Here is a 144,179-nt window from a genome sequence, read left to right as displayed (position 1 = left end):
TCCCTCAAGACATTTTGAGGGTAGGTTTCATTTACAGTTCTGCAGTACTTGTTCCTATGAAATGACCATTAGCACAGGCTTTAAAGCTGCTTTTGCAGGTAAATGCCAGAGCGCGGCAGCCTTTCTATGTCCCCACCATGGTAACTAGGGAAAAGCCCTTGCGGCCTGTGGTGTTTCTCGGTTATAAATTAGAGTGGAGTGTGCCCGGACAAACCCACACAAGCTGATGTCTCCTTACTTTTGTTGGATTTTTAAATTTAATTTTTAGTTTTTATTGGAGTAATTCCCCAGTGTGCACGTGGACCACTTCTACTTTGCGCATTCCTCAGTTGATGGACATTTTCATTGCTTCCAAGTGTTGGCTCTGGTAAATATTGTTGGAGTGCAGGATTGCCAGCCTGTGACTTTTTGATTCTCATTTTCTCAGTTGATAGGCCCAGCAGTGGGTGTGATTGATTGAGTGGTAGCACCGTGTTTCCCTTTTCAAAGCACCTTCTTTGTGTTTTCATTAGTGGCTCTTACCACGTCCCCCTTAGAATCGAGGGTATGCATTTCTCCACAATCGATTTAGCATTTATTGTTTGCTGCCTTTATGCTAATGGCCCTACTGGCTGCTGTATGCTGATAGGCTTTTGTAATTTGGGTTTGCATGTCTTTGAAAATTCGTAAAACTCATCATGTTTCTCCACCGTTTTCTTTTCTGTTAAAAAAAAGGAAACAGTTGGGAGTACAATATATCTCTTGAAAATGTCTTCTTGGAAGGTTGCCCTATTTTGAAATTTTTGGTCGATTTTCCACCTCAGAATTTTTTTAGAGAGCAGGTGTCATTTCCCGAACTGCAAGTTTGGTGAATATTTAGTGACCATTAGCAATGGGTTTAAAGCTGCTGTTGTGGGAAGTGGCCTCAAGTAGGCAGCATTTCTCCACTCCCAAATCTGGGTACTAGGGCAGCAGAGCCTTTCTGGAAGTCGTGTTCCTAGGTTGTAAATTAAATTGGAATGTGCCTGGAGAAACCCCCATAAGTTTATGTCTCATTATTTCTTCTTGGTTTTAAAATTTTTTTTAGTTGGGGTAAAGCTTCGAATATTGTCTGTCCTAGGTGTACACAATCTGGTTCATTTGTACATTATATATGTCTATTCAAGTACAGATCCTCTTCCCATGTAAAATGTTACAGAAGGTTCCACAGACCTCCCTTGCTAGATGGTCGGTCTTTTTGAGATATGTATATACTATGTGTTTGTATACATATAGCAACACTAATCTTAACTTATCCATTCCCCCCACCTTTCCTTTTAGATGAGCATAGTTTGTTTTCTAAGTCTGTGAGTGTCTTTCTCTGTGGAAATATATTCATTTGTGTCAGTTATTAGATAACGCCTATAAGTGATATCATAGAATACAGGTCTTTGGTTTCCGAGTTACCTCATGTTTCGTGATTATCTCCAGACTCATTTGTGGTGCCTCAAAGAGCAATGGTTCATTGTTTTCCATGGCTAATATTCCATTGTGTACATGGACCACTTCTTCTTTATCCATTCACCTCTTGTTGGATATTTTGATTGCTTCACTGTCTTGGCTATTGTGAATAAGGCTGCACTGCAGCTTTTGCGGCCTGTGTCTTCTCGATTCTTGTCTTCTCAGGTGAGAGGTCCAATGGTGCGCCTGCTGGACTGAATGGTACCTCCATTTTTACTTTTAAACACAGCTCCTTTCTGTTCTCATTATTGGCTGTTACCCCTTTACGTCTCACCAGCAGGTAGAGGGGACACAGTTCTTAAAAACCCCGTCAGCATTTATTGTTTGTAGACATTTTGCTGATGGTCAGTCGACTGGTCTAAGTTGAAACTTTTTGTAGATTAGATTGCATGGGTCTAACACTCCCTGAGGTTGAGCTTTTATGCATTTTCCTTTTTTTTTTAAAAGAGCATGAGTAAAACTTAACTCCTCATACTCTCATCTTGAAACATTTGCCTGTTTTGAATTTTTTTGTCCATTCCCTACTTCAGCACAATTTTTTAGGGCAGGTGTCCTTTACAGCCCTGAGTCCTTGTGAATGTTAAGTGACCATTAGCTGTGAGTTTAAAGCTGCTCTTGCAGGAAACGGCTACAAGGTGGCAGCATTTCTCCTTTACCAAATTTGGTAACTGGGGAAACAGAGCCTTAATGGAAGTGGTGTTCTAGGTTGTAAATTCGAATGGAATGTGCCAGGGAAAATGCACTTTATGTTTATGTCTCATTACTTCTTGTTCATAAGTGTAATTTACTTTTTATTTTTTATCCCAGCAAATTTGATTACAATGGTTTGTTTGTTCTAGGTGTGCAAGATGTGGTTCTTTCACACATATACGTGTATCTATTCTTCCTCGCATCCTTTTCCCATGTAGGTTATGACACAATGTTGAGTAGTCTTCTCCTGGTCTTCCGTACGTCTTTGGTGATTATATATTTCACATGGTATGTATATCTCTGTTAACCCCAATATGGTAATGTATCCAATCCTCATCCCTTTCTATTTGGTGAACCATCAGTTTTTTTAATGAATCTGTGATTGCCTTTCTCTGTGGAAATATCTTCATTGGTATCAATTTTTAAGTAACTCCTAAAAGTGATATGATAGGATATGTGTCTTTTGCTTTCTCACTGACTACAGGTGGCGTGATTACGTCTAGACTCATGTATGGTGCTGTAAATGGCATTGTTTCATTTTTTTCACTAGCGAATATTCCATCTGTACATGGAGGAGTTCTTCTTTGTCCACCCATCTGTTGGTGGACTTTTTGGTTACTTCCATATCTTGGCTATTGTAATACTGTGCCATGCAGATTTGCCTGCCTGTGTCTTTCCAATTCTTTCTTCTTAGATTATAGGTCGAGGAGTGGGCCTGCTGGATCATACGGTAGCTCAATGTTTACCTTTTTAAGGCACCTCCATTCTGTTCTCATTCGTGGCCCTTTTCAAGTTACGTCCCACATGAAGTTGAGGGTAAGCATTTCAACACAACAGCTTCAGCATTTATTGTTTGTAGTTTCCTTGCTGATGGTTATTCTGACAAGTGTGAGCTGATACCTCTTTGTGGTTGAATTCGCCTGTGCCTCATAATCCGTTGAAATTGAGCTTTAAGGCATGTCCTTTTTATTTTTCAACCTGTGATTACCCCTTAGTTCTTCAAAGTGTTCTCTTAAAGTATGTGTCACATTTTGAAATGTTTTGGCCATTACCTCCCTCAAGACATTTTGAGGGTAGGTTTCATTTACAGTTCTGCAGTACTTGTTCCTATGAAATGACCATTAGCACAGGCTTTAAAGCTGCTTTTGCAGGTAAATGCCAGAGCGCGGCAGCCTTTCTATGTCCCCACCATGGTAACTAGGGAAAAGCCCTTGCGGCCTGTGGTGTTTCTCGGTTATAAATTAGAGTGGAGTGTGCCCGGACAAACCCACACAAGCTGATGTCTCCTTACTTTTGTTGGATTTTTAAATTTAATTTTTAGTTTTTATTGGAGTAATTCCCCAGTGTGCACGTGGACCACTTCTACTTTGCGCATTCCTCAGTTGATGGACATTTTCATTGCTTCCAAGTGTTGGCTCTGGTAAATATTGTTGGAGTGCAGGATTGCCAGCCTGTGACTTTTTGATTCTCATTTTCTCAGTTGATAGGCCCAGCAGTGGGTGTGATTGATTGAGTGGTAGCACCGTGTTTCCCTTTTCAAAGCACCTTCTTTGTGTTTTCATTAGTGGCTCTTACCACGTCCCCCTTAGAATCGAGGGTATGCATTTCTCCACAATCGATTTAGCATTTATTGTTTGCTGCCTTTATGCTAATGGCCCTACTGGCTGCTGTATGCTGATAGGCTTTTGTAATTTGGGTTTGCATGTCTTTGAAAATTCGTAAAACTCATCATGTTTCTCCACCGTTTTCTTTTCTGTTAAAAAAAAGGAAACAGTTGGGAGTACAATATATCTCTTGAAAATGTCTTCTTGGAAGATTGCCCTATTTTGAAATTTTTGGTCGATTTTCCACCTCAGAATTTTTTTAGAGAGCAGGTGTCATTTCCCGAACTGCAAGTTTGGTGAATATTTAGTGACCATTAGCAATGGGTTTAAAGCTGCTGTTGTGGGAAGTGGCCTCAAGTAGGCAGCATTTCTCCACTCCCAAATCTGTGTACTAGGGCAGCAGAGCCTTTCTGAAAGTCGTGTTCCTAGGTTGTAAATTAAATTGGAATGTGCCTGGAGAAACCCCCATAAGTTTATGTCTCATTATTTCTTCTTGGTTTTAAAATTTTTTTTAATTGGGGTAAAGCTTCGAATATTGTCTGTCCTAGGTGTACACAATCTGGTTCATTTGTACATTATATATGTCTATTCAAGTACAGATCCTCTTCCCATGTAAAATGTTACAGAGGGTTCCACAGACCTCCCTTGCTAGATGGTCGGTCTTTTTGAGATATGTATATACTATGTGTTTGTATACATATAGCAACACTAATCTTAACTTATCCATTCCCCCCACCTTTCCTTTTAGATGAGCATAGTTTGTTTTCTAAGTCTGTGAGTGTCTTTCTCTGTGGAAATATATTCATTTGTGTCAGTTATTAGATAACGCCTATAAGTGATATCATAGAATACAGGTCTTTGGTTTCCGAGTTACCTCATGTTTCGTGATTATCTCCAGACTCATTTGTGGTGCCTCAAAGAGCAATGGTTCATTGTTTTCCATGGCTAATATTCCATTGTGTACATGGACCACTTCTTCTTTATCCATTCACCTCTTGTTGGATATTTTGATTGCTTCACTGTCTTGGCTAATGTGAATAAGGCTGCACTGCAGCTTTTGCGGCCTGTGTCTTCTCGATTCTTGTCTTCTCAGGTGAGAGGTCCAATGGTGCGCCTACTGGACTGAATGGTACCTCCATTTTTACTTTTAAACACAGATCCTTTCTCTTCTCATTATTGGCTGTTACCCCTTTACGTCTCACCAGCAGGTAGAGGGGACACATTTCTTAAAAACCCCGTCAGCATTTATTGTTTGTAGACATTTTGCTGATGGTCAGTCGACTGGTCTAAGTTGAAACTTTTTGTAGATTAGATTGCATGGGTCTAACACTCCCTGAGGTTGAGCTTTTATCCATTTTCCTTTTTTTTTAAAAGAGCGTGAGTAAAACTTAACTCCTCATACTCTCTTCTTGAAACATTTGCCTGTTTTGAATTTTTTTGTCCATTTCCTACTTCAGCACAATTTTTTAGGGCAGGTGTCCTTTACAGCCCTGAGTCCTTGTGAATGTTAAGTGACCATTAGCTGTGAGTTTAAAGCTGCTCTTGCAGGAAACGGCCACAAGGTGGCAGCATTTCTCCTTTACCAAATTTGGTAACTGGGGAAACAGAGCCTTAATGGAAGTGGTGTTCTAGGTTGTAAATTCGAAAGGAATGTGCCAGGAAAAAAGCACTTTATGTTTATGTCTCATTACTTCTTGTTCATAATTGTAATTTACTTTTTATTTTTTATCCCAGCAAATTTGATTACAATGGTTTGTTTGTTCTAGGTGTGCAAGATGTGGTTCTTTCACACATATACGTGTATCTATTCTTCCTCGCATCCTTTTCCCATGTAGGTTATGACACAATGTTGAGTAGTCTTCTCCTGGTCTTCAGTACGTCTTTGGTGATTATATATTTCACATGGTATGTATATCTCTGTTAACCCCAATATGGTAATGTATCCAATCCTCATCCCTTTCTATTTGGTGAACCATCAGTTTTTTTAATGAATCTGTGATTGCCTTTCTCTGTGGAAATATCTTCATTGGTATCAATTTTTAAGTAACTCCTAAAAGTGATATGATAGGATATGTGTCTTTTGCTTTCTCACTGACTACAGGTGGCGTGATTACGTCTAGACTCATGTATGGTGCTGTAAATGGCATTGTTTCATTTTTTTCACTAGCGCATATTCCATCTGTACATGGAGGAGTTCTTCTTTGTCCACCCATCTGTTGGTGGACTTTTTGGTTACTTCCATATCTTGGCTATTGTAATACTGTGCCATGCAGATTTGCCTGCCTGTGTCTTTCCAATTCTTTCTTCTTAGATTATAGGTCGAGGAGTGGGCCTGCTGGATCATACGGTAGCTCAATGTTTACCTTTTTAAGGCACCTCCATTCTGTTCTCATTCGTGGCCCTTTTCAAGTTACGTCCCACATGAAGTTGAGGGTATGCATTTCTCCACAACACCTTCAGCATTTATTGTTTGTAGTTTCCTTGCTGATGGTTATTCTGACAAGTGTGAGCTGATACCTCTTTGTGGTTGAATTCGCCTGTGCCTCATAATCCGTTGAAATTGAGCTTTAAGGCATGTCCTTTTTATTTTTCAACCTGTGATTACCCCTTAGTTCTTCAAAGTGTTCTCTTAAAGTATGTGTCACATTTTGAAATGTTTTGGCCATTACCTCCCTCAAGACATTTTGAGGGTAGGTTTCATTTACAGTTCTGCAGTACTTGTTCCTATGAAATGACCATTAGCACAGGCTTTAAAGCTGCTTTTGCAGGTAAATGCCAGAGCGCGGCAGCCTTTCTATGTCCCCACCATGGTAACTAGGGAAAAGCCCTTGCGGCCTGTGGTGTTTCTCGGTTATAAATTAGAGTGGAGTGTGCCCGGACAAACCCACACAAGCTGATGTCTCCTTACTTTTGTTGGATTTTTAAATTTAATTTTTAGTTTTTATTGGAGTAATTCCCCAGTGTGCACGTGGACCACTTCTACTTTGCGCATTCCTCAGTTGATGGACATTTTCATTGCTTCCAAGTGTTGGCTCTGGTAAATATTGTTGGAGTGCAGGATTGCCAGCCTGTGACTTTTTGATTCTCATTTTCTCAGTTGATAGGCCCAGCAGTGGGTGTGATTGATTGACTGGTAGCACCGTGTTTCCCTTTTCAAAGCACCTTCTTTGTGTTTTCATTAGTGGCTCTTACCACGTCCCCCTTAGAATCGAGGGTATGCATTTCTCCACAATCGATTTAGCATTTATTGTTTGCTGCCTTTATGCTAATGGCCCTACTGGCTGCTGTATGCTGATAGGCTTTTGTAATTTGGGTTTGCATGTCTTTGAAAATTCGTAAAACTCATCATGTTTCTCCACCGTTTTCTTTTCTGTTAAAAAAAAGGAAACAGTTGGGAGTACAATATATCTCTTGAAAATGTCTTCTTGGAAGGTTGCCCTATTTTGAAATTTTTGGTCGATTTTCCACCTCAGAATTTTTTTAGAGAGCAGGTGTCATTTCCCGAACTGCAAGTTTGGTGAATATTTAGTGACCATTAGCAATGGGTTTAAAGCTGCTGTTGTGGGAAGTGGCCTCAAGTAGGCAGCATTTCTCCACTCCCAAATCTGGGTACTAGGGCAGCAGAGCCTTTCTGGAAGTCGTGTTCCTAGGTTGTAAATTAAATTGGAATGTGCCTGGAGAAAACCCCATAAGTTTATGTCTCATTATTTCTTCTTGGTTTTAAAATTTTTTTTAGTTGGGGTAAAGCTTCGAATATTGTCTGTCCTAGGTGTACACAATCTGGTTCATTTGTACATTATATATGTCTATTCAAGTACAGATCCTCTTCCCATGTAAAATGTTACAGAGGGTTCCACAGACCTCCCTTGCTAGATGGTCGGTCTTTTTGAGATATGTATATACTATGTGTTTGTATACATATAGCAACACTAATCTTAACTTATCCATTCCCCCCACCTTTCCTTTTAGATGAGCATAGTTTGTTTTCTAAGTCTGTGAGTGTCTTTCTCTGTGGAAATATATTCATTTGTGTCAGTTATTAGATAACGCCTATAAGTGATATCATAGAATACAGGTCTTTGGTTTCCGAGTTACCTCATGTTTCGTGATTATCTCCAGACTCATTTGTGGTGCCTCAAAGAGCAATGGTTCATTGTTTTCCATGGCTAATATTCCATTGTGTACATGGACCACTTCTTCTTTATCCATTCACCTCTTGTTGGATATTTTGATTGCTTCACTGTCTTGGCTAATGTGAATAAGGCTGCACTGCAGCTTTTGCGGCCTGTGTCTTCTCGATTCTTGTCTTCTCAGGTGAGAGGTCCAATGGTGCGCCTACTGGACTGAATGGTACCTCCATTTTTACTTTTAAACACAGATCCTTTCTCTTCTCATTATTGGCTGTTACCCCTTTACGTCTCACCAGCAGGTAGAGGGGACACATTTCTTAAAAACCCCGTCAGCATTTATTGTTTGTAGACATTTTGCTGATGGTCAGTCGACTGGTCTAAGTTGAAACTTTTTGTAGATTAGATTGCATGGGTCTAACACTCCCTGAGGTTGAGCTTTTATCCATTTTCCTTTTTTTTTAAAAGAGCGTGAGTAAAACTTAACTCCTCATACTCTCTTCTTGAAACATTTGCCTGTTTTGAATTTTTTTGTCCATTTCCTACTTCAGCACAATTTTTTAGGGCAGGTGTCCTTTACAGCCCTGAGTCCTTGTGAATGTTAAGTGACCATTAGCTGTGAGTTTAAAGCTGCTCTTGCAGGAAACGGCCACAAGGTGGCAGCATTTCTCCTTTACCAAATTTGGTAACTGGGGAAACAGAGCCTTAATGGAAGTGGTGTTCTAGGTTGTAAATTCGAAAGGAATGTGCCAGGAAAAAAGCACTTTATGTTTATGTCTCATTACTTCTTGTTCATAATTGTAATTTACTTTTTATTTTTTATCCCAGCAAATTTGATTACAATGGTTTGTTTGTTCTAGGTGTGCAAGATGTGGTTCTTTCACACATATACGTGTATCTATTCTTCCTCGCATCCTTTTCCCATGTAGGTTATGACACAATGTTGAGTAGTCTTCTCCTGGTCTTCCGTACGTCTTTGGTGATTATATATTTCACATGGTATGTATATCTCTGTTAACCCCAATATGGTAATGTATCCAATCCTCATCCCTTTCTATTTGGTGAACCATCAGTTTTTTTAATGAATCTGTGATTGCCTTTCTCTGTGGAAATATCTTCATTGGTATCAATTTTTAAGTAACTCCTAAAAGTGATATGATAGGATATGTGTCTTTTGCTTTCTCACTGACTACAGGTGGCGTGATTACGTCTAGACTCATGTATGGTGCTGTAAATGGCATTGTTTCATTTTTTTCACTAGCGAATATTCCATCTGTACATGGAGGAGTTCTTCTTTGTCCACCCATCTGTTGGTGGACTTTTTGGTTACTTCCATATCTTGGCTATTGTAATACTGTGCCATGCAGATTTGCCTGCCTGTGTCTTTCCAATTCTTTCTTCTTAGATTATAGGTCGAGGAGTGGGCCTGCTGGATCATACGGTAGCTCAATGTTTACCTTTTTAAGGCACCTCCATTCTGTTCTCATTCGTGGCCCTTTTCAAGTTACGTCCCACATGAAGTTGAGGGTATGCATTTCTCCACAACACCTTCAGCATTTATTGTTTGTAGTTTCCTTGCTGATGGTTATTCTGACAAGTGTGAGCTGATACCTCTTTGTGGTTGAATTCGCCTGTGCCTCATAATCCGTTGAAATTGAGCTTTAAGGCATGTCCTTTTTATTTTTCAACCTGTGATTACCCCTTAGTTCTTCAAAGTGTTCTCTTAAAGTATGTGTCACATTTTGAAATGTTTTGGCCATTACCTCCCTCAAGACATTTTGAGGGTAGGTTTCATTTACAGTTCTGCAGTACTTTTTCCTATGAAATGACCATTAGCACAGGCTTTAAAGCTGCTTTTGCAGGTAAATGCCAGAGCGCGGCAGCCTTTCTATGTCCCCACCATGGTAACTAGGGAAAAGCCCTTGCGGCCTGTGGTGTTTCTCGGTTATAAATTAGAGTGGAGTGTGCCCGGACAAACCCACACAAGCTGATGTCTCCTTACTTTTGTTGGATTTTTAAATTTAATTTTTAGTTTTTATTGGAGTAATTCCCCAGTGTGCACGTGGACCACTTCTACTTTGCGCATTCCTCAGTTGATGGACATTTTCATTGCTTCCAAGTGTTGGCTCTGGTAAATATTGTTGGAGTGCAGGATTGCCAGCCTGTGACTTTTTGATTCTCATTTTCTCAGTTGATAGGCCCAGCAGTGGGTGTGATTGATTGAGTGGTAGCACCGTGTTTCCCTTTTCAAAGCACCTTCTTTGTGTTTTCATTAGTGGCTCTTACCACGTCCCCCTTAGAATCGAGGGTATGCATTTCTCCACAATCGATTTAGCATTTATTGTTTGCTGCCTTTATGCTAATGGCCCTACTGGCTGCTGTATGCTGATAGGCTTTTGTAATTTGGGTTTGCATGTCTTTGAAAATTCGTAAAACTCATCATGTTTCTCCACCGTTTTCTTTTCTGTTAAAAAAAAGGAAACAGTTGGGAGTACAATATATCTCTTGAAAATGTCTTCTTGGAAGGTTGCCCTATTTTGAAATTTTTGGTCGATTTTCCACCTCAGAATTTTTTTAGAGAGCAGGTGTCATTTCCCGAACTGCAAGTTTGGTGAATATTTAGTGACCATTAGCAATGGGTTTAAAGCTGCTGTTGTGGGAAGTGGCCTCAAGTAGGCAGCATTTCTCCACTCCCAAATCTGGGTACTAGGGCAGCAGAGCCTTTCTGGAAGTCGTGTTCCTAGGTTGTAAATTAAATTGGAATGTGCCTGGAGAAACCCCCATAAGTTTATGTCTCATTATTTCTTCTTGGTTTTAAAATTTTTTTTAGTTGGGGTAAAGCTTCGAATATTGTCTGTCCTAGGTGTACACAATCTGGTTCATTTGTACATTATATATGTCTATTCAAGTACAGATCCTCTTCCCATGTAAAATGTTACAGAAGGTTCCACAGACCTCCCTTGCTAGATGGTCGGTCTTTTTGAGATATGTATATACTATGTGTTTGTATACATATAGCAACACTAATCTTAACTTATCCATTCCCCCCACCTTTCCTTTTAGATGAGCATAGTTTGTTTTCTAAGTCTGTGAGTGTCTTTCTCTGTGGAAATATATTCATTTGTGTCAGTTATTAGATAACGCCTATAAGTGATATCATAGAATACAGGTCTTTGGTTTCCGAGTTACCTCATGTTTCGTGATTATCTCCAGACTCATTTGTGGTGCCTCAAAGAGCAATGGTTCATTGTTTTCCATGGCTAATATTCCATTGTGTACATGGACCACTTCTTCTTTATCCATTCACCTCTTGTTGGATATTTTGATTGCTTCACTGTCTTGGCTATTGTGAATAAGGCTGCACTGCAGCTTTTGCGGCCTGTGTCTTCTCGATTCTTGTCTTCTCAGGTGAGAGGTCCAATGGTGCGCCTGCTGGACTGAATGGTACCTCCATTTTTACTTTTAAACACAGCTCCTTTCTGTTCTCATTATTGGCTGTTACCCCTTTACGTCTCACCAGCAGGTAGAGGGGACACAGTTCTTAAAAACCCCGTCAGCATTTATTGTTTGTAGACATTTTGCTGATGGTCAGTCGACTGGTCTAAGTTGAAACTTTTTGTAGATTAGATTGCATGGGTCTAACACTCCCTGAGGTTGAGCTTTTATGCATTTTCCTTTTTTTTTTAAAAGAGCATGAGTAAAACTTAACTCCTCATACTCTCATCTTGAAACATTTGCCTGTTTTGAATTTTTTTGTCCATTCCCTACTTCAGCACAATTTTTTAGGGCAGGTGTCCTTTACAGCCCTGAGTCCTTGTGAATGTTAAGTGACCATTAGCTGTGAGTTTAAAGCTGCTCTTGCAGGAAACGGCTACAAGGTGGCAGCATTTCTCCTTTACCAAATTTGGTAACTGGGGAAACAGAGCCTTAATGGAAGTGGTGTTCTAGGTTGTAAATTCGAATGGAATGTGCCAGGGAAAATGCACTTTATGTTTATGTCTCATTACTTCTTGTTCATAAGTGTAATTTACTTTTTATTTTTTATCCCAGCAAATTTGATTACAATGGTTTGTTTGTTCTAGGTGTGCAAGATGTGGTTCTTTCACACATATACGTGTATCTATTCTTCCTCGCATCCTTTTCCCATGTAGGTTATGACACAATGTTGAGTAGTCTTCTCCTGGTCTTCCGTACGTCTTTGGTGATTATATATTTCACATGGTATGTATATCTCTGTTAACCCCAATATGGTAATGTATCCAATCCTCATCCCTTTCTATTTGGTGAACCATCAGTTTTTTTAATGAATCTGTGATTGCCTTTCTCTGTGGAAATATCTTCATTGGTATCAATTTTTAAGTAACTCCTAAAAGTGATATGATAGGATATGTGTCTTTTGCTTTCTCACTGACTACAGGTGGCGTGATTACGTCTAGACTCATGTATGGTGCTGTAAATGGCATTGTTTCATTTTTTTCACTAGCGAATATTCCATCTGTACATGGAGGAGTTCTTCTTTGTCCACCCATCTGTTGGTGGACTTTTTGGTTACTTCCATATCTTGGCTATTGTAATACTGTGCCATGCAGATTTGCCTGCCTGTGTCTTTCCAATTCTTTCTTCTTAGATTATAGGTCGAGGAGTGGGCCTGCTGGATCATACGGTAGCTCAATGTTTACCTTTTTAAGGCACCTCCATTCTGTTCTCATTCGTGGCCCTTTTCAAGTTACGTCCCACATGAAGTTGAGGGTAAGCATTTCAACACAACAGCTTCAGCATTTATTGTTTGTAGTTTCCTTGCTGATGGTTATTCTGACAAGTGTGAGCTGATACCTCTTTGTGGTTGAATTCGCCTGTGCCTCATAATCCGTTGAAATTGAGCTTTAAGGCATGTCCTTTTTATTTTTCAACCTGTGATTACCCCTTAGTTCTTCAAAGTGTTCTCTTAAAGTATGTGTCACATTTTGAAATGTTTTGGCCATTACCTCCCTCAAGACATTTTGAGGGTAGGTTTCATTTACAGTTCTGCAGTACTTGTTCCTATGAAATGACCATTAGCACAGGCTTTAAAGCTGCTTTTGCAGGTAAATGCCAGAGCGCGGCAGCCTTTCTATGTCCCCACCATGGTAACTAGGGAAAAGCCCTTGCGGCCTGTGGTGTTTCTCGGTTATAAATTAGAGTGGAGTGTGCCCGGACAAACCCACACAAGCTGATGTCTCCTTACTTTTGTTGGATTTTTAAATTTAATTTTTAGTTTTTATTGGAGTAATTCCCCAGTGTGCACGTGGACCACTTCTACTTTGCGCATTCCTCAGTTGATGGACATTTTCATTGCTTCCAAGTGTTGGCTCTGGTAAATATTGTTGGAGTGCAGGATTGCCAGCCTGTGACTTTTTGATTCTCATTTTCTCAGTTGATAGGCCCAGCAGTGGGTGTGATTGATTGAGTGGTAGCACCGTGTTTCCCTTTTCAAAGCACCTTCTTTGTGTTTTCATTAGTGGCTCTTACCACGTCCCCCTTAGAATCGAGGGTATGCATTTCTCCACAATCGATTTAGCATTTATTGTTTGCTGCCTTTATGCTAATGGCCCTACTGGCTGCTGTATGCTGATAGGCTTTTGTAATTTGGGTTTGCATGTCTTTGAAAATTCGTAAAACTCATCATGTTTCTCCACCGTTTTCTTTTCTGTTAAAAAAAAGGAAACAGTTGGGAGTACAATATATCTCTTGAAAATGTCTTCTTGGAAGATTGCCCTATTTTGAAATTTTTGGTCGATTTTCCACCTCAGAATTTTTTTAGAGAGCAGGTGTCATTTCCCGAACTGCAAGTTTGGTGAATATTTACTGACCATTAGCAATGGGTTTAAAGCTGCTGTTGTGGGAAGTGGCCTCAAGTAGGCAGCATTTCTCCACTCCCAAATCTGTGTACTAGGGCAGCAGAGCCTTTCTGAAAGTCGTGTTCCTAGGTTGTAAATTAAATTGGAATGTGCCTGGAGAAACCCCCATAAGTTTATGTCTCATTATTTCTTCTTGGTTTTAAAATTTTTTTTAATTGGGGTAAAGCTTCGAATATTGTCTGTCCTAGGTGTACACAATCTGGTTCATTTGTACATTATATATGTCTATTCAAGTACAGATCCTCTTCCCATGTAAAATGTTACAGAGGGTTCCACAGACCTCCCTTGCTAGATGGTCGGTCTTTTTGAGATATGTATATACTATGTGTTTGTATACATATAGCAACACTAATCTTAACTTATCCATTCCCCCCACCTTTCCTTTTAGATGAGCATAGTTTGTTTTCTAAGTCTGTGAGTGTCTTTCTCTGTGGAAATATATTCATTTGTGTCAGTTATTAGATAACGCCTATAAGTGATATCATAGAATACAGGTCTTTGGTTTCCGAGTTACCTCATGTTTCGTGATTATCTCCAGACTCATTTGTGGTGCCTCAAAGAGCAATGGTTCATTGTTTTCCATGGCTAATATTCCATTGTGTACATGGACCACTTCTTCTTTATCCATTCACCTCTTGTTGGATATTTTGATTGCTTCACTGTCTTGGCTAATGTGAATAAGGCTGCACTGCAGCTTTTGCGGCCTGTGTCTTCTCGATTCTTGTCTTCTCAGGTGAGAGGTCCAATGGTGCGCCTACTGGACTGAATGGTACCTCCATTTTTACTTTTAAACACAGATCCTTTCTCTTCTCATTATTGGCTGTTACCCCTTTACGTCTCACCAGCAGGTAGAGGGGACACATTTCTTAAAAACCCCGTCAGCATTTATTGTTTGTAGACATTTTGCTGATGGTCAGTCGACTGGTGTAAGTTGAAACTTTTTGTAGATTAGATTGCATGGGTCTAACACTCCCTGAGGTTGAGCTTTTATCCATTTTCCTTTTTTTTTAAAAGAGCGTGAGTAAAACTTAACTCCTCATACTCTCTTCTTGAAACATTTGCCTGTTTTGAATTTTTTTGTCCATTTCCTACTTCAGCACAATTTTTTAGGGCAGGTGTCCTTTACAGCCCTGAGTCCTTGTGAATGTTAAGTGACCATTAGCTGTGAGTTTAAAGCTGCTCTTGCAGGAAACGGCCACAAGGTGGCAGCATTTCTCCTTTACCAAATTTGGTAACTGGGGAAACAGAGCCTTAATGGAAGTGGTGTTCTAGGTTGTAAATTCGAAAGGAATGTGCCAGGAAAAAAGCACTTTATGTTTATGTCTCATTACTTCTTGTTCATAATTGTAATTTACTTTTTATTTTTTATCCCAGCAAATTTGATTACAATGGTTTGTTTGTTCTAGGTGTGCAAGATGTGGTTCTTTCACACATATACGTGTATCTATTCTTCCTCGCATCCTTTTCCCATGTAGGTTATGACACAATGTTGAGTAGTCTTCTCCTGGTCTTCAGTACGTCTTTGGTGATTATATATTTCACATGGTATGTATATCTCTGTTAACCCCAATATGGTAATGTATCCAATCCTCATCCCTTTCTATTTGGTGAACCATCAGTTTTTTTAATGAATCTGTGATTGCCTTTCTCTGTGGAAATATCTTCATTGGTATCAATTTTTAAGTAACTCCTAAAAGTGATATGATAGGATATGTGTCTTTTGCTTTCTCACTGACTACAGGTGGCGTGATTACGTCTAGACTCATGTATGGTGCTGTAAATGGCATTGTTTCATTTTTTTCACTAGCGCATATTCCATCTGTACATGGAGGAGTTCTTCTTTGTCCACCCATCTGTTGGTGGACTTTTTGGTTACTTCCATATCTTGGCTATTGTAATACTGTGCCATGCAGATTTGCCTGCCTGTGTCTTTCCAATTCTTTCTTCTTAGATTATAGGTCGAGGAGTGGGCCTGCTGGATCATACGGTAGCTCAATGTTTACCTTTTTAAGGCACCTCCATTCTGTTCTCATTCGTGGCCCTTTTCAAGTTACGTCCCACATGAAGTTGAGGGTATGCATTTCTCCACAACACCTTCAGCATTTATTGTTTGTAGTTTCCTTGCTGATGGTTATTCTGACAAGTGTGAGCTGATACCTCTTTGTGGTTGAATTCGCCTGTGCCTCATAATCCGTTGAAATTGAGCTTTAAGGCATGTCCTTTTTATTTTTCAACCTGTGATTACCCCTTAGTTCTTCAAAGTGTTCTCTTAAAGTATGTGTCACATTTTGAAATGTTTTGGCCATTACCTCCCTCAAGACATTTTGAGGGTAGGTTTCATTTACAGTTCTGCAGTACTTGTTCCTATGAAATGACCATTAGCACAGGCTTTAAAGCTGCTTTTGCAGGTAAATGCCAGAGCGCGGCAGCCTTTCTATGTCCCCACCATGGTAACTAGGGAAAAGCCCTTGCGGCCTGTGGTGTTTCTCGGTTATAAATTAGAGTGGAGTGTGCCCGGACAAACCCACACAAGCTGATGTCTCCTTACTTTTGTTGGATTTTTAAATTTAATTTTTAGTTTTTATTGGAGTAATTCCCCAGTGTGCACGTGGACCACTTCTACTTTGCGCATTCCTCAGTTGATGGACATTTTCATTGCTTCCAAGTGTTGGCTCTGGTAAATATTGTTGGAGTGCAGGATTGCCAGCCTGTGACTTTTTGATTCTCATTTTCTCAGTTGATAGGCCCAGCAGTGGGTGTGATTGATTGACTGGTAGCACCGTGTTTCCCTTTTCAAAGCACCTTCTTTGTGTTTTCATTAGTGGCTCTTACCACGTCCCCCTTAGAATCGAGGGTATGCATTTCTCCACAATCGATTTAGCATTTATTGTTTGCTGCCTTTATGCTAATGGCCCTACTGGCTGCTGTATGCTGATAGGCTTTTGTAATTTGGGTTTGCATGTCTTTGAAAATTCGTAAAACTCATCATGTTTCTCCACCGTTTTCTTTTCTGTTAAAAAAAAGGAAACAGTTGGGAGTACAATATATCTCTTGAAAATGTCTTCTTGGAAGGTTGCCCTATTTTGAAATTTTTGGTCGATTTTCCACCTCAGAATTTTTTTAGAGAGCAGGTGTCATTTCCCGAACTGCAAGTTTGGTGAATATTTAGTGACCATTAGCAATGGGTTTAAAGCTGCTGTTGTGGGAAGTGGCCTCAAGTAGGCAGCATTTCTCCACTCCCAAATCTGGGTACTAGGGCAGCAGAGCCTTTCTGGAAGTCGTGTTCCTAGGTTGTAAATTAAATTGGAATGTGCCTGGAGAAAACCCCATAAGTTTATGTCTCATTATTTCTTCTTGGTTTTAAAATTTTTTTTAGTTGGGGTAAAGCTTCGAATATTGTCTGTCCTAGGTGTACACAATCTGGTTCATTTGTACATTATATATGTCTATTCAAGTACAGATCCTCTTCCCATGTAAAATGTTACAGAGGGTTCCACAGACCTCCCTTGCTAGATGGTCGGTCTTTTTGAGATATGTATATACTATGTGTTTGTATACATATAGCAACACTAATCTTAACTTATCCATTCCCCCCACCTTTCCTTTTAGATGAGCATAGTTTGTTTTCTAAGTCTGTGAGTGTCTTTCTCTGTGGAAATATATTCATTTGTGTCAGTTATTAGATAACGCCTATAAGTGATATCATAGAATACAGGTCTTTGGTTTCCGAGTTACCTCATGTTTCGTGATTATCTCCAGACTCATTTGTGGTGCCTCAAAGAGCAATGGTTCATTGTTTTCCATGGCTAATATTCCATTGTGTACATGGACCACTTCTTCTTTATCCATTCACCTCTTGTTGGATATTTTGATTGCTTCACTGTCTTGGCTAATGTGAATAAGGCTGCACTGCAGCTTTTGCGGCCTGTGTCTTCTCGATTCTTGTCTTCTCAGGTGAGAGGTCCAATGGTGCGCCTACTGGACTGAATGGTACCTCCATTTTTACTTTTAAACACAGATCCTTTCTCTTCTCATTATTGGCTGTTACCCCTTTACGTCTCACCAGCAGGTAGAGGGGACACATTTCTTAAAAACCCCGTCAGCATTTATTGTTTGTAGACATTTTGCTGATGGTCAGTCGACTGGTGTAAGTTGAAACTTTTTGTAGATTAGATTGCATGGGTCTAACACTCCCTGAGGTTGAGCTTTTATCCATTTTCCTTTTTTTTTAAAAGAGCGTGAGTAAAACTTAACTCCTCATACTCTCTTCTTGAAACATTTGCCTGTTTTGAATTTTTTTGTCCATTTCCTACTTCAGCACAATTTTTTAGGGCAGGTGTCCTTTACAGCCCTGAGTCCTTGTGAATGTTAAGTGACCATTAGCTGTGAGTTTAAAGCTGCTCTTGCAGGAAACGGCCACAAGGTGGCAGCATTTCTCCTTTACCAAATTTGGTAACTGGGGAAACAGAGCCTTAATGGAAGTGGTGTTCTAGGTTGTAAATTCGAAAGGAATGTGCCAGGAAAAAAGCACTTTATGTTTATGTCTCATTACTTCTTGTTCATAATTGTAATTTACTTTTTATTTTTTATCCCAGCAAATTTGATTACAATGGTTTGTTTGTTCTAGGTGTGCAAGATGTGGTTCTTTCACACATATACGTGTATCTATTCTTCCTCGCATCCTTTTCCCATGTAGGTTATGACACAATGTTGAGTAGTCTTCTCCTGGTCTTCCGTACGTCTTTGGTGATTATATATTTCACATGGTATGTATATCTCTGTTAACCCCAATATGGTAATGTATCCAATCCTCATCCCTTTCTATTTGGTGAACCATCAGTTTTTTTAATGAATCTGTGATTGCCTTTCTCTGTGGAAATATCTTCATTGGTATCAATTTTTAAGTAACTCCTAAAAGTGATATGATAGGATATGTGTCTTTTGCTTTCTCACTGACTACAGGTGGCGTGATTACGTCTAGACTCATGTATGGTGCTGTAAATGGCATTGTTTCATTTTTTTCACTAGCGAATATTCCATCTGTACATGGAGGAGTTCTTCTTTGTCCACCCATCTGTTGGTGGACTTTTTGGTTACTTCCATATCTTGGCTATTGTAATACTGTGCCATGCAGATTTGCCTGCCTGTGTCTTTCCAATTCTTTCTTCTTAGATTATAGGTCGAGGAGTGGGCCTGCTGGATCATACGGTAGCTCAATGTTTACCTTTTTAAGGCACCTCCATTCTGTTCTCATTCGTGGCCCTTTTCAAGTTACGTCCCACATGAAGTTGAGGGTATGCATTTCTCCACAACACCTTCAGCATTTATTGTTTGTAGTTTCCTTGCTGATGGTTATTCTGACAAGTGTGAGCTGATACCTCTTTGTGGTTGAATTCGCCTGTGCCTCATAATCCGTTGAAATTGAGCTTTAAGGCATGTCCTTTTTATTTTTCAACCTGTGATTACCCCTTAGTTCTTCAAAGTGTTCTCTTAAAGTATGTGTCACATTTTGAAATGTTTTGGCCATTACCTCCCTCAAGACATTTTGAGGGTAGGTTTCATTTACAGTTCTGCAGTACTTGTTCCTATGAAATGACCATTAGCACAGGCTTTAAAGCTGCTTTTGCAGGTAAATGCCAGAGCGCGGCAGCCTTTCTATGTCCCCACCATGGTAACTAGGGAAAAGCCCTTGCGGCCTGTGGTGTTTCTCGGTTATAAATTAGAGTGGAGTGTGCCCGGACAAACCCACACAAGCTGATGTCTCCTTACTTTTGTTGGATTTTTAAATTTAATTTTTAGTTTTTATTGGAGTAATTCCCCAGTGTGCACGTGGACCACTTCTACTTTGCGCATTCCTCAGTTGATGGACATTTTCATTGCTTCCAAGTGTTGGCTCTGGTAAATATTGTTGGAGTGCAGGATTGCCAGCCTGTGACTTTTTGATTCTCATTTTCTCAGTTGATAGGCCCAGCAGTGGGTGTGATTGATTGACTGGTAGCACCGTGTTTCCCTTTTCAAAGCACCTTCTTTGTGTTTTCATTAGTGGCTCTTACCACGTCCCCCTTAGAATCGAGGGTATGCATTTCTCCACAATCGATTTAGCATTTATTGTTTGCTGCCTTTATGCTAATGGCCCTACTGGCTGCTGTATGCTGATAGGGTTTTGTAATTTGGGTTTGCATGTCTTTGAAAATTCGTAAAACTCATCATGTTTCTCCACCGTTTTCTTTTCTGTTAAAAAAAAGGAAACAGTTGGGAGTACAATATATCTCTTGAAAATGTCTTCTTGGAAGGTTGCCCTATTTTGAAATTTTTGGTCGATTTTCCACCTCAGAATTTTTTTAGAGAGCAGGTGTCATTTCCCGAACTGCAAGTTTGGTGAATATTTAGTGACCATTAGCAATGGGTTTAAAGCTGCTGTTGTGGGAAGTGGCCTCAAGTAGGCAGCATTTCTCCACTCCCAAATCTGGGTACTAGGGCAGCAGAGCCTTTCTGGAAGTCGTGTTCCTAGGTTGTAAATTAAATTGGAATGTGCCTGGAGAAACCCCCATAAGTTTATGTCTCATTATTTCTTCTTGGTTTTAAAATTTTTTTTAATTGGGGTAAAGCTTCGAATATTGTCTGTCCTAGGTGTACACAATCTGGTTCATTTGTACATTATATATGTCTATTCAAGTACAGATCCTCTGCCCATGTAAAATGTTACAGAGGGTTCCACAGACCTCCCTTGCTAGATGGTCGGTCTTTTTGAGATATGTATATACTATGTGTTTGTATACATATAGCAACACTAATCTTAACTTATCCATTCCCCCCACCTTTCCTTTTAGATGAGCATAGTTTGTTTTCTAAGTCTGTGAGTGTCTTTCTCTGTGGAAATATATTCATTTGTGTCAGTTATTAGATAACGCCTATAAGTGATATCATAGAATACAGGTCTTTGGTTTCCGAGTTACCTCATGTTTCGTGATTATCTCCAGACTCATTTGTGGTGCCTCAAAGAGCAATGGTTCATTGTTTTCCATGGCTAATATTCCATTGTGTACATGGACCACTTCTTCTTTATCCATTCACCTCTTGTTGGATATTTTGATTGCTTCACTGTCTTGGCTAATGTGAATAAGGCTGCACTGCAGCTTTTGCGGCCTGTGTCTTCTCGATTCTTGTCTTCTCAGGTGAGAGGTCCAATGGTGCGCCTACTGGACTGAATGGTACCTCCATTTTTACTTTTAAACACAGATCCTTTCTGTTCTCATTATTGGCTGTTACCCCTTTACGTCTCACCAGCAGGTAGAGGGGACACAGTTCTTAAAAACCCCGTCAGCATTTATTGTTTGTAGACATTTTGCTGATGGTCAGTCGACTGGTCTAAGTTGAAACTTTTTGTAGATTAGATTGCATGGGTCTAACACTCCCTGAGGTTGAGCTTTTATCCATTTTCCTTTTTTTTTAAAAGAGCGTGAGTAAAACTTAACTCCTCATACTCTCTTCTTGAAACATTTGCCTGTTTTGAATTTTTTTGTCCATTTCCTACTTCAGCACAATTTTTTAGGGCAGGTGTCCTTTACAGCCCTGAGTCCTTGTGAATGTTAAGTGACCATTAGCTGTGAGTTTAAAGCTGCTCTTGCAGGAAACGGCCACAAGGTGGCAGCATTTCTCCTTTACCAAATTTGGTAACTGGGGAAACAGAGCCTTAATGGAAGTGGTGTTCTAGGTTGTAAATTCGAATGGAATGTGCCAGGAAAAAAGCACTTTATGTTTATGTCTCATTACTTCTTGTTCATAAGTGTAATTTACTTTTTATTTTTTATCCCAGCAAATTTGATTAAAATGGTTTGTTTGTTCTAGGTGTGCAAGATGTGGTTCTTTCACACATATACGTGTATCTATTCTTCCTCGCATCCTTTTCCCATGTAGGTTATGACACAATGTTGAGTAGTCTTCTCCTGGTCTTCCGTACGTCTTTGGTGATTATATATTTCACATGGTATGTATATCTCTGTTAACCCCAATATGGTAATGTATCCAATCCTCATCCCTTTCTATTTGGTGAACCATCAGTTTTTTTAATGAATGTGATTGCCTTTCTCTGTGGAAATATCTTCATTGGTATCAATTTTTAAGTAACTCCTAAAAGTGATATGATAGGATATGTGTCTTTTGCTTTCTCACTGACTACAGGTGGCGTGATTACGTCTAGACTCATGTATGGTGCTGTAAATGGCATTGTTTCATTTTTTTCACTAGCGAATATTCCATCTGTACATGGAGGAGTTCTTCTTTGTCCACCCATCTGTTGGTGGACTTTTTGGTTACTTCCATATCTTGGCTATTGTAATACTGTGCCATGCAGATTTGCCTGCCTGTGTCTTTCCAATTCTTTCTTCTTAGATTATAGGTCGAGGAGTGGGCCTGCTGGATCATACGGTAGCTCAATGTTTACCTTTTTAAGGCACCTCCATTCTGTTCTCATTCGTGTCCCTTTTCAAGTTACGTCCCACTTGAAGTTGAGGGTATGCATTTCTCCACAACACCTTCAGCATTTATTGTTTGTAGTTTCCTTGCTGATGGTTATTCTGACAAGTGTGAGCTGATACCTCTTTGTGGTTGAATTCGCCTGTGCCTCATAATCCGTTGAAATTGAGCTTTAAGGCATGTCCTTTTTATTTTTCAACCTGTGATTACCCCTTAGTTCTTCAAAGTGTTCTCTTAAAGTATGTGTCACATTTTGAAATGTTTTGGCCATTACCTCCCTCAAGACATTTTGAGGGTAGGTTTCATTTACAGTTCTGCAGTACTTGTTCCTATGAAATGACCATTAGCACAGGCTTTAAAGCTGCTTTTGCAGGTAAATGCCAGAGGGCGGCAGCCTTTCTATGTCCCCACCATTGTAACTAGGGAAAAGCCCTTGAGGCCTGTGGTGTTTCTCGGTTATAAATTAGAGTGGAGTGTGCCCGGACAAACCCACACAAGCTGATGTCTCCTTACTTTTGTTGGATTTTTAAATTTAATTTTTAGTTTTTTTTGGAGTAATTCCCCAGTGTGCACGTGGACCACTTCTACTTTGCGCATTCCTCAGTTGATGGACATTTTCATTGCTTCCAAGTGTTGGCTCTGGTAAATATTGTTGGAGTGCAGGATTGCCAGCCTGTGACTTTTTGATTCTCATTTTCTCAGTTGATAGGCCCAGCAGTGGGTGTGATTGATTGACTGGTAGCACCGTGTTTCCCTTTTCAAAGCACCTTCTTTGTGTTTTCATTAGTGGCTCTTACCACGTCCCCCTTAGAATCGAGGGTATGCATTTCTCCACAATCGATTTAGCATTTATTGTTTGCTGCCTTTATGCTAATGGCCCTACTGGCTGCTGTATGCTGATAGGGTTTTGTAATTTGGGTTTGCATGTCTTTGAAAATTCGTAAAACTCATCATGTTTCTCCACCGTTTTCTTTTCTGTTAAAAAAAAGGAAACAGTTGGGAGTACAATATATCTCTTGAAAATGTCTTCTTGGAAGGTTGCCCTATTTTGAAATTTTTGGTCGATTTTCCACCTCAGAATTTTTTTAGAGAGCAGGTGTCATTTCCCGAACTGCAAGTTTGGTGAATATTTAGTGACCATTAGCAATGGGTTTAAAGCTGCTGTTGTGGGAAGTGGCCTCAAGTAGGCAGCATTTCTCCACTCCCAAATCTGGGTACTAGGGCAGCAGAGCCTTTCTGGAAGTCGTGTTCCTAGGTTGTAAATTAAATTGGACTGTGCCTGGAGAAACCCCCATAAGTTTATGTCTCATTATTTCTTCTTGGTTTTAAAATTTTTTTTAATTGGGGTAAAGCTTCGAATATTGTCTGTCCTAGGTGTACACAATCTGGTTCATTTGTACATTATATATGTCTATTCAAGTACAGATCCTCTTCCCATGTAAAATGTTACAGAGGGTTCCACAGACCTCCCTTGCTAGATGGTCGGTCTTTTTGAGATATGTATATACTATGTGTTTGTATACATATAGCAACACTAATCTTAACTTATCCATTCCCCCCACCTTTCCTTTTAGATGAGCATAGTTTGTTTTCTAAGTCTGTGAGTGTCTTTCTCTGTGGAAATATATTCATTTGTGTCAGTTATTAGATAACGCCTATAAGTGATATCATAGAATACAGGTCTTTGGTTTCCGAGTTACCTCATGTTTCGTGATTATCTCCAGACTCATTTGTGGTGCCTCAAAGAGCAATGGTTCATTGTTTTCCATGGCTAATATTCCATTGTGTACATGGACCACTTCTTCTTTATCCATTCACCTCTTGTTGGATATTTTGATTGCTTCACTCTCTTGGCTATTGTGAATAAGGCTGCACTGCAGCTTTTGCGGCCTGTGTCTTCTCGATTCTTGTCTTCTCAGGTGAGAGGTCCAATGGTGTGCCTGCTGGACTGAATGGTACCTCCATTTTTACTTTTAAACACAGCTCCTTTCTCTTCTCATTATTGGCTGTTACCCCTTTACGTCTCACCAGCAGGTAGAGGGGACACAGTTCTTAAAAACCCCGTCAGCATTTATTGTTTGTAGACATTTTGCTGATGGTCAGTCGACTGGTCTAAGTTGAAACTTTTTGTAGATTAGATTGCATGGGTCTAACACTCCCTGAGGTTGAGCTTTTATCCATTTTCCTTTTTTTTTTTAAAAGAGCGTGAGTAAAACTTAACTCCTCATACTCTCTTCTTGAAACATTTGCCTGTTTTGAATTTTTTTGTCCATTCCCTACTTCAGCACAATTTTTTAGGGCAGGTGTCCTTTACAGCCCTGAGTCCTTGTGAATGTTAAGTGACCATTAGCTGTGAGTTTAAAGCTGCTCTTGCAGGAAACGGCCACAAGGTGGCAGCATTTCTCCTTTACCAAATTTGGTAACTGGGGAAACAGAGCCTTAATGGAAGTGGTGTTCTAGGTTGTAAATTCGAATGGAATGTGCCAGGAAAAAAGCACTTTATGTTTATGTCTCATTACTTCTTGTTCATAATTGTAATTTACTTTTTATTTTTTATCCCAGCAAATTTGATTACAATGGTTTGTTTGTTCTAGGTGTGCAAGATGTGGTTCTTTCACACATATACGTGTATCTATTCTTCCTCGCATCCTTTTCCCATGTAGGTTATGACACAATGTTGAGTAGTCTTCTCCTGGTCTTCCGTACGTCTTTGGTGATTATATATTTCACATGGTATGTATATCTCTGTTAACCCCAATATGGTAATGTATCCAATCCTCATCCCTTTCTATTTGGTGAACCATCAGTTTTTTTAATGAATCTGTGATTGCCTTTCTCTGTGGAAATATCTTCATTGGTATCAATTTTTAAGTAACTCCTAAAAGTGATATGATAGGATATGTGTCTTTTGCTTTCTCACTGACTACAGGTGGCGTGATTACGTCTAGACTCATGTATGGTGCTGTAAATGGCATTGTTTCATTTTTTTCACTAGCGAATATTCCATCTGTACATGGAGGAGTTCTTCTTTGTCCACCCATCTGTTGGTGGACTTTTTGGTTACTTCCATATCTTGGCTATTGTAATACTGTGCCATGCAGATTTGCCTGCCTGTGTCTTTCCAATTCTTTCTTCTTAGATTATAGGTCGAGGAGTGGGCCTGCTGGATCATACGGTAGCTCAATGTTTACCTTTTTAAGGCACCTCCATTCTGTTCTCATTCGTGGCCCTTTTCAAGTTACGTCCCACATGAAGTTGAGGGTATGCATTTCTCCACAACACCTTCAGCATTTATTGTTTGTAGTTTCCTTGCTGATGGTTATTCTGACAAGTGTGAGCTGATACCTCTTTGTGGTTGAATTCGCCTGTGCCTCATAATCCGTTGAAATTGAGCTTTAAGGCATGTCCTTTTTATTTTTCAACCTGTGATTACCCCTTAGTTCTTCAAAGTGTTCTCTTAAAGTATGTGTCACATTTTGAAATGTTTTGGCCATTACCTCCCTCAAGACATTTTGAGGGTAGGTTTCATTTACAGTTCTGCAGTACTTGTTCCTATGAAATGACCATTAGCACAGGCTTTAAAGCTGCTTTTGCAGGTAAATGCCAGAGGGCGGCAGCCTTTCTATGTCCCCACCATGGTAACTAGGGAAAAGCCCTTGAGGCCTGTGGTGTTTCTCGGTTATAAATTAGAGTGGAGTGTGCCCGGACAAACCCACACAAGCTGATGTCTCCTTACTTTTGTTGGATTTTTAAATTTAATTTTTAGTTTTTATTGGAGTAATTCCCCAGTGTGCACGTGGACCACTTCTACTTTGCGCATTCCTCAGTTGATGGACATTTTCATTGCTTCCAAGTGTTGGCTCTGGTAAATATTGTTGGAGTGCAGGATTGCCAGCCTGTGACTTTTTGATTCTCATTTTCTCAGTTGATAGGCCCAGCAGTGGGTGTGATTGATTGACTGGTAGCACCGTGTTTCCCTTTTCAAAGCACCTTCTTTGTGTTTTCATTAGTGGCTCTTACCACGTCCCCCTTAGAATCGAGGGTATGCATTTCTCCACAATCGATTTAGCATTTATTGTTTGCTGCCTTTATGCTAATGGCCCTACTGGCTGCTGTATGCTGATAGGGTTTTGTAATTTGGGTTTGCATGTCTTTGAAAATTCGTAAAACTCATCATGTTTCTCCACCGTTTACTTTTCTGTTAAAAAAAAGGAAACAGTTGGGAGTACAATATATCTCTTGAAAATGTCTTCTTGGAAGGTTGCCCTATTTTGAAATTTTTGGTCGATTTTCCACCTCAGAATTTTTTTAGAGAGCAGGTGTCATTTCCCGAACTGCAAGTTTGGTGAATATTTAGTGACCATTAGCAATGGGTTTAAAGCTGCTGTTGTGGGAAGTGGCCTCAAGTAGGCAGCATTTCTCCACTCCCAAATCTGGGTACTAGGGCAGCAGAGCCTTTCTGGAAGTCGTGTTCCTAGGTTGTAAATTAAATTGGAATGTGCCTGGAGAAACCCCCATAAGTTTATGTCTCATTATTTCTTCTTGGTTTTAAAATTTTTTTTAATTGGGGTAAAGCTTCGAATATTGTCTGTCCTAGGTGTACACAATCTGGTTCATTTGTACATTATATATGTCTATTCAAGTACAGATCCTCTTCCCATGTAAAATGTTACAGTGGGTTCCACAGACCTCCCTTGCTAGATGGTCGGTCTTTTTGAGATATGTATATACTATGTGTTTGTATACATATAGCAACACTAATCTTAACTTATCCATTCCCCCCACCTTTCCTTTTAGATGAGCATAGTTTGTTTTCTAAGTCTGTGAGTGTCTTTCTCTGTGGAAATATATTCATTTGTGTCAGTTATTAGATAACGCCTATAAGTGATATCATAGAATACAGGTCTTTGGTTTCCGAGTTACCTCATGTTTCGTGATTATCTCCAGACTCATTTGTGGTGCCTCAAAGAGCAATGGTTCATTGTTTTCCATGGCTAATATTCCATTGTGTACATGGACCACTTCTTCTTTATCCATTCACCTCTTGTTGGATATTTTGATTGCTTCACTCTCTTGGCTATTGTGAATAAGGCTGCACTGCAGCTTTTGCGGCCTGTGTCTTCTCGATTCTTGTCTTCTCAGGTGAGAGGTCCAATGGTGTGCCTGCTGGACTGAATGGTACCTCCATTTTTACTTTTAAACACAGCTCCTTTCTCTTCTCATTATTGGCTGTTACCCCTTTACGTCTCACCAGCAGGTAGAGGGGACACAGTTCTTAAAAACCCCGTCAGCATTTATTGTTTGTAGACATTTTGCTGATGGTCAGTCGACTGGTCTAAGTTGAAACTTTTTGTAGATTAGATTGCATGGGTCTAACACTCCCTGAGGTTGAGCTTTTATCCATTTTCCTTTTTTTTTTTAAAAGAGCGTGAGTAAAACTTAACTCCTCATACTCTCTTCTTGAAACATTTGCCTGTTTTGAATTTTTTTGTCCATTCCCTACTTCAGCACAATTTTTTAGGGCAGGTGTCCTTTACAGCCCTGAGTCCTTGTGAATGTTAAGTGACCATTAGCTGTGAGTTTAAAGCTGCTCTTGCAGGAAACGGCCACAAGGTGGCAGCATTTCTCCTTTACCAAATTTGGTAACTGGGGAAACAGAGCCTTAATGGAAGTGGTGTTCTAGGTTGTAAATTCGAATGGAATGTGCCAGGAAAAAAGCACTTTATGTTTATGTCTCATTACTTCTTGTTCATAATTGTAATTTACTTTTTATTTTTTATCCCAGCAAATTTGATTACAATGGTTTGTTTGTTCTAGGTGTGCAAGATGTGGTTCTTTCACACATATACGTGTATCTATTCTTCCTCGCATCCTTTTCCCATGTAGGTTATGACACAATGTTGAGTAGTCTTCTCCTGGTCTTCCGTACGTCTTTGGTGATTATATATTTCACATGGTATGTATATCTCTGTTAACCCCAATATGGTAATGTATCCAATCCTCATCCCTTTCTATTTGGTGAACCATCAGTTTTTTTAATGAATCTGTGATTGCCTTTCTCTGTGGAAATATCTTCATTGGTATCAATTTTTAAGTAACTCCTAAAAGTGATATGATAGGATATGTGTCTTTTGCTTTCTCACTGACTACAGGTGGCGTGATTACGTCTAGACTCATGTATGGTGCTGTAAATGGCATTGTTTCATTTTTTTCACTAGCGAATATTCCATCTGTACATGGAGGAGTTCTTCTTTGTCCACCCATCTGTTGGTGGACTTTTTGGTTACTTCCATATCTTGGCTATTGTAATACTGTGCCATGCAGATTTGCCTGCCTGTGTCTTTCCAATTCTTTCTTCTTAGATTATAGGTCGAGGAGTGGGCCTGCTGGATCATACGGTAGCTCAATGTTTACCTTTTTAAGGCACCTCCATTCTGTTCTCATTCGTGGCCCTTTTCAAGTTACGTCCCACATGAAGTTGAGGGTATGCATTTCTCCACAACACCTTCAGCATTTATTGTTTGTAGTTTCCTTGCTGATGGTTATTCTGACAAGTGTGAGCTGATACCTCTTTGTGGTTGAATTCGCCTGTGCCTCATAATCCGTTGAAATTGAGCTTTAAGGCATGTCCTTTTTATTTTTCAACCTGTGATTACCCCTTAGTTCTTCAAAGTGTTCTCTTAAAGTATGTGTCACATTTTGAAATGTTTTGGCCATTACCTCCCTCAAGACATTTTGAGGGTAGGTTTCATTTACAGTTCTGCAGTACTTGTTCCTATGAAATGACCATTAGCACAGGCTTTAAAGCTGCTTTTGCAGGTAAATGCCAGAGGGCGGCAGCCTTTCTATGTCCCCACCATGGTAACTAGGGAAAAGCCCTTGAGGCCTGTGGTGTTTCTCGGTTATAAATTAGAGTGGAGTGTGCCCGGACAAACCCACACAAGCTGATGTCTCCTTACTTTTGTTGGATTTTTAAATTTAATTTTTAGTTTTTATTGGAGTAATTCCCCAGTGTGCACGTGGACCACTTCTACTTTGCGCATTCCTCAGTTGATGGACATTTTCATTGCTTCCAAGTGTTGGCTCTGGTAAATATTGTTGGAGTGCAGGATTGCCAGCCTGTGACTTTTTGATTCTCATTTTCTCAGTTGATAGGCCCAGCAGTGGGTGTGATTGATTGACTGGTAGCACCGTGTTTCCCTTTTCAAAGCACCTTCTTTGTGTTTTCATTAGTGGCTCTTACCACGTCCCCCTTAGAATCGAGGGTATGCATTTCTCCACAATCGATTTAGCATTTATTGTTTGCTGCCTTTATGCTAATGGCCCTACTGGCTGCTGTATGCTGATAGGGTTTTGTAATTTGGGTTTGCATGTCTTTGAAAATTCGTAAAACTCATCATGTTTCTCCACCGTTTACTTTTCTGTTAAAAAAAAGGAAACAGTTGGGAGTACAATATATCTCTTGAAAATGTCTTCTTGGAAGGTTGCCCTATTTTGAAATTTTTGGTCGATTTTCCACCTCAGAATTTTTTTAGAGAGCAGGTGTCATTTCCCGAACTGCAAGTTTGGTGAATATTTAGTGACCATTAGCAATGGGTTTAAAGCTGCTGTTGTGGGAAGTGGCCTCAAGTAGGCAGCATTTCTCCACTCCCAAATCTGGGTAATAGGGCAGCAGAGCCTTTCTGGAAGTCGTGTTCCTAGGTTGTAAATTAAATTGGAATGTGCCTGGAGAAACCCCCATAAGTTTATGTCTCATTATTTCTTCTTGGTTTTAAAATTTTTTTTAATTGGGGTAAAGCTTCGAATATTGTCTGTCCTAGGTGTACACAATCTGGTTCATTTGTACATTATATATGTCTATTCAAGTACAGATCCTCTTCCCATGTAAAATGTTACAGTGGGTTCCACAGACCTCCCTTGCTAGATGGTCGGTCTTTTTGAGATATGTATATACTATGTGTTTGTATACATATAGCAACACTAATCTTAACTTATCCATTCCCCCCACCTTTCCTTTTAGATGAGCATAGTTTGTTTTCTAAGTCTGTGAGTGTCTTTCTCTGTGGAAATATATTCATTTGTGTCAGTTATTAGATAACGCCTATAAGTGATATCATAGAATACAGGTCTTTGGTTTCCGAGTTACCTCATGTTTCGTGATTATCTCCAGACTCATTTGTGGTGCCTCAAAGAGCAATGGTTCATTGTTTTCCATGGCTAATATTCCATTGTGTACATGGACCACTTCTTCTTTATCCATTCACCTCTTGTTGGATATTTTGATTGCTTCACTGTCTTGGCTATTGTGAATAAGGCTGCACTGCAGCTTTTGCGGCCTGTGTCTTCTCGATTCTTGTCTTCTCAGGTGAGAGGTCCAATGGTGTGCCTGCTGGACTGAATGGTACCTCCATTTTTACTTTTAAACACAGCTCCTTTCTCTTCTCATTATTGGCTGTTACCCCTTTACGTCTCACCAGCAGGTAGAGGGGACACAGTTCTTAAAAACCCCGTCAGCATTTATTGTTTGTAGACATTTTGCTGATGGTCAGTCGACTGGTCTAAGTTGAAACTTTTTGTAGATTAGATTGCATGGGTCTAACACTCCCTGAGGTTGAGCTTTTATCCATTTTCCTTTTTTTTTTTAAAAGAGCGTGAGTAAAACTTAACTCCTCATACTCTCTTCTTGAAACATTTGCCTGTTTTGAATTTTTTTGTCCATTCCCTACTTCAGCACAATTTTTTAGGGCAGGTGTCCTTTACAGCCCTGAGTCCTTGTGAATGTTAAGTGACCATTAGCTGTGAGTTTAAAGCTGCTCTTGCAGGAAACGGCCACAAGGTGGCAGCATTTCTCCTTTACCAAATTTGGTAACTGGGGAAACAGAGCCTTAATGGAAGTGGTGTTCTAGGTTGTAAATTCGAATGGAATGTGCCAGGAAAAAAGCACTTTATGTTTATGTCTCATTACTTCTTGTTCATAATTGTAATTTACTTTTTATTTTTTATCCCAGCAAATTTGATTACAATGGTTTGTTTGTTCTAGGTGTGCAAGATGTGGTTCTTTCACACATATACGTGTATCTATTCTTCCTCGCATCCTTTTCCCATGTAGGTTATGACACAATGTTGAGTAGTCTTCTCCTGGTCTTCCGTACGTCTTTGGTGATTATATATTTCACATGGTATGTATATCTCTGTTAACCCCAATATGGTAATGTATCCAATCCTCATCCCTTTCTATTTGGTGAACCATCAGTTTTTTTAATGAATCTGTGATTGCCTTTCTCTGTGGAAATATCTTCATTGGTATCAATTTTTAAGTAACTCCTAAAAGTGATATGATAGGATATGTGTCTTTTGCTTTCTCACTGACTACAGGTGGCGTGATTACGTCTAGACTCATGTATGGTGCTGTAAATGGCATTGTTTCATTTTTTTCACTAGCGAATATTCCATCTGTACATGGAGGAGTTCTTCTTTGTCCACCCATCTGTTGGTGGACTTTTTGGTTACTTCCATATCTTGGCTATTGTAATACTGTGCCATGCAGATTTGCCTGCCTGTGTCTTTCCAATTCTTTCTTCTTAGATTATAGGTCGAGGAGTGGGCCTGCTGGATCATACGGTAGCTCAATGTTTACCTTTTTAAGGCACCTCCATTCTGTTCTCATTCGTGGCCCTTTTCAAGTTACGTCCCACATGAAGTTGAGGGTATGCATTTCTCCACAACACCTTCAGCATTTATTGTTTGTAGTTTCCTTGCTGATGGTTATTCTGACAAGTGTGAGCTGATACCTCTTTGTGGTTGAATTCGCCTGTGCCTCATAATCCGTTGAAATTGAGCTTTAAGGCATGTCCTTTTTATTTTTCAACCTGTGATTACCCCTTAGTTCTTCAAAGTGTTCTCTTAAAGTATGTGTCACATTTTGAAATGTTTTGGCCATTACCTCCCTCAAGACATTTTGAGGGTAGGTTTCATTTACAGTTCTGCAGTACTTGTTCCTATGAAATGACCATTAGCCCAGGCTTTAAAGCTGCTTTTGCAGGTAAATGCCAGAGGGCGGCAGCCTTTCTATGTCCCCACCATGGTAACTAGGGAAAAGCCCTTGAGGCCTGTGGTGTTTCTCGGTTATAAATTAGAGTGGAGTGTGCCCGGACAAACCCACACAAGCTGATGTCTCCTTACTTTTGTTGGATTTTTAAATTTAATTTTTAGTTTTTATTGGAGTAATTCCCCAGTGTGCACGTGGACCACTTCTACTTTGCGCATTCCTCAGTTGATGGACATTTTCATTGCTTCCAAGTGTTGGCTCTGGTAAATATTGTTGGAGTGCAGGATTGCCAGCCTGTGACTTTTTGATTCTCATTTTCTCAGTTGATAGGCCCAGCAGTGGGTGTGATTGATTGACTGGTAGCACCGTGTTTCCCTTTTCAAAGCACCTTCTTTGTGTTTTCATTAGTGGCTCTTACCACGTCCCCCTTAGAATCGAGGGTATGCATTTCTCCACAATCGATTTAGCATTTATTGTTTGCTGCCTTTATGCTAATGGCCCTACTGGCTGCTGTATGCTGATAGGGTTTTGTAATTTGGGTTTGCATGTCTTTGAAAATTCGTAAAACACATCATGTTTCTCCACCGTTTTCTTTTCTGTTAAAAAAAAGGAAACAGTTGGGAGTACAATATATCTCTTGAAAATGTCTTCTTGGAAGGTTGCCCTATTTTGAAATTTTTGGTCGATTTTCCACCTCAGAATTTTTTTAGAGAGCAGGTGTCATTTCCCGAACTGCAAGTTTGGTGAATATTTAGTGACCATTAGCAATGGGTTTAAAGCTGCTGTTGTGGGAAGTGGCCTCAAGTAGGCAGCATTTCTCCACTCCCAAATCTGGGTACTAGGGCAGCAGAGCCTTTCTGGAAGTCGTGTTCCTAGGTTGTAAATTAAATTGGAATGTGCCTGGAGAAACCCCCATAAGTTTATGTCTCATTATTTCTTCTTGGTTTTAAAATTTTTTTTAATTGGGGTAAAGCTTCGAATATTGTCTGTCCTAGGTGTACACAATCTGGTTCATTTGTACATTATATATGTCTATTCAAGTACAGATCCTCTTCCCATGTAAAATGTTACAGAGGGTTCCACAGACCTCCCTTGCTAGATGGTCGGTCTTTTTGAGATATGTATATACTATGTGTTTGTATACATATAGCAACACTAATCTTAACTTATCCATTCCCCCCACCTTTCCTTTTAGATGAGCATAGTTTGTTTTCTAAGTCTGTGAGTGTCTTTCTCTGTGGAAATATATTCATTTGTGTCAGTTATTAGATAACGCCTATAAGTGATATCATAGAATACAGGTCTTTGGTTTCCGAGTTACCTCATGTTTCGTGATTATCTCCAGACTCATTTGTGGTGCCTCAAAGAGCAATGGTTCATTGTTTTCCATGGCTAATATTCCATTGTGTACATGGACCACTTCTTCTTTATCCATTCACCTCTTGTTGGATATTTTGATTGCTTCACTGTCTTGGCTATTGTGAATAAGGCTGCACTGCAGCTTTTGCGGCCTGTGTCTTCTCGATTCTTGTCTTCTCAGGTGAGAGGTCCAATGGTGTGCCTGCTGGACTGAATGGTACCTCCATTTTTACTTTTAAACACAGCTCCTTTCTCTTCTCATTATTGGCTGTTACCCCTTTACGTCTCACCAGCAGGTAGAGGGGACACAGTTCTTAAAAACCCCGTCAGCATTTATTGTTTGTAGACATTTTGCTGATGGTCAGTCGACTGGTCTAAGTTGAAACTTTTTGTAGATTAGATTGCATGGGTCTAACACTCCCTGAGGTTGAGCTTTTATCCATTTTCCTTTTTTTTTTTAAAAGAGCGTGAGTAAAACTTAACTCCTCATACTCTCTTCTTGAAACATTTGCCTGTTTTGAATTTTTTTGTCCATTCCCTACTTCAGCACAATTTTTTAGGGCAGGTGTCCTTTACAGCCCTGAGTCCTTGTGAATGTTAAGTGACCATTAGCTGTGAGTTTAAAGCTGCTCTTGCAGGAAACGGCCACAAGGTGGCAGCATTTCTCCTTTACCAAATTTGGTAACTGGGGAAACAGAGCCTTAATGGAAGTGGTGTTCTAGGTTGTAAATTCGAATGGAATGTGCCAGGAAAAAAGCACTTTATGTTTATGTCTCATTACTTCTTGTTCATAATTGTAATTTACTTTTTATTTTTTATCCCAGCAAATTTGATTACAATGGTTTGTTTGTTCTAGGTGTGCAAGATGTGGTTCTTTCACACATATACGTGTATCTATTCTTCCTCGCATCCTTTTCCCATGTAGGTTATGACACAATGTTGAGTAGTCTTCTCCTGGTCTTCCGTACGTCTTTGGTGATTATATATTTCACATGGTATGTATATCTCTGTTAACCCCAATATGGTAATGTATCCAATCCTCATCCCTTTCTATTTGGTGAACCATCAGTTTTTTTAATGAATCTGTGATTGCCTTTCTCTGTGGAAATATCTTCATTGGTATCAATTTTTAAGTAACTCCTAAAAGTGATATGATAGGATATGTGTCTTTTGCTTTCTCACTGACTACAGGTGGCGTGATTACGTCTAGACTCATGTATGGTGCTGTAAATGGCATTGTTTCATTTTTTTCACTAGCGAATATTCCATCTGTACATGGAGGAGTTCTTCTTTGTCCACCCATCTGTTGGTGGACTTTTTGGTTACTTCCATATCTTGGCTATTGTAATACTGTGCCATGCAGATTTGCCTGCCTGTGTCTTTCCAATTCTTTCTTCTTAGATTATAGGTCGAGGAGTGGGCCTGCTGGATCATACGGTAGCTCAATGTTTACCTTCTTAAGGCACCTCCATTCTGTTCTCATTCGTGGCCCTTTTCAAGTTACGTCCCACTTGAAGTTGAGGGTATGCATTTCTCCACAACACCTTCAGCATTTATTGTTTGTAGTTTCCTTGCTGATGGTTATTCTGACAAGTGTGAGCTGATACCTCTTTGTGGTTGAATTCGCCTGTGCCTCATAATCCGTTGAAATTGAGCTTTAAGGCATGTCCTTTTTATTTTTCAACCTGTGATTACCCCTTAGTTCTTCAAAGTGTTCTCTTAAAGTATGTGTCACATTTTGAAATGTTTTGGCCATTACCTCCCTCAAGACATTTTGAGGGTAGGTTTCATTTACAGTTCTGCAGTACTTGTTCCTATGAAATGACCATTAGCACAGGCTTTAAAGCTGCTTTTGCAGGTAAATGCCAGAGGGCGGCAGCCTTTCTATGTCCCCACCATGGTAACTAGGGAAAAGCCCTTGAGGCCTGTGGTGTTTCTCGGTTATAAATTAGAGTGGAGTGTGCCCGGACAAACCCACACAAGCTGATGTCTCCTTACTTTTGTTGGATTTTTAAATTTAATTTTTAGTTTTTATTGGAGTAATTCCCCAGTGTGCACGTGGACCACTTCTACTTTGCGCATTCCTCAGTTGATGGACATTTTCATTGCTTCCAAGTGTTGGCTCTGGTAAATATTGTTGGAGTGCAGGATTGCCAGCCTGTGACTTTTTGATTCTCATTTTCTCAGTTGATAGGCCCAGCAGTGGGTGTGATTGATTGACTGGTAGCACCGTGTTTCCCTTTTCAAAGCACCTTCTTTGTGTTTTCATTAGTGGCTCTTACCACGTCCCCCTTAGAATCGAGGGTATGCATTTCTCCACAATCGATTTAGCATTTATTGTTTGCTGCCTTTATGCTAATGGCCCTACTGGCTGCTGTATGCTGATAGGGTTTTGTAATTTGGGTTTGCATGTCTTTGAAAATTCGTAAAACTCATCATGTTTCTCCACCGTTTTCTTTTCTGTTAAAAAAAAGGAAACAGTTGGGAGTACAATATATCTCTTGAAAATGTCTTCTTGGAAGGTTGCCCTATTTTGAAATTTTTGGTCGATTTTCCACCTCAGAATTTTTTTAGAGAGCAGGTGTCATTTCCCGAACTGCAAGTTTGGTGAATATTTAGTGACCATTAGCAATGGGTTTAAAGCTGCTGTTGTGGGAAGTGGCCTCAAGTAGGCAGCATTTCTCCACTCCCAAATCTGGGTACTAGGGCAGCAGAGCCTTTCTGGAAGTGGTGTTCCTAGGTTGTAAATTAAATTGGAATGTGCCTGGAGAAACCCCCATAAGTTTATGTCTCATTATTTCTTCTTGGTTTTAAAATTTTTTTTAATTGGGGTAAAGCTTCGAATATTGTCTGTCCTAGGTGTACACAATCTGGTTCATTTGTACATTATATATGTCTATTCAAGTACAGATCCTCTTCCCATGTAAAATGTTACAGAGGGTTCCACAGACCTCCCTTGCTAGATGGTCGGTCTTTTTGAGATATGTATATACTATGTGTTTGTATACATAGAGCAACACTAATCTTAACTTATCCATTCCCCCCACCTTTCCTTTTAGATGAGCATAGTTTGTTTTCTAAGTCTGTGAGTGTCTTTCTCTGTGGAAATATATTCATTTGTGTCAGTTATTAGATAACGCCTATAAGTGATATCATAGAATACAGGTCTTTGGTTTCCGAGTTACCTCATGTTTCGTGATTATCTCCAGACTCATTTGTGGTGCCTCAAAGAGCAATGGTTCATTGTTTTCCATGGCTAATATTCCATTGTGTACATGGACCACTTCTTCTTTATCCATTCACCTCTTGTTGGATATTTTGATTGCTTCACTGTCTTGGCTATTGTGAATAAGGCTGCACTGCAGCTTTTGCGGCCTGTGTCTTCTCGATTCTTGTCTTCTCAGGTGAGAGGTCCAATGGTGTGCCTGCTGGACTGAATGGTACCTCCATTTTTACTTTTAAACACAGCTCCTTTCTCTTCTCATTATTGGCTGTTACCCCTTTACGTCTCACCAGCAGGTAGAGGGGACACAGTTCTTAAAAACCCCGTCAGCATTTATTGTTTGTAGACATTTTGCTGATGGTCAGTCGACTGGTCTAAGTTGAAACTTTTTGTAGATTAGATTGCATGGGTCTAACACTCCCTGAGGTTGAGCTTTTATCCATTTTCCTTTTTTTTTTTAAAAGAGCGTGAGTAAAACTTAACTCCTCATACTCTCTTCTTGAAACATTTGCCTGTTTTGAATTTTTTTGTCCATTCCCTACTTCAGCACAATTTTTTAGGGCAGGTGTCCTTTACAGCCCTGAGTCCTTGTGAATGTTAAGTGACCATTAGCTGTGAGTTTAAAGCTGCTCTTGCAGGAAACGGCCACAAGGTGGCAGCATTTCTCCTTTACCAAATTTGGTAACTGGGGAAACAGAGCCTTAATGGAAGTGGTGTTCTAGGTTGTAAATTCGAATGGAATGTGCCAGGAAAAAAGCACTTTATGTTTATGTCTCATTACTTCTTGTTCATAATTGTAATTTACTTTTTATTTTTTATCCCAGCAAATTTGATTACAATGGTTTGTTTGTTCTAGGTGTGCAAGATGTGGTTCTTTCACACATATACGTGTATCTATTCTTCCTCGCATCCTTTTCCCATGTAGGTTATGACACAATGTTGAGTAGTCTTCTCCTGGTCTTCCGTACGTCTTTGGTGATTATATATTTCACATGGTATGTATATCTCTGTTAACCCCAATATGGTAATGTATCCAATCCTCATCCCTTTCTATTTGGTGAACCATCAGTTTTTTTAATGAATCTGTGATTGCCTTTCTCTGTGGAAATATCTTCATTGGTATCAATTTTTAAGTAACTCCTAAAAGTGATATGATAGGATATGTGTCTTTTGCTTTCTCACTGACTACAGGTGGCGTGATTACGTCTAGACTCATGTATGGTGCTGTAAATGGCATTGTTTCATTTTTTTCACTAGCGAATATTCCATCTGTACATGGAGGAGTTCTTCTTTGTCCACCCATCTGTTGGTGGACTTTTTGGTTACTTCCATATCTTGGCTATTGTAATACTGTGCCATGCAGATTTGCCTGCCTGTGTCTTTCCAATTCTTTCTTCTTAGATTATAGGTCGAGGAGTGGGCCTGCTGGATCATACGGTAGCTCAATGTTTACCTTTTTAAGGCACCTCCATTCTGTTCTCATTCGTGGCCCTTTTCAAGTTACGTCCCACATGAAGTTGAGGGTATGCATTTCTCCACAACACCTTCAGCATTTATTGTTTGTAGTTTCCTTGCTGATGGTTATTCTGACAAGTGTGAGCTGATACCTCTTTGTGGTTGAATTCGCCTGTGCCTCATAATCCGTTGAAATTGAGCTTTAAGGCATGTCCTTTTTATTTTTCAACCTGTGATTACCCCTTAGTTCTTCAAAGTGTTCTCTTAAAGTATGTGTCACATTTTGAAATGTTTTGGCCATTACCTCCCTCAAGACATTTTGAGGGTAGGTTTCATTTACAGTTCTGCAGTACTTGTTCCTATGAAATGACCATTAGCACAGGCTTTAAAGCTGCTTTTGCAGGTAAATGCCAGAGCGCGGCAGCCTTTCTATGTCCCCACCATGGTAACTAGGGAAAAGCCCTTGCGGCCTGTGGTGTTTCTCGGTTATAAATTAGAGTGGAGTGTGCCCGGACAAACCCACACAAGCTGATGTCTCCTTACTTTTGTTGGATTTTTAATTTAATTTTTAGTTTTTATTGGAGTAATTCCCCAGTGTGCACGTGGACCACTTCTACTTTGCGCATTCCTCAGTTGATGGACATTTTCATTGCTTCCAAGTGTTGGCTCTGGTAAATATTGTTGGAGTGCAGGATTGCCAGCCTGTGACTTTTTGATTCTCATTTTCTCAGTTGATAGGCCCAGCAGTGGGTGTGATTGATTGACTGGTAGCACCGTGTTTCCCTTTTCAAAGCACCTTCTTTGTGTTTTCATTAGTGGCTCTTACCACGTCCCCCTTAGAATCGAGGGTATGCATTTCTCCACAATCGATTTAGCATTTATTGTTTGCTGCCTTTATGCTAATGGCCCTACTGGCTGCTGTATGCTGATAGGGTTTTGTAATTTGGGTTTGCATGTCTTTGAAAATTCGTAAAACTCATCATGTTTCTCCACCGTTTTCTTTTCTGTTAAAAAAAAGGAAACAGTTGGGAGTACAATATATCTCTTGAAAATGTCTTCTTGGAAGGTTGCCCTATTTTGAAATTTTTGGTCGATTTTCCACCTCAGAATTTTTTTAGAGAGCAGGTGTCATTTCCCGAACTGCAAGTTTGGTGAATATTTAGTGACCATTAGCAATGGGTTTAAAGCTGCTGTTGTGGGAAGTGGCCTCAAGTAGGCAGCATTTCTCCACTCCCAAATCTGGGTACTAGGGCAGCAGAGCCTTTCTGGAAGTCGTGTTCCTAGGTTGTAAATTAAATTGGAATGTGCCTGGAGAAACCCCCATAAGTTTATGTCTCATTATTTCTTCTTGGTTTTAAAATTTTTTTTAATTGGGGTAAAGCTTCGAATATTGTCTGTCCTAGGTGTACACAATCTGGTTCATTTGTACATTATATATGTCTATTCAAGTACAGATCCTCTTCCCATGTAAAATGTTACAGAGGGTTCCACAGACCTCCCTTGCTAGATGGTCGGTCTTTTTGAGATATGTATATACTATGTGTTTGTATACATAGAGCAACACTAATCTTAACTTATCCATTCCCCCCACCTTTCCTTTTAGATGAGCATAGTTTGTTTTCTAAGTCTGTGAGTGTCTTTCTCTGTGGAAATATATTCATTTGTGTCAGTTATTAGATAACGCCTATAAGTGATATCATAGAATACAGGTCTTTGGTTTCCGAGTTACCTCATGTTTCGTGATTATCTCCAGACTCATTTGTGGTGCCTCAAAGAGCAATGGTTCATTGTTTTCCATGGCTAATATTCCATTGTGTACACGGACCACTTCTTCTTTATCCATTCACCTCTTGTTGGATATTTTGATTGCTTCACTGTCTTGGCTATTGTGAATAAGGCTGCACTGCAGCTTTTGCGGCCTGTGTCTTCTCGATTCTTGTCTTCTCAGGTGAGAGGTCCAATGGTGTGCCTGCTGGACTGAATGGTACCTCCATTTTTACTTTTAAACACAGCTCCTTTCTCTTCTCATTATTGGCTGTTACCCCTTTACGTCTCACCAGCAGGTAGAGGGGACACAGTTCTTAAAAACCCCGTCAGCATTTATTGTTTGTAGACATTTTGCTGATGGTCAGTCGACTGGTCTAAGTTGAAACTTTTTGTAGATTAGATTGCATGGGTCTAACACTCCCTGAGGTTGAGCTTTTATCCATTTTCCTTTTTTTTTTTAAAAGAGCGTGAGTAAAACTTAACTCCTCATACTCTCTTCTTGAAACATTTGCCTGTTTTGAATTTTTTTGTCCATTCCCTACTTCAGCACAATTTTTTAGGGCAGGTGTCCTTTACAGCCCTGAGTCCTTGTGAATGTTAAGTGACCATTAGCTGTGAGTTTAAAGCTGCTCTTGCAGGAAACGGCCACAAGGTGGCAGCATTTCTCCTTTACCAAATTTGGTAACTGGGGAAACAGAGCCTTAATGGAAGTGGTGTTCTAGGTTGTAAATTCGAATGGAATGTGCCAGGAAAAAAGCACTTTATGTTTATGTCTCATTACTTCTTGTTCATAATTGTAATTTACTTTTTATTTTTTATCCCAGCAAATTTGATTACAATGGTTTGTTTGTTCTAGGTGTGCAAGATGTGGTTCTTTCACAAATATACGTGTATCTATTCTTCCTCGCATCCTTTTCCCATGTAGGTTATGACACAATGTTGAGTAGTCTTCTCCTGGTCTTCCGTACGTCTTTGGTGATTATATATTTCACATGGTATGTATATCTCTGTTAACCCCAATATGGTAATGTATCCAATCCTCATCCCTTTCTATTTTGTGAACCATCAGTTTTTTTAATGAATCTGTGATTGCCTTTCTCTGTGGAAATATCTTCATTGGTATCAATTTTTAAGTAACTCCTAAAAGTGATATGATAGGATATGTGTCTTTTGCTTTCTCACTGACTACAGGTGGCGTGATTACGTCTAGACTCATGTATGGTGCTGTAAATGGCATTGTTTCATTTTTTTCACTAGCGAATATTCCATCTGTACATGGAGGAGTTCTTCTTTGTCCACCCATCTGTTGGTGGACTTTTTGGTTACTTCCATATCTTGGCTATTGTAATACTGTGCCATGCAGATTTGCCTGCCTGTGTCTTTCCAATTCTTTCTTCTTAGATTATAGGTCGGGGAGTGGGCCTGCTGGATCATACGGTAGCTCAATGTTTACCTTTTTAAGGCACCTCCATTCTGTTCTCATTCGTGGCCCTTTTCAAGTTACGTCCCACATGAAATTGAGGGTAAGCATTTCTCCACAACAGCTTCAGCATTTATTGTTTGTAGTTTCCTTGCTGATGGTTATTCTGACAAGTGTGAGCTGATACCTCTTTGTGGTTGAATTCGCCTGTGCCTCATAATCCGTTGAAATTGAGCTTTAAGGCATGTCCTTTTTATTTTTCAACCTGTGATTACCCCTTAGTTCTTCAAAGTGTTCTCTTAAAGTATGTGTCACATTTTGAAATGTTTTGGCCATTACCTCCCTCAAGACATTTTGAGGGTAGGTTTCATTTACAGTTCTGCAGTACTTGTTCCTATGAAATGACCATTAGCACAGGCTTTAAAGCTGCTTTTGCAGGTATATGCCAGAGGGCGGCAGCCTTTCTATGTCCCCACCATGGTAACTAGGGAAAAGCCCTTGCGGCCTGTGGTGTTTCTCGGTTATAAATTAGAGTGGAGTGTGCCCGGACAAACCCACACAAGCTGATGTCTCCTTACTTTTGTTGGATTTTTAAATTTAATTTTTAGTTTTTATTGGAGTAATTCCCCAGTGTGCACGTGGACCACTTCTACTTTGCGCATTCCTCAGTTGATGGACATTTTCATTGCTTCCAAGTGTTGGCTCTGGTAAATATTGTTGGAGTGCAGGATTGCCAGCCTGTGACTTTTTGATTCTCATTTTCTCAGTTGATAGGCCCAGCAGTGGGTGTGATTGATTGACTGGTAGCACCGTGTTTCCCTTTTCAAAGCACCTTCTTTGTGTTTTCATTAGTGGCTCTTACCACGTCCCCCTTAGAATCGAGGGTATGCATTTCTCCACAATCGATTTAGCATTTATTGTTTGCTGCCTTTATGCTAATGGCCCTACTGGCTGCTGTATGCTGATAGGGTTTTGTAATTTGGGTTTGCATGTCTTTGAAAATTCGTAAAACTCATCATGTTTCTCCACCGTTTTCTTTTCTGTTAAAAAAAAGGAAACAGTTGGGAGTACAATATATCTCTTGAAAATGTCTTCTTGGAAGGTTGCCCTATTTTGAAATTTTTGGTCGATTTTCCACCTCATAATTTTTTTAGAGAGCAGGTGTCATTTCCCGAACTGCAAGTTTGGTGAATATTTAGTGACCATTAGCAATGGGTTTAAAGCTGCTGTTGTGGGAAGTGGCCTCAAGTAGGCAGCATTTCTCCACTCCCAAATCTGGGTACTAGGGCAGCAGAGCCTTTCTGGAAGTCGTGTTCCTAGGTTGTAAATTAAATTGGAATGTGCCTGGAGAAACCCCCATAAGTTTATGTCTCATTATTTCTTCTTGGTTTTAAAATTTTTTGTAATTGGGGTAAAGCTTCGAATATTGTCTGTCCTAGGTGTACACAATCTGGTTCATTTGTACATTATATATGTCTATTCAAGTACAGATCCTCTTCCCATGTAAAATGTTACAGAGGGTTCCACAGACCTCCCTTGCTAGATGGTCGGTCTTTTTCAGATATGTATATACTATGTGTTTGTATACATATAGCAACACTAATCTTAACTTATCCATTCCCCCCACCTTTCCTTTTAGATGAGCATAGTTTGTTTTCTAAGTCTGTGAGTGTCTTTCTCTGTGGAAATATATTCATTTGTGTCAGTTATTAGATAACGCCTATAAGTGATATCATAGAATACAGGTCTTTGGTTTCCGAGTTACCTCATGTTTCGTGATTATCTCCAGACTCATTTGTGGTGCCTCAAAGAGCAATGGTTCATTGTTTTCCATGGCTAATATTCCATTGTGTACATGGACCACTTCTTCTTTATCCATTCACCTCTTGTTGGATATTTTGATTGCTTCACTGTCTTGGCTATTGTGAATAAGGCTGCACTGCAGCTTTTGCGGCCTGTGTCTTCTCGATTCTTGTCTTCTCAGGTGAGAGGTCCAATGGTGTGCCTGCTGGACTGAATGGTACCTCCATTTTTACTTTTAAACACAGCTCCTTTCTCTTCTCATTATTGGCTGTTACCCCTTTACGTCTCACCAGCAGGTAGAGGGGACACAGTTCTTAAAAACCCCGTCAGCATTTATTGTTTGTAGACATTTTGCTGATGGTCAGTCGACTGGTCTAAGTTGAAACTTTTTGTAGATTAGATTGCATGGGTCTAACACTCCCTGAGGTTGAGCTTTTATCCATTTTCCTTTTTTTTTTAAAAGAGCGTGAGTAAAACTTAACTCCTCATACTCTCTTCTTGAAACATTTGCCTGTTTTGAATTTTTTTGTCCATTCCCTACTTCAGCACAATTTTTTAGGGCAGGTGTCCTTTACAGCCCTGAGTCCTTGTGAATGTTAAGTGACCATTAGCTGTGAGTTTAAAGCTGCTCTTGCAGAAAACGGCCACAAGGTGGCAGCATTTCTCCTTTACCAAATTTGGTAACTGGGGAAACAGAGCCTTAATGGAAGTGGTGTTCTAGGTTGTAAATTCGAATGGAATGTGCCAGGAAAAAAGCACTTTATGTTTATGTCTCATTACTTCTTGTTCATAATTGTAATTTACTTTTTATTTTTTATCCCAGCAAATTTGATTAAAATGGTTTGTTTGTTCTAGGTGTGCAAGATGTGGTTCTTTCACACATATACGTGTATCTATTCTTCCTCGCATCCTTTTCCCATGTAGGTTATGACACAATGTTGAGTAGTCTTCTCCTGGTCTTCCATACGTCTTTGGTGATTATATATTTCACATGGTATGTATATCTCTGTTAACCCCAATATGGTAATGTATCCAATCCTCATCCCTTTCTATTTGGTGAACCATCAGTTTTTTTAATGAATGTGATTGCCTTTCTCTGTGGAAATATCTTCATTGGTATCAATTTTTAAGTAACTCCTAAAAGTGATATGATAGGATATGTGTCTTTTGCTTTCTCACTGACTACAGGTGGCGTGATTACGTCTAGACTCATGTATGGTGCTGTAAATGGCATTGTTTCATTTTTTTCACTAGCGAATATTCCATCTGTACATGGAGGAGTTCTTCTTTGTCCACCCATCTGTTGGTGGACTTTTTGGTTACTTCCATATCTTGGCTATTGTAATACTGTGCCATGCAGATTTGCCTGCCTGTGTCTTTCCAATTCTTTCTTCTTAGATTATAGGTCGAGGAGTGGGCCTGCTGGATCATACGGTAGCTCAATGTTTACCTTTTTAAGGCACCTCCATTCTGTTCTCATTCGTGGCCCTTTTCAAGTTACGTCCCACATGAAGTTGAGGGTATGCATTTCTCCACAACACCTTCAGCATTTATTGTTTGTAGTTTCCTTGCTGATGGTTATTCTGACAAGTGTGAGCTGATACCTCTTTGTGGTTGAATTCGCCTGTGCCTCATAATCCGTTGAAATTGAGCTTTAAGGCATGTCCTTTTTATTTTTCAACCTGTGATTACCCCTTAGTTCTTCAAAGTGTTCTCTTAAAGTATGTGTCACATTTTGAAATGTTTTGGCCATTACCTCCCTCAAGACATTTTGAGGGTAGGTTTCATTTACAGTTCTGCAGTACTTGTTCCTATGAAATGACCATTAGCCCAGGCTTTAAAGCTGCTTTTGCAGGTAAATGCCAGAGGGCGGCAGCCTTTCTATGTCCCCACCATGGTAACTAGGGAAAAGCCCTTGAGGCCTGTGGTGTTTCTCGGTTATAAATTAGAGTGGAGTGTGCCCGGACAAACCCACACAAGCTGATGTCTCCTTACTTTTGTTGGATTTTTAAATTTAATTTTTAGTTTTTATTGGAGTAATTCCCCAGTGTGCACGTGGACCACTTCTACTTTGCGCATTCCTCAGTTGATGGACATTTTCATTGCTTCCAAGTGTTGGCTCTGGTAAATATTGTTGGAGTGCAGGATTGCCAGCCTGTGACTTTTTGATTCTCATTTTCTCAGTTGATAGGCCCAGCAGTGGGTGTGATTGATTGACTGGTAGCACCGTGTTTCCCTTTTCAAAGCACCTTCTTTGTGTTTTCATTAGTGGCTCTTACCACGTCCCCCTTAGAATCGAGGGTATGCATTTCTCCACAATCGATTTAGCATTTATTGTTTGCTGCCTTTATGCTAATGGCCCTACTGGCTGCTGTATGCTGATAGGGTTTTGTAATTTGGGTTTGCATGTCTTTGAAAATTCGTAAAACACATCATGTTTCTCCACCGTTTTCTTTTCTGTTAAAAAAAAGGAAACAGTTGGGAGTACAATATATCTCTTGAAAATGTCTTCTTGGAAGGTTGCCCTATTTTGAAATTTTTGGTCGATTTTCCACCTCAGAATTTTTTTAGAGAGCAGGTGTCATTTCCCGAACTGCAAGTTTGGTGAATATTTAGTGACCATTAGCAATGGGTTTAAAGCTGCTGTTGTGGGAAGTGGCCTCAAGTAGGCAGCATTTCTCCACTCCCAAATCTGGGTACTAGGGCAGCAGAGCCTTTCTGGAAGTCGTGTTCCTAGGTTGTAAATTAAATTGGAATGTGCCTGGAGAAACCCCCATAAGTTTATGTCTCATTATTTCTTCTTGGTTTTAAAATTTTTTTTAATTGGGGTAAAGCTTCGAATATTGTCTGTCCTAGGTGTACACAATCTGGTTCATTTGTACATTATATATGTCTATTCAAGTACAGATCCTCTTCCCATGTAAAATGTTACAGAGGGTTCCACAGACCTCCCTTGCTAGATGGTCGGTCTTTTTGAGATATGTATATACTATGTGTTTGTATACATATAGCAACACTAATCTTAACTTATCCATTCCCCCCACCTTTCCTTTTAGATGAGCATAGTTTGTTTTCTAAGTCTGTGAGTGTCTTTCTCTGTGGAAATATATTCATTTGTGTCAGTTATTAGATAACGCCTATAAGTGATATCATAGAATACAGGTCTTTGGTTTCCGAGTTACCTCATGTTTCGTGATTATCTCCAGACTCATTTGTGGTGCCTCAAAGAGCAATGGTTCATTGTTTTCCATGGCTAATATTCCATTGTGTACATGGACCACTTCTTCTTTATCCATTCACCTCTTGTTGGATATTTTGATTGCTTCACTGTCTTGGCTATTGTGAATAAGGCTGCACTGCAGCTTTTGCGGCCTGTGTCTTCTCGATTCTTGTCTTCTCAGGTGAGAGGTCCAATGGTGTGCCTGCTGGACTGAATGGTACCTCCATTTTTACTTTTAAACACAGCTCCTTTCTCTTCTCATTATTGGCTGTTACCCCTTTACGTCTCACCAGCAGGTAGAGGGGACACAGTTCTTAAAAACCCCGTCAGCATTTATTGTTTGTAGACATTTTGCTGATGGTCAGTCGACTGGTCTAAGTTGAAACTTTTTGTAGATTAGATTGCATGGGTCTAACACTCCCTGAGGTTGAGCTTTTATCCATTTTCCTTTTTTTTTTTAAAAGAGCGTGAGTAAAACTTAACTCCTCATACTCTCTTCTTGAAACATTTGCCTGTTTTGAATTTTTTTGTCCATTCCCTACTTCAGCACAATTTTTTAGGGCAGGTGTCCTTTACAGCCCTGAGTCCTTGTGAATGTTAAGTGACCATTAGCTGTGAGTTTAAAGCTGCTCTTGCAGGAAACGGCCACAAGGTGGCAGCATTTCTCCTTTACCAAATTTGGTAACTGGGGAAACAGAGCCTTAATGGAAGTGGTGTTCTAGGTTGTAAATTCGAATGGAATGTGCCAGGAAAAAAGCACTTTATGTTTATGTCTCATTACTTCTTGTTCATAATTGTAATTTACTTTTTATTTTTTATCCCAGCAAATTTGATTACAATGGTTTGTTTGTTCTAGGTGTGCAAGATGTGGTTCTTTCACACATATACGTGTATCTATTCTTCCTCGCATCCTTTTCCCATGTAGGTTATGACACAATGTTGAGTAGTCTTCTCCTGGTCTTCCGTACGTCTTTGGTGATTATATATTTCACATGGTATGTATATCTCTGTTAACCCCAATATGGTAATGTATCCAATCCTCATCCCTTTCTATTTGGTGAACCATCAGTTTTTTTAATGAATCTGTGATTGCCTTTCTCTGTGGAAATATCTTCATTGGTATCAATTTTTAAGTAACTCCTAAAAGTGATATGATAGGATATGTGTCTTTTGCTTTCTCACTGACTACAGGTGGCGTGATTACGTCTAGACTCATGTATGGTGCTGTAAATGGCATTGTTTCATTTTTTTCACTAGCGAATATTCCATCTGTACATGGAGGAGTTCTTCTTTGTCCACCCATCTGTTGGTGGACTTTTTGGTTACTTCCATATCTTGGCTATTGTAATACTGTGCCATGCAGATTTGCCTGCCTGTGTCTTTCCAATTCTTTCTTCTTAGATTATAGGTCGAGGAGTGGGCCTGCTGGATCATACGGTAGCTCAATGTTTACCTTTTTAAGGCACCTCCATTCTGTTCTCATTCGTGGCCCTTTTCAAGTTACGTCCCACTTGAAGTTGAGGGTATGCATTTCTCCACAACACCTTCAGCATTTATTGTTTGTAGTTTCCTTGCTGATGGTTATTCTGACAAGTGTGAGCTGATACCTCTTTGTGGTTGAATTCGCCTGTGCCTCATAATCCGTTGAAATTGAGCTTTAAGGCATGTCCTTTTTATTTTTCAACCTGTGATTACCCCTTAGTTCTTCAAAGTGTTCTCTTAAAGTATGTGTCACATTTTGAAATGTTTTGGCCATTACCTCCCTCAAGACATTTTGAGGGTAGGTTTCATTTACAGTTCTGCAGTACTTGTTCCTATGAAATGACCATTAGCACAGGCTTTAAAGCTGCTTTTGCAGGTAAATGCCAGAGGGCGGCAGCCTTTCTATGTCCCCACCATGGTAACTAGGGAAAAGCCCTTGAGGCCTGTGGTGTTTCTCGGTTATAAATTAGAGTGGAGTGTGCCCGGACAAACCCACACAAGCTGATGTCTCCTTACTTTTGTTGGATTTTTAAATTTAATTTTTAGTTTTTATTGGAGTAATTCCCCAGTGTGCACGTGGACCACTTCTACTTTGCGCATTCCTCAGTTGATGGACATTTTCATTGCTTCCAAGTGTTGGCTCTGGTAAATATTGTTGGAGTGCAGGATTGCCAGCCTGTGACTTTTTGATTCTCATTTTCTCAGTTGATAGGCCCAGCAGTGGGTGTGATTGATTGACTGGTAGCACCGTGTTTCCCTTTTCAAAGCACCTTCTTTGTGTTTTCATTAGTGGCTCTTACCACGTCCCCCTTAGAATCGAGGGTATGCATTTCTCCACAATCGATTTAGCATTTATTGTTTGCTGCCTTTATGCTAATGGCCCTACTGGCTGCTGTATGCTGATAGGGTTTTGTAATTTGGGTTTGCATGTCTTTGAAAATTCGTAAAACTCATCATGTTTCTCCACCGTTTTCTTTTCTGTTAAAAAAAAGGAAACAGTTGGGAGTACAATATATCTCTTGAAAATGTCTTCTTGGAAGGTTGCCCTATTTTGAAATTTTTGGTCGATTTTCCACCTCAGAATTTTTTTAGAGAGCAGGTGTCATTTCCCGAACTGCAAGTTTGGTGAATATTTAGTGACCATTAGCAATGGGTTTAAAGCTGCTGTTGTGGGAAGTGGCCTCAAGTAGGCAGCATTTCTCCACTCCCAAATCTGGGTACTAGGGCAGCAGAGCCTTTCTGGAAGTCGTGTTCCTAGGTTGTAAATTAAATTGGAATGTGCCTGGAGAAACCCCCATAAGTTTATGTCTCATTATTTCTTCTTGGTTTTAAAATTTTTTTTAATTGGGGTAAAGCTTCGAATATTGTCTGTCCTAGGTGTACACAATCTGGTTCATTTGTACATTATATATGTCTATTCAAGTACAGATCCTCTTCCCATGTAAAATGTTACAGAGGGTTCCACAGACCTCCCTTGCTAGATGGTCGGTCTTTTTGAGATATGTATATACTATGTGTTTGTATACATAGAGCAACACTAATCTTAACTTATCCATTCCCCCCACCTTTCCTTTTAGATGAGCATAGTTTGTTTTCTAAGTCTGTGAGTGTCTTTCTCTGTGGAAATATATTCATTTGTGTCAGTTATTAGATAACGCCTATAAGTGATATCATAGAATACAGGTCTTTGGTTTCCGAGTTACCTCATGTTTCGTGATTATCTCCAGACTCATTTGTGGTGCCTCAAAGAGCAATGGTTCATTGTTTTCCATGGCTAATATTCCATTGTGTACATGGACCACTTCTTCTTTATCCATTCACCTCTTGTTGGATATTTTGATTGCTTCACTCTCTTGGCTATTGTGAATAAGGCTGCACTGCAGCTTTTGCGGCCTGTGTCTTCTCGATTCTTGTCTTCTCAGGTGAGAGGTCCAATGGTGTGCCTGCTGGACTGAATGGTACCTCCATTTTTACTTTTAAACACAGCTCCTTTCTCTTCTCATTATTGGCTGTTACCCCTTTACGTCTCACCAGCAGGTAGAGGGGACACAGTTCTTAAAAACCCCGTCAGCATTTATTGTTTGTAGACATTTTGCTGATGGTCAGTCGACTGGTCTAAGTTGAAACTTTTTGTAGATTAGATTGCATGGGTCTAACACTCCCTGAGGTTGAGCTTTTATCCATTTTCCTTTTTTTTTTTAAAAGAGCGTGAGTAAAACTTAACTCCTCATACTCTCTTCTTGAAACATTTGCCTGTTTTGAATTTTTTTGTCCATTCCCTACTTCAGCACAATTTTTTAGGGCAGGTGTCCTTTACAGCCCTGAGTCCTTGTGAATGTTAAGTGACCATTAGCTGTGAGTTTAAAGCTGCTCTTGCAGGAAACGGCCACAAGGTGGCAGCATTTCTCCTTTACCAAATTTGGTAACTGGGGAAACAGAGCCTTAATGGAAGTGGTGTTCTAGGTTGTAAATTCGAATGGAATGTGCCAGGAAAAAAGCACTTTATGTTTATGTCTCATTACTTCTTGTTCATAATTGTAATTTACTTTTTATTTTTTATCCCAGCAAATTTGATTACAATGGTTTGTTTGTTCTAGGTGTGCAAGATGTGGTTCTTTCACACATATACGTGTATCTATTCTTCCTCGCATCCTTTTCCCATGTAGGTTATGACACAATGTTGAGTAGTCTTCTCCTGGTCTTCCGTACGTCTTTGGTGATTATATATTTCACATGGTATGTATATCTCTGTTAACCCCAATATGGTAATGTATCCAATCCTCATCCCTTTCTATTTGGTGAACCATCAGTTTTTTTAATGAATCTGTGATTGCCTTTCTCTGTGGAAATATCTTCATTGGTATCAATTTTTAAGTAACTCCTAAAAGTGATATGATAGGATATGTGTCTTTTGCTTTCTCACTGACTACAGGTGGCGTGATTACGTCTAGACTCATGTATGGTGCTGTAAATGGCATTGTTTCATTTTTTTCACTAGCGAATATTCCATCTGTACATGGAGGAGTTCTTCTTTGTCCACCCATCTGTTGGTGGACTTTTTGGTTACTTCCATATCTTGGCTATTGTAATACTGTGCCATGCAGATTTGCCTGCCTGTGTCTTTCCAATTCTTTCTTCTTAGATTATAGGTCGAGGAGTGGGCCTGCTGGATCATACGGTAGCTCAATGTTTACCTTTTTAAGGCACCTCCATTCTGTTCTCATTCGTGGCCCTTTTCAAGTTACGTCCCACATGAAGTTGAGGGTATGCATTTCTCCACAACACCTTCAGCATTTATTGTTTGTAGTTTCCTTGCTGATGGTTATTCTGACAAGTGTGAGCTGATACCTCTTTGTGGTTGAATTCGCCTGTGCCTCATAATCCGTTGAAATTGAGCTTTAAGGCATGTCCTTTTTATTTTTCAACCTGTGATTACCCCTTAGTTCTTCAAAGTGTTCTCTTAAAGTATGTGTCACATTTTGAAATGTTTTGGCCATTACCTCCCTCAAGACATTTTGAGGGTAGGTTTCATTTACAGTTCTGCAGTACTTGTTCCTATGAAATGACCATTAGCACAGGCTTTAAAGCTGCTTTTGCAGGTAAATGCCAGAGCGCGGCAGCCTTTCTATGTCCCCACCATGGTAACTAGGGAAAAGCCCTTGCGGCCTGTGGTGTTTCTCGGTTATAAATTAGAGTGGAGTGTGCCCGGACAAACCCACACAAGCTGATGTCTCCTTACTTTTGTTGGATTTTTAATTTAATTTTTAGTTTTTATTGGAGTAATTCCCCAGTGTGCACGTGGACCACTTCTACTTTGCGCATTCCTCAGTTGATGGACATTTTCATTGCTTCCAAGTGTTGGCTCTGGTAAATATTGTTGGAGTGCAGGATTGCCAGCCTGTGACTTTTTGATTCTCATTTTCTCAGTTGATAGGCCCAGCAGTGGGTGTGATTGATTGACTGGTAGCACCGTGTTTCCCTTTTCAAAGCACCTTCTTTGTGTTTTCATTAGTGGCTCTTACCACGTCCCCCTTAGAATCGAGGGTATGCATTTCTCCACAATCGATTTAGCATTTATTGTTTGCTGCCTTTATGCTAATGGCCCTACTGGCTGCTGTATGCTGATAGGGTTTTGTAATTTGGGTTTGCATGTCTTTGAAAATTCGTAAAACTCATCATGTTTCTCCACCGTTTTCTTTTCTGTTAAAAAAAAGGAAACAGTTGGGAGTACAATATATCTCTTGAAAATGTCTTCTTGGAAGGTTGCCCTATTTTGAAATTTTTGGTCGATTTTCCACCTCAGAATTTTTTTAGAGAGCAGGTGTCATTTCCCGAACTGCAAGTTTGGTGAATATTTAGTGACCATTAGCAATGGGTTTAAAGCTGCTGTTGTGGGAAGTGGCCTCAAGTAGGCAGCATTTCTCCACTCCCAAATCTGGGTACTAGGGCAGCAGAGCCTTTCTGGAAGTCGTGTTCCTAGGTTGTAAATTAAATTGGAATGTGCCTGGAGAAACCCCCATAAGTTTATGTCTCATTATTTCTTCTTGGTTTTAAAATTTTTTTTAATTGGGGTAAAGCTTCGAATATTGTCTGTCCTAGGTGTACACAATCTGGTTCATTTGTACATTATATATGTCTATTCAAGTACAGATCCTCTTCCCATGTAAAATGTTACAGAGGGTTCCACAGACCTCCCTTGCTAGATGGTCGGTCTTTTTGAGATATGTATATACTATGTGTTTGTATACATAGAGCAACACTAATCTTAACTTATCCATTCCCCCCACCTTTCCTTTTAGATGAGCATAGTTTGTTTTCTAAGTCTGTGAGTGTCTTTCTCTGTGGAAATATATTCATTTGTGTCAGTTATTAGATAACGCCTATAAGTGATATCATAGAATACAGGTCTTTGGTTTCCGAGTTACCTCATGTTTCGTGATTATCTCCAGACTCATTTGTGGTGCCTCAAAGAGCAATGGTTCATTGTTTTCCATGGCTAATATTCCATTGTGTACATGGACCACTTCTTCTTTATCCATTCACCTCTTGTTGGATATTTTGATTGCTTCACTGTCTTGGCTATTGTGAATAAGGCTGCACTGCAGCTTTTGCGGCCTGTGTCTTCTCGATTCTTGTCTTCTCAGGTGAGAGGTCCAATGGTGTGCCTGCTGGACTGAATGGTACCTCCATTTTTACTTTTAAACACAGCTCCTTTCTCTTCTCATTATTGGCTGTTACCCCTTTACGTCTCACCAGCAGGTAGAGGGGACACAGTTCTTAAAAACCCCGTCAGCATTTATTGTTTGTAGACATTTTGCTGATGGTCAGTCGACTGGTCTAAGTTGAAACTTTTTGTAGATTAGATTGCATGGGTCTAACACTCCCTGAGGTTGAGCTTTTATCCATTTTCCTTTTTTTTTTTAAAAGAGCGTGAGTAAAACTTAACTCCTCATACTCTCTTCTTGAAACATTTGCCTGTTTTGAATTTTTTTGTCCATTCCCTACTTCAGCACAATTTTTTAGGGCAGGTGTCCTTTACAGCCCTGAGTCCTTGTGAATGTTAAGTGACCATTAGCTGTGAGTTTAAAGCTGCTCTTGCAGGAAACGGCCACAAGGTGGCAGCATTTCTCCTTTACCAAATTTGGTAACTGGGGAAACAGAGCCTTAATGGAAGTGGTGTTCTAGGTTGTAAATTCGAATGGAATGTGCCAGGAAAAAAGCACTTTATGTTTATGTCTCATTACTTCTTGTTCATAATTGTAATTTACTTTTTATTTTTTATCCCAGCAAATTTGATTACAATGGTTTGTTTGTTCTAGGTGTGCAAGATGTGGTTCTTTCACACATATACGTGTATCTATTCTTCCTCGCATCCTTTTCCCATGTAGGTTATGACACAATGTTGAGTAGTCTTCTCCTGGTCTTCCGTACGTCTTTGGTGATTATATATTTCACATGGTATGTATATCTCTGTTAACCCCAATATGGTAATGTATCCAATCCTCATCCCTTTCTATTTTGTGAACCATCAGTTTTTTTAATGAATCTGTGATTGCCTTTCTCTGTGGAAATATCTTCATTGGTATCAATTTTTAAGTAACTCCTAAAAGTGATATGATAGGATATGTGTCTTTTGCTTTCTCACTGACTACAGGTGGCGTGATTACGTCTAGACTCATGTATGGTGCTGTAAATGGCATTGTTTCATTTTTTTCACTAGCGAATATTCCATCTGTACATGGAGGAGTTCTTCTTTGTCCACCCATCTGTTGGTGGACTTTTTGGTTACTTCCATATCTTGGCTATTGTAATACTGTGCCATGCAGATTTGCCTGCCTGTGTCTTTCCAATTCTTTCTTCTTAGATTATAGGTCGGGGAGTGGGCCTGCTGGATCATACGGTAGCTCAATGTTTACCTTTTTAAGGCACCTCCATTCTGTTCTCATTCGTGGCCCTTTTCAAGTTACGTCCCACATGAAATTGAGGGTAAGCATTTCTCCACAACAGCTTCAGCATTTATTGTTTGTAGTTTCCTTGCTGATGGTTATTCTGACAAGTGTGAGCTGATACCTCTTTGTGGTTGAATTCGCCTGTGCCTCATAATCCGTTGAAATTGAGCTTTAAGGCATGTCCTTTTTATTTTTCAACCTGTGATTACCCCTTAGTTCTTCAAAGTGTTCTCTTAAAGTATGTGTCACATTTTGAAATGTTTTGGCCATTACCTCCCTCAAGACATTTTGAGGGTAGGTTTCATTTACAGTTCTGCAGTACTTGTTCCTATGAAATGACCATTAGCACAGGCTTTAAAGCTGCTTTTGCAGGTATATGCCAGAGGGCGGCAGCCTTTCTATGTCCCCACCATGGTAACTAGGGAAAAGCCCTTGCGGCCTGTGGTGTTTCTCGGTTATAAATTAGAGTGGAGTGTGCCCGGACAAACCCACACAAGCTGATGTCTCCTTACTTTTGTTGGATTTTTAAATTTAATTTTTAGTTTTTATTGGAGTAATTCCCCAGTGTGCACGTGGACCACTTCTACTTTGCGCATTCCTCAGTTGATGGACATTTTCATTGCTTCCAAGTGTTGGCTCTGGTAAATATTGTTGGAGTGCAGGATTGCCAGCCTGTGACTTTTTGATTCTCATTTTCTCAGTTGATAGGCCCAGCAGTGGGTGTGATTGATTGACTGGTAGCACCGTGTTTCCCTTTTCAAAGCACCTTCTTTGTGTTTTCATTAGTGGCTCTTACCACGTCCCCCTTAGAATCGAGGGTATGCATTTCTCCACAATCGATTTAGCATTTATTGTTTGCTGCCTTTATGCTAATGGCCCTACTGGCTGCTGTATGCTGATAGGGTTTTGTAATTTGGGTTTGCATGTCTTTGAAAATTCGTAAAACTCATCATGTTTCTCCACCGTTTTCTTTTCTGTTAAAAAAAAGGAAACAGTTGGGAGTACAATATATCTCTTGAAAATGTCTTCTTGGAAGGTTGCCCTATTTTGAAATTTTTGGTCGATTTTCCACCTCATAATTTTTTTAGAGAGCAGGTGTCATTTCCCGAACTGCAAGTTTGGTGAATATTTAGTGACCATTAGCAATGGGTTTAAAGCTGCTGTTGTGGGAAGTGGCCTCAAGTAGGCAGCATTTCTCCACTCCCAAATCTGGGTACTAGGGCAGCAGAGCCTTTCTGGAAGTCGTGTTCCTAGGTTGTAAATTAAATTGGAATGTGCCTGGAGAAACCCCCATAAGTTTATGTCTCATTATTTCTTCTTGGTTTTAAAATTTTTTGTAATTGGGGTAAAGCTTCGAATATTGTCTGTCCTAGGTGTACACAATCTGGTTCATTTGTACATTATATATGTCTATTCAAGTACAGATCCTCTTCCCATGTAAAATGTTACAGAGGGTTCCACAGACCTCCCTTGCTAGATGGTCGGTCTTTTTCAGATATGTATATACTATGTGTTTGTATACATATAGCAACACTAATCTTAACTTATCCATTCCCCCCACCTTTCCTTTTAGATGAGCATAGTTTGTTTTCTAAGTCTGTGAGTGTCTTTCTCTGTGGAAATATATTCATTTGTGTCAGTTATTAGATAACGCCTATAAGTGATATCATAGAATACAGGTCTTTGGTTTCCGAGTTACCTCATGTTTCGTGATTATCTCCAGACTCATTTGTGGTGCCTCAAAGAGCAATGGTTCATTGTTTTCCATGGCTAATATTCCATTGTGTACATGGACCACTTCTTCTTTATCCATTCACCTCTTGTTGGATATTTTGATTGCTTCACTGTCTTGGCTATTGTGAATAAGGCTGCACTGCAGCTTTTGCGGCCTGTGTCTTCTCGATTCTTGTCTTCTCAGGTGAGAGGTCCAATGGTGTGCCTGCTGGACTGAATGGTACCTCCATTTTTACTTTTAAACACAGCTCCTTTCTCTTCTCATTATTGGCTGTTACCCCTTTACGTCTCACCAGCAGGTAGAGGGGACACAGTTCTTAAAAACCCCGTCAGCATTTATTGTTTGTAGACATTTTGCTGATGGTCAGTCGACTGGTCTAAGTTGAAACTTTTTGTAGATTAGATTGCATGGGTCTAACACTCCCTGAGGTTGAGCTTTTATCCATTTTCCTTTTTTTTTTTAAAAGAGCGTGAGTAAAACTTAACTCCTCATACTCTCTTCTTGAAACATTTGCCTGTTTTGAATTTTTTTGTCCATTCCCTACTTCAGCACAATTTTTTAGGGCAGGTGTCCTTTACAGCCCTGAGTCCTTGTGAATGTTAAGTGACCATTAGCTGTGAGTTTAAAGCTGCTCTTGCAGAAAACGGCCACAAGGTGGCAGCATTTCTCCTTTACCAAATTTGGTAACTGGGGAAACAGAGCCTTAATGGAAGTGGTGTTCTAGGTTGTAAATTCGAATGGAATGTGCCAGGAAAAAAGCACTTTATGTTTATGTCTCATTACTTCTTGTTCATAATTGTAATTTACTTTTTATTTTTTATCCCAGCAAATTTGATTAAAATGGTTTGTTTGTTCTAGGTGTGCAAGATGTGGTTCTTTCACACATATACGTGTATCTATTCTTCCTCGCATCCTTTTCCCATGTAGGTTATGACACAATGTTGAGTAGTCTTCTCCTGGTCTTCCATACGTCTTTGGTGATTATATATTTCACATGGTATGTATATCTCTGTTAACCCCAATATGGTAATGTATCCAATCCTCATCCCTTTCTATTTGGTGAACCATCAGTTTTTTTAATGAATGTGATTGCCTTTCTCTGTGGAAATATCTTCATTGGTATCAATTTTTAAGTAACTCCTAAAAGTGATATGATAGGATATGTGTCTTTTGCTTTCTCACTGACTACAGGTGGCGTGATTACGTCTAGACTCATGTATGGTGCTGTAAATGGCATTGTTTCATTTTTTTCACTAGCGAATATTCCATCTGTACATGGAGGAGTTCTTCTTTGTCCACCCATCTGTTGGTGGACTTTTTGGTTACTTCCATATCTTGGCTATTGTAATACTGTGCCATGCAGATTTGCCTGCCTGTGTCTTTCCAATTCTTTCTTCTTAGATTATAGGTCGAGGAGTGGGCCTGCTGGATCATACGGTAGCTCAATGTTTACCTTTTTAAGGCACCTCCATTCTGTTCTCATTCGTGGCCCTTTTCAAGTTACGTCCCACATGAAGTTGAGGGTATGCATTTCTCCACAACACCTTCAGCATTTATTGTTTGTAGTTTCCTTGCTGATGGTTATTCTGACAAGTGTGAGCTGATACCTCTTTGTGGTTGAATTCGCCTGTGCCTCATAATCCGTTGAAATTGAGCTTTAAGGCATGTCCTTTTTATTTTTCAACCTGTGATTACCCCTTAGTTCTTCAAAGTGTTCTCTTAAATTATGTGTCACATTTTGAAATGTTTTGGCCATTACCTCCCTCAAGACATTTTGAGGGTAGGTTTCATTTACAGTTCTGCAGTACTTGTTCCTATGAAATGACCATTAGCACAGGCTTTAAAGCTGCTTTTGCAGGTAAATGCCAGAGGGTGGCAGCCTTTCTATGTCCCCACCATGGTAACTAGGGAAAAGCCCTTGAGGCCTGTGGTGTTTCTCGGTTATAAATTAGAGTGGAGTGTGCCCGGACAAACCCACACAAGCTGATGTCTCCTTACTTTTGTTGGATTTTTAAATTTAATTTTTAGTTTTTATTGGAGTAATTCCCCAGTGTGCACGTGGACCACTTCTACTTTGCGCATTCCTCAGTTGATGGACATTTTCATTGCTTCCAAGTGTTGGCTCTGGTAAATATTGTTGGAGTGCAGGATTGCCAGCCTGTGACTTTTTGATTCTCATTTTCTCAGTTGATAGGCCCAGCAGTGGGTGTGATTGATTGACTGGTAGCACCGTGTTTCCCTTTTCAAAGCACCTTCTTTGTGTTTTCATTAGTGGCTCTTACCACGTCCCCCTTAGAATCGAGGGTATGCATTTCTCCACAATCGATTTAGCATTTATTGTTTGCTGCCTTTATGCTAATGGCCCTACTGGCTGCTGTATGCTGATAGGGTTTTGTAATTTGGGTTTGCATGTCTTTGAAAATTCGTAAAACTCATCATGTTTCTCCAACGTTTTCTTTTCTGTTAAAAAAAAGGAAACAGTTGGGAGTACAATATATCTCTTGAAAATGTCTTCTTGGAAGGTTGCCCTATTTTGAAATTTTTGGTCGATTTTCCACCTCAGAATTTTTTTAGAGAGCAGGTGTCATTTCCCGAACTGCAAGTTTGGTGAATATTTAGTGACCATTAGCAATGGGTTTAAAGCTGCTGTTGTGGGAAGTGGCCTCAAGTAGGCAGCATTTCTCCACTCCCAAATCTGGGTACTAGGGCAGCAGAGCCTTTCTGGAAGTCGTGTTCCTAGGTTGTAAATTAAATTGGAATGTGCCTGGAGAAACCCCCATAAGTTTATGTCTCATTATTTCTTCTTGGTTTTAAAATTTTTTTTAATTGGGGTAAAGCTTCGAATATTGTCTGTCCTAGGTGTACACAATCTGGTTCATTTGTACATTATATATGTCTATTCAAGTACAGATCCTCTTCCCATGTAAAATGTTACAGAGGGTTCCACAGACCTCCCTTGCTAGATGGTCGGTCTTTTTGAGATATGTATATACTATGTGTTTGTATACATATAGCAACACTAATCTTAACTTATCCATTCCCCCCACCTTTCCTTTTAGATGAGCATAGTTTGTTTTCTAAGTCTGTGAGTGTCTTTCTCTGTGGAAATATATTCATTTGTGTCAGTTATTAGATAACGCCTATAAGTGATATCATAGAATACAGGTCTTTGGTTTCCGAGTTACCTCATGTTTCGTGATTATCTCCAGACTCATTTGTGGTGCCTCAAAGAGCAATGGTTCATTGTTTTCCATGGCTAATATTCCATTGTGTACATGGACCACTTCTTCTTTATCCATTCACCTCTTGTTGGATATTTTGATTGCTTCACTGTCTTGGCTATTGTGAATAAGGCTGCACTGCAGCTTTTGCGGCCTGTGTCTTCTCGATTCTTGTCTTCTCAGGTGAGAGGTCCAATGGTGCGCCTGCTGGACTGAATGGTACCTCCATTTTTACTTTTAAACACAGATCCTTTCTCTTCTCATTATTGGCTGTTACCCCTTTACGTCTCACCAGCAGGTAGAGGGGACACAGTTCTTAAAAACCCCGTCAGCATTTATTGTTTGTAGACATTTTGCTGATGGTCAGTCGACTGGTCTAAGTTGAAACTTTTTGTAGATTAGATTGCATGGGTCTAACACTCCCTGAGGTTGAGCTTTTATCCATTTTCCTTTTTTTTTAAAAGAGCGTGAGTAAAACTTAACTCCTCATACTCTCTTCTTGAAACATTTGCCTGTTTTGAATTTTTTTGTCCATTTCCTACTTCAGCACAATTTTTTAGGGCAGGTGTCCTTTACAGCCCTGAGTCCTTGTGAATGTTAAGTGACCATTAGCTGTGAGTTTAAAGCTGCTCTTGCAGGAAACGGCCACAAGGTGGCAGCATTTCTCCTTTACCAAATTTGGTAACTGGGGAAACAGAGCCTTAATGGAAGTGGTGTTCTAGGTTGTAAATTCGAATGGAATGTGCCAGGAAAAAAGCACTTTATGTTTATGTCTCATTACTTCTTGTTCATAATTGTAATTTACTTTTTATTTTTTATCCCAGCAAATTTGATTACAATGGTTTGTTTGTTCTAGGTGTGCAAGATGTGGTTCTTTCACACATATACGTGTATCTATTCTTCCTCGCATCCTTTTCCCATGTAGGTTATGACACAATGTTGAGTAGTCTTCTCCTGGTCTTCCGTACGTCTTTGGTGATTATATATTTCACATGGTATGTATATCTCTGTTAACCCCAATATGGTAATGTATCCAATCCTCATCCCTTTCTATTTGGTGAACCATCAGTTTTTTTAATGAATCTGTGATTGCCTTTCTCTGTGGAAATATCTTCATTGGTATCAATTTTTAAGTAACTCCTAAAAGTGATATGATAGGATATGTGTCTTTTGCTTTCTCACTGACTACAGGTGGCGTGATTACGTCTAGACTCATGTATGGTGCTGTAAATGGCATTGTTTCATTTTTTTCACTAGCGAATATTCCATCTGTACATGGAGGAGTTCTTCTTTGTCCACCCATCTGTTGGTGGACTTTTTGGTTACTTCCATATCTTGGCTATTGTAATACTGTGCCATGCAGATTTGCCTGCCTGTGTCTTTCCAATTCTTTCTTCTTAGATTATAGGTCGAGGAGTGGGCCTGCTGGATCATACGGTAGCTCAATGTTTACCTTTTTAAGGCACCTCCATTCTGTTCTCATTCGTGGCCCTTTTCAAGTTACGTCCCACATGAAGTTGAGGGTATGCATTTCTCCACAACACCTTCAGCATTTATTGTTTGTAGTTTCCTTGCTGATGGTTATTCTGACAAGTGTGAGCTGATACCTCTTTGTGGTTGAATTCGCCTGTGCCTCATAATCCGTTGAAATTGAGCTTTAAGGCATGTCCTTTTTATTTTTCAACCTGTGATTACCCCTTAGTTCTTCAAAGTGTTCTCTTAAAGTATGTGTCACATTTTGAAATGTTTTGGCCATTACCTCCCTCAAGACATTTTGAGGGTAGGTTTCATTTACAGTTTTGCAGTACTTGTTCCTATGAAATGACCATTAGCACAGGCTTTAAAGCTGCTTTTGCAGGTAAATGCCAGAGGGCGGCAGCCTTTCTATGTCCCCACCATGGTAACTAGGGAAAAGCCCTTGCGGCCTGTGGTGTTTCTCGGTTATAAATTAGAGTGGAGTGTGCCCGGACAAACCCACACAAGCTGATGTCTCCTTACTTTTGTTGGATTTTTAATTTAATTTTTAGTTTTTATTGGAGTAATTCCCCAGTGTGCACGTGGACCACTTCTACTTTGCGCATTCCTCAGTTGATGGACATTTTCATTGCTTCCAAGTGTTGGCTATGGTAAATATTGTTGGAGTGCAGGATTGCCAGCCTGTGACTTTTTGATTCTCATTTTCTCAGTTGATAGGCCCAGCAGTGGGTGTGATTGATTGACTGGTAGCACCGTGTTTCCCTTTTCAAAGCACCTTCTTTGTGTTTTCATTAGTGGCTCTTACCACGTCCCCCTTAGAATCGAGGGTATGCATTTCTCCACAATCGATTTAGCATTTATTGTTTGCTGCCTTTATGCTAATGGCCCTACTGGCTGCTGTATGCTGATAGGGTTTTGTAATTTGGGTTTGCATGTCTTTGAAAATTCGTAAAACTCATCATGTTTCTCCACCGTTTTCTTTTCTGTTAAAAAAAAGGAAACAGTTGGGAGTACAATATATCTCTTGAAAATGTCTTCTTGGAAGATTGCCCTATTTTGAAATTTTTGGTCGATTTTCCACCTGAGAATTTTTTTAGAGAGCAGGTGTCATTTCCCGAACTGCAAGTTTGGTGAATATTTAGTGACCATTAGCAATGGGTTTAAAGCTGCTGTTGTGGGAAGTGGCCTCAAGTAGGCAGCATTTCTCCACTCCCAAATCTGGGTACTAGGGCAGCAGAGCCTTTCTGGAAGTCGTGTTCCTAGGTTGTAAATTAAATTGGAATGTGCCTGGAGAAACCCCCATAAGTTTATGTCTCATTATTTCCTCTTGGTTTTAAATTTTTTTTTAATTGGGGTAAAGCTTCGAATATTGTCTGTCCTAGGTGTACACAATCTGGTTCATTTGTACATTATATATGTCTATTCAAGTACAGATCCTCTTCCCATGTAAAATGTTACAGAGGGTTCCACAGACCTCCCTTGCTAGATGGTCGGTCTTTTTGAGATATGTATATACTATGTGTTTGTATACATATAGCAACACTAATCTTAACTTATCCATTCCCCCCACCTTTCCTTTTAGATGAGCATAGTTTGTTTTCTAAGTCTGTGAGTGTCTTTCTCTGTGGAAATATATTCATTTGTGTCAGTTATTAGATAACGCCTATAAGTGATATCATAGAATACAGGTCTTTGGTTTCCGAGTTACCTCATGTTTCGTGATTATCTCCAGACTCATTTGTGGTGCCTCAAAGAGCAATGGTTCATTGTTTTCCATGGCTAATATTCCATTGTGTACATGGACCACTTCTTCTTTATCCATTCACCTCTTGTTGGATATTTTGATTGCTTCACTGTCTTGGCTAATGTGAATAAGGCTGCACTGCAGCTTTTGCGGCCTGTGTCTTCTCGATTCTTGTCTTCTCAGGTGAGAGGTCCAATGGTGCGCCTACTGGACTGAATGGTACCTCCATTTTTACTTTTAAACACAGATCCTTTCTCTTCTCATTATTGGCTGTTACCCCTTTACGTCTCACCAGCAGGTAGAGGGGACACAGTTCTTAAAAACCCCGTCAGCATTTATTGTTTGTAGACATTTTGCTGATGGTCAGTCGACTGGTCTAAGTTGAAACTTTTTGTAGATTAGATTGCATGGGTCTAACACTCCCTGAGGTTGAGCTTTTATCCATTTTCCTTTTTTTTTAAAAGAGCGTGAGTAAAACTTAACTCCTCATACTCTCTTCTTGAAACATTTGCCTGTTTTGAATTTTTTGTCCATTTCCTACTTCAGCACAATTTTTTAGGGCAGGTGTCCTTTACAGCCCTGAGTCCTTGTGAATGTTAAGTGACCATTAGCTGTGAGTTTAAAGCTGCTCTTGCAGGAAACGGCCACAAGGTGGCAGCATTTCTCCTTTACCAAATTTGGTAACTGGGGAAACAGAGCCTTAATGGAAGTGGTGTTCTAGGTTGTAAATTCGAATGGAATGTGCCAGGAAAAAAGCACTTTATGTTTATGTCTCATTACTTCTTGTTCATAATTGTAATTTACTTTTTATTTTTTATCCCAGCAAATTTGATTACAATGGTTTGTTTGTTCTAGGTGTGCAAGATGTGGTTCTTTCACACATATACGTGTATCTATTCTTCCTCGCATCCTTTTCCCATGTAGGTTATGACACAATGTTGAGTAGTCTTCTCCAGGTCTTCCGTACGTCTTTGGTGATTATATATTTCACATGGTATGTATATCTCTGTTAACCCCAATATGGTAATGTATCCAATCCTCATCCCTTTCTATTTGGTGAACCATCAGTTTTTTTAATGAATCTGTGATTGCCTTTCTCTGTGGAAATATCTTCATTGGTATCAATTTTTAAGTAACTCCTAAAAGTGATATGATAAGATATGTGTCTTTTGCTTTCTCACTTACTACAGGTGGCGTGATTACGTCTAGACTCATGTATGGTGCTGTAAATGGCATTGTTTCATTTTTTTCACTAGCGAATATTCCATCTGTACATGGAGGAGTTCTTCTTTGTCCACCCATCTGTTGGTGGACTTTTTGGTTACTTCCATATCTTGGCTATTGTAATACTGTGCCATGCAGATTTGCCTGCCTGTGTCTTTCCAATTCTTTCTTCTTAGATTATAGGTCGAGGAGTGGGCCTGCTGGATCATACGGTAGCTCAATGTTTACCTTTTTAAGGCACCTCCATTCTGTTCTCATTCGTGGCCCTTTTCAAGTTACGTCCCACTTGAAGTTGAGGGTATGCATTTCTCCACAACACCTTCAGCATTTATTGTTTGTAGTTTCCTTGCTGATGGTCATTCTGACAAGTGTGAGCTGATACCTCTTTGTGGTTGAATTCGCCTGTGCCTCATAATCCGTTGAAATTGAGCTTTAAGGCATGTCCTTTTTATTTTTCAACCTGTGATTACCCCTTAGTTCTTCAAAGTGTTCTCTTAAAATATGTGTCACATTTTGAAATGTTTTGGCCATTACCTCCCTCAAGACATTTTGAGGGTAGGTTTCATTTACAGTTCTGCAGTACTTGTTCCTATGAAATGACCATTAGCACAGGCTTTAAAGCTGCTTTTGCAGGTAAATGCCAGAGGGCGGCAGCCTTTCTATGTCCCCACCATGGTAACTAAGGAAAAGCCCTTGAGGCCTGTGGTGTTTCTCGGTTATAAATTAGAGTGGAGTGTGCCCGGACAAACCCACACAAGCTGATGTCTCCTTACTTTTGTTGGATTTTTAAATTTAATTTTTAGTTTTTATTGGAGTAATTCCCCAGTGTGCACGTGGACCACTTCTACTTTGCACATTCCTCAGTTGATGGACATTTTCATTGCTTCCAAGTGTTGCCTATGGTAAATATTGTTGGAGTGCAGGATTGTCAGCCTGTGACTTTTTGATTCTCATTTTCTCAGGTGATAGGCCCAGCAGTGGGTGTGATTGATTGACTGGTAGCACCGTGTTTCCCTTTTCAAAGCACCTTCTTTGTGTTTTCATTAGTGGCTCTTACCACGTCCCCCTTAGAATCGAGGGTATGCATTTCTCCACAATCGATTTAGCATTTATTGTTTGCTGCCTTTATGCTAATGGCCCTACTGGCTGCTGTATGCTGATAGGGTTTTGTAATTTGGGTTTGCATGTCTTTGAAAATTCGTAAAACTCATCATGTTTCTCCACCGTTTTCTTTTCTGTTAAAAAAAACGAAACAGTTGGGAGTACATTATATCTCTTGAAAATGTCTTCTTGGAAGGTTGCCCTATTTTGAAATTTTTGGTCGATTTTCTACCTCAGAATTTTTTTAGAGAGCAGGTGTCATTTCCCGAACTGCAAGTTTGGTGAATATTTAGTGACCATTAGCGATGGGTTTAAAGCTGCTGTTGTGGGAAGTGGCCTCAAGTAGGCAGCATTTCTCCACTCCCAAATCTGGGTACTAGGGCAGCAGAGCCTTTCTGGAAGTCGTGTTCCTAGGTTGTAAATTAAATTGGAATGTGCCTGGAGAAACCCCCATAAGTTTATGTCTCATTATTTCTTCTTGGTTTTAAAATTTTTTTTAATTGGGGTAAAGCTTCGAATATTGTCTGTCCTAGGTGTACACAATCTGGTTCATTTGTACATTATATATGTCTATTCAAGTACAGATCCTCTTCCCATGTAAAATGTTACAGAGGGTTCCACAGACCTCCCTTGCTAGATGGTCGGTCTTTTTGAGATATGTATATACTATGTGTTTGTATACATATAGCAACACTAATCTTAACTTATCCATTCCCCCCACCTTTCCTTTTAGATGAGCATAGTTTGTTTTCTAAGTCTGTGAGTGTCTTTCTCTGTGGAAATATATTCATTTGTGTCAGTTATTAGATAACGCCTATAAGTGATATCATAGAATACAGGTCTTTGGTTTCCGAGTTACCTCATGTTTCGTGATTATCTCCAGACTCATTTGTGGTGCCTCAAAGAGCAATGGTTCATTGTTTTCCATGGCTAATATTCCATTGTGTACATGGACCACTTCTTCTTTATCCATTCACCTCTTGTTGGATATTTTGATTGCTTCACTGTCTTGGCTATTGTGAATAAGTCTGCACTGCAGCTTTTGCGGCCTGTGTCTTCTCGATTCTTGTCTTCTCAGGTGAGAGGTCCAATGGTGCGCCTACTGGACTGAATGGTACCTCCATTTTTACTTTTAAACACAGATCCTTTCTCTTCTCATTATTGGCTGTTACCCATTTACGTCTCACCAGCAGGTAGAGGGGACACAGTTCTTAAAAACCCCGTCAGCATTTATTGTTTGTAGACATTTTGCTGATGGTCAGTCGACTGGTCTAAGTTGAAACTTTTTGTAGATTAGATTGCATGGGTCTAACACTCCCTGAGGTTGAGCTTTTATCCATTTTCCTTTTTTTTTAAAAGAGCGTGAGTAAAACTTAACTCCTCATACTCTCTTCTTGAAACATTTGCCTGTTTTGAATTTTTTTGTCCATTTCTACTTCAGCACAATTTTTTAGGGCAGGTGTCCTTTACAGCCCTGAGTCCTTGTGAATGTTAAGTGACCATTAGCTGTGAGTTTAAAGCTGCTCTTGCAGGAAACGGCCACAAGGTGGCAGCATTTCTCCTTTACCAAATTTGGTAACTGGGGAAACAGAGCCTTAATGGAAGTGGTGTTCTAGGTTGTAAATTCGAATGGAATGTGCCAGGAAAAAAGCAATTTATGTTTATGTCTCATTACTTCTTGTTCATAATTGTAATTTACTTTTTATTTTTTATCCCAGCAAATTTGATTACAATGGTTTGTTTGTTCTAGGTGTGCAAGATGTGGTTCTTTCACACATATACGTGTATCTATTCTTCCTCGCATCCTTTTCCCATGTAGGTTATGACACAATGTTGAGTAGTCTTCTCCTGGTCTTCCGTACGTCTTTGGTGATTATATATTTCACATGGTATGTATATCTCTGTTAACCCCAATATGGTAATGTATCCAATCCTCATCCCTTTCTATTTGGTGAACCATCAGTTTTTTTAATGAATCTGTGATTGCCTTTCTCTGTGGAAATATCTTCATTGGTATCAATTTTTAAGTAACTCCTAAAAGTGATATGATAGGATATGTGTCTTTTGCTTTCTCAATTACTACAGGTGGCGTGATTACGTCTAGACTCATGTATGGTGCTGTAAATGGCATTGTTTCATTTTTTTCACTAGCGAATATTCCATCTGTACATGGAGGTGTTCTTCTTTGTCCACCCATCTGTTGGTGGACTTTTTGGTTACTTCCATATCTTGGCTATTGTAATACTGTGCCATGCAGATTTGCCTGCCTGTGTCTTTCCAATTCTTTCTTCTTAGATTATAGGTCGAGGAGTGGGCCTGCTGGATCATACGGTAGCTCAATGTTTACCTTTTTAAGGCACCTCCATTCTGTTCTCATTCGTGTCCCTTTTCAAGTTACGTCCCACTTGAAGTTGAGGGTATGCATTTCTCCACAACACCTTCAGCATTTATTGTTTGTAGTTTCCTTGCTGATGGTTATTCTGACAAGTGTGAGCTCATACCTCTTTGTGGTTGAATTCGCCTGTGCCTCATAATCCGTTGAAATTGAGCTTTAAGGCATGTCCTTTTTATTTTTCAACCTGTGATTACCCCTTAGTTCTTCAAAGTGTTCTCTTAAAGTATGTGTCACATTTTGAAATGTTTTGGCCATTACCTCCCTCAAGACATTTTGAGGGTAGGTTTCATTTACAGTTCTGCAGTACTTGTTCCTATGAAATGACCACTAGCACAGGCTTTAAAGCTGCTTTTGCAGGTAAATGCCAGAGGGCGGCAGCCTTTCTATGTCCCCACCATGGTAACTAGGGAAAAGCCCTTGAGGCCTGTGGTGTTTCTCGGTTATAAATTAGAGTGGAGTGTGCCCGGACAAACCCACACAAGCTGATGTCTCCTTACTTTTGTTGGATTTTTAAATTTAATTTTTAGTTTTTATTGGAGTAATTCCCCAGTGTGCACGTGGACCACTTCTACTTTGCGCATTCCTCAGTTGATGGACATTTTCATTGCTTCCAAGTGTTGGCTCTGGTAAATATTGTTGGAGTGCAGGATTGCCAGCCTGTGACTTTTTGATTCTCATTTTCTCAGTTGATAGGCCCAGCAGTGGGTGTGATTGATTGACTGGTAGCACCGTGTTTCCCTTTTCAAAGCACCTTCTTTGTGTTTTCATTAGTGGCTCTTACCACGTCCCCCTTAGAATCGAGGGTATGCATTTCTCCACAATCGATTTAGCATTTATTGTTTGCTGCCTTTATGCTAATGGCCCTACTGGCTGCTGTATGCTGATAGGGTTTTGTAATTTGGGTTTGCATGTCTTTGAAAATTCGTAAAACTCATCATGTTTCTCCACCGTTTTCTTTTCTGTTAAAAAAAAGGAAACAGTTGGGAGTACAATATATCTCTTGAAAATGTCTTCCTGGAAGGTTGCCCTATTTTGAAATTTTTGGTCGATTTTCCACCTCAGAATTTTTTTAGAGAGCAGGTGTCATTTCCCGAACTGCAAGTTTGGTGAATATTTAGTGACCATTAGCAATGGGTTTAAAGCTGCTGTTGTGGGAAGTGGCCTCAAGTAGGCAGCATTTCTCCACTCCCAAATCTGGGTACTAGGGCAGCAGAGCCTTTCTGGAAGTCGTGTTCCTAGGTTGTAAATTAAATTGGAATGTGCCTGGAGAAACCCCCATAAGTTTATGTCTCATTATTTCCTCTTGGTTTTAATTTTTTTTTTAATTGGGGTAAAGCTTCGAATATTGTCTGTCCTAGGTGTACACAATCTGGTTCATTTGTACATTATATATGTCTATTCAAGTACAGATCCTCTTCCCATGTAAAATGTTACAGAGGGTTCCACAGACCTCCCTTGCTAGATGGTCGGTCTTTTTGAGATATGTATATACTATGTGTTTGTATACATATAGCAACACTAATCTTAACTTATCCATTCCCCCCACCTTTCCTTTTAGATGAGCATAGTTTGTTTTCTAAGTCTGTGAGTGTCTTTCTCTGTGGAAATATATTCATTTGTGTCAGTTATTAGATAACGCCTATAAGTGATATCATAGAATACAGGTCTTTGGTTTCCGAGTTACCTCATGTTTCGTGATTATCTCCAGACTCATTTGTGGTGCCTCAAAGAGCAATGGTTCATTGTTTTCCATGGCTAATATTCCATTGTGTACATGGACCACTTCTTCTTTATCCATTCACCTCTTGTTGGATATTTTGATTGCTTCACTGTCTTGGCTATTGTGAATAAGTCTGCACTGCAGCTTTTGCGGCCTGTGTCTTCTCGATTCTTGTCTTCTCAGGTGAGAGGTCCAATGGTGCGCCTACTGGACTGAATGGTACCTCCATTTTTACTTTTAAACACAGATCCTTTCTCTTCTCATTATTGGCTGTTACCCATTTACGTCTCACCAGCAGGTAGAGGGGACACAGTTCTTAAAAACCCCGTCAGCATTTATTGTTTGTAGACATTTTGCTGATGGTCAGTCGACTGGTCTAAGTTGAAACTTTTTGTAGATTAGATTGCATGGGTCTAACACTCCCTGAGGTTGAGCTTTTATCCATTTTCCTTTTTTTTTAAAAGAGCGTGAGTAAAACTTAACTCCTCATACTCTCTTCTTGAAACATTTGCCTGTTTTGAATTTTTTTGTCCATTTCTACTTCAGCACAATTTTTTAGGGCAGGTGTCCTTTACAGCCCTGAGTCCTTGTGAATGTTAAGTGACCATTAGCTGTGAGTTTAAAGCTGCTCTTGCAGGAAACGGCCACAAGGTGGCAGCATTTCTCCTTTACCAAATTTGGTAACTGGGGAAACAGAGCCTTAATGGAAGTGGTGTTCTAGGTTGTAAATTCGAATGGAATGTGCCAGGAAAAAAGCAATTTATGTTTATGTCTCATTACTTCTTGTTCATAATTGTAATTTACTTTTTATTTTTTATCCCAGCAAATTTGATTACAATGGTTTGTTTGTTCTAGGTGTGCAAGATGTGGTTCTTTCACACATATACGTGTATCTATTCTTCCTCGCATCCTTTTCCCATGTAGGTTATGACACAATGTTGAGTAGTCTTCTCCTGGTCTTCCGTACGTCTTTGGTGATTATATATTTCACATGGTATGTATATCTCTGTTAACCCCAATATGGTAATGTATCCAATCCTCATCCCTTTCTATTTGGTGAACCATCAGTTTTTTTAATGAATCTGTGATTGCCTTTCTCTGTGGAAATATCTTCATTGGTATCAATTTTTAAGTAACTCCTAAAAGTGATATGATAGGATATGTGTCTTTTGCTTTCTCAATTACTACAGGTGGCGTGATTACGTCTAGACTCATGTATGGTGCTGTAAATGGCATTGTTTCATTTTTTTCACTAGCGAATATTCCATCTGTACATGGAGGTGTTCTTCTTTGTCCACCCATCTGTTGGTGGACTTTTTGGTTACTTCCATATCTTGGCTATTGTAATACTGTGCCATGCAGATTTGCCTGCCTGTGTCTTTCCAATTCTTTCTTCTTAGATTATAGGTCGAGGAGTGGGCCTGCTGGATCATACGGTAGCTCAATGTTTACCTTTTTAAGGCACCTCCATTCTGTTCTCATTCGTGTCCCTTTTCAAGTTACGTCCCACTTGAAGTTGAGGGTATGCATTTCTCCACAACACCTTCAGCATTTATTGTTTGTAGTTTCCTTGCTGATGGTTATTCTGACAAGTGTGAGCTCATACCTCTTTGTGGTTGAATTCGCCTGTGCCTCATAATCCGTTGAAATTGAGCTTTAAGGCATGTCCTTTTTATTTTTCAACCTGTGATTACCCCTTAGTTCTTCAAAGTGTTCTCTTAAAGTATGTGTCACATTTTGAAATGTTTTGGCCATTACCTCCCTCAAGACATTTTGAGGGTAGGTTTCATTTACAGTTCTGCAGTACTTGTTCCTATGAAATGACCACTAGCACAGGCTTTAAAGCTGCTTTTGCAGGTAAATGCCAGAGGGCGGCAGCCTTTCTATGTCCCCACCATGGTAACTAGGGAAAAGCCCTTGAGGCCTGTGGTGTTTCTCGGTTATAAATTAGAGTGGAGTGTGCCCGGACAAACCCACACAAGCTGATGTCTCCTTACTTTTGTTGGATTTTTAAATTTAATTTTTAGTTTTTATTGGAGTAATTCCCCAGTGTGCACGTGGACCACTTCTACTTTGCGCATTCCTCAGTTGATGGACATTTTCATTGCTTCCAAGTGTTGGCTCTGGTAAATATTGTTGGAGTGCAGGATTGCCAGCCTGTGACTTTTTGATTCTCATTTTCTCAGTTGATAGGCCCAGCAGTGGGTGTGATTGATTGACTGGTAGCACCGTGTTTCCCTTTTCAAAGCACCTTCTTTGTGTTTTCATTAGTGGCTCTTACCACGTCCCCCTTAGAATCGAGGGTATGCATTTCTCCACAATCGATTTAGCATTTATTGTTTGCTGCCTTTATGCTAATGGCCCTACTGGCTGCTGTATGCTGATAGGGTTTTGTAATTTGGGTTTGCATGTCTTTGAAAATTCGTAAAACTCATCATGTTTCTCCACCGTTTTCTTTTCTGTTAAAAAAAAGGAAACAGTTGGGAGTACAATATATCTCTTGAAAATGTCTTCCTGGAAGGTTGCCCTATTTTGAAATTTTTGGTCGATTTTCCACCTCAGAATTTTTTTAGAGAGCAGGTGTCATTTCCCGAACTGCAAGTTTGGTGAATATTTAGTGACCATTAGCAATGGGTTTAAAGCTGCTGTTGTGGGAAGTGGCCTCAAGTAGGCAGCATTTCTCCACTCCCAAATCTGGGTACTAGGGCAGCAGAGCCTTTCTGGAAGTCGTGTTCCTAGGTTGTAAATTAAATTGGAATGTGCCTGGAGAAACCCCCATAAGTTTATGTCTCATTATTTCCTCTTGGTTTTAATTTTTTTTTTAATTGGGGTAAAGCTTCGAATATTGTCTGTCCTAGGTGTACACAATCTGGTTCATTTGTACATTATATATGTCTATTCAAGTACAGATCCTCTTCCCATGTAAAATGTTACAGAGGGTTCCACAGACCTCCCTTGCTAGATGGTCGGTCTTTTTGAGATATGTATATACTATGTGTTTGTATACATATAGCAACACTAATCTTAACTTATCCATTCCCCCCACCTTTCCTTTTAGATGAGCATAGTTTGTTTTCTAAGTCTGTGAGTGTCTTTCTCTGTGGAAATATATTCATTTGTGTCAGTTATTAGATAACGCCTATAAGTGATATCATAGAATACAGGTCTTTGGTTTCCGAGTTACCTCATGTTTCGTGATTATCTCCAGACTCATTTGTGGTGCCTCAAAGAGCAATGGTTCATTGTTTTCCATGGCTAATATTCCATTGTGTACATGGACCACTTCTTCTTTATCCATTCACCTCTTGTTGGATATTTTGATTGCTTCACTGTCTTGGCTAATGTGAATAAGGCTGCACTGCAGCTTTTGCGGCCTGTGTCTTCTCGATTCTTGTCTTCTCAGGTGAGAGGTCCAATGGTGCGCCTACTGGACTGAATGGTACCTCCATTTTTACTTTTAAACACAGATCCTTTCTCTTCTCATTATTGGCTGTTACCCCTTTACGTCTCACCAGCAGGTAGAGGGGACACAGTTCTTAAAAACCCCGTCAGCATTTATTGTTTGTAGACATTTTGCTGATGGTCAGTCGACTGGTCTAAGTTGAAACTTTTTGTAGATTAGATTGCATGGGTCTAACACTCCCTGAGGTTGAGCTTTTATCCATTTTCCTTTTTTTTTAAAAGAGCGTGAGTAAAACTTAACTCCTCATACTCTCTTCTTGAAACATTTGCCTGTTTTGAATTTTTTGTCCATTTCCTACTTCAGCACAATTTTTTAGGGCAGGTGTCCTTTACAGCCCTGAGTCCTTGTGAATGTTAAGTGACCATTAGCTGTGAGTTTAAAGCTGCTCTTGCAGGAAACGGCCACAAGGTGGCAGCATTTCTCCTTTACCAAATTTGGTAACTGGGGAAACAGAGCCTTAATGGAAGTGGTGTTCTAGGTTGTAAATTCGAATGGAATGTGCCAGGAAAAAAGCACTTTATGTTTATGTCTCATTACTTCTTGTTCATAATTGTAATTTACTTTTTATTTTTTATCCCAGCAAATTTGATTACAATGGTTTGTTTGTTCTAGGTGTGCAAGATGTGGTTCTTTCACACATATACGTGTATCTATTCTTCCTCGCATCCTTTTCCCATGTAGGTTATGACACAATGTTGAGTAGTCTTCTCCAGGTCTTCCGTACGTCTTTGGTGATTATATATTTCACATGGTATGTATATCTCTGTTAACCCCAATATGGTAATGTATCCAATCCTCATCCCTTTCTATTTGGTGAACCATCAGTTTTTTTAATGAATCTGTGATTGCCTTTCTCTGTGGAAATATCTTCATTGGTATCAATTTTTAAGTAACTCCTAAAAGTGATATGATAAGATATGTGTCTTTTGCTTTCTCACTTACTACAGGTGGCGTGATTACGTCTAGACTCATGTATGGTGCTGTAAATGGCATTGTTTCATTTTTTTCACTAGCGAATATTCCATCTGTACATGGAGGAGTTCTTCGTTGTCCACCCATCTGTTGGTGGACTTTTTGGTTACTTCCATATCTTGGCTATTGTAATACTGTGCCATGCAGATTTGCCTGCCTGTGTCTTTCCAATTCTTTCTTCTTAGATTATAGGTCGAGGAGTGGGCCTGCTGGATCATACGGTAGCTCAATGTTTACCTTTTTAAGGCACCTCCATTCTGTTCTCATTCGTGGCCCTTTTCAAGTTACGTCCCACTTGAAGTTGAGGGTATGCATTTCTCCACAACACCTTCAGCATTTATTGTTTGTAGTTTCCTTGCTGATGGTCATTCTGACAAGTGTGAGCTGATACCTCTTTGTGGTTGAATTCGCCTGTGCCTCATAATCCGTTGAAATTGAGCTTTAAGGCATGTCCTTTTTATTTTTCAACCTGTGATTACCCCTTAGTTCTTCAAAGTGTTCTCTTAAAATATGTGTCACATTTTGAAATGTTTTGGCCATTACCTCCCTCAAGACATTTTGAGGGTAGGTTTCATTTACAGTTCTGCAGTACTTGTTCCTATGAAATGACCATTAGCACAGGCTTTAAAGCTGCTTTTGCAGGTAAATGCCAGAGGGCGGCAGCCTTTCTATGTCCCCACCATGGTAACTAAGGAAAAGCCCTTGAGGCCTGTGGTGTTTCTCGGTTATAAATTAGAGTGGAGTGTGCCCGGACAAACCCACACAAGCTGATGTCTCCTTACTTTTGTTGGATTTTTAAATTTAATTTTTAGTTTTTATTGGAGTAATTCCCCAGTGTGCACGTGGACCACTTCTACTTTGCACATTCCTCAGTTGATGGACATTTTCATTGCTTCCAAGTGTTGCCTATGGTAAATATTGTTGGAGTGCAGGATTGTCAGCCTGTGACTTTTTGATTCTCATTTTCTCAGGTGATAGGCCCAGCAGTGGGTGTGATTGATTGACTGGTAGCACCGTGTTTCCCTTTTCAAAGCACCTTCTTTGTGTTTTCATTAGTGGCTCTTACCACGTCCCCCTTAGAATCGAGGGTATGCATTTCTCCACAATCGATTTAGCATTTATTGTTTGCTGCCTTTATGCTAATGGCCCTACTGGCTGCTGTATGCTGATAGGGTTCTGTAATTTGGGTTTGCATGTCTTTGAAAATTCGTAAAACTCATCATGTTTCTCCACCGTTTTCTTTTCTGTTAAAAAAAACGAAACAGTTGGGAGTACATTATATCTCTTGAAAATGTCTTCTTGGAAGGTTGCCCTATTTTGAAATTTTTGGTCGATTTTCTACCTCAGAATTTTTTTAGAGAGCAGGTGTCATTTCCCGAACTGCAAGTTTGGTGAATATTTAGTGACCATTAGCGATGGGTTTAAAGCTGCTGTTGTGGGAAGTGGCCTCAAGTAGGCAGCATTTCTCCACTCCCAAATCTGGGTACTAGGGCAGCAGAGCCTTTCTGGAAGTCGTGTTCCTAGGTTGTAAATTAAATTGGAATGTGCCTGGAGAAACCCCCATAAGTTTATGTCTCATTATTTCTTCTTGGTTTTAAAATTTTTTTTAATTGGGGTAAAGCTTCGAATATTGTCTGTCCTAGGTGTACACAATCTGGTTCATTTGTACATTATATATGTCTATTCAAGTACAGATCCTCTTCCCATGTAAAATGTTACAGAGGGTTCCACAGACCTCCCTTGCTAGATGGTCGGTCTTTTTGAAATATGTATATACTATGTGTTTGTATACATATAGCAACACTAATCTTAACTTATCCATTCCCCCCACCTTTCCTTTTAGATGAGCATAGTTTGTTTTCTAAGTCTGTGAGTGTCTTTCTCTGTGGAAATATATTCATTTGTGTCAGTTATTAGATAACGCCTATAAGTGATATCATAGAATACAGGTCTTTGGTTTCCGAGTTACCTCATGTTTCGTGATTATCTCCAGACTCATTTGTGGTGCCTCAAAGAGCAATGGTTCATTGTTTTCCATGGCTAATATTCCATTGTGTACATGGACCACTTCTTCTTTATCCATTCACCTCTTGTTGGATATTTTGATTGCTTCACTGTCTTGGCTATTGTGAATAAGGCTGCACTGCAGCTTTTGCGGCCTGTGTCTTCTCGATTCTTGTCTTCTCAGGTGAGAGGTCCAATGGTGCGCCTACTGGACTGAATGGTACCTCCATTTTTACTTTTAAACACAGATCCTTTCTCTTCTCATTATTGGCTGTTACCCATTTACGTCTCACCAGCAGGTAGAGGGGACACAGTTCTTAAAAACCCCGTCAGCATTTATTGTTTGTAGACATTTTGCTGATGGTCAGTCGACTGGTCTAAGTTGAAACTTTTTGTAGATTAGATTGCATGGGTCTAACACTCCCTGAGGTTGAGCTTTTATCCATTTTCCTTTTTTTTTTTAAAAGAGCGTGAGTAAAACTTAACTCCTCATACTCTCTTCTTGAAACATTTGCCTGTTTTGAATTTTTTTGTCCATTCCCTACTTCAGCACAATTTTTTAGGGCAGGTGTCCTTTACAGCCCTGAGTCCTTGTGAATGTTAAGTGACCATTAGCTGTGAGTTTAAAGCTGCTCTTGCAGGAAACGGCCACAAGGTGGCAGCATTTCTCCTTTACCAAATTTGGTAACTGGGGAAACAGAGCCTTAATGGAAGTGGTGTTCTAGGTTGTAAATTCGAATGGAATGTGCCAGGAAAAAAGCACTTTATGTTTATGTCTCATTACTTCTTGTTCATAATTGTAATTTACTTTTTATTTTTTATCCCAGCAAATTTGATTACAATGGTTTGTTTGTTCTAGGTGTGCAAGATGTGGTTCTTTCACACATATACGTGTATCTATTCTTCCTCGCATCCTTTTCCCATGTAGGTTATGACACAATGTTGAGTAGTCTTCTCCTGGTCTTCCGTACGTCTTTGGTGATTATATATTTCACATGGTATGTATATCTCTGTTAACCCCAATATGGTAATGTATCCAATCCTCATCCCTTTCTATTTGGTGAACCATCAGTTTTTTTAATGAATCTGTGATTGCCTTTCTCTGTGGAAATATCTTCATTGGTATCAATTTTTAAGTAACTCCTAAAAGTGATATGATAGGATATGTGTCTTTTGCTTTCTCACTGACTACAGGTGGCGTGATTACGTCTAGACTCATGTATGGTGCTGTAAATGGCATTGTTTCATTTTTTTCACTAGCGAATATTCCATCTGTACATGGAGGAGTTCTTCTTTGTCCACCCATCTGTTGGTGGACTTTTTGGTTACTTCCATATCTTGGCTATTGTAATACTGTGCCATGCAGATTTGCCTGCCTGTGTCTTTCCAATTCTTTCTTCTTAGATTATAGGTCGAGGAGTGGGCCTGCTGGATCATACGGTAGCTCAATGTTTACCTTTTTAAGGCACCTCCATTCTGTTCTCATTCGTGGCCCTTTTCAAGTTACGTCCCACTTGAAGTTGAGGGTATGCATTTCTCCACAACACCTTCAGCATTTATTGTTTGTAGTTTCCTTGCTGATGGTTATTCTGACAAGTGTGAGCTGATACCTCTTTGTGGTTGAATTCGCCTGTGCCTCATAATCCGTTGAAATTGAGCTTTAAGGCATGTCCTTTTTATTTTTCAACCTGTGATTACCCCTTAGTTCTTCAAAGTGTTCTCTTAAAGTATGTGTCACATTTTGAAATGTTTTGGCCATTACCTCCCTCAAGACATTTTGAGGGTAGGTTTCATTTACAGTTCTGCAGTACTTGTTCCTATGAAATGACCATTAGCACAGGCTTTAAAGCTGCTTTTGCAGGTAAATGCCAGAGGGCGGCAGCCTTTCTATGTCCCCACCATGGTAACTAGGGAAAAGCCCTTGAGGCCTGTGGTGTTTCTCGGTTATAAATTAGAGTGGAGTGTGCCCGGACAAACCCACACAAGCTGATGTCTCCTTACTTTTGTTGGATTTTTAAATTTAATTTTTAGTTTTTATTGGAGTAATTCCCCAGTGTGCACGTGGACCACTTCTACTTTGCGCATTCCTCAGTTGATGGACATTTTCATTGCTTCCAAGTGTTGGCTCTGGTAAATATTGTTGGAGTGCAGGATTGCCAGCCTGTGACTTTTTGATTCTCATTTTCTCAGTTGATAGGCCCAGCAGTGGGTGTGATTGATTGACTGGTAGCACCGTGTTTCCCTTTTCAAAGCACCTTCTTTGTGTTTTCATTAGTGGCTCTTACCACGTCCCCCTTAGAATCGAGGGTATGCATTTCTCCACAATCGATTTAGCATTTATTGTTTGCTGCCTTTATGCTAATGGCCCTACTGGCTGCTGTATGCTGATAGGGTTTTGTAATTTGGGTTTGCATGTCTTTGAAAATTCGTAAAACTCATCATGTTTCTCCACCGTTTTCTTTTCTGTTAAAAAAAAGGAAACAGTTGGGAGTACAATATATCTCTTGAAAATGTCTTCTTGGAAGGTTGCCCTATTTTGAAATTTTTGGTCGATTTTCCACCTCAGAATTTTTTTAGAGAGCAGGTGTCATTTCCCGAACTGCAAGTTTGGTGAATATTTAGTGACCATTAGCAATGGGTTTAAAGCTGCTGTTGTGGGAAGTGGCCTCAAGTAGGCAGCATTTCTCCACTCCCAAATCTGGGTACTAGGGCAGCAGAGCCTTTCTGGAAGTCGTGTTCCTAGGTTGTAAATTAAATTGGAATGTGCCTGGAGAAACCCCCATAAGTTTATGTCTCATTATTTCTTCTTGGTTTTAAAATTTTTTTTAATTGGGGTAAAGCTTCGAATATTGTCTGTCCTAGGTGTACACAATCTGGTTCATTTGTACATTATATATGTCTATTCAAGTACAGATCCTCTTCCCATGTAAAATGTTACAGAGGGTTCCACAGACCTCCCTTGCTAGATGGTCGGTCTTTTTGAGATATGTATATACTATGTGTTTGTATACATAGAGCAACACTAATCTTAACTTATCCATTCCCCCCACCTTTCCTTTTAGATGAGCATAGTTTGTTTTCTAAGTCTGTGAGTGTCTTTCTCTGTGGAAATATATTCATTTGTGTCAGTTATTAGATAACGCCTATAAGTGATATCATAGAATACAGGTCTTTGGTTTCCGAGTTACCTCATGTTTCGTGATTATCTCCAGACTCATTTGTGGTGCCTCAAAGAGCAATGGTTCATTGTTTTCCATGGCTAATATTCCATTGTGTACATGGACCACTTCTTCTTTATCCATTCACCTCTTGTTGGATATTTTGATTGCTTCACTCTCTTGGCTATTGTGAATAAGGCTGCACTGCAGCTTTTGCGGCCTGTGTCTTCTCGATTCTTGTCTTCTCAGGTGAGAGGTCCAATGGTGTGCCTGCTGGACTGAATGGTACCTCCATTTTTACTTTTAAACACAGCTCCTTTCTCTTCTCATTATTGGCTGTTACCCCTTTACGTCTCACCAGCAGGTAGAGGGGACACAGTTCTTAAAAACCCCGTCAGCATTTATTGTTTGTAGACATTTTGCTGATGGTCAGTCGACTGGTCTAAGTTGAAACTTTTTGTAGATTAGATTGCATGGGTCTAACACTCCCTGAGGTTGAGCTTTTATCCATTTTCCTTTTTTTTTTTAAAAGAGCGTGAGTAAAACTTAACTCCTCATACTCTCTTCTTGAAACATTTGCCTGTTTTGAATTTTTTTGTCCATTCCCTACTTCAGCACAATTTTTTAGGGCAGGTGTCCTTTACAGCCCTGAGTCCTTGTGAATGTTAAGTGACCATTAGCTGTGAGTTTAAAGCTGCTCTTGCAGGAAACGGCCACAAGGTGGCAGCATTTCTCCTTTACCAAATTTGGTAACTGGGGAAACAGAGCCTTAATGGAAGTGGTGTTCTAGGTTGTAAATTCGAATGGAATGTGCCAGGAAAAAAGCACTTTATGTTTATGTCTCATTACTTCTTGTTCATAATTGTAATTTACTTTTTATTTTTTATCCCAGCAAATTTGATTACAATGGTTTGTTTGTTCTAGGTGTGCAAGATGTGGTTCTTTCACACATATACGTGTATCTATTCTTCCTCGCATCCTTTTCCCATGTAGGTTATGACACAATGTTGAGTAGTCTTCTCCTGGTCTTCCGTACGTCTTTGGTGATTATATATTTCACATGGTATGTATATCTCTGTTAACCCCAATATGGTAATGTATCCAATCCTCATCCCTTTCTATTTGGTGAACCATCAGTTTTTTTAATGAATCTGTGATTGCCTTTCTCTGTGGAAATATCTTCATTGGTATCAATTTTTAAGTAACTCCTAAAAGTGATATGATAGGATATGTGTCTTTTGCTTTCTCACTGACTACAGGTGGCGTGATTACGTCTAGACTCATGTATGGTGCTGTAAATGGCATTGTTTCATTTTTTTCACTAGCGAATATTCCATCTGTACATGGAGGAGTTCTTCTTTGTCCACCCATCTGTTGGTGGACTTTTTGGTTACTTCCATATCTTGGCTATTGTAATACTGTGCCATGCAGATTTGCCTGCCTGTGTCTTTCCAATTCTTTCTTCTTAGATTATAGGTCGAGGAGTGGGCCTGCTGGATCATACGGTAGCTCAATGTTTACCTTTTTAAGGCACCTCCATTCTGTTCTCATTCGTGGCCCTTTTCAAGTTACGTCCCACATGAAGTTGAGGGTATGCATTTCTCCACAACACCTTCAGCATTTATTGTTTGTAGTTTCCTTGCTGATGGTTATTCTGACAAGTGTGAGCTGATACCTCTTTGTGGTTGAATTCGCCTGTGCCTCATAATCCGTTGAAATTGAGCTTTAAGGCATGTCCTTTTTATTTTTCAACCTGTGATTACCCCTTAGTTCTTCAAAGTGTTCTCTTAAAGTATGTGTCACATTTTGAAATGTTTTGGCCATTACCTCCCTCAAGACATTTTGAGGGTAGGTTTCATTTACAGTTCTGCAGTACTTGTTCCTATGAAATGACCATTAGCACAGGCTTTAAAGCTGCTTTTGCAGGTAAATGCCAGAGCGCGGCAGCCTTTCTATGTCCCCACCATGGTAACTAGGGAAAAGCCCTTGCGGCCTGTGGTGTTTCTCGGTTATAAATTAGAGTGGAGTGTGCCCGGACAAACCCACACAAGCTGATGTCTCCTTACTTTTGTTGGATTTTTAATTTAATTTTTAGTTTTTATTGGAGTAATTCCCCAGTGTGCACGTGGACCACTTCTACTTTGCGCATTCCTCAGTTGATGGACATTTTCATTGCTTCCAAGTGTTGGCTCTGGTAAATATTGTTGGAGTGCAGGATTGCCAGCCTGTGACTTTTTGATTCTCATTTTCTCAGTTGATAGGCCCAGCAGTGGGTGTGATTGATTGACTGGTAGCACCGTGTTTCCCTTTTCAAAGCACCTTCTTTGTGTTTTCATTAGTGGCTCTTACCACGTCCCCCTTAGAATCGAGGGTATGCATTTCTCCACAATCGATTTAGCATTTATTGTTTGCTGCCTTTATGCTAATGGCCCTACTGGCTGCTGTATGCTGATAGGGTTTTGTAATTTGGGTTTGCATGTCTTTGAAAATTCGTAAAACTCATCATGTTTCTCCACCGTTTTCTTTTCTGTTAAAAAAAAGGAAACAGTTGGGAGTACAATATATCTCTTGAAAATGTCTTCTTGGAAGGTTGCCCTATTTTGAAATTTTTGGTCGATTTTCCACCTCAGAATTTTTTTAGAGAGCAGGTGTCATTTCCCGAACTGCAAGTTTGGTGAATATTTAGTGACCATTAGCAATGGGTTTAAAGCTGCTGTTGTGGGAAGTGGCCTCAAGTAGGCAGCATTTCTCCACTCCCAAATCTGGGTACTAGGGCAGCAGAGCCTTTCTGGAAGTCGTGTTCCTAGGTTGTAAATTAAATTGGAATGTGCCTGGAGAAACCCCCATAAGTTTATGTCTCATTATTTCTTCTTGGTTTTAAAATTTTTTTTAATTGGGGTAAAGCTTCGAATATTGTCTGTCCTAGGTGTACACAATCTGGTTCATTTGTACATTATATATGTCTATTCAAGTACAGATCCTCTTCCCATGTAAAATGTTACAGAGGGTTCCACAGACCTCCCTTGCTAGATGGTCGGTCTTTTTGAGATATGTATATACTATGTGTTTGTATACATAGAGCAACACTAATCTTAACTTATCCATTCCCCCCACCTTTCCTTTTAGATGAGCATAGTTTGTTTTCTAAGTCTGTGAGTGTCTTTCTCTGTGGAAATATATTCATTTGTGTCAGTTATTAGATAACGCCTATAAGTGATATCATAGAATACAGGTCTTTGGTTTCCGAGTTACCTCATGTTTCGTGATTATCTCCAGACTCATTTGTGGTGCCTCAAAGAGCAATGGTTCATTGTTTTCCATGGCTAATATTCCATTGTGTACATGGACCACTTCTTCTTTATCCATTCACCTCTTGTTGGATATTTTGATTGCTTCACTGTCTTGGCTATTGTGAATAAGGCTGCACTGCAGCTTTTGCGGCCTGTGTCTTCTCGATTCTTGTCTTCTCAGGTGAGAGGTCCAATGGTGTGCCTGCTGGACTGAATGGTACCTCCATTTTTACTTTTAAACACAGCTCCTTTCTCTTCTCATTATTGGCTGTTACCCCTTTACGTCTCACCAGCAGGTAGAGGGGACACAGTTCTTAAAAACCCCGTCAGCATTTATTGTTTGTAGACATTTTGCTGATGGTCAGTCGACTGGTCTAAGTTGAAACTTTTTGTAGATTAGATTGCATGGGTCTAACACTCCCTGAGGTTGAGCTTTTATCCATTTTCCTTTTTTTTTTTAAAAGAGCGTGAGTAAAACTTAACTCCTCATACTCTCTTCTTGAAACATTTGCCTGTTTTGAATTTTTTTGTCCATTCCCTACTTCAGCACAATTTTTTAGGGCAGGTGTCCTTTACAGCCCTGAGTCCTTGTGAATGTTAAGTGACCATTAGCTGTGAGTTTAAAGCTGCTCTTGCAGGAAACGGCCACAAGGTGGCAGCATTTCTCCTTTACCAAATTTGGTAACTGGGGAAACAGAGCCTTAATGGAAGTGGTGTTCTAGGTTGTAAATTCGAATGGAATGTGCCAGGAAAAAAGCACTTTATGTTTATGTCTCATTACTTCTTGTTCATAATTGTAATTTACTTTTTATTTTTTATCCCAGCAAATTTGATTACAATGGTTTGTTTGTTCTAGGTGTGCAAGATGTGGTTCTTTCACACATATACGTGTATCTATTCTTCCTCGCATCCTTTTCCCATGTAGGTTATGACACAATGTTGAGTAGTCTTCTCCTGGTCTTCCGTACGTCTTTGGTGATTATATATTTCACATGGTATGTATATCTCTGTTAACCCCAATATGGTAATGTATCCAATCCTCATCCCTTTCTATTTTGTGAACCATCAGTTTTTTTAATGAATCTGTGATTGCCTTTCTCTGTGGAAATATCTTCATTGGTATCAATTTTTAAGTAACTCCTAAAAGTGATATGATAGGATATGTGTCTTTTGCTTTCTCACTGACTACAGGTGGCGTGATTACGTCTAGACTCATGTATGGTGCTGTAAATGGCATTGTTTCATTTTTTTCACTAGCGAATATTCCATCTGTACATGGAGGAGTTCTTCTTTGTCCACCCATCTGTTGGTGGACTTTTTGGTTACTTCCATATCTTGGCTATTGTAATACTGTGCCATGCAGATTTGCCTGCCTGTGTCTTTCCAATTCTTTCTTCTTAGATTATAGGTCGGGGAGTGGGCCTGCTGGATCATACGGTAGCTCAATGTTTACCTTTTTAAGGCACCTCCATTCTGTTCTCATTCGTGGCCCTTTTCAAGTTACGTCCCACATGAAATTGAGGGTAAGCATTTCTCCACAACAGCTTCAGCATTTATTGTTTGTAGTTTCCTTGCTGATGGTTATTCTGACAAGTGTGAGCTGATACTTCTTTGTGGTTGAATTCGCCTGTGCCTCATAATCCGTTGAAATTGAGCTTTAAGGCATGTCCTTTTTATTTTTCAACCTGTGATTACCCCTTAGTTCTTCAAAGTGTTCTCTTAAAGTATGTGTCACATTTTGAAATGTTTTGGCCATTACCTCCCTCAAGACATTTTGAGGGTAGGTTTCATTTACAGTTCTGCAGTACTTGTTCCTATGAAATGACCATTAGCACAGGCTTTAAAGCTGCTTTTGCAGGTATATGCCAGAGGGCGGCAGCCTTTCTATGTCCCCACCATGGTAACTAGGGAAAAGCCCTTGCGGCCTGTGGTGTTTCTCGGTTATAAATTAGAGTGGAGTGTGCCCGGACAAACCCACACAAGCTGATGTCTCCTTACTTTTGTTGGATTTTTAAATTTAATTTTTAGTTTTTATTGGAGTAATTCCCCAGTGTGCACGTGGACCACTTCTACTTTGCGCATTCCTCAGTTGATGGACATTTTCATTGCTTCCAAGTGTTGGCTCTGGTAAATATTGTTGGAGTGCAGGATTGCCAGCCTGTGACTTTTTGATTCTCATTTTCTCAGTTGATAGGCCCAGCAGTGGGTGTGATTGATTGACTGGTAGCACCGTGTTTCCCTTTTCAAAGCACCTTCTTTGTGTTTTCATTAGTGGCTCTTACCACGTCCCCCTTAGAATCGAGGGTATGCATTTCTCCACAATCGATTTAGCATTTATTGTTTGCTGCCTTTATGCTAATGGCCCTACTGGCTGCTGTATGCTGATAGGGTTTTGTAATTTGGGTTTGCATGTCTTTGAAAATTCGTAAAACTCATCATGTTTCTCCACCGTTTTCTTTTCTGTTAAAAAAAAGGAAACAGTTGGGAGTACAATATATCTCTTGAAAATGTCTTCTTGGAAGGTTGCCCTATTTTGAAATTTTTGGTCGATTTTCCACCTCATAATTTTTTTAGAGAGCAGGTGTCATTTCCCGAACTGCAAGTTTGGTGAATATTTAGTGACCATTAGCAATGGGTTTAAAGCTGCTGTTGTGGGAAGTGGCCTCAAGTAGGCAGCATTTCTCCACTCCCAAATCTGGGTACTAGGGCAGCAGAGCCTTTCTGGAAGTCGTGTTCCTAGGTTGTAAATTAAATTGGAATGTGCCTGGAGAAACCCCCATAAGTTTATGTCTCATTATTTCTTCTTGGTTTTAAAATTTTTTGTAATTGGGGTAAAGCTTCGAATATTGTCTGTCCTAGGTGTACACAATCTGGTTCATTTGTACATTATATATGTCTATTCAAGTACAGATCCTCTTCCCATGTAAAATGTTACAGAGGGTTCCACAGACCTCCCTTGCTAGATGGTCGGTCTTTTTCAGATATGTATATACTATGTGTTTGTATACATATAGCAACACTAATCTTAACTTATCCATTCCCCCCACCTTTCCTTTTAGATGAGCATAGTTTGTTTTCTAAGTCTGTGAGTGTCTTTCTCTGTGGAAATATATTCATTTGTGTCAGTTATTAGATAACGCCTATAAGTGATATCATAGAATACAGGTCTTTGGTTTCCGAGTTACCTCATGTTTCGTGATTATCTCCAGACTCATTTGTGGTGCCTCAAAGAGCAATGGTTCATTGTTTTCCATGGCTAATATTCCATTGTGTACATGGACCACTTCTTCTTTATCCATTCACCTCTTGTTGGATATTTTGATTGCTTCACTGTCTTGGCTATTGTGAATAAGGCTGCACTGCAGCTTTTGCGGCCTGTGTCTTCTCGATTCTTGTCTTCTCAGGTGAGAGGTCCAATGGTGTGCCTGCTGGACTGAATGGTACCTCCATTTTTACTTTTAAACACAGCTCCTTTCTCTTCTCATTATTGGCTGTTACCCCTTTACGTCTCACCAGCAGGTAGAGGGGACACAGTTCTTAAAAACCCCGTCAGCATTTATTGTTTGTAGACATTTTGCTGATGGTCAGTCGACTGGTCTAAGTTGAAACTTTTTGTAGATTAGATTGCATGGGTCTAACACTCCCTGAGGTTGAGCTTTTATCCATTTTCCTTTTTTTTTTTAAAAGAGCGTGAGTAAAACTTAACTCCTCATACTCTCTTCTTGAAACATTTGCCTGTTTTGAATTTTTTTGTCCATTCCCTACTTCAGCACAATTTTTTAGGGCAGGTGTCCTTTACAGCCCTGAGTCCTTGTGAATGTTAAGTGACCATTAGCTGTGAGTTTAAAGCTGATCTTGCAGAAAACGGCCACAAGGTGGCAGCATTTCTCCTTTACCAAATTTGGTAACTGGGGAAACAGAGCCTTAATGGAAGTGGTGTTCTAGGTTGTAAATTCGAATGGAATGTGCCAGGAAAAAAGCACTTTATGTTTATGTCTCATTACTTCTTGTTCATAATTGTAATTTACTTTTTATTTTTTATCCCAGCAAATTTGATTACAATGGTTTGTTTGTTCTAGGTGTGCAAGATGTGGTTCTTTCACACATATACGTGTATCTATTCTTCCTCGCATCCTTTTCCCATGTAGGTTATGACACAATGTTGAGTAGTCTTCTCCTGGTCTTCCATACGTCTTTGGTGATTATATATTTCACATGGTATGTATATCTCTGTTAACCCCAATATGGTAATGTATCCAATCCTCATCCCTTTCTATTTGGTGAACCATCAGTTTTTTTAATGAATGTGATTGCCTTTCTCTGTGGAAATATCTTCATTGGTATCAATTTTTAAGTAACTCCTAAAAGTGATATGATAGGATATGTGTCTTTTGCTTTCTCACTGACTACAGGTGGCGTGATTACGTCTAGACTCATGTATGGTGCTGTAAATGGCATTGTTTCATTTTTTTCACTAGCGAATATTCCATCTGTACATGGAGGAGTTCTTCTTTGTCCACCCATCTGTTGGTGGACTTTTTGGTTACTTCCATATCTTGGCTATTGTAATACTGTGCCATGCAGATTTGCCTGCCTGTGTCTTTCCAATTCTTTCTTCTTAGATTATAGGTCGAGGAGTGGGCCTGCTGGATCATACGGTAGCTCAATGTTTACCTTTTTAAGGCACCTCCATTCTGTTCTCATTCGTGGCCCTTTTCAAGTTACGTCCCACATGAAGTTGAGGGTATGCATTTCTCCACAACACCTTCAGCATTTATTGTTTGTAGTTTCCTTGCTGATGGTTATTCTGACAAGTGTGAGCTGATACCTCTTTGTGGTTGAATTCGCCTGTGCCTCATAATCCGTTGAAATTGAGCTTTAAGGCATGTCCTTTTTATTTTTCAACCTGTGATTACCCCTTAGTTCTTCAAAGTGTTCTCTTAAATTATGTGTCACATTTTGAAATGTTTTGGCCATTACCTCCCTCAAGACATTTTGAGGGTAGGTTTCATTTACAGTTCTGCAGTACTTGTTCCTATGAAATGACCATTAGCACAGGCTTTAAAGCTGCTTTTGCAGGTAAATGCCAGAGGGTGGCAGCCTTTCTATGTCCCCACCATGGTAACTAGGGAAAAGCCCTTGAGGCCTGTGGTGTTTCTCGGTTATAAATTAGAGTGGAGTGTGCCCGGACAAACCCACACAAGCTGATGTCTCCTTACTTTTGTTGGATTTTTAAATTTAATTTTTAGTTTTTATTGGAGTAATTCCCCAGTGTGCACGTGGACCACTTCTACTTTGCGCATTCCTCAGTTGATGGACATTTTCATTGCTTCCAAGTGTTGGCTCTGGTAAATATTGTTGGAGTGCAGGATTGCCAGCCTGTGACTTTTTGATTCTCATTTTCTCAGTTGATAGGCCCAGCAGTGGGTGTGATTGATTGACTGGTAGCACCGTGTTTCCCTTTTCAAAGCACCTTCTTTGTGTTTTCATTAGTGGCTCTTACCACGTCCCCCTTAGAATCGAGGGTATGCATTTCTCCACAATCGATTTAGCATTTATTGTTTGCTGCCTTTATGCTAATGGCCCTACTGGCTGCTGTATGCTGATAGGGTTTTGTAATTTGGGTTTGCATGTCTTTGAAAATTCGTAAAACTCATCATGTTTCTCCAACGTTTTCTTTTCTGTTAAAAAAAAGGAAACAGTTGGGAGTACAATATATCTCTTGAAAATGTCTTCTTGGAAGGTTGCCCTATTTTGAAATTTTTGGTCGATTTTCCACCTCAGAATTTTTTTAGAGAGCAGGTGTCATTTCCCGAACTGCAAGTTTGGTGAATATTTAGTGACCATTAGCAATGGGTTTAAAGCTGCTGTTGTGGGAAGTGGCCTCAAGTAGGCAGCATTTCTCCACTCCCAAATCTGGGTACTAGGGCAGCAGAGCCTTTCTGGAAGTCGTGTTCCTAGGTTGTAAATTAAATTGGAATGTGCCTGGAGAAACCCCCATAAGTTTATGTCTCATTATTTCTTCTTGGTTTTAAAATTTTTTTTAATTGGGGTAAAGCTTCGAATATTGTCTGTCCTAGGTGTACACAATCTGGTTCATTTGTACATTATATATGTCTATTCAAGTAAAGATCCTCTTCCCATGTAAAATGTTACAGAGGGTTCCACAGACCTCCCTTGCTAGATGGTCGGTCTTTTTGAGATATGTATATACTATGTGTTTGTATACATATAGCAACACTAATCTTAACTTATCCATTCCCCCCACCTTTCCTTTTAGATGAGCATAGTTTGTTTTCTAAGTCTGTGAGTGTCTTTCTCTGTGGAAATATATTCATTTGTGTCAGTTATTAGATAACGCCTATAAGTGATATCATAGAATACAGGTCTTTGGTTTCCGAGTTACCTCATGTTTCGTGATTATCTCCAGACTCATTTGTGGTGCCTCAAAGAGCAATGGTTCATTGTTTTCCATGGCTAATATTCCATTGTGTACATGGACCACTTCTTCTTTATCCATTCACCTCTTGTTGGATATTTTGATTGCTTCACTGTCTTGGCTATTGTGAATAAGGCTGCACTGCAGCTTTTGCGGCCTGTGTCTTCTCGATTCTTGTCTTCTCAGGTGAGAGGTCCAATGGTGCGCCTGCTGGACTGAATGGTACCTCCATTTTTACTTTTAAACACAGATCCTTTCTCTTCTCATTATTGGCTGTTACCCCTTTACGTCTCACCAGCAGGTAGAGGGGACACAGTTCTTAAAAACCCCGTCAGCATTTATTGTTTGTAGACATTTTGCTGATGGTCAGTCGACTGGTCTAAGTTGAAACTTTTTGTAGATTAGATTGCATGGGTCTAACACTCCCTGAGGTTGAGCTTTTATCCATTTTCCTTTTTTTTTAAAAGAGCGTGAGTAAAACTTAACTCCTCATACTCTCTTCTTGAAACATTTGCCTGTTTTGAATTTTTTTGTCCATTTCCTACTTCAGCACAATTTTTTAGGGCAGGTGTCCTTTACAGCCCTGAGTCCTTGTGAATGTTAAGTGACCATTAGCTGTGAGTTTAAAGCTGCTCTTGCAGGAAACGGCCACAAGGTGGCAGCATTTCTCCTTTACCAAATTTGGTAACTGGGGAAACAGAGCCTTAATGGAAGTGGTGTTCTAGGTTGTAAATTCGAATGGAATGTGCCAGGAAAAAAGCACTTTATGTTTATGTCTCATTACTTCTTGTTCATAATTGTAATTTACTTTTTATTTTTTATCCCAGCAAATTTGATTACAATGGTTTGTTTGTTCTAGGTGTGCAAGATGTGGTTCTTTCACACATATACGTGTATCTATTCTTCCTCGCATCCTTTTCCCATGTAGGTTATGACACAATGTTGAGTAGTCTTCTCCTGGTCTTCCGTACGTCTTTGGTGATTATATATTTCACATGGTATGTATATCTCTGTTAACCCCAATATGGTAATGTATCCAATCCTCATCCCTTTCTATTTGGTGAACCATCAGTTTTTTTAATGAATCTGTGATTGCCTTTCTCTGTGGAAATATCTTCATTGGTATCAATTTTTAAGTAACTCCTAAAAGTGATATGATAGGATATGTGTCTTTTGCTTTCTCACTGACTACAGGTGGCGTGATTACGTCTAGACTCATGTATGGTGCTGTAAATGGCATTGTTTCATTTTTTTCACTAGCGAATATTCCATCTGTACATGGAGGAGTTCTTCTTTGTCCACCCATCTGTTGGTGGACTTTTTGGTTACTTCCATATCTTGGCTATTGTAATACTGTGCCATGCAGATTTGCCTGCCTGTGTCTTTCCAATTCTTTCTTCTTAGATTATAGGTCGAGGAGTGGGCCTGCTGGATCATACGGTAGCTCAATGTTTACCTTTTTAAGGCACCTCCATTCTGTTCTCATTCGTGGCCCTTTTCAAGTTACGTCCCACATGAAGTTGAGGGTATGCATTTCTCCACAACACCTTCAGCATTTATTGTTTGTAGTTTCCTTGCTGATGGTTATTCTGACAAGTGTGAGCTGATACCTCTTTGTGGTTGAATTCGCCTGTGCCTCATAATCCGTTGAAATTGAGCTTTAAGGCATGTCCTTTTTATTTTTCAACCTGTGATTACCCCTTAGTTCTTCAAAGTGTTCTCTTAAAGTATGTGTCACATTTTGAAATGTTTTGGCCATTACCTCCCTCAAGACATTTTGAGGGTAGGTTTCATTTACAGTTTTGCAGTACTTGTTCCTATGAAATGACCATTAGCACAGGCTTTAAAGCTGCTTTTGCAGGTAAATGCCAGAGGGCGGCAGCCTTTCTATGTCCCCACCATGGTAACTAGGGAAAAGCCCTTGCGGCCTGTGGTGTTTCTCGGTTATAAATTAGAGTGGAGTGTGCCCGGACAAACCCACACAAGCTGATGTCTCCTTACTTTTGTTGGATTTTTAATTTAATTTTTAGTTTTTATTGGAGTAATTCCCCAGTGTGCACGTGGACCACTTCTACTTTGCGCATTCCTCAGTTGATGGACATTTTCATTGCTTCCAAGTGTTGGCTATGGTAAATATTGTTGGAGTGCAGGATTGCCAGCCTGTGACTTTTTGATTCTCATTTTCTCAGTTGATAGGCCCAGCAGTGGGTGTGATTGATTGACTGGTAGCACCGTGTTTCCCTTTTCAAAGCACCTTCTTTGTGTTTTCATTAGTGGCTCTTACCACGTCCCCCTTAGAATCGAGGGTATGCATTTCTCCACAATCGATTTAGCATTTATTGTTTGCTGCCTTTATGCTAATGGCCCTACTGGCTGCTGTATGCTGATAGGGTTTTGTAATTTGGGTTTGCATGTCTTTGAAAATTCGTAAAACTCATCATGTTTCTCCACCGTTTTCTTTTCTGTTAAAAAAAAGGAAACAGTTGGGAGTACAATATATCTCTTGAAAATGTCTTCTTGGAAGATTGCCCTATTTTGAAATTTTTGGTCGATTTTCCACCTGAGAATTTTTTTAGAGAGCAGGTGTCATTTCCCGAACTGCAAGTTTGGTGAATATTTAGTGACCATTAGCAATGGGTTTAAAGCTGCTGTTGTGGGAAGTGGCCTCAAGTAGGCAGCATTTCTCCACTCCCAAATCTGGGTACTAGGGCAGCAGAGCCTTTCTGGAAGTCGTGTTCCTAGGTTGTAAATTAAATTGGAATGTGCCTGGAGAAACCCCCATAAGTTTATGTCTCATTATTTCCTCTTGGTTTTAAATTTTTTTTTAATTGGGGTAAAGCTTCGAATATTGTCTGTCCTAGGTGTACACAATCTGGTTCATTTGTACATTATATATGTCTATTCAAGTACAGATCCTCTTCCCATGTAAAATGTTACAGAGGGTTCCACAGACCTCCCTTGCTAGATGGTCGGTCTTTTTGAGATATGTATATACTATGTGTTTGTATACATATAGCAACACTAATCTTAACTTATCCATTCCCCCCACCTTTCCTTTTAGATGAGCATAGTTTGTTTTCTAAGTCTGTGAGTGTCTTTCTCTGTGGAAATATATTCATTTGTGTCAGTTATTAGATAACGCCTATAAGTGATATCATAGAATACAGGTCTTTGGTTTCCGAGTTACCTCATGTTTCGTGATTATCTCCAGACTCATTTGTGGTGCCTCAAAGAGCAATGGTTCATTGTTTTCCATGGCTAATATTCCATTGTGTACATGGACCACTTCTTCTTTATCCATTCACCTCTTGTTGGATATTTTGATTGCTTCACTGTCTTGGCTAATGTGAATAAGGCTGCACTGCAGCTTTTGCGGCCTGTGTCTTCTCGATTCTTGTCTTCTCAGGTGAGAGGTCCAATGGTGCGCCTACTGGACTGAATGGTACCTCCATTTTTACTTTTAAACACAGATCCTTTCTCTTCTCATTATTGGCTGTTACCCCTTTACGTCTCACCAGCAGGTAGAGGGGACACAGTTCTTAAAAACCCCGTCAGCATTTATTGTTTGTAGACATTTTGCTGATGGTCAGTCGACTGGTCTAAGTTGAAACTTTTTGTAGATTAGATTGCATGGGTCTAACACTCCCTGAGGTTGAGCTTTTATCCATTTTCCTTTTTTTTTAAAAGAGCGTGAGTAAAACTTAACTCCTCATACTCTCTTCTTGAAACATTTGCCTGTTTTGAATTTTTTGTCCATTTCCTACTTCAGCACAATTTTTTAGGGCAGGTGTCCTTTACAGCCCTGAGTCCTTGTGAATGTTAAGTGACCATTAGCTGTGAGTTTAAAGCTGCTCTTGCAGGAAACGGCCACAAGGTGGCAGCATTTCTCCTTTACCAAATTTGGTAACTGGGGAAACAGAGCCTTAATGGAAGTGGTGTTCTAGGTTGTAAATTCGAATGGAATGTGCCAGGAAAAAAGCACTTTATGTTTATGTCTCATTACTTCTTGTTCATAATTGTAATTTACTTTTTATTTTTTATCCCAGCAAATTTGATTACAATGGTTTGTTTGTTCTAGGTGTGCAAGATGTGGTTCTTTCACACATATACGTGTATCTATTCTTCCTCGCATCCTTTTCCCATGTAGGTTATGACACAATGTTGAGTAGTCTTCTCCAGGTCTTCCGTACGTCTTTGGTGATTATATATTTCACATGGTATGTATATCTCTGTTAACCCCAATATGGTAATGTATCCAATCCTCATCCCTTTCTATTTGGTGAACCATCAGTTTTTTTAATGAATCTGTGATTGCCTTTCTCTGTGGAAATATCTTCATTGGTATCAATTTTTAAGTAACTCCTAAAAGTGATATGATAAGATATGTGTCTTTTGCTTTCTCACTTACTACAGGTGGCGTGATTACGTCTAGACTCATGTATGGTGCTGTAAATGGCATTGTTTCATTTTTTTCACTAGCGAATATTCCATCTGTACATGGAGGAGTTCTTCTTTGTCCACCCATCTGTTGGTGGACTTTTTGGTTACTTCCATATCTTGGCTATTGTAATACTGTGCCATGCAGATTTGCCTGCCTGTGTCTTTCCAATTCTTTCTTCTTAGATTATAGGTCGAGGAGTGGGCCTGCTGGATCATACGGTAGCTCAATGTTTACCTTTTTAAGGCACCTCCATTCTGTTCTCATTCGTGGCCCTTTTCAAGTTACGTCCCACTTGAAGTTGAGGGTATGCATTTCTCCACAACACCTTCAGCATTTATTGTTTGTAGTTTCCTTGCTGATGGTCATTCTGACAAGTGTGAGCTGATACCTCTTTGTGGTTGAATTCGCCTGTGCCTCATAATCCGTTGAAATTGAGCTTTAAGGCATGTCCTTTTTATTTTTCAACCTGTGATTACCCCTTAGTTCTTCAAAGTGTTCTCTTAAAATATGTGTCACATTTTGAAATGTTTTGGCCATTACCTCCCTCAAGACATTTTGAGGGTAGGTTTCATTTACAGTTCTGCAGTACTTGTTCCTATGAAATGACCATTAGCACAGGCTTTAAAGCTGCTTTTGCAGGTAAATGCCAGAGGGCGGCAGCCTTTCTATGTCCCCACCATGGTAACTAAGGAAAAGCCCTTGAGGCCTGTGGTGTTTCTCGGTTATAAATTAGAGTGGAGTGTGCCCGGACAAACCCACACAAGCTGATGTCTCCTTACTTTTGTTGGATTTTTAAATTTAATTTTTAGTTTTTATTGGAGTAATTCCCCAGTGTGCACGTGGACCACTTCTACTTTGCACATTCCTCAGTTGATGGACATTTTCATTGCTTCCAAGTGTTGCCTATGGTAAATATTGTTGGAGTGCAGGATTGTCAGCCTGTGACTTTTTGATTCTCATTTTCTCAGGTGATAGGCCCAGCAGTGGGTGTGATTGATTGACTGGTAGCACCGTGTTTCCCTTTTCAAAGCACCTTCTTTGTGTTTTCATTAGTGGCTCTTACCACGTCCCCCTTAGAATCGAGGGTATGCATTTCTCCACAATCGATTTAGCATTTATTGTTTGCTGCCTTTATGCTAATGGCCCTACTGGCTGCTGTATGCTGATAGGGTTTTGTAATTTGGGTTTGCATGTCTTTGAAAATTCGTAAAACTCATCATGTTTCTCCACCGTTTTCTTTTCTGTTAAAAAAAACGAAACAGTTGGGAGTACATTATATCTCTTGAAAATGTCTTCTTGGAAGGTTGCCCTATTTTGAAATTTTTGGTCGATTTTCTACCTCAGAATTTTTTTAGAGAGCAGGTGTCATTTCCCGAACTGCAAGTTTGGTGAATATTTAGTGACCATTAGCGATGGGTTTAAAGCTGCTGTTGTGGGAAGTGGCCTCAAGTAGGCAGCATTTCTCCACTCCCAAATCTGGGTACTAGGGCAGCAGAGCCTTTCTGGAAGTCGTGTTCCTAGGTTGTAAATTAAATTGGAATGTGCCTGGAGAAACCCCCATAAGTTTATGTCTCATTATTTCTTCTTGGTTTTAAAATTTTTTTTAATTGGGGTAAAGCTTCGAATATTGTCTGTCCTAGGTGTACACAATCTGGTTCATTTGTACATTATATATGTCTATTCAAGTACAGATCCTCTTCCCATGTAAAATGTTACAGAGGGTTCCACAGACCTCCCTTGCTAGATGGTCGGTCTTTTTGAGATATGTATATACTATGTGTTTGTATACATATAGCAACACTAATCTTAACTTATCCATTCCCCCCACCTTTCCTTTTAGATGAGCATAGTTTGTTTTCTAAGTCTGTGAGTGTCTTTCTCTGTGGAAATATATTCATTTGTGTCAGTTATTAGATAACGCCTATAAGTGATATCATAGAATACAGGTCTTTGGTTTCCGAGTTACCTCATGTTTCGTGATTATCTCCAGACTCATTTGTGGTGCCTCAAAGAGCAATGGTTCATTGTTTTCCATGGCTAATATTCCATTGTGTACATGGACCACTTCTTCTTTATCCATTCACCTCTTGTTGGATATTTTGATTGCTTCACTGTCTTGGCTATTGTGAATAAGTCTGCACTGCAGCTTTTGCGGCCTGTGTCTTCTCGATTCTTGTCTTCTCAGGTGAGAGGTCCAATGGTGCGCCTACTGGACTGAATGGTACCTCCATTTTTACTTTTAAACACAGATCCTTTCTCTTCTCATTATTGGCTGTTACCCATTTACGTCTCACCAGCAGGTAGAGGGGACACAGTTCTTAAAAACCCCGTCAGCATTTATTGTTTGTAGACATTTTGCTGATGGTCAGTCGACTGGTCTAAGTTGAAACTTTTTGTAGATTAGATTGCATGGGTCTAACACTCCCTGAGGTTGAGCTTTTATCCATTTTCCTTTTTTTTTAAAAGAGCGTGAGTAAAACTTAACTCCTCATACTCTCTTCTTGAAACATTTGCCTGTTTTGAATTTTTTTGTCCATTTCTACTTCAGCACAATTTTTTAGGGCAGGTGTCCTTTACAGCCCTGAGTCCTTGTGAATGTTAAGTGACCATTAGCTGTGAGTTTAAAGCTGCTCTTGCAGGAAACGGCCACAAGGTGGCAGCATTTCTCCTTTACCAAATTTGGTAACTGGGGAAACAGAGCCTTAATGGAAGTGGTGTTCTAGGTTGTAAATTCGAATGGAATGTGCCAGGAAAAAAGCAATTTATGTTTATGTCTCATTACTTCTTGTTCATAATTGTAATTTACTTTTTATTTTTTATCCCAGCAAATTTGATTACAATGGTTTGTTTGTTCTAGGTGTGCAAGATGTGGTTCTTTCACACATATACGTGTATCTATTCTTCCTCGCATCCTTTTCCCATGTAGGTTATGACACAATGTTGAGTAGTCTTCTCCTGGTCTTCCGTACGTCTTTGGTGATTATATATTTCACATGGTATGTATATCTCTGTTAACCCCAATATGGTAATGTATCCAATCCTCATCCCTTTCTATTTGGTGAACCATCAGTTTTTTTAATGAATCTGTGATTGCCTTTCTCTGTGGAAATATCTTCATTGGTATCAATTTTTAAGTAACTCCTAAAAGTGATATGATAGGATATGTGTCTTTTGCTTTCTCAATTACTACAGGTGGCGTGATTACGTCTAGACTCATGTATGGTGCTGTAAATGGCATTGTTTCATTTTTTTCACTAGCGAATATTCCATCTGTACATGGAGGTGTTCTTCTTTGTCCACCCATCTGTTGGTGGACTTTTTGGTTACTTCCATATCTTGGCTATTGTAATACTGTGCCATGCAGATTTGCCTGCCTGTGTCTTTCCAATTCTTTCTTCTTAGATTATAGGTCGAGGAGTGGGCCTGCTGGATCATACGGTAGCTCAATGTTTACCTTTTTAAGGCACCTCCATTCTGTTCTCATTCGTGTCCCTTTTCAAGTTACGTCCCACTTGAAGTTGAGGGTATGCATTTCTCCACAACACCTTCAGCATTTATTGTTTGTAGTTTCCTTGCTGATGGTTATTCTGACAAGTGTGAGCTCATACCTCTTTGTGGTTGAATTCGCCTGTGCCTCATAATCCGTTGAAATTGAGCTTTAAGGCATGTCCTTTTTATTTTTCAACCTGTGATTACCCCTTAGTTCTTCAAAGTGTTCTCTTAAAGTATGTGTCACATTTTGAAATGTTTTGGCCATTACCTCCCTCAAGACATTTTGAGGGTAGGTTTCATTTACAGTTCTGCAGTACTTGTTCCTATGAAATGACCACTAGCACAGGCTTTAAAGCTGCTTTTGCAGGTAAATGCCAGAGGGCGGCAGCCTTTCTATGTCCCCACCATGGTAACTAGGGAAAAGCCCTTGAGGCCTGTGGTGTTTCTCGGTTATAAATTAGAGTGGAGTGTGCCCGGACAAACCCACACAAGCTGATGTCTCCTTACTTTTGTTGGATTTTTAAATTTAATTTTTAGTTTTTATTGGAGTAATTCCCCAGTGTGCACGTGGACCACTTCTACTTTGCGCATTCCTCAGTTGATGGACATTTTCATTGCTTCCAAGTGTTGGCTCTGGTAAATATTGTTGGAGTGCAGGATTGCCAGCCTGTGACTTTTTGATTCTCATTTTCTCAGTTGATAGGCCCAGCAGTGGGTGTGATTGATTGACTGGTAGCACCGTGTTTCCCTTTTCAAAGCACCTTCTTTGTGTTTTCATTAGTGGCTCTTACCACGTCCCCCTTAGAATCGAGGGTATGCATTTCTCCACAATCGATTTAGCATTTATTGTTTGCTGCCTTTATGCTAATGGCCCTACTGGCTGCTGTATGCTGATAGGGTTTTGTAATTTGGGTTTGCATGTCTTTGAAAATTCGTAAAACTCATCATGTTTCTCCACCGTTTTCTTTTCTGTTAAAAAAAAGGAAACAGTTGGGAGTACAATATATCTCTTGAAAATGTCTTCCTGGAAGGTTGCCCTATTTTGAAATTTTTGGTCGATTTTCCACCTCAGAATTTTTTTAGAGAGCAGGTGTCATTTCCCGAACTGCAAGTTTGGTGAATATTTAGTGACCATTAGCAATGGGTTTAAAGCTGCTGTTGTGGGAAGTGGCCTCAAGTAGGCAGCATTTCTCCACTCCCAAATCTGGGTACTAGGGCAGCAGAGCCTTTCTGGAAGTCGTGTTCCTAGGTTGTAAATTAAATTGGAATGTGCCTGGAGAAACCCCCATAAGTTTATGTCTCATTATTTCCTCTTGGTTTTAATTTTTTTTTTAATTGGGGTAAAGCTTCGAATATTGTCTGTCCTAGGTGTACACAATCTGGTTCATTTGTACATTATATATGTCTATTCAAGTACAGATCCTCTTCCCATGTAAAATGTTACAGAGGGTTCCACAGACCTCCCTTGCTAGATGGTCGGTCTTTTTGAGATATGTATATACTATGTGTTTGTATACATATAGCAACACTAATCTTAACTTATCCATTCCCCCCACCTTTCCTTTTAGATGAGCATAGTTTGTTTTCTAAGTCTGTGAGTGTCTTTCTCTGTGGAAATATATTCATTTGTGTCAGTTATTAGATAACGCCTATAAGTGATATCATAGAATACAGGTCTTTGGTTTCCGAGTTACCTCATGTTTCGTGATTATCTCCAGACTCATTTGTGGTGCCTCAAAGAGCAATGGTTCATTGTTTTCCATGGCTAATATTCCATTGTGTACATGGACCACTTCTTCTTTATCCATTCACCTCTTGTTGGATATTTTGATTGCTTCACTGTCTTGGCTAATGTGAATAAGGCTGCACTGCAGCTTTTGCGGCCTGTGTCTTCTCGATTCTTGTCTTCTCAGGTGAGAGGTCCAATGGTGCGCCTACTGGACTGAATGGTACCTCCATTTTTACTTTTAAACACAGATCCTTTCTCTTCTCATTATTGGCTGTTACCCCTTTACGTCTCACCAGCAGGTAGAGGGGACACAGTTCTTAAAAACCCCGTCAGCATTTATTGTTTGTAGACATTTTGCTGATGGTCAGTCGACTGGTCTAAGTTGAAACTTTTTGTAGATTAGATTGCATGGGTCTAACACTCCCTGAGGTTGAGCTTTTATCCATTTTCCTTTTTTTTTAAAAGAGCGTGAGTAAAACTTAACTCCTCATACTCTCTTCTTGAAACATTTGCCTGTTTTGAATTTTTTGTCCATTTCCTACTTCAGCACAATTTTTTAGGGCAGGTGTCCTTTACAGCCCTGAGTCCTTGTGAATGTTAAGTGACCATTAGCTGTGAGTTTAAAGCTGCTCTTGCAGGAAACGGCCACAAGGTGGCAGCATTTCTCCTTTACCAAATTTGGTAACTGGGGAAACAGAGCCTTAATGGAAGTGGTGTTCTAGGTTGTAAATTCGAATGGAATGTGCCAGGAAAAAAGCACTTTATGTTTATGTCTCATTACTTCTTGTTCATAATTGTAATTTACTTTTTATTTTTTATCCCAGCAAATTTGATTACAATGGTTTGTTTGTTCTAGGTGTGCAAGATGTGGTTCTTTCACACATATACGTGTATCTATTCTTCCTCGCATCCTTTTCCCATGTAGGTTATGACACAATGTTGAGTAGTCTTCTCCAGGTCTTCCGTACGTCTTTGGTGATTATATATTTCACATGGTATGTATATCTCTGTTAACCCCAATATGGTAATGTATCCAATCCTCATCCCTTTCTATTTGGTGAACCATCAGTTTTTTTAATGAATCTGTGATTGCCTTTCTCTGTGGAAATATCTTCATTGGTATCAATTTTTAAGTAACTCCTAAAAGTGATATGATAAGATATGTGTCTTTTGCTTTCTCACTTACTACAGGTGGCGTGATTACGTCTAGACTCATGTATGGTGCTGTAAATGGCATTGTTTCATTTTTTTCACTAGCGAATATTCCATCTGTACATGGAGGAGTTCTTCGTTGTCCACCCATCTGTTGGTGGACTTTTTGGTTACTTCCATATCTTGGCTATTGTAATACTGTGCCATGCAGATTTGCCTGCCTGTGTCTTTCCAATTCTTTCTTCTTAGATTATAGGTCGAGGAGTGGGCCTGCTGGATCATACGGTAGCTCAATGTTTACCTTTTTAAGGCACCTCCATTCTGTTCTCATTCGTGGCCCTTTTCAAGTTACGTCCCACTTGAAGTTGAGGGTATGCATTTCTCCACAACACCTTCAGCATTTATTGTTTGTAGTTTCCTTGCTGATGGTCATTCTGACAAGTGTGAGCTGATACCTCTTTGTGGTTGAATTCGCCTGTGCCTCATAATCCGTTGAAATTGAGCTTTAAGGCATGTCCTTTTTATTTTTCAACCTGTGATTACCCCTTAGTTCTTCAAAGTGTTCTCTTAAAATATGTGTCACATTTTGAAATGTTTTGGCCATTACCTCCCTCAAGACATTTTGAGGGTAGGTTTCATTTACAGTTCTGCAGTACTTGTTCCTATGAAATGACCATTAGCACAGGCTTTAAAGCTGCTTTTGCAGGTAAATGCCAGAGGGCGGCAGCCTTTCTATGTCCCCACCATGGTAACTAAGGAAAAGCCCTTGAGGCCTGTGGTGTTTCTCGGTTATAAATTAGAGTGGAGTGTGCCCGGACAAACCCACACAAGCTGATGTCTCCTTACTTTTGTTGGATTTTTAAATTTAATTTTTAGTTTTTATTGGAGTAATTCCCCAGTGTGCACGTGGACCACTTCTACTTTGCACATTCCTCAGTTGATGGACATTTTCATTGCTTCCAAGTGTTGCCTATGGTAAATATTGTTGGAGTGCAGGATTGTCAGCCTGTGACTTTTTGATTCTCATTTTCTCAGGTGATAGGCCCAGCAGTGGGTGTGATTGATTGACTGGTAGCACCGTGTTTCCCTTTTCAAAGCACCTTCTTTGTGTTTTCATTAGTGGCTCTTACCACGTCCCCCTTAGAATCGAGGGTATGCATTTCTCCACAATCGATTTAGCATTTATTGTTTGCTGCCTTTATGCTAATGGCCCTACTGGCTGCTGTATGCTGATAGGGTTCTGTAATTTGGGTTTGCATGTCTTTGAAAATTCGTAAAACTCATCATGTTTCTCCACCGTTTTCTTTTCTGTTAAAAAAAACGAAACAGTTGGGAGTACATTATATCTCTTGAAAATGTCTTCTTGGAAGGTTGCCCTATTTTGAAATTTTTGGTCGATTTTCTACCTCAGAATTTTTTTAGAGAGCAGGTGTCATTTCCCGAACTGCAAGTTTGGTGAATATTTAGTGACCATTAGCGATGGGTTTAAAGCTGCTGTTGTGGGAAGTGGCCTCAAGTAGGCAGCATTTCTCCACTCCCAAATCTGGGTACTAGGGCAGCAGAGCCTTTCTGGAAGTCGTGTTCCTAGGTTGTAAATTAAATTGGAATGTGCCTGGAGAAACCCCCATAAGTTTATGTCTCATTATTTCTTCTTGGTTTTAAAATTTTTTTTAATTGGGGTAAAGCTTCGAATATTGTCTGTCCTAGGTGTACACAATCTGGTTCATTTGTACATTATATATGTCTATTCAAGTACAGATCCTCTTCCCATGTAAAATGTTACAGAGGGTTCCACAGACCTCCCTTGCTAGATGGTCGGTCTTTTTGAAATATGTATATACTATGTGTTTGTATACATATAGCAACACTAATCTTAACTTATCCATTCCCCCCACCTTTCCTTTTAGATGAGCATAGTTTGTTTTCTAAGTCTGTGAGTGTCTTTCTCTGTGGAAATATATTCATTTGTGTCAGTTATTAGATAACGCCTATAAGTGATATCATAGAATACAGGTCTTTGGTTTCCGAGTTACCTCATGTTTCGTGATTATCTCCAGACTCATTTGTGGTGCCTCAAAGAGCAATGGTTCATTGTTTTCCATGGCTAATATTCCATTGTGTACATGGACCACTTCTTCTTTATCCATTCACCTCTTGTTGGATATTTTGATTGCTTCACTGTCTTGGCTATTGTGAATAAGGCTGCACTGCAGCTTTTGCGGCCTGTGTCTTCTCGATTCTTGTCTTCTCAGGTGAGAGGTCCAATGGTGCGCCTACTGGACTGAATGGTACCTCCATTTTTACTTTTAAACACAGATCCTTTCTCTTCTCATTATTGGCTGTTACCCATTTACGTCTCACCAGCAGGTAGAGGGGACACAGTTCTTAAAAACCCCGTCAGCATTTATTGTTTGTAGACATTTTGCTGATGGTCAGTCGACTGGTCTAAGTTGAAACTTTTTGTAGATTAGATTGCATGGGTCTAACACTCCCTGAGGTTGAGCTTTTATCCATTTTCCTTTTTTTTTAAAAGAGCGTGAGTAAAACTTAACTCCTCATACTCTCTTCTTGAAACATTTGCCTGTTTTGAATTTTTTTGTCCATTTCTACTTCAGCACAATTTTTTAGGGCAGGTGTCCTTTACAGCCCTGAGTCCTTGTGAATGTTAAGTGACCATTAGCTGTGAGTTTAAAGCTGCTCTTGCAGGAAACGGCCACAAGGTGGCAGCATTTCTCCTTTACCAAATTTGGTAACTGGGGAAACAGAGCCTTAATGGAAGTGGTGTTCTAGGTTGTAAATTCGAATGGAATGTGCCAGGAAAAAAGCAATTTATGTTTATGTCTCATTACTTCTTGTTCATAATTGTAATTTACTTTTTATTTTTTATCCCAGCAAATTTGATTACAATGGTTTGTTTGTTCTAGGTGTGCAAGATGTGGTTCTTTCACACATATACGTGTATCTATTCTTCCTCGCATCCTTTTCCCATGTAGGTTATGACACAATGTTGAGTAGTCTTCTCCTGGTCTTCCGTACGTCTTTGGTGATTATATATTTCACATGGTATGTATATCTCTGTTAACCCCAATATGGTAATGTATCCAATCCTCATCCCTTTCTATTTGGTGAACCATCAGTTTTTTTAATGAATCTGTGATTGCCTTTCTCTGTGGAAATATCTTCATTGGTATCAATTTTTAAGTAACTCCTAAAAGTGATATGATAGGATATGTGTCTTTTGCTTTCTCAATTACTACAGGTGGCGTGATTACGTCTAGACTCATGTATGGTGCTGTAAATGGCATTGTTTCATTTTTTTCACTAGCGAATATTCCATCTGTACATGGAGGTGTTCTTCTTTGTCCACCCATCTGTTGGTGGACTTTTTGGTTACTTCCATATCTTGGCTATTGTAATACTGTGCCATGCAGATTTGCCTGCCTGTGTCTTTCCAATTCTTTCTTCTTAGATTATAGGTCGAGGAGTGGGCCTGCTGGATCATACGGTAGCTCAATGTTTACCTTTTTAAGGCACCTCCATTCTGTTCTCATTCGTGTCCCTTTTCAAGTTACGTCCCACTTGAAGTTGAGGGTATGCATTTCTCCACAACACCTTCAGCATTTATTGTTTGTAGTTTCCTTGCTGATGGTTATTCTGACAAGTGTGAGCTCATACCTCTTTGTGGTTGAATTCGCCTGTGCCTCATAATCCGTTGAAATTGAGCTTTAAGGCATGTCCTTTTTATTTTTCAACCTGTGATTACCCCTTAGTTCTTCAAAGTGTTCTCTTAAAGTATGTGTCACATTTTGAAATGTTTTGGCCATTACCTCCCTCAAGACATTTTGAGGGTAGGTTTCATTTACAGTTCTGCAGTACTTGTTCCTATGAAATGACCACTAGCACAGGCTTTAAAGCTGCTTTTGCAGGTAAATGCCAGAGGGCGGCAGCCTTTCTATGTCCCCACCATGGTAACTAGGGAAAAGCCCTTGAGGCCTGTGGTGTTTCTCGGTTATAAATTAGAGTGGAGTGTGCCCGGACAAACCCACACAAGCTGATGTCTCCTTACTTTTGTTGGATTTTTAAATTTAATTTTTAGTTTTTATTGGAGTAATTCCCCAGTGTGCACGTGGACCACTTCTACTTTGCGCATTCCTCAGTTGATGGACATTTTCATTGCTTCCAAGTGTTGGCTCTGGTAAATATTGTTGGAGTGCAGGATTGCCAGCCTGTGACTTTTTGATTCTCATTTTCTCAGTTGATAGGCCCAGCAGTGGGTGTGATTGATTGACTGGTAGCACCGTGTTTCCCTTTTCAAAGCACCTTCTTTGTGTTTTCATTAGTGGCTCTTACCACGTCCCCCTTAGAATCGAGGGTATGCATTTCTCCACAATCGATTTAGCATTTATTGTTTGCTGCCTTTATGCTAATGGCCCTACTGGCTGCTGTATGCTGATAGGGTTTTGTAATTTGGGTTTGCATGTCTTTGAAAATTCGTAAAACTCATCATGTTTCTCCACCGTTTTCTTTTCTGTTAAAAAAAAGGAAACAGTTGGGAGTACAATATATCTCTTGAAAATGTCTTCCTGGAAGGTTGCCCTATTTTGAAATTTTTGGTCGATTTTCCACCTCAGAATTTTTTTAGAGAGCAGGTGTCATTTCCCGAACTGCAAGTTTGGTGAATATTTAGTGACCATTAGCAATGGGTTTAAAGCTGCTGTTGTGGGAAGTGGCCTCAAGTAGGCAGCATTTCTCCACTCCCAAATCTGGGTACTAGGGCAGCAGAGCCTTTCTGGAAGTCGTGTTCCTAGGTTGTAAATTAAATTGGAATGTGCCTGGAGAAACCCCCATAAGTTTATGTCTCATTATTTCCTCTTGGTTTTAAATTTTTTTTTTAATTGGGGTAAAGCTTCGAATATTGTCTGTCCTAGGTGTACACAATCTGGTTCATTTGTACATTATATATGTCTATTCAAGTACAGATCCTCTTCCCATGTAAAATGTTACAGAGGGTTCCACAGACCTCCCTTGCTAGATGGTCGGTCTTTTTGAGATATGTATATACTATGTGTTTGTATACATATAGCAACACTAATCTTAACTTATCCATTCCCCCCACCTTTCCTTTTAGATGAGCATAGTTTGTTTTCTAAGTCTGTGAGTGTCTTTCTCTGTGGAAATATATTCATTTGTGTCAGTTATTAGATAACGCCTATAAGTGATATCATAGAATACAGGTCTTTGGTTTCCGAGTTACCTCATGTTTCGTGATTATCTCCAGACTCATTTGTGGTGCCTCAAAGAGCAATGGTTCATTGTTTTCCATGGCTAATATTCCATTGTGTACATGGACCACTTCTTCTTTATCCATTCACCTCTTGTTGGATATTTTGATTGCTTCACTCTCTTGGCTATTGTGAATAAGGCTGCACTGCAGCTTTTGCGGCCTGTGTCTTCTCGATTCTTGTCTTCTCAGGTGAGAGGTCCAATGGTGCGCCTACTGGACTGAATGGTACCTCCATTTTTACTTTTAAACACAGATCCTTTCTCTTCTCATTATTGGCTGTTACCCATTTACGTCTCACCAGCAGGTAGAGGGGACACAGTTCTTAAAAACCCCGTCAGCATTTATTGTTTGTAGACATTTTGCTGATGGTCAGTCGACTGGTGTAAGTTGAAACTTTTTGTAGATTAGATTGCATGGGTATAACACTCCCTGAGGTTGAGCTTTTATCCATTTTCCTTTTTTTTTAAAAGAGCGTGAGTAAAACTTAACTCCTCATACTCTCTTCTTGAAACATTTGCCTGTTTTGAATTTTTTTGTCCATTTCTACTTCAGCACAATTTTTTAGGGCAGGTGTCCTTTACAGCCCTGAGTCCTTGTGAATGTTAAGTGACCATTAGCTGTGAGTTTAAAGCTGCTCTTGCAGGAAACGGCCACAAGGTGGCAGCATTTCTCCTTTACCAAATTTGGTAACTGGGGAAACAGAGCCTTAATGGAAGTGGTGTTCTAGGTTGTAAATTCGAATGGAATGTGCCAGGAAAAAAGCAATTTATGTTTATGTCTCATTACTTCTTGTTCATAATTGTAATTTACTTTTTATTTTTTATCCCAGCAAATTTGATTACAATGGTTTGTTTGTTCTAGGTGTGCAAGATGTGGTTCTTTCACACATATACGTGTATCTATTCTTCCTCGCATCCTTTTCCCATGTAGGTTATGACACAATGTTGAGTAGTCTTCTCCTGGTCTTCCGTACGTCTTTGGTGATTATATATTTCACATGGTATGTATATCTCTGTTAACCCCAATATGGTAATGTATCCAATCCTCATCCCTTTCTATTTGGTGAACCATCAGTTTTTTTAATGAATCTGTGATTGCCTTTCTCTGTGGAAATATCTTCATTGGTATCAATTTTTAAGTAACTCCTAAAAGTGATATGATAGGATATGTGTCTTTTGCTTTCTCAATTACTACAGGTGGCGTGATTACGTCTAGACTCATGTATGGTGCTGTAAATGGCATTGTTTCATTTTTTTCACTAGCGAATATTCCATCTGTACATGGAGGTGTTCTTCTTTGTCCACCCATCTGTTGGTGGACTTTTTGGTTACTTCCATATCTTGGCTATTGTAATACTGTGCCATGCAGATTTGCCTGCCTGTGTCTTTCCAATTCTTTCTTCTTAGATTATAGGTCGAGGAGTGGGCCTGCTGGATCATACGGTAGCTCAATGTTTACCTTTTTAAGGCACCTCCATTCTGTTCTCATTCGTGTCCCTTTTCAAGTTACGTCCCACTTGAAGTTGAGGGTATGCATTTCTCCACAACACCTTCAGCATTTATTGTTTGTAGTTTCCTTGCTGATGGTTATTCTGACAAGTGTGAGCTCATACCTCTTTGTGGTTGAATTCGCCTGTGCCTCATAATCCGTTGAAATTGAGCTTTAAGGCATGTCCTTTTTATTTTTCAACCTGTGATTACCCCTTAGTTCTTCAAAGTGTTCTCTTAAAGTATGTGTCACATTTTGAAATGTTTTGGCCATTACCTCCCTCAAGACATTTTGAGGGTAGGTTTCATTTACAGTTCTGCAGTACTTGTTCCTATGAAATGACCACTAGCACAGGCTTTAAAGCTGCTTTTGCAGGTAAATGCCAGAGGGCGGCAGCCTTTCTATGTCCCCACCATGGTAACTAGGGAAAAGCCCTTGAGGCCTGTGGTGTTTCTCGGTTATAAATTAGAGTGGAGTGTGCCCGGACAAACCCACACAAGCTGATGTCTCCTTACTTTTGTTGGATTTTTAAATTTAATTTTTAGTTTTTATTGGAGTAATTCCCCAGTGTGCACGTGGACCACTTCTACTTTGCGCATTCCTCAGTTGATGGACATTTTCATTGCTTCCAAGTGTTGGCTCTGGTAAATATTGTTGGAGTGCAGGATTGCCAGCCTGTGACTTTTTGATTCTCATTTTCTCAGTTGATAGGCCCAGCAGTGGGTGTGATTGATTGACTGGTAGCACCGTGTTTCCCTTTTCAAAGCACCTTCTTTGTGTTTTCATTAGTGGCTCTTACCACGTCCCCCTTAGAATCGAGGGTATGCATTTCTCCACAATCGATTTAGCATTTATTGTTTGCTGCCTTTATGCTAATGGCCCTACTGGCTGCTGTATGCTGATAGGGTTTTGTAATTTGGGTTTGCATGTCTTTGAAAATTCGTAAAACTCATCATGTTTCTCCACCGTTTTCTTTTCTGTTAAAAAAAAGGAAACAGTTGGGAGTACAATATATCTCTTGAAAATGTCTTCCTGGAAGGTTGCCCTATTTTGAAATTTTTGGTCGATTTTCCACCTCAGAATTTTTTTAGAGAGCAGGTGTCATTTCCCGAACTGCAAGTTTGGTGAATATTTAGTGACCATTAGCAATGGGTTTAAAGCTGCTGTTGTGGGAAGTGGCCTCAAGTAGGCAGCATTTCTCCACTCCCAAATCTGGGTACTAGGGCAGCAGAGCCTTTCTGGAAGTCGTGTTCCTAGGTTGTAAATTAAATTGGAATGTGCCTGGAGAAACCCCCATAAGTTTATGTCTCATTATTTCCTCTTGGTTTTAAATTTTTTTTTAATTGGGGTAAAGCTTCGAATATTGTCTGTCCTAGGTGTACACAATCTGGTTCATTTGTACATTATATATGTCTATTCAAGTACAGATCCTCTTCCCATGTAAAATGTTACAGAGGGTTCCACAGACCTCCCTTGCTAGATGGTCGGTCTTTTTGAGATATGTATATACTATGTGTTTGTATACATATAGCAACACTAATCTTAACTTATCCATTCCCCCCACCTTTCCTTTTAGATGAGCATAGTTTGTTTTCTAAGTCTGTGAGTGTCTTTCTCTGTGGAAATATATTCATTTGTGTCAGTTATTAGATAACGCCTATAAGTGATATCATAGAATACAGGTCTTTGGTTTCCGAGTTACCTCATGTTTCGTGATTATCTCCAGACTCATTTGTGGTGCCTCAAAGAGCAATGGTTCATTGTTTTCCATGGCTAATATTCCATTGTGTACATGGACCACTTCTTCTTTATCCATTCACCTCTTGTTGGATATTTTGATTGCTTCACTCTCTTGGCTATTGTGAATAAGGCTGCACTGCAGCTTTTGCGGCCTGTGTCTTCTCGATTCTTGTCTTCTCAGGTGAGAGGTCCAATGGTGCGCCTACTGGACTGAATGGTACCTCCATTTTTACTTTTAAACACAGATCCTTTCTCTTCTCATTATTGGCTGTTACCCATTTACGTCTCACCAGCAGGTAGAGGGGACACAGTTCTTAAAAACCCCGTCAGCATTTATTGTTTGTAGACATTTTGCTGATGGTCAGTCGACTGGTCTAAGTTGAAACTTTTTGTAGATTAGATTGCATGGGTCTAACACTCCCTGAGGTTGAGCTTTTATCCATTTTCCTTTTTTTTTAAAAGAGCGTGAGTAAAACTTAACTCCTCATACTCTCTTCTTGAAACATTTGCCTGTTTTGAATTTTTTTGTCCATTTCTACTTCAGCACAATTTTTTAGGGCAGGTGTCCTTTACAGCCCTGAGTCCTTGTGAATGTTAAGTGACCATTAGCTGTGAGTTTAAAGCTGCTCTTGCAGGAAACGGCCACAAGGTGGCAGCATTTCTCCTTTACCAAATTTGGTAACTGGGGAAACAGAGCCTTAATGGAAGTGGTGTTCTAGGTTGTAAATTCGAATGGAATGTGCCAGGAAAAAAGCAATTTATGTTTATGTCTCATTACTTCTTGTTCATAATTGTAATTTACTTTTTATTTTTTATCCCAGCAAATTTGATTACAATGGTTTGTTTGTTCTAGGTGTGCAAGATGTGGTTCTTTCACACATATACGTGTATCTATTCTTCCTCGCATCCTTTTCCCATGTAGGTTATGACACAATGTTGAGTAGTCTTCTCCTGGTCTTCCGTACGTCTTTGGTGATTATATATTTCACATGGTATGTATATCTCTGTTAACCCCAATATGGTAATGTATCCAATCCTCATCCCTTTCTATTTGGTGAACCATCAGTTTTTTTAATGAATCTGTGATTGCCTTTCTCTGTGGAAATATCTTCATTGGTATCAATTTTTAAGTAACTCCTAAAAGTGATATGATAGGATATGTGTCTTTTGCTTTCTCACTTACTACAGGTGGCGTGATTACGTCTAGACTCATGTATGGTGCTGTAAATGGCATTGTTTCATTTTTTTCACTAGCGAATATTCCATCTGTACATGGAGGTGTTCTTCTTTGTCCACCCATCTGTTGGTGGACTTTTTGGTTACTTCCATATCTTGGCTATTGTAATACTGTGCCATGCAGATTTGCCTGCCTGTGTCTTTCCAATTCTTTCTTCTTAGATTATAGGTCGAGGAGTGGGCCTGCTGGATCATACGGTAGCTCAATGTTTACCTTTTTAAGGCACCTCCATTCTGTTCTCATTCGTGTCCCTTTTCAAGTTACGTCCCACTTGAAGTTGAGGGTATGCATTTCTCCACAACACCTTCAGCATTTATTGTTTGTAGTTTCCTTGCTGATGGTTATTCTGACAAGTGTGAGCTGATACCTCTTTGTGGTTGAATTCGCCTGTGCCTCATAATCCGTTGAAATTGAGCTTTAAGGCATGTCCTTTTTATTTTTCAACCTGTGATTACCCCTTAGTTCTTCAAAGTGTTCTCTTAAAGTATGTGTCACATTTTGAAATGTTTTGGCCATTACCTCCCTCAAGACATTTTGAGGGTAGGTTTCATTTACAGTTCTGCAGTACTTGTTCCTATGAAATGACCATTAGCACAGGCTTTAAAGCTGCTTTTGCAGGTAAATGCCAGAGGGCGGCAGCCTTTCTATGTCCCCACCATGGTAACTAGGGAAAAGCCCTTGAGGCCTGTGGTGTTTCTCGGTTATAAATTAGAGTGGAGTGTGCCCGGACAAACCCACACAAGCTGATGTCTCCTTACTTTTGTTGGATTTTTAAATTTAATTTTTAGTTTTTATTGGAGTAATTCCCCAGTGTGCACGTGGACCACTTCTACTTTGCGCATTCCTCAGTTGATGGACATTTTCATTGCTTCCAAGTGTTGGCTCTGGTAAATATTGTTGGAGTGCAGGATTGCCAGCCTGTGACTTTTTGATTCTCATTTTCTCAGTTGATAGGCCCAGCAGTGGGTGTGATTGATTGACTGGTAGCACCGTGTTTCCCTTTTCAAAGCACCTTCTTTGTGTTTTCATTAGTGGCTCTTACCACGTCCCCCTTAGAATCGAGGGTATGCATTTCTCCACAATCGATTTAGCATTTATTGTTTGCTGCCTTTATGCTAATGGCCCTACTGGCTGCTGTATGCTGATAGGGTTTTGTAATTTGGGTTTGCATGTCTTTGAAAATTCGTAAAACTCATCATGTTTCTCCACCGTTTTCTTTTCTGTTAAAAAAAAGGAAACAGTTGGGAGTACAATATATCTCTTGAAAATGTCTTCCTGGAAGGTTGCCCTATTTTGAAATTTTTGGTCGATTTTCCACCTCAGAATTTTTTTAGAGAGCAGGTGTCATTTCCCGAACTGCAAGTTTGGTGAATATTTAGTGACCATTAGCAATGGGTTTAAAGCTGCTGTTGTGGGAAGTGGCCTCAAGTAGGCAGCATTTCTCCACTCCCAAATCTGGGTACTAGGGCAGCAGAGCCTTTCTGGAAGTCGTGTTCCTAGGTTGTAAATTAAATTGGAATGTGCCTGGAGAAACCCCCATAAGTTTATGTCTCATTATTTCCTCTTGGTTTTAAATTTTTTTTTAATTGGGGTAAAGCTTCGAATATTGTCTGTCCTAGGTGTACACAATCTGGTTCATTTGTACATTATATATGTCTATTCAAGTACAGATCCTCTTCCCATGTAAAATGTTACAGAGGGTTCCACAGACCTCCCTTGCTAGATGGTCGGTCTTTTTGAGATATGTATATACTATGTGTTTGTATACATATAGCAACACTAATCTTAACTTATCCATTCCCCCCACCTTTCCTTTTAGATGAGCATAGTTTGTTTTCTAAGTCTGTGAGTGTCTTTCTCTGTGGAAATATATTCATTTGTGTCAGTTATTAGATAACGCCTATAAGTGATATCATAGAATACAGGTCTTTGGTTTCCGAGTTACCTCATGTTTCGTGATTATCTCCAGACTCATTTGTGGTGCCTCAAAGAGCAATGGTTCATTGTTTTCCATGGCTAATATTCCATTGTGTACATGGACCACTTCTTCTTTATCCATTCACCTCTTGTTGGATATTTTGATTGCTTCACTCTCTTGGCTATTGTGAATAAGGCTGCACTGCAGCTTTTGCGGCCTGTGTCTTCTCGATTCTTGTCTTCTCAGGTGAGAGGTCCAATGGTGCGCCTACTGGACTGAATGGTACCTCCATTTTTACTTTTAAACACAGATCCTTTCTCTTCTCATTATTGGCTGTTACCCATTTACGTCTCACCAGCAGGTAGAGGGGACACAGTTCTTAAAAACCCCGTCAGCATTTATTGTTTGTAGACATTTTGCTGATGGTCAGTCGACTGGTCTAAGTTGAAACTTTTTGTAGATTAGATTGCATGGGTCTAACACTCCCTGAGGTTGAGCTTTTATCCATTTTCCTTTTTTTTTAAAAGAGCGTGAGTAAAACTTAACTCCTCATACTCTCTTCTTGAAACATTTGCCTGTTTTGAATTTTTTTGTCCATTTCTACTTCAGCACAATTTTTTAGGGCAGGTGTCCTTTACAGCCCTGAGTCCTTGTGAATGTTAAGTGACCATTAGCTGTGAGTTTAAAGCTGCTCTTGCAGGAAACGGCCACAAGGTGGCAGCATTTCTCCTTTACCAAATTTGGTAACTGGGGAAACAGAGCCTTAATGGAAGTGGTGTTCTAGGTTGTAAATTCGAATGGAATGTGCCAGGAAAAAAGCAATTTATGTTTATGTCTCATTACTTCTTGTTCATAATTGTAATTTACTTTTTATTTTTTATCCCAGCAAATTTGATTACAATGGTTTGTTTGTTCTAGGTGTGCAAGATGTGGTTCTTTCACACATATACGTGTATCTATTCTTCCTCGCATCCTTTTCCCATGTAGGTTATGACACAATGTTGAGTAGTCTTCTCCTGGTCTTCCGTACGTCTTTGGTGATTATATATTTCACATGGTATGTATATCTCTGTTAACCCCAATATGGTAATGTATCCAATCCTCATCCCTTTCTATTTGGTGAACCATCAGTTTTTTTAATGAATCTGTGATTGCCTTTCTCTGTGGAAATATCTTCATTGGTATCAATTTTTAAGTAATTCCTAAAAGTGATATGATAGGATATGTGTCTTTTGCTTTCTCACTTACTACAGGTAGCGTGATTACGTCTAGACTCATGTATGGTGCTGTAAATGGCATTGTTTCATTTTTTTCACTAGCGAATATTCCATCTGTACATGGAGGTGTTCTTCTTTGTCCACCCATCTGTTGGTGGACTTTTTGGTTACTTCCATATCTTGGCTATTGTAATACTGTGCCATGCAGATTTGCCTGCCTGTGTCTTTCCAATTCTTTCTTCTTAGATTATAGGTCGAGGAGTGGGCCTGCTGGATCATACGGTAGCTCAATGTTTACCTTTTTAAGGCACCTCCATTCTGTTCTCATTCGTGTCCCTTTTCAAGATACGTCCCACTTGAAGTTGAGGGTATGCATTTCTCCACAACACCTTCAGCATTTATTGTTTGTAGTTTCCTTGCTGATGGTTATTCTGACAAGTGTGAGCTCACACCTCTTTGTGGTTGAATTCGCCTGTGCCTCATAATCCGTTGAAATTGAGCTTTAAGGCATGTCCTTTTTATTTTTCAACCTGTGATTACCCCTTAGTTCTTCAAAGTGTTCTCTTAAAGTATGTGTCACATTTTGAAATGTTTTGGCCATTACCTCCCTCAAGACATTTTGAGGGTAGGTTTCATTTACAGTTCTGCAGTACTTGTTCCTATGAAATGACCATTAGCACAGGCTTTAAAGCTGCTTTTGCAGGTAAATGCCAGAGGGCGGCAGCCTTTCTATGTCCCCACCATGGTAACTAGGGAAAAGCCCTTGAGGCCTGTGGTGTTTCTCGGTTATAAATTAGAGTGGAGTGTGCCCGGACAAACCCACACAAGCTGATGTCTCCTTACTTTTGTTGGATTTTTAAATTTAATTTTTAGTTTTTATTGGAGTAATTCCCCAGTGTGCACGTGGACCACTTCTACTTTGCGCATTCCTCAGTTGATGGACATTTTCATTGCTTCCAAGTGTTGGCTCTGGTAAATATTGTTGGAGTGCAGGATTGCCAGCCTGTGACTTTTTGATTCTCATTTTCTCAGTTGATAGGCCCAGCAGTGGGTGTGATTGATTGACTGGTAGCACCGTGTTTCCCTTTTCAAAGCACCTTCTTTGTGTTTTCATTAGTGGCTCTTACCACGTCCCCCTTAGAATCGAGGGTATGCATTTCTCCACAATCGATTTAGCATTTATTGTTTGCTGCCTTTATGCTAATGGCCCTACTGGCTGCTGTATGCTGATAGGGTTTTGTAATTTGGGTTTGCATGTCTTTGAAAATTCGTAAAACTCATCATGTTTCTCCACCGTTTTCTTTTCTGTTAAAAAAAAGGAAACGGTTGGGAGTACAATATATCTCTTGAAAATGTCTTCCTGGAAGGTTGCCCTATTTTGAAATTTTTGGTCGATTTTCCACCTCAGAATTTTTTTAGAGAGCAGGTGTCATTTCCCGAACTGCAAGTTTGGTGAATATTTAGTGACCATTAGCAATGGGTTTAAAGCTGCTGTTGTGGGAAGTGGCCTCAAGTAGGCAGCATTTCTCCACTCCCAAATCTGGGTACTAGGGCAGCAGAGCCTTTCTGGAAGTCGTGTTCCTAGGTTGTAAATTAAATTGGAATGTGCCTGGAGAAACCCCCATAAGTTTATGTCTCATTATTTCCTCTTGGTTTTAATTTTTTTTTTAATTGGGGTAAAGCTTCGAATATTGTCTGTCCTAGGTGTACACAATCTGGTTCATTTGTACATTATATATGTCTATTCAAGTACAGATCCTCTTCCCATGTAAAATGTTACAGAGGGTTCCACAGACCTCCCTTGCTAGATGGTCGGTCTTTTTGAGATATGTATATACTATGTGTTTGTATACATATAGCAACACTAATCTTAACTTATCCATTCCCCCCACCTTTCCTTTTAGATGAGCATAGTTTGTTTTCTAAGTCTGTGAGTGTCTTTCTCTGTGGAAATATATTCATTTGTGTCAGTTATTAGATAACGCCTATAAGTGATATCATAGAATACAGGTCTTTGGTTTCCGAGTTACCTCATGTTTCGTGATTATCTCCAGACTCATTTGTGGTGCCTCAAAGAGCAATGGTTCATTGTTTTCCATGGCTAATATTCCATTGTGTACATGGACCACTTCTTCTTTATCCATTCACCTCTTGTTGGATATTTTGATTGCTTCACTCTCTTGGCTATTGTGAATAAGGCTGCACTGCAGCTTTTGCGGCCTGTGTCTTCTCGATTCTTGTCTTCTCAGGTGAGAGGTCCAATGGTGCGCCTGCTGGACTGAATGGTACCTCCATTTTTACTTTTAAACACAGCTCCTTTCTGTTCTCATTATTGGCTGTTACCCCTTTACGTCTCACCAGCAGGTAGAGGGGACACAGTTCTTAAAAACCCCGTCAGCATTTATTGTTTGTAGACATTTTGCTGATGGTCAGTCGACTGGTCTAAGTTGAAACTTTTTGTAGATTAGATTGCATGGGTCTAACACTCCCTGAGGTTGAGCTTTTATGCATTTTCCTTTTTTTTTTTAAAAGAGCGTGAGTAAAACTTAACTCTTCATACTCTCATCTTGAAACATTTGCCTGTTTTGAATTTTTTTGTCCATTCCCTACTTCAGCACAATTTTTTAGGGCAGGTGTCCTTTACAGCCCTGAGTCCTTGTGAATGTTAAGTGACCATTAGCTGTGAGTTTAAAGCTGCTCTTGCAGGAAACGGCTACAAGGTGGCAGCATTTCTCCTTTACCAAATTTGGTAACTGGGGAAACAGAGCCTTAATGGAAGTGGTGTTCTAGGTTGTAAATTCGAATGGAATGTGCCAGGGAAAATGCACTTTATGTTTATGTCTCATTACTTCTTGTTCATAAGTGTAATTTACTTTTTATTTTTTATCCCAGCAAATTTGATTACAATGGTTTGTTTGTTCTAGGTGTGCAAGATGTGGTTCTTTCACACATATACGTGTATCTATTCTTCCTCGCATCCTTTTCCCATGTAGGTTATGACACAATGTTGAGTAGTCTTCTCCTGGTCTTCCGTACGTCTTTGGTGATTATATATTTCACATGGTATGTATATCTCTGTTAACCCCAATATGGTAATGTATCCAATCCTCATCCCTTTCTATTTGGTGAACCATCAGATTTTTTAATGAATCTGTGATTGCCTTTCTCTGTGGAAATATCTTCATTGGTATCAATTTTCAAGTAACTCCTAAAAGTGATATGATAGGATATGTGTCTTTTGCTTTCTCACTTACTACAGGTGGCGTGATTACGTCTAGACTCATGTATGGTGCTGTAAATGGCATTGTTTCATTTTTTTCACTAGCGAATATTCCATCTGTACATGGAGGAGTTCTTCTTTGTCCACCCATCTGTTGGTGGACTTTTTGGTTACTTCCATATCTTGGCTATTGTAATACTGTGCCATGCAGATTTGCCTGCATGTGTCTTTCCAATTCTTTCTTCTTAGATTATAGGTCGAGGAGTGGGCCTGCTGGATCATACGGTAGCTCAATGTTTACCTTTTTAAGGCACCTCCATTCTGTTCTCATTCGTGGCCCTTTTCAAGTTACGTCCCACATGAAGTTGAGGGTATGCATTTCTCCACAACACCTTCAGCATTTATTGTTTGTAGTTTCCTTGCTGATGGTTATTCTGACAAGTGTGAGCTGATACCTCTTTGTGGTTGAATTCGCCTGTGCCTCATAATCCGTTGAAATTGAGCTTTAAGGCATGTCCTTTTTATTTTTCAACCTGTGATTACCCCTTAGTTCTTCAAAGTGTTCTCTTAAAGTATGTGTCACATTTTGAAATGTTTTGGCCATTACCTCTCTCAAGACATTTTGAGGGTAGGTTTCATTTACAGTTCTGCAGTACTTGTTCCTATGAAATGACCATTAGCACAGGCTTTAAAGCTGCTTTTGCAGGTAAATGCCAGAGGGCGGCAGCCTTTCTATGTCCCCACCATGGTAACTAGGGAAAAGCCCTTGCGGCCTGTGGTGTTTCTCGGTTATAAATTAGAGTGGAGTGTGCCCGGACAAACCCACACAAGCTGATGTCTCCTTACTTATGTTGGATTTTTAATTTAATTTTTAGTTTTTATTGGAGTAATTCCCCAGTGTGCACGTGGACCACTTCTACTTTGCGCATTCCTCAGTTGATGGACATTTTCATTGCTTCCAAGTGTTGGCTCTGGTAAATATTGTTGGAGTGCAGGATTGCCAGCCTGTGACTTTTTGATTCTCATTTTCTCAGTTGATAGGCCCAGCAGTGGGTGTGATTGATTGACTGGTAGCACCGTGTTTCCCTTTTCAAAGCACCTTCTTTGTGTTTTCATTAGTGGCTCTTACCACGTCCCCCTTAGAATCGAGGGTATGCATTTCTCCACAATCGATTTAGCATTTATTGTTTGCTGCCTTTATGCTAATGGCCCTACTGGCTGCTGTATGCTGATACGGTTTTGTAATTTGGGTTTGCATGTCTTTGAAAATTCGTAAAACTCATCATGTTTCTCCACCGTTTTCTTTTCTGTTAAAAAAAAGGAAACAGTTGGGAGTACAATATATCTCTTGAAAATGTCTTCTTGGAAGATTGCCCTATGTTGAAATTTTTGGTCGATTTTCCACCTCAGAATTTTTTTAGAGAGCAGGTGTCATTTCCCGAACTGCAAGTTTGGTGAATATTTAGTGACCATTAGCAATGGGTTTAAAGCTGCTGTTGTGGGAAGTGGCCTCAAGTAGGCAGCATTTCTCCACTCCCAAATCTGGGTACTAGGGCAGCAGAGCCTTTCTGGAAGTCGTGTTCCTAGGTTGTAAATTAAATTGGAATGTGCCTGGAGAAACCCCCATAAGTTTATGTCTCATTATTTCCTCTTGGTTTTAAATTTTTTTTTAATTGGGGTAAAGCTTCGAATATTGTCTGTCCTAGGTGTACACAATCTGGTTCATTTGTACATTATATATGTCTATTCAAGTACAGATCCTCTTCCCATGTAAAATGTTACAGAGGGTTCCACAGACCTCCCTTGCTAGATGGTCGGTCTTTTTGAGATATGTATATACTATGTGTTTGTATACATATAGCAACACTAATCTTAACTTATCCATTCCCCCCACCTTTCCTTTTAGATGAGCATAGTTTGTTTTCTAAGTCTGTGAGTGTCTTTCTCTGTGGAAATATATTCATTTGTGTCAGTTATTAGATAACGCCTATAAGTGATATCATAGAATACAGGTCTTTGGTTTCCGAGTTACCTCATGTTTCGTGATTATCTCCAGACTCATTTGTGGTGCCTCAAAGAGCAATGGTTCATTGTTTTCCATGGCTAATATTCCATTGTGTACACGGACCACTTCTTCTTTATCCATTCACCTCTTGTTGGATATTTTGATTGCTTCACTGTCTTGGCTATTGTGAATAAGGCTGCACTGCAGCTTTTGCGGCCTGTGTCTTCTCGATTCTTGTCTTCTCAGGTGAGAGGTCCAATGGTGCGCCTGCTGGACTGAATGGTACCTCCATTTTTACTTTTAAACACAGCTCCTTTCTGTTCTCATTGTTGGCTGTTACCCCTTTACGTCTCACCAGCAGGTAGAGGGGACACAGTTCTTAAAAACCCCGTCAGCATTTATTGTTTGTAGACATTTTGCTGATGGTCAGTCGACTGGTCTAAGTTGAAACTTTTTGTAGATTAGATTGCATGGGTCTAACACTCCCTGAGGTTGAGCTTTTATGCATTTTCCTTTTTTTTTTAAAAGAGCGTGAGTAAAACTTAACTCTTCATACTCTCATCTTGAAACATTTGCCTGTTTTGAATTTTTTTGTCCATTCCCTACTTCAGCACAATTTTTTAGGGCAGGTGTCCTTTACAGCCCTGAGTCCTTGTGAATGTTAAGTGACCATTAGCTGTGAGTTTAAAGCTGCTCTTGCAGGAAACGGCTACAAGGTGGCAGCATTTCTCCTTTACCAAATTTGGTAACTGGGGAAACAGAGCCTTAATGGAAGTGGTGTTCTAGGTTGTAAATTCGAATGGAATGTGCCAGGGAAAATGCACTTTATGTTTATGTCTCATTACTTCTTGTTCATAAGTGTAATTTACTTTTTATTTTTTATCCCAGCAAATTTGATTACAATGGTTTGTTTGTTCTAGGTGTGCAAGATGTGGTTCTTTCACACATATACGTGTATCTATTCTTCCTCGCATCCTTTTCCCATGTAGGTTATGACACAATGTTGAGTAGTCTTCTCCTGGTCTTCCGTACGTCTTTGGTGATTATATATTTCACATGGTATGTATATCTCTGTTAACCCCAATATGGTAATGTATCCAATCCTCATCCCTTTCTATTTGGTGAACCATCAGATTTTTTAATGAATCTGTGATTGCCTTTCTCTGTGGAAATATCTTCATTGGTATCAATTTTTAAGTAACTCCTAAAAGTGATATGATAGGATATGTGTCTTTTGCTTTCTCACTTACTACAGGTGGCGTGATTACGTCTAGACTCATGTATGGTGCTGTAAATGGCATTGTTTCATTTTTTTCACTAGCGAATATTCCATCTGTACATGGAGGAGTTCTTCCTTGTCCACCCATCTGTTGGTGGACTTTTTGGTTACTTCCATATCTTGGCTATTGTAATACTGTGCCATGCAGATTTGCCTGCCTGTGTCTTTCCAATTCTTTCTTCTTAGATTATAGGTCGAGGAGTGGGCCTGCTGGATCATACGGTAGCTCAATGTTTACCTTTTTAAGGCACCTCCATTCTGTTCTCATTCGTGTCCCTTTTCAAGTTACGTCCCACTTGAAGTTGAGGGTATGCATTTCTCCACAACACCTTCAGCATTTATTGTTTGTAGTTTCCTTGCTGATGGTTATTCTGACAAGTGTGAGCTGACACCTCTTTGTGGTTGAATTCGCCTGTGCCTCATAATCCGTTGAAATTGAGCTTTAAGGCATGTCCTTTTTATTTTTCAACCTGTGATTACCCCTTAGTTCTTCAAAGTGTTCTCTTAAAGTATGTGTCACATTTTGAAATGTTTTGGCCATTACCTCCCTCAAGACATTTTGAGGGTAGGTTTCATTTACAGTTCTGCAGTACTTGTTCCTATGAAATGACCATTAGCACAGGCTTTAAAGCTGCTTTTGCAGGTAAATGCCAGAGGGCGGCAGCCTTTCTATGTCCCCACCATGGTAACTAGGGAAAAGCCCTTGAGGCCTGTGGTGTTTCTCGGTTATAAATTAGAGTGGAGTGTGCCCGGACAAACCCACACAAGCTGATGTCTCCCTACTTTTGTTGGATTTTTAAATTTAATTTTTAGTTTTTATTGGAGTAATTCCCCAGTGTGCACGTGGACCACTTCTACTTTGCGCATTCCTCAGTTGATGGACATTTTCATTGCTTCCAAGTGTTGGCTCTGGTAAATATTGTTGGAGTGCAGGATTGCCAGCCTGTGACTTTTTGATTCTCATTTTCTCAGTTGATAGGCCCAGCAGTGGGTGTGATTGATTGACTGGTAGCACCGTGTTTCCCTTTTCAAAGCACCTTCTTTGTGTTTTCATTAGTGGCTCTTACCACGTCCCCCTTAGAATCGAGGGTATGCATTTCTCCACAATCGATTTAGCATTTATTGTTTGCTGCCTTTATGCTAATGGCCCTACTGGCTGCTGTATGCTGATAGGGTTTTGTAATTTGGGTTTGCATGTCTTTGAAAATTCGTAAAACTCATCATGTTTCTCCACCGTTTTCTTTTCTGTTAAAAAAAAGGAAACAGTTGGGAGTACAATATATCTCTTGAAAATGTCTTCCTGGAAGGTTGCCCTATTTTGAAATTTTTGGTCGATTTTCCACCTCAGAATTTTTTTAGAGAGCAGGTGTCATTTCCCGAACTGCAAGTTTGGTGAATATTTAGTGACCATTAGCAATGGGTTTAAAGCTGCTGTTGTGGGAAGTGGCCTCAAGTAGGCAGCATTTCTCCACTCCCAAATCTGGGTACTAGGGCAGCAGAGCCTTTCTGGAAGTCGTGTTCCTAGGTTGTAAATTAAATTGGAATGTGCCTGGAGAAACCCCCATAAGTTTATGTCTCATTATTTCCTCTTGGTTTTAAATTTTTTTTTAATTGGGGTAAAGCTTCGAATATTGTCTGTCCTAGGTGTACACAATCTGGTTCATTTGTACATTATATATGTCTATTCAAGTACAGATCCTCTTCCCATGTAAAATGTTACAGAGGGTTCCACAGACCTCCCTTGCTAGATGGTCGGTCTTTTTGAGATATGTATATACTATGTGTTTGTATACATATAGCAACACTAATCTTAACTTATCCATTCCCCCCACCTTTCCTTTTAGATGAGCATAGTTTGTTTTCTAAGTCTGTGAGTGTCTTTCTCTGTGGAAATATATTCATTTGTGTCAGTTATTAGATAACGCCTATAAGTGATATCATAGAATACAGGTCTTTGGTTTCCGAGTTACCTCATGTTTCGTGATTATCTCCAGACTCATTTGTGGTGCCTCAAAGAGCAATGGTTCATTGTTTTCCATGGCTAATATTCCATTGTGTACACGGACCACTTCTTCTTTATCCATTCACCTCTTGTTGGATATTTTGATTGCTTCACTGTCTTGGCTATTGTGAATAAGGCTGCACTGCAGCTTTTGCGGCCTGTGTCTTCTCGATTCTTGTCTTCTCAGGTGAGAGGTCCAATGGTGCGCCTGCTTGACTGAATGGTACCTCCATTTTTACTTTTAAACACAGCTCCTTTCTCTTCTCATTATTGGCTGTTACCCCTTTACGTCTCACCAGCAGGTAGAGGGGACACAGTTCTTAAAAACCCCGTCAGCATTTATTGTTTGTAGACATTTTGCTGATGGTCAGTCGACTGGTCTAAGTTGAAACTTTTTGTAGATTAGATTGCATGGGTCTAACACTCCCTGAGGTTGAGCTTTTATGCATTTTCCTTTTTTTTTTAAAAGAGCGTGAGTAAAACTTAACTCTTCATACTCTCATCTTGAAACATTTGCCTGTTTTGAATTTTTTTGTCCATTCCCTACTTCAGCACAATTTTTTAGGGCAGGTGTCCTTTACAGCCCTGAGTCCTTGTGAATGTTAAGTGACCATTAGCTGTGAGTTTAAAGCTGCTCTTGCAGGAAACGGCTACAAGGTGGCAGCATTTCTCCTTTACCAAATTTGGTAACTGGGGAAACAGAGCCTTAATGGAAGTGGTGTTCTAGGTTGTAAATTCGAATGGAATGTGCCAGGGAAAATGCACTTTATGTTTATGTCTCATTACTTCTTGTTCATAAGTGTAATTTACTTTTTATTTTTTATCCCAGCAAATTTGATTACAATGGTTTGTTTGTTCTAGGTGTGCAAGATGTGGTTCTTTCACACATATACGTGTATCTATTCTTCCTCGCATCCTTTTCCCATGTAGGTTATGACACAATGTTGAGTAGTCTTCTCCTGGTCTTCCGTACGTCTTTGGTGATTATATATTTCACATGGTATGTATATCTCTGTTAACCCCAATATGGTAATGTATCCAATCCTCATCCCTTTCTATTTGGTGAACCATCAGATTTTTTAATGAATCTGTGATTGCCTTTCTCTGTGGAAATATCTTCATTGGTATCAATTTTTAAGTAACTCCTAAAAGTGATATGATAGGATATGTGTCTTTTGCTTTCTCACTTACTACAGGTGGCGTGATTACGTCTAGACTCATGTATGGTGCTGTAAATGGCATTGTTTCATTTTTTTCACTAGCGAATATTCCATCTGTACATGGAGGAGTTCTTCTTTGTCCACCCATCTGTTGGTGGACTTTTTGGTTACTTCCATATCTTGGCTATTGTAATACTGTGCCATGCAGATTTGCCTGCCTGTGTCTTTCCAATTCTTTCTTCTTAGATTATAGGTCGAGGAGTGGGCCTGCTGGATCATACGGTAGCTCAATGTTTACCTTTTTAAGGCACCTCCATTCTGTTCTCATTCGTGTCCCTTTTCAAGTTACGTCCCACTTGAAGTTGAGGGTATGCATTTCTCCACAACACCTTCAGCATTTATTGTTTGTAGTTTCCTTGCTGATGGTTATTCTGACAAGTGTGAGCTGACACCTCTTTGTGGTTGAATTCGCCTGTGCCTCATAATCCGTTGAAATTGAGCTTTAAGGCATGTCCTTTTTATTTTTCAACCTGTGATTACCCCTTAGTTCTTCAAAGTGTTCTCTTAAAGTATGTGTCACATTTTGAAATGTTTTGGCCATTACCTCCCTCAAGACATTTTGAGGGTAGGTTTCATTTACAGTTTTGCAGTACTTGTTCCTATGAAATGACCATTAGCACAGGCTTTAAAGCTGCTTTTGCAGGTAAATGCCAGAGGGCGGCAGCCTTTCTATGTCCCCACCATGGTAACTAGGGAAAAGCCCTTGAGGCCTGTGGTGTTTCTCGGTTATAAATTAGAGTGGAGTGTGCCCGGACAAACCCACACAAGCTGATGTCTCCTTACTTTTGTTGGATTTTTAAATTTAATTTTTAGTTTTTATTGGAGTAATTCCCCAGTGTGCACGTGGACCACTTCTACTTTGCGCATTCCTCAGTTGATGGACATTTTCATTGCTTCCAAGTGTTGGCTCTGGTAAATATTGTTGGAGTGCAGGATTGCCAGCCTGTGACTTTTTGATTCTCATTTTCTCAGTTGATAGGCCCAGCAGTGGGTGTGATTGATTGACTGGTAGCACCGTGTTTCCCTTTTCAAAGCACCTTCTTTGTGTTTTCATTAGTGGCTCTTACCACGTCCCCCTTAGAATCGAGGGTATGCATTTCTCCACAATCGATTTAGCATTTATTGTTTGCTGCCTTTATGCTAATGGCCCTACTGGCTGCTGTATGCTGATAGGGTTTTGTAATTTGGGTTTGCATGTCTTTGAAAATTCGTAAAACTCATCATGTTTCTCCACCGTTTTCTTTTCTGTTAAAAAAAAGGAAACAGTTGGGAGTACAATATATCTCTTGAAAATGTCTTCCTGGAAGGTTGCCCTATTTTGAAATTTTTGGTCGATTTTCCACCTCAGAATTTTTTTAGAGAGCAGGTGTCATTTCCCGAACTGCAAGTTTGGTGAATATTTAGTGACCATTAGCAATGGGTTTAAAGCTGCTGTTGTGGGAAGTGGCCTCAAGTAGGCAGCATTTCTCCACTCCCAAATCTGGGTACTAGGGCAGCAGAGCCTTTCTGGAAGTCGTGTTCCTAGGTTGTAAATTAAATTGGAATGTGCCTGGAGAAACCCCCATAAGTTTATGTCTCATTATTTCCTCTTGGTTTTAAATTTTTTTTTAATTGGGGTAAAGCTTCGAATATTGTCTGTCCTAGGTGTACACAATCTGGTTCATTTGTACATTATATATGTCTATTCAAGTACAGATCCTCTTCCCATGTAAAATGTTACAGAGGGTTCCACAGACCTCCCTTGCTAGATGGTCGGTCTTTTTGAGATATGTATATACTATGTGTTTGTATACATATAGCAACACTAATCTTAACTTATCCATTCCCCCCACCTTTCCTTTTAGATGAGCATAGTTTGTTTTCTAAGTCTGTGAGTGTCTTTCTCTGTGGAAATATATTCATTTGTGTCAGTTATTAGATAACGCCTATAAGTGATATCATAGAATACAGGTCTTTGGTTTCCGAGTTACCTCATGTTTCGTGATTATCTCCAGACTCATTTGTGGTGCCTCAAAGAGCAATGGTTCATTGTTTTCCATGGCTAATATTCCATTGTGTACATGGACCACTTCTTCTTTATCCATTCACCTCTTGTTGGATATTTTGATTGCTTCACTCTCTTGGCTATTGTGAGTAAGGCTGCACTGCAGCTTTTGCGGCCTGTGTCTTCTCGATTCTTGTCTTCTCAGGTGAGAGGTCCAATGGTGCGCCTGCTGGACTGAATGGTACCTCCATTTTTACTTTTAAACACAGCTCCTTTCTGTTCTCATTATTGGCTGTTACCCCTTTACGTCTCACCAGCAGGTAGAGGGGACACAGTTCTTAAAAACCCCGTCAGCATTTATTGTTTGTAGACATTTTGCTGATGGTCAGTCGACTGGTCTAAGTTGAAACTTTTTGTAGATTAGATTGCATGGGTCTAACACTCCCTGAGGTTGAGCTTTTATGCATTTTCCTTTTTTTTTTTAAAAGAGCGTGAGTAAAACTTAACTCTTCATACTCTCATCTTGAAACATTTGCCTGTTTTGAATTTTTTTGTCCATTCCCTACTTCAGCACAATTTTTTAGGGCAGGTGTCCTTTACAGCCCTGAGTCCTTGTGAATGTTAAGTGACCATTAGCTGTGAGTTTAAAGCTGCTCTTGCAGGAAACGGCTACAAGGTGGCAGCATTTCTCCTTTACCAAATTTGGTAACTGGGGAAACAGAGCCTTAATGGAAGTGGTGTTCTAGGTTGTAAATTCGAATGGAATGTGCCAGGGAAAATGCACTTTATGTTTATGTCTCATTACTTCTTGTTCATAAGTGTAATTTACTTTTTATTTTTTATCCCAGCAAATTTGATTACAATGGTTTGTTTGTTCTAGGTGTGCAAGATGTGGTTCTTTCACACATATACGTGTATCTATTCTTCCTCGCATCCTTTTCCCATGTAGGTTATGACACAATGTTGAGTAGTCTTCTCCTGGTCTTCCGTACGTCTTTGGTGATTATATATTTCACATGGTATGTATATCTCTGTTAACCCCAATATGGTAATGTATCCAATCCTCATCCCTTTCTATTTGGTGAACCATCAGATTTTTTAATGAATCTGTGATTGCCTTTCTCTGTGGAAATATCTTCATTGGTATCAATTTTTAAGTAACTCCTAAAAGTGATATGATAGGATATGTGTCTTTTGCTTTCTCACTTACTACAGGTGGCGTGATTACGTCTAGACTCATGTATGGTGCTGTAAATGGCATTGTTTCATTTTTTTCACTAGCGAATATTCCATCTGTACATGGAGGAGTTCTTCTTTGTCCACCCATCTGTTGGTGGACTTTTTGGTTACTTCCATATCTTGGCTATTGTAATACTGTGCCATGCAGATTTGCCTGCCTGTGTCTTTCCAATTCTTTCTTCTTAGATTATAGGTCGAGGAGTGGGCCTGCTGGATCATACGGTAGCTCAATGTTTACCTTTTTAAGGCACCTCCATTCTGTTCTCATTCGTGTCCCTTTTCAAGTTACGTCCCACTTGAAGTTGAGGGTATGCATTTCTCCACAACACCTTCAGCATTTATTGTTTGTAGTTTCCTTGCTGATGGTTATTCTGACAAGTGTGAGCTGACACCTCTTTGTGGTTGAATTCGCCTGTGCCTCATAATCCGTTGAAATTGAGCTTTAAGGCATGTCCTTTTTATTTTTCAACCTGTGATTACCCCTTAGTTCTTCAAAGTGTTCTCTTAAAGTATGTGTCACATTTTGAAATGTTTTGGCCATTACCTCCCTCAAGACATTTTGAGGGTAGGTTTCATTTACAGTTTTGCAGTACTTGTTCCTATGAAATGACCATTAGCACAGGCTTTAAAGCTGCTTTTGCAGGTAAATGCCAGAGGGCGGCAGCCTTTCTATGTCCCCACCATGGTAACTAGGGAAAAGCCCTTGAGGCCTGTGGTGTTTCTCGGTTATAAATTAGAGTGGAGTGTGCCCGGACAAACCCACACAAGCTGATGTCTCCTTACTTTTGTTGGATTTTTAAATTTAATTTTTAGTTTTTATTGGAGTAATTCCCCAGTGTGCACGTGGACCACTTCTACTTTGCGCATTCCTCAGTTGATGGACATTTTCATTGCTTCCAAGTGTTGGCTCTGGTAAATATTGTTGGAGTGCAGGATTGCCAGCCTGTGACTTTTTGATTCTCATTTTCTCAGTTGATAGGCCCAGCAGTGGGTGTGATTGATTGACTGGTAGCACCGTGTTTCCCTTTTCAAAGCACCTTCTTTGTGTTTTCATTAGTGGCTCTTACCACGTCCCCCTTAGAATCGAGGGTATGCATTTCTCCACAATCGATTTAGCATTTATTGTTTGCTGCCTTTATGCTAATGGCCCTACTGGCTGCTGTATGCTGATAGGGTTTTGTAATTTGGGTTTGCATGTCTTTGAAAATTCGTAAAACTCATCATGTTTCTCCACCGTTTTCTTTTCTGTTAAAAAAAAGGAAACAGTTGGGAGTACAATATATCTCTTGAAAATGTCTTCCTGGAAGGTTGCCCTATTTTGAAATTTTTGGTCGATTTTCCACCTCAGAATTTTTTTAGAGAGCAGGTGTCATTTCCCGAACTGCAAGTTTGGTGAATATTTAGTGACCATTAGCAATGGGTTTAAAGCTGCTGTTGTGGGAAGTGGCCTCAAGTAGGCAGCATTTCTCCACTCCCAAATCTGGGTACTAGGGCAGCAGAGCCTTTCTGGAAGTCGTGTTCCTAGGTTGTAAATTAAATTGGAATGTGCCTGGAGAAACCCCCATAAGTTTATGTCTCATTATTTCCTCTTGGTTTTAAATTTTTTTTTAATTGGGGTAAAGCTTCGAATATTGTCTGTCCTAGGTGTACACAATCTGGTTCATTTGTACATTATATATGTCTATTCAAGTACAGATCCTCTTCCCATGTAAAATGTTACAGAGGGTTCCACAGACCTCCCTTGCTAGATGGTCGGTCTTTTTGAGATATGTATATACTATGTGTTTGTATACATATAGCAACACTAATCTTAACTTATCCATTCCCCCCACCTTTCCTTTTAGATGAGCATAGTTTGTTTTCTAAGTCTGTGAGTGTCTTTCTCTGTGGAAATATATTCATTTGTGTCAGTTATTAGATAACGCCTATAAGTGATATCATAGAATACAGGTCTTTGGTTTCCGAGTTACCTCATGTTTCGTGATTATCTCCAGACTCATTTGTGGTGCCTCAAAGAGCAATGGTTCATTGTTTTCCATGGCTAATATTCCATTGTGTACATGGACCACTTCTTCTTTATCCATTCACCTCTTGTTGGATATTTTGATTGCTTCACTGTCTTGGCTATTGTGAGTAAGGCTGCACTGCAGCTTTTGCGGCCTGTGTCTTCTCGATTCTTGTCTTCTCAGGTGAGAGGTCCAATGGTGCGCCTGCTGGACTGAATGGTACCTCCATTTTTACTTTTAAACACAGCTCCTTTCTCTTCTCATTATTGGCTGTTACCCCTTTACGTCTCACCAGCAGGTAGAGGGGACACAGTTCTTAAAAACCCCGTCAGCATTTATTGTTTGTAGACATTTTGCTGATGGTCAGTCGACTGGTCTAAGTTGAAACTTTTTGTAGATTAGATTGCATGGGTCTAACACTCCCTGAGGTTGAGCTTTTATGCATTTTCCTTTTTTTTTTAAAAGAGCGTGAGTAAAACTTAACTCTTCATACTCTCATCTTGAAACATTTGCCTGTTTTGAATTTTTTTGTCCATTGCCTACTTCAGCACAATTTTTTAGGGCAGGTGTCCTTTACAGCCCTGAGTCCTTGTGAATGTTAAGTGACCATTAGCTGTGAGTTTAAAGCTGCTCTTGCAGGAAACGGCTACAAGGTGGCAGCATTTCTCCTTTACCAAATTTGGTAACTGGGGAAACAGAGCCTTAATGGAAGTGGTGTTCTAGGTTGTAAATTCGAATGGAATGTGCCAGGGAAAATGCACTTTATGTTTATGTCTCATTACTTCTTGTTCATAAGTGTAATTTACTTTTTATTTTTTATCCCAGCAAATTTGATTACAATGGTTTGTTTGTTCTAGGTGTGCAAGATGTGGTTCTTTCACACATATACGTGTATCTATTCTTCCTCGCATCCTTTTCCCATGTAGGTTATGACACAATGTTGAGTAGTCTTCTCCTGGTCTTCCGTACGTCTTTGGTGATTATATATTTCACATGGTATGTATATCTCTGTTAACCCCAATATGGTAATGTATCCAATCCTCATCCCTTTCTATTTGGTGAACCATCAGATTTTTTAATGAATCTGTGATTGCCTTTCTCTGTGGAAATATCTTCATTGGTATCAATTTTTAAGTAACTCCTAAAAGTGATATGATAGGATATGTGTCTTTTGCTTTCTCACTTACTACAGGTGGCGTGATTACGTCTAGACTCATGTATGGTGCTGTAAATGGCATTGTTTCATTTTTTTCACTAGCGAATATTCCATCTGTACATGGAGGAGTTCTTCTTTGTCCACCCATCTGTTGGTGGACTTTTTGGTTACTTCCATATCTTGGCTATTGTAATACTGTGCCATGCAGATTTGCCTGCCTGTGTCTTTCCAATTCTTTCTTCTTAGATTATAGGTCGAGGAGTGGGCCTGCTGGATCATACGGTAGCTCAATGTTTACCTTTTTAAGGCACCTCCATTCTGTTCTCATTCGTGTCCCTTTTCAAGTTACGTCCCACTTGAAGTTGAGGGTATGCATTTCTCCACAACACCTTCAGCATTTATTGTTTGTAGTTTCCTTGCTGATGGTTATTCTGACAAGTGTGAGCTGACACCTCTTTGTGGTTGAATTCGCCTGTGCCTCATAATCCGTTGAAATTGAGCTTTAAGGCATGTCCTTTTTATTTTTCAACCTGTGATTACCCCTTAGTTCTTCAAAGTGTTCTCTTAAAGTATGTGTCACATTTTGAAATGTTTTGGCCATTACCTCCCTCAAGACATTTTGAGGGTAGGTTTCATTTACAGTTTTGCAGTACTTGTTCCTATGAAATGACCATTAGCACAGGCTTTAAAGCTGCTTTTGCAGGTAAATGCCAGAGGGCGGCAGCCTTTCTATGTCCCCACCATGGTAACTAGGGAAAAGCCCTTGAGGCCTGTGGTGTTTCTCGGTTATAAATTAGAGTGGAGTGTGCCCGGACAAACCCACACAAGCTGATGTCTCCTTACTTTTGTTGGATTTTTAAATTTAATTTTTAGTTTTTATTGGAGTAATTCCCCAGTGTGCACGTGGACCACTTCTACTTTGCGCATTCCTCAGTTGATGGACATTTTCATTGCTTCCAAGTGTTGGCTCTGGTAAATATTGTTGGAGTGCAGGATTGCCAGCCTGTGACTTTTTGATTCTCATTTTCTCAGTTGATAGGCCCAGCAGTGGGTGTGATTGATTGACTGGTAGCACCGTGTTTCCCTTTTCAAAGCACCTTCTTTGTGTTTTCATTAGTGGCTCTTACCACGTCCCCCTTAGAATCGAGGGTATGCATTTCTCCACAATCGATTTAGCATTTATTGTTTGCTGCCTTTATGCTAATGGCCCTACTGGCTGCTGTATGCTGATAGGGTTTTGTAATTTGGGTTTGCATGTCTTTGAAAATTCGTAAAACTCATCATGTTTCTCCACCGTTTTCTTTTCTGTTAAAAAAAAGGAAACAGTTGGGAGTACAATATATCTCTTGAAAATGTCTTCCTGGAAGGTTGCCCTATTTTGAAATTTTTGGTCGATTTTCCACCTCAGAATTTTTTTAGAGAGCAGGTGTCATTTCCCGAACTGCAAGTTTGGTGAATATTTAGTGACCATTAGCAATGGGTTTAAAGCTGCTGTTGTGGGAAGTGGCCTCAAGTAGGCAGCATTTCTCCACTCCCAAATCTGGGTACTAGGGCAGCAGAGCCTTTCTGGAAGTCGTGTTCCTAGGTTGTAAATTAAATTGGAATGTGCCTGGAGAAACCCCCATAAGTTTATGTCTCATTATTTCCTCTTGGTTTTAAATTTTTTTTTAATTGGGGTAAAGCTTCGAATATTGTCTGTCCTAGGTGTACACAATCTGGTTCATTTGTACATTATATATGTCTATTCAAGTACAGATCCTCTTCCCATGTAAAATGTTACAGAGGGTTCCACAGACCTCCCTTGCTAGATGGTCGGTCTTTTTGAGATATGTATATACTATGTGTTTGTATACATATAGCAACACTAATCTTAACTTATCCATTCCCCCCACCTTTCCTTTTAGATGAGCATAGTTTGTTTTCTAAGTCTGTGAGTGTCTTTCTCTGTGGAAATATATTCATTTGTGTCAGTTATTAGATAACGCCTATAAGTGATATCATAGAATACAGGTCTTTGGTTTCCGAGTTACCTCATGTTTCGTGATTATCTCCAGACTCATTTGTGGTGCCTCAAAGAGCAATGGTTCATTGTTTTCCATGGCTAATATTCCATTGTGTACATGGACCACTTCTTCTTTATCCATTCACCTCTTGTTGGATATTTTGATTGCTTCACTGTCTTGGCTATTGTGAGTAAGGCTGCACTGCAGCTTTTGCGGCCTGTGTCTTCTCGATTCTTGTCTTCTCAGGTGAGAGGTCCAATGGTGCGCCTGCTGGACTGAATGGTACCTCCATTTTTACTTTTAAACACAGCTCCTTTCTCTTCTCATTATTGGCTGTTACCCCTTTACGTCTCACCAGCAGGTAGAGGGGACACAGTTCTTAAAAACCCCGTCAGCATTTATTGTTTGTAGACATTTTGCTGATGGTCAGTCGACTGGTCTAAGTTGAAACTTTTTGTAGATTAGATTGCATGGGTCTAACACTCCCTGAGGTTGAGCTTTTATGCATTTTCCTTTTTTTTTTAAAAGAGCGTGAGTAAAACTTAACTCTTCATACTCTCATCTTGAAACATTTGCCTGTTTTGAATTTTTTTGTCCATTGCCTACTTCAGCACAATTTTTTAGGGCAGGTGTCCTTTACAGCCCTGAGTCCTTGTGAATGTTAAGTGACCATTAGCTGTGAGTTTAAAGCTGCTCTTGCAGGAAACGGCTACAAGGTGGCAGCATTTCTCCTTTACCAAATTTGGTAACTGGGGAAACAGAGCCTTAATGGAAGTGGTGTTCTAGGTTGTAAATTCGAATGGAATGTGCCAGGGAAAATGCACTTTATGTTTATGTCTCATTACTTCTTGTTCATAAGTGTAATTTACTTTTTATTTTTTATCCCAGCAAATTTGATTACAATGGTTTGTTTGTTCTAGGTGTGCAAGATGTGGTTCTTTCACACATATACGTGTATCTATTCTTCCTCGCATCCTTTTCCCATGTAGGTTATGACACAATGTTGAGTAGTCTTCTCCTGGTCTTCCGTACGTCTTTGGTGATTATATATTTCACATGGTATGTATATCTCTGTTAACCCCAATATGGTAATGTATCCAATCCTCATCCCTTTCTATTTGGTGAACCATCAGATTTTTTAATGAATCTGTGATTGCCTTTCTCTGTGGAAATATCTTCATTGGTATCAATTTTTAAGTAACTCCTAAAAGTGATATGATAGGATATGTGTCTTTTGCTTTCTCACTTACTACAGGTGGCGTGATTACGTCTAGACTCATGTATGGTGCTGTAAATGGCATTGTTTCATTTTTTTCACTAGCGAATATTCCATCTGTACATGGAGGAGTTCTTCTTTGTCCACCCATCTGTTGGTGGACTTTTTGGTTACTTCCATATCTTGGCTATTGTAATACTGTGCCATGCAGATTTGCCTGCCTGTGTCTTTCCAATTCTTTCTTCTTAGATTATAGGTCGAGGAGTGGGCCTGCTGGATCATACGGTAGCTCAATGTTTACCTTTTTAAGGCACCTCCATTCTGTTCTCATTCGTGTCCCTTTTCAAGTTACGTCCCACTTGAAGTTGAGGGTATGCATTTCTCCACAACACCTTCAGCATTTATTGTTTGTAGTTTCCTTGCTGATGGTTATTCTGACAAGTGTGAGCTGACACCTCTTTGTGGTTGAATTCGCCTGTGCCTCATAATCCGTTGAAATTGAGCTTTAAGGCATGTCCTTTTTATTTTTCAACCTGTGATTACCCCTTAGTTCTTCAAAGTGTTCTCTTAAAGTATGTGTCACATTTTGAAATGTTTTGGCCATTACCTCCCTCAAGACATTTTGAGGGTAGGTTTCATTTACAGTTCTGCAGTACTTGTTCCTATGAAATGACCATTAGCACAGGCTTTAAAGCTGCTTTTGCAGGTAAATGCCAGAGGGCGGCAGCCTTTCTATGTCCCCACCATGGTAACTAGGGAAAAGCCCTTGAGGCCTGTGGTGTTTCTCGGTTATAAATTAGAGTGGAGTGTGCCCGGACAAACCCACACAAGCTGATGTCTCCTTACTTTTGTTGGATTTTTAAATTTAATTTTTAGTTTTTATTGGAGTAATTCCCCAGTGTGCACGTGGACCACTTCTACTTTGCGCATTCCTCAGTTGATGGACATTTTCATTGCTTCCAAGTGTTGGCTCTGGTAAATATTGTTGGAGTGCAGGATTGCCAGCCTGTGACTTTTTGATTCTCATTTTCTCAGTTGATAGGCCCAGCAGTGGGTGTGATTGATTGACTGGTAGCACCGTGTTTCCCTTTTCAAAGCACCTTCTTTGTGTTTTCATTAGTGGCTCTTACCACGTCCCCCTTAGAATCGAGGGTATGCATTTCTCCACAATCGATTTAGCATTTATTGTTTGCTGCCTTTATGCTAATGGCCCTACTGGCTGCTGTATGCTGATAGGGTTTTGTAATTTGGGTTTGCATGTCTTTGAAAATTCGTAAAACTCATCATGTTTCTCCACCGTTTTCTTTTCTGTTAAAAAAAAGGAAACAGTTGGGAGTACAATATATCTCTTGAAAATGTCTTCCTGGAAGGTTGCCCTATTTTGAAATTTTTGGTCGATTTTCCACCTCAGAATTTTTTTAGAGAGCAGGTGTCATTTCCCGAACTGCAAGTTTGGTGAATATTTAGTGACCATTAGCAATGGGTTTAAAGCTGCTGTTGTGGGAAGTGGCCTCAAGTAGGCAGCATTTCTCCACTCCCAAATCTGGGTACTAGGGCAGCAGAGCCTTTCTGGAAGTCGTGTTCCTAGGTTGTAAATTAAATTGGAATGTGCCTGGAGAAACCCCCATAAGTTTATGTCTCATTATTTCCTCTTGGTTTTAAATTTTTTTTTAATTGGGGTAAAGCTTCGAATATTGTCTGTCCTAGGTGTACACAATCTGGTTCATTTGTACATTATATATGTCTATTCAAGTACAGATCCTCTTCCCATGTAAAATGTTACAGAGGGTTCCACAGACCTCCCTTGCTAGATGGTCGGTCTTTTTGAGATATGTATATACTATGTGTTTGTATACATATAGCAACACTAATCTTAACTTATCCATTCCCCCCACCTTTCCTTTTAGATGAGCATAGTTTGTTTTCTAAGTCTGTGAGTGTCTTTCTCTGTGGAAATATATTCATTTGTGTCAGTTATTAGATAACGCCTATAAGTGATATCATAGAATACAGGTCTTTGGTTTCCGAGTTACCTCATGTTTCGTGATTATCTCCAGACTCATTTGTGGTGCCTCAAAGAGCAATGGTTCATTGTTTTCCATGGCTAATATTCCATTGTGTACACGGACCACTTCTTCTTTATCCATTCACCTCTTGTTGGATATTTTGATTGCTTCACTGTCTTGGCTATTGTGAGTAAGGCTGCACTGCAGCTTTTGCGGCCTGTGTCTTCTCGATTCTTGTCTTCTCAGGTGAGAGGTCCAATGGTGCGCCTGCTGGATTGAATGGTACCTCCATTTTTACTTTTAAACACAGCTCCTTTCTGTTCTCATTATTGGCTGTTACCCCTTTACGTCTCACCAGCAGGTAGAGGGGACACAGTTCTTAAAAACCCCGTCAGCATTTATTGTTTGTAGACATTTTGCTGATGGTCAGTCGACTGGTCTAAGTTGAAACTTTTTGTAGATTAGATTGCATGGGTCTAACACTCCCTGAGGTTGAGCTTTTATGCATTTTCCTTTTTTTTTTAAAAGAGCGTGAGTAAAACTTAACTCTTCATACTCTCATCTTGAAACATTTGCCTGTTTTGAATTTTTTTGTCCATTGCCTACTTCAGCACAATTTTTTAGGGCAGGTGTCCTTTACAGCCCTGAGTCCTTGTGAATGTTAAGTGACCATTAGCTGTGAGTTTAAAGCTGCTCTTGCAGGAAACGGCTACAAGGTGGCAGCATTTCTCCTTTACCAAATTTGGTAACTGGGGAAACAGAGCCTTAATGGAAGTGGTGTTCTAGGTTGTAAATTCGAATGGAATGTGCCAGGGAAAATGCACTTTATGTTTATGTCTCATTACTTCTTGTTCATAAGTGTAATTTACTTTTTATTTTTTATCCCAGCAAATTTGATTACAATGGTTTGTTTGTTCTAGGTGTGCAAGATGTGGTTCTTTCACACATATACGTGTATCTATTCTTCCTCGCATCCTTTTCCCATGTAGGTTATGACACAATGTTGAGTAGTCTTCTCCTGGTCTTCCGTACGTCTTTGGTGATTATATATTTCACATGGTATGTATATCTCTGTTAACCCCAATATGGTAATGTATCCAATCCTCATCCCTTTCTATTTGGTGAACCATCAGATTTTTTAATGAATCTGTGATTGCCTTTCTCTGTGGAAATATCTTCATTGGTATCAATTTTTAAGTAACTCCTAAAAGTGATATGATAGGATATGTGTCTTTTGCTTTCTCACTTACTACAGGTGGCGTGATTACGTCTAGACTCATGTATGGTGCTGTAAATGGCATTGTTTCATTTTTTTCACTAGCGAATATTCCATCTGTACATGGAGGAGTTCTTCTTTGTCCACCCATCTGTTGGTGGACTTTTTGGTTACTTCCATATCTTGGCTATTGTAATACTGTGCCATGCAGATTTGCCTGCCTGTGTCTTTCCAATTCTTTCTTCTTAGATTATAGGTCGAGGAGTGGGCCTGCTGGATCATACGGTAGCTCAATGTTTACCTTTTTAAGGCACCTCCATTCTGTTCTCATTCGTGTCCCTTTTCAAGTTACGTCCCACTTGAAGTTGAGGGTATGCATTTCTCCACAACACCTTCAGCATTTATTGTTTGTAGTTTCCTTGCTGATGGTTATTCTGACAAGTGTGAGCTGACACCTCTTTGTGGTTGAATTCGCCTGTGCCTCATAATCCGTTGAAATTGAGCTTTAAGGCATGTCCTTTTTATTTTTCAACCTGTGATTACCCCTTAGTTCTTCAAAGTGTTCTCTTAAAGTATGTGTCACATTTTGAAATGTTTTGGCCATTACCTCCCTCAAGACATTTTGAGGGTAGGTTTCATTTACAGTTCTGCAGTACTTGTTCCTATGAAATGACCATTAGCACAGGCTTTAAAGCTGCTTTTGCAGGTAAATGCCAGAGGGCGGCAGCCTTTCTATGTCCCCACCATGGTAACTAGGGAAAAGCCCTTGAGGCCTGTGGTGTTTCTCGGTTATAAATTAGAGTGGAGTGTGCCCGGACAAACCCACACAAGCTGATGTCTCCTTACTTTTGTTGGATTTTTAAATTTAATTTTTAGTTTTTATTGGAGTAATTCCCCAGTGTGCACGTGGACCACTTCTACTTTGCGCATTCCTCAGTTGATGGACATTTTCATTGCTTCCAAGTGTTGGCTCTGGTAAATATTGTTGGAGTGCAGGATTGCCAGCCTGTGACTTTTTGATTCTCATTTTCTCAGTTGATAGGCCCAGCAGTGGGTGTGATTGATTGACTGGTAGCACCGTGTTTCCCTTTTCAAAGCACCTTCTTTGTGTTTTCATTAGTGGCTCTTACCACGTCCCCCTTAGAATCGAGGGTATGCATTTCTCCACAATCGATTTAGCATTTATTGTTTGCTGCCTTTATGCTAATGGCCCTACTGGCTGCTGTATGCTGATAGGGTTTTGTAATTTGGGTTTGCATGTCTTTGAAAATTCGTAAAACTCATCATGTTTCTCCACCGTTTTCTTTTCTGTTAAAAAAAAGGAAACAGTTGGGAGTACAATATATCTCTTGAAAATGTCTTCCTGGAAGGTTGCCCTATTTTGAAATTTTTGGTCGATTTTCCACCTCAGAATTTTTTTAGAGAGCAGGTGTCATTTCCCGAACTGCAAGTTTGGTGAATATTTAGTGACCATTAGCAATGGGTTTAAAGCTGCTGTTGTGGGAAGTGGCCTCAAGTAGGCAGCATTTCTCCACTCCCAAATCTGGGTACTAGGGCAGCAGAGCCTTTCTGGAAGTCGTGTTCCTAGGTTGTAAATTAAATTGGAATGTGCCTGGAGAAACCCCCATAAGTTTATGTCTCATTATTTCCTCTTGGTTTTAAATTTTTTTTTTAATTGGGGTAAAGCTTCGAATATTGTCTGTCCTAGTTGTACACAATCTGGTTCATTTGTACATTATATATGTCTATTCAAGTACAGATCCTCTTCCCATGTAAAATGTTACAGAGGGTTCCACAGACCTCCCTTGCTCCATGGTCGGTCTTTTTGAGATATGTATATACTATGTGTTTGTATACATATAGCAACACTAATCTTAACTTATCCATTCCCCCCACCTTTCCTTTTAGATGAGCATAGTTTGTTTTCTAAGTCTGTGAGTGTCTTTCTCTGTGGAAATATATTCATTTGTGTCAGTTATTAGATAACGCCTATAAGTGATATCATAGAATACAGGTCTTTGGTTTCCGAGTTACCTCATGTTTCGTGATTATCTCCAGACTCATTTGTGGTGCCTCAAAGAGCAATGGTTCATTGTTTTCCATGGCTAATATTCCATTGTGTACATGGACCACTTCTTCTTTATCCATTCACCTCTTGTTGGATATTTTGATTGCTTCACTGTCTTGGCTATTGTGAATAAGGCTGCACTGCAGCTTTTGCGGCCTGTGTCTTCTCGATTCTTGTCTTCTCAGGTGAGAGGTCCAATGGTGCGCCTGCTGGACTGAATGGTACCTCCATTTTTACTTTTAAACACAGCTCCTTTCTGTTCTCATTATTGGCTGTTACCCCTTTACGTCTCACCAGCAGGTAGAGGGGACACAGTTCTTAAAAACCCCGTCAGCATTTATTGTTTGTAGACATTTTGCTGATGGTCAGTCGACTGGTCTAAGTTGAAACTTTTTGTAGATTAGATTGCATGGGTCTAACACTCCCTGAGGTTGAGCTTTTATGCATTTTCCTTTTTTTTTTAAAAGAGCGTGAGTAAAACTTAACTCTTCATACTCTCATCTTGAAACATTTGCCTGTTTTGAATTTTTTTGTCCATTCCCTACTTCAGCACAATTTTTTAGGGCAGGTGTCCTTTACAGCCCTGAGTCCTTGTGAATGTTAAGTGACCATTAGCTGTGAGTTTAAAGCTGCTCTTGCAGGAAACGGCTACAAGGTGGCAGCATTTCTCCTTTACCAAATTTGGTAACTGGGGAAACAGAGCCTTAATGGAAGTGGTGTTCTAGGTTGTAAATTCGAATGGAATGTGCCAGGGAAAATGCACTTTATGTTTATGTCTCATTACTTCTTGTTCATAAGTGTAATTTACTTTTTATTTTTTATCCCAGCAAATTTGATTACAATGGTTTGTTTGTTCTAGGTGTGCAAGATGTGGTTCTTTCACACATATACGTGTATCTATTCTTCCTCGCATCCTTTTCCCATGTAGGTTATGACACAATGTTGAGTAGTCTTCTCCTGGTCTTCCGTACGTCTTTGGTGATTATATATTTCACATGGTATGTATATCTCTGTTAACCCCAATATGGTAATGTATCCAATCCTCATCCCTTTCTATTTGGTGAACCATCAGATTTTTTAATGAATCTGTGATTGCCTTTCTCTGTGGAAATATCTTCATTGGTATCAATTTTTAAGTAACTCCTAAAAGTGATATGATAGGATATGTGTCTTTTGCTTTCTCACTTACTACAGGTGGCGTGATTACGTCTAGACTCATGTATGGTGCTGTAAATGGCATTGTTTCATTTTTTTCACTAGCGAATATTCCATCTGTACATGGAGGAGTTCTTCTTTGTCCACCCATCTGTTGGTGGACTTTTTGGTTACTTCCATATCTTGGCTATTGTAATACTGTGCCATGCAGATTTGCCTGCCTGTGTCTTTCCAATTCTTTCTTCTTAGATTATAGGTCGAGGAGTGGGCCTGCTGGATCATACGGTAGCTCAATGTTTACCTTTTTAAGGCACCTCCATTCTGTTCTCATTCGTGTCCCTTTTCAAGTTACGTCCCACTTGAAGTTGAGGGTATGCATTTCTCCACAACACCTTCAGCATTTATTGTTTGTAGTTTCCTTGCTGATGGTTATTCTGACAAGTGTGAGCTGACACCTCTTTGTGGTTGAATTCGCCTGTGCCTCATAATCCGTTGAAATTGAGCTTTAAGGCATGTCCTTTTTATTTTTCAACCTGTGATTACCCCTTAGTTCTTCAAAGTGTTCTCTTAAAGTATGTGTCACATTTTGAAATGTTTTGGCCATTACCTCCCTCAAGACATTTTGAGGGTAGGTTTCATTTACAGTTTTGCAGTACTTGTTCCTATGAAATGACCATTAGCACAGGCTTTAAAGCTGCTTTTGCAGGTAAATGCCAGAGGGCGGCAGCCTTTCTATGTCCCCACCATGGTAACTAGGGAAAAGCCCTTGCGGCCTGTGGTGTTTCTCGGTTATAAATTAGAGTGGAGTGTGCCCGGACAAACCCACACAAGCTGATGTCTCCTTACTTTTGTTGGATTTTTAAATTTAATTTTTAGTTTTTATTGGAGTAATTCCCCAGTGTGCACGTGGACCACTTCTACTTTGCGCATTCCTCAGTTGATGGACATTTTCATTGCTTCCAAGTGTTGGCTCTGGTAAATATTGTTGGAGTGCAGGATTGCCAGCCTGTGACTTTTTGATTCTCATTTTCTCAGTTGATAGGCCCAGCAGTGGGTGTGATTGATTGACTGGTAGCACCGTGTTTCCCTTTTCAAAGCACCTTCTTTGTGTTTTCATTAGTGGCTCTTACCACGTCCCCCTTAGATTCGAGGGTATGCATTTCTCCACAATCGATTTAGCATTTATTGTTTGCTGCCTTTATGCTAATGGCCCTACTGGCTGCTGTATGCTGATAGGGTTTTGTAATTTGGGTTTGCATGTCTTTGAAAATTCGTAAAACTCATCATGTTTCTCCACCGTTTTCTTTTCTGTTAAAAAAAAGGAAACAGTTGGGAGTACAATATATCTCTTGAAAATGTCTTCTTGGAAGGTTGCCCTATTTTGAAATTTTTGGTCGATTTTCCACCTCAGAATTTTTTTAGAGAGCAGGTGTCATTTCCCGAACTGCAAGTTTGGTGAATATTTAGTGACCATTAGCAATGGGTTTAAAGCTGCTGTTGTGGGAAGTGGCCTCAAGTAGGCAGCATTTCTCCACTCCCAAATCTGGGTACTAGGGCAGCAGAGCCTTTCTGGAAGTCGTGTTCCTAGGTTGTAAATTAAATTGGAATGTGCCTGGAGAAACCCCCATAAGTTTATGTCTCATTATTTCCTCTTGGTTTTAAATTTTTTTTTAATTGGGGTAAAGCTTCGAATATTGTCTGTCCTAGGTGTACACAATCTGGTTCATTTGTACATTATATATGTCTATTCAAGTACAGATCCTCTTCCCATGTAAAATGTTACAGAGGGTTCCACAGACCTCCCTTGCTCCATGGTCGGTCTTTTTGAGATATGTATATACTATGTGTTTGTATACATAGAGCAACACTAATCTTAACTTATCCATTCCCCCCACCTTTCCTTTTAGATGAGCATAGTTTGTTTTCTAAGTCTGTGAGTGTCTTTCTCTGTGGAAATATATTCATTTGTGTCAGTTATTAGATAACGCCTATAAGTGATATCATAGAATACAGGTCTTTGGTTTCTGAGTTACCTCATGTTTCGTGATTATCTCCAGACTCATTTGTGGTGCCTCAAAGAGCAATGGTTCATTGTTTTCCATGGCTAATATTCCATTGTGTACATGGACCACTTCTTCTTTATCCATTCACCTCTTGTTGGATATTTTGATTGCTTCACTGTCTTGGCTATTGTGAATAAGGCTGCACTGCAGCTTTTGCGGCCTGTGTCTTCTCGATTCTTGTCTTCTCAGGTGAGAGGTCCAATGGTGCGCCTGCTGGACTGAATGGTACCTCCATTTTTACTTTTAAACACAGCTCCTTTCTGTTCTCATTATTGGCTGTTACCCCTTTACGTCTCACCAGCAGGTAGAGGGGACACAGTTCTTAAAAACCCCGTCAGCATTTATTGTTTGTAGACATTTTGCTGATGGTCAATCGACTGGTCTAAGTTGAAACTTTTTGTAGATTAGATTGCATGGGTCTAACACTCCCTGAGGTTGAGCTTTTATGCATTTTCCTTTTTTTTTTAAAAGAGCGTGAGTAAAACTTAACTCTTCATACTCTCATCTTGAAACATTTGCCTGTTTTGAATTTTTTTGTCCATTCCCTACTTCAGCACAATTTTTTAGGGCAGGTGTCCTTTACAGCCCTGAGTCCTTGTGAATGTTAAGTGACCATTAGCTGTGAGTTTAAAGCTGCTCTTGCAGGAAACGGCTACAAGGTGGCAGCATTTCTCCTTTACCAAATTTGGTAACTGGGGAAACAGAGCCTTAATGGAAGTGGTGTTCTAGGTTGTAAATTCGAATGGAATGTGCCAGGGAAAATGCACTTTATGTTTATGTCTCATTACTTCTTGTTCATAAGTGTAATTTACTTTTTATTTTTTATCCCAGCAAATTTGATTACAATGGTTTGTTTGTTCTAGGTGTGCAAGATGTGGTTCTTTCACACATATACGTGTATCTATTCTTCCTCGCATCCTTTTCCCATGTAGGTTATGACACAATGTTGAGTAGTCTTCTCCTGGTCTTCCGTACGTCTTTGGTGATTATATATTGCACATGGTATGTATATCTCTGTTAACCCCAATATGGTAATGTATCCAATCCTCATCCCTTTCTATTTGGTGAACCATCAGATTTTTTAATGAATCTGTGATTGCCTTTCTCTGTGGAAATATCTTCATTGGTATCAATTTTTAAGTAACTCCTAAAAGTGATATGATAGGATATGTGTCTTTTGCTTTCTCACTTACTACAGGTGGCGTGATTACGTCTAGACTCATGTATGGTGCTGTAAATGGCATTGTTTCATTTTTTTCACTAGCGAATATTCCATCTGTACATGGAGGAGTTCTTCTTTGTCCACCCATCTGTTGGTGGACTTTTTGGTTACTTCCATATCTTGGCTATTGTAATACTGTGCCATGCAGATTTGCCTGCCTGTGTCTTTCCAATTCTTTCTTCTTAGATTATAGGTCGAGGAGTGGGCCTGCTGGATCATACGGTAGCTCAATGTTTACCTTTTTAAGGCACCTCCATTCTGTTCTCATTCGTGTCCCTTTTCAAGTTACGTCCCACTTGAAGTTGAGGGTATGCATTTCTCCACAACACCTTCAGCATTTATTGTTTGTAGTTTCCTTGCTGATGGTTATTCTGACAAGTGTGAGCTGATACCTCTTTGTGGTTGAATTCGCCTGTGCCTCATAATCCGTTGAAATTGAGCTTTAAGGCATGTCCTTTTTATTTTTCAACCTGTGATTACCCCTTAGTTCTTCAAAGTGTTCTCTTAAAGTATGTGTCACATTTTGAAATGTTTTGGCCATTACCTCCCTCAAGACATTTTGAGGGTAGGTTTCATTTACAGTTCTGCAGTACTTGTTCCTATGAAATTACCATTAGCACAGGCTTTAAAGCTGCTTTTGCAGGTAAATGCCAGAGGGCGGCAGCCTTTCTATATCCCCACCATGGTAACTAGGGAAAAGCCCTTGCGGCCTGTGGTGTTTCTCGGTTATAAATTAGAGTGGAGTGTGCCCGGACAAACCCACACAAGCTGATGTCTCCTTACTTTTGTTGGATTTTTAAATTTAATTTTTAGTTTTTATTGGAGTAATTCCCCAGTGTGCACGTGGACCACTTCTACTTTGCGCATTCCTCAGTTGATGGACATTTTCATTGCTTCCAAGTGTTGGCTCTGGTAAATATTGTTGGAGTGCAGGATTGCCAGCCTGTGACTTTTTGATTCTCATTTTCTCAGTTGATAGGCCCAGCAGTGGGTGTGATTGATTGACTGGTAGCACCGTGTTTCCCTTTTCAAAGCACCTTCTTTGTGTTTTCATTAGTGGCTCTTACCACGTCCCCCTTAGAATCGAGGGTATGCATTTCTCCACAATCGATTTAGCATTTATTGTTTGCTGCCTTTATGCTAATGGCCCTACTGGCTGCTGTATGCTGATAGGGTTTTGTAATTTGGGTTTGCATGTCTTTGAAAATTCGTAAAACTCATCATGTTTCTCCACCGTTTTCTTTTCTGTTAAAAAAAAGGAAACAGTTGGGAGTACAATATATCTCTTGAAAATGTCTTCCTGGAAGGTTGCCCTATTTTGAAATTTTTGGTCGATTTTCCACCTCAGAATTTTTTTAGAGAGCAGGTGTCATTTCCCGAACTGCAAGTTTGGTGAATATTTAGTGACCATTAGCAATGGGTTTAAAGCTGCTGTTGTGGGAAGTGGCCTCAAGTAGGCAGCATTTCTCCACTCCCAAATCTGGGTACTAGGGCAGCAGAGCCTTTCTGGAAGTCGTGTTCCTAGGTTGTAAATTAAATTGGAATGTGCCTGGAGAAACCCCCATAACTTTATGTCTCATTATTTCCTCTTGGTTTTAAATTTTTTTTTAATTGGGGTAAAGCTTCGAATATTGTCTGTCCTAGGTGTACACAATCTGGTTCATTTGTACATTATATATGTCTATTCAAGTACAGATCCTCTTCCCATGTAAAATGTTACAGAGGGTTCCACAGACCTCCCTTGCTAGATGGTCGGTCTTTTTGAGATATGTATATACTATGTGTTTGTATACATATAGCAACACTAATCTTACCTTATCCATTCCCCCCACCTTTCCTTTTAGATGAGCATAGTTTGTTTTCTAAGTCTGTGAGTGTCTTTCTCTGTGGAAATATATTCATTTGTGTCAGTTATTAGATAACGCCTATAAGTGATATCATAGAATACAGGTCTTTGGTTTCCGAGTTACCTCATGTTTCGTGATTATCTCCAGACTCATTTGTGGTGCCTCAAAGAGCAATGGTTCATTGTTTTCCATGGCTAATATTCCATTGTGTACATGGACCACTTCTTCTTTATCCATTCACCTCTTGTTGGATATTTTGATTGCTTCACTGTCTTGGCTATTGTGAATAAGGCTGCACTGCAGCTTTTGCGGCCTGTGTCTTCTCGATTCTTGTCTTCTCAGGTGAGAGGTCCAATGGTGCGCCTGCTGGACTGAATGGTACCTCCATTTTTACTTTTAAACACAGCTCCTTTCTGTTCTCATTATTGGCTGTTACCCCTTTACGTCTCACCAGCAGGTAGAGGGGACACAGTTCTTAAAAACCCCGTCAGCATTTATTGTTTGTAGACATTTTGCTGATGGTCAGTCGACTGGTCTAAGTTGAAACTTTTTGTAGATTAGATTGCATGGGTCTAACACTCCCTGAGGTTGAGCTTTTATGCATTTTCCTTTTTTTTTTTAAAAGAGCGTGAGTAAAACTTAACTCTTCATACTCTCATCTTGAAACATTTGCCTGTTTTGAATTTTTTTGTCCATTCCCTACTTCAGCACAATTTTTTAGGGCAGGTGTCCTTTACAGCCCTGAGTCCTTGTGAATGTTAAGTGACCATTAGCTGTGAGTTTAAAGCTGCTCTTGCAGGAAACGGCTACAAGGTGGCAGCATTTCTCCTTTACCAAATTTGGTAACTGGGGAAACAGAGCCTTAATGGAAGTGGTGTTCTAGGTTGTAAATTCGAATGGAATGTGCCAGGGAAAATGCACTTTATGTTTATGTCTCATTACTTCTTGTTCATAAGTGTAATTTACTTTTTATTTTTTATCCCAGCAAATTTGATTACAATGGTTTGTTTGTTCTAGGTGTGCAAGATGTGGTTCTTTCACACATATACGTGTATCTATTCTTCCTCGCATCCTTTTCCCATGTAGGTTATGACACAATGTTGAGTAGTCTTCTCCTGGTCTTCCGTACGTCTT

Source organism: Eschrichtius robustus, chromosome 9, assembly GCF_028021215.1.
Source record: "Eschrichtius robustus isolate mEscRob2 chromosome 9, mEscRob2.pri, whole genome shotgun sequence".
Taxonomy (NCBI): domain Eukaryota; kingdom Metazoa; phylum Chordata; class Mammalia; order Artiodactyla; family Eschrichtiidae; genus Eschrichtius; species Eschrichtius robustus.
The sequence above is the reverse complement of the archived record's forward strand: the minus strand, read 5'-3'. Positions refer to the sequence as shown.